Source organism: Ornithorhynchus anatinus, chromosome Y4 (assembly GCF_004115215.2).
Source record: "Ornithorhynchus anatinus isolate Pmale09 chromosome Y4, mOrnAna1.pri.v4, whole genome shotgun sequence".
In the NCBI taxonomy this organism is placed as follows: Eukaryota; Metazoa; Chordata; class Mammalia; order Monotremata; family Ornithorhynchidae; genus Ornithorhynchus; species Ornithorhynchus anatinus.
In genome coordinates this window covers 568690-712868 of record NC_053178.1, presented here as the reverse complement: position 1 = coordinate 712868, position 144179 = coordinate 568690, and the positions used below count along the sequence as shown (strand labels likewise).

General features: G+C 47.4%; 1 protein-coding gene across 1 annotated transcript; it reads left to right on the top strand.

The window, feature by feature from the left end:
• Positions 1-24002: 24002 nt before the first annotated feature.
• Positions 24003-137949, top strand: LOC114808701 (RING finger protein 17). The gene is made up of 25 exons (XM_029056521.2): positions 24003-24195; positions 37598-37692; positions 51619-51695; positions 52025-52166; positions 77917-78073; positions 79427-79542; positions 80778-80898; positions 84567-84687; positions 93554-93865; positions 94052-94202; positions 97671-97789; positions 102602-102692; positions 103911-104023; positions 107230-107504; positions 110683-110846; positions 113757-113876; positions 117528-117611; positions 118664-118789; positions 122069-122125; positions 124980-125096; positions 128331-128490; positions 133463-133598; positions 133828-134017; positions 136002-136101; positions 137763-137949. The coding sequence occupies exons 1-24, from the start codon at positions 24042-24044 to the stop codon at positions 136098-136100; spliced, it is 3297 nt and encodes a 1098-aa protein (XP_028912354.1). The 5' UTR covers positions 24003-24041; the 3' UTR covers position 136101; positions 137763-137949.
• The last annotated feature ends 6230 nt before the right edge of the window (positions 137950-144179 follow it).

The following is a 144179-nucleotide window of genomic DNA, read 5'->3' as shown; positions in this document are numbered from 1 at the left end:
CGACTGCCAATGTACCCACGGCTCCTTTCTATCCCCTCCACAACTCTAATTGGTGACACTGCAACAAAGCAGTGCAAAGCATGACTCATGGGCTACATCAGTGGGAAGCTGCTAGACGGTCGGGCCCCAGTCTCACACTTCAGTTAACGGATGACGCAGACCTTTAGTGACCTAAGCTTTCTGGTATCTAAGCCTAGTAACCATCCATTCATGTAGCATTGCCACTTGGGATAGTGCCTTGTGGCACTTGTCAGCAAAGAATGGGATTTTAACAAGGTGGAAACAGTGAGTGGAGTCCTTCGATTTGACCTGAATAACTGAGAATGGAGGGGCTGGTGCCGGCGTTTGAAGGAGTTGGACAGTTGGGCGAAGTCATTGAGTCTTATGGATGGAAAGGGAATGGAAAGGGAAACCTCACCTGAAGGTTTCCATGAGAGGGTGGCACATTTCCCTCTATGGCACATCATTGGAGAGAAAACCTTCAAGGTGATGTCAGAGAAATCTTCACACTCCCTGAGTTGGGTTCAAAAGGGTAGGTTAAGGGACAAGTGCATTTCTACTACCGCTTCTACTGGCATTAGTAGGGAGCAGTGTTTGATGGGTCGAGTTTCCTTTAGTAGCCAAGGCCAGCTCAGCTGCATGCAATGCAGAGTTTCTTTACACACGGTTGGTACAACAGCCGAGCTGAGCGCAGGATAGAAGGTTCAGATTGTAAGAAAAGCAGCAGTAAATTCTCCTTTGTGGCAGTCGCTGGGCACTACTCCATTCTCCTATGATAAAGGTCAAGTGGGCTGACACCATTCCCTGCCCCTGTTCTGATCGAGGGGGCAGGGACTCCTGCTCTGACCTAGAAGGAATAGCTCCATCCTCTCTTCAGACCTTTAACGTGGTCTGAGAGTCTACCGAGACTGCTTTCTCAGAGGTCACTGCTCTCTCAGAGGTCACCCATTAACCCCTTCTTGCCAGATCCAATGGCTCCTACTTCTATCTTAATCCTCCTTGACCTCTCAGCTGCCTTTGACACTGTCGACCATCCCCTTCTCCTCCACACCTTATCTCACCTTGGCTTCACGGACTCCCCCATTCTATTCTCCATCAGCACTCACTCCCTTGGAGAAGTCATTCACTCCCACGGCTTCAACTATCATCTCTATGCGGATAACATCCAAATCTGTAACTCCTCCCTTGTTCTCTCTCTCCCTCCTTCCAGGTTTGCATCTCCTCTGGCCTTCAGTACATCTCTACTTGGATATCCTCCCACCACCTCAAACTCAACAGGTCCAAGGCTGAGCTCCTTATCTTCCCTCCCAAACCCTGTCCTTTCCTGAACTTTCCCATCACTTTAGACGCCATAACTATTCTTCCCGTTTTACAAGCCCGCCACCTTGATGTCATTCTTGACTTGACTCTCTCATTCACCTCACATATCCAATCCGTCACCAAATTCTGACGCTCTCCGCCCTTTCCTCTCCATCCATACTGCTACCATTTTAGTAGTATCCTAATCCTGACTGGATTACTGCACCAGCCTCCTTTCTGACCTCCCAGTCTGCTGCCTTTCTGCACTCCAGTCCATACTTCACTCTACTGCCCAGATTATCTTTGCCAAGACACGTTCTGAGCATGTCACCTCCTCATCCTCTGAAAACCCCAGTGGTTGCCTATCAACCTCCTTATCAAACAAAAACTCTTCACTATTTGCTTTAAAGCTCTCCATCTCCTTGCCCCTTCTTACCTCACCTCCCTGCTCTCCGTCTACATCCCAGACCGTACACTCTGCTCTTCTAGTGCTGACCTTCTCACTGTGCCTCGATCTCCCCGTCTTGCCGCCAACACATAGCTCACGTCCTACCTCTGGCCTGGAAGGCCACCCCCTTCTCAAATCCAGCAAACAATCACTCTTCCCCCTTCTAAACTCTACTGAAGGTGCACCTCCTCCAAGAGTCCTTCCCAGAGTAAGCCTCCTTTTTCCTCAACTCCCCCTCCCTTTCACATCACCTCGACTTGCTCCCTTTGCTCGCTCCCCTCCCTGCCCCACAGCACAAATCTACAATTCTGTTTATTTATAGTGATGCCTGTTTACTTGTTCTGATTTCTGTCTCTATCCCCACTCCTCAACAACCTCCAGTGGTTGCTCCTCCACTTCCACATCAAACAGAATCTCTTCGCCATTGGCTTTAGAGCACTCAAATCGCCTTGCCCCCTCCCACCTCACCTCGCTACTTTCCTACCCACCTCCCCAACCCACACACTCTGCTCCTCTAAATGCTAACCTTCTCACTCTACCTCAATCTCATCTATCCCACCGCCGACCTCTTGTCCACACCTAGCCTCTGGCCTGGAACGCCCTCCCTCGGTAGATCCGACAAGTGATGACTCTCCCCCAACCCATCCCCCCTTCCCTCCACCACATACACCAAAGCCTTACTGAAGGCACATTCCCTCCAAGACCCCTTCCCTGACTTTGCCCTCATTAACAGTACTTATGGCATTTGGTAAGCGCTTACTATGTGCCAAGCACTGAATTAAGCATTCAGGAAGACACAAGGTAATCAGGTCGTCCCATGTGGAGCTCACAGTCTCAATCCCTGTTTTTCAGATAAGGTAACTGAGGCACAGGGAAGTTAGGCGGCTTGCCCAAGGTCACACAGCAGACGTGTGGCAAAGTCAGGATTACAACCCACACATTCTGATTCCCAGGCCCGTGTTCTTGCCACTAAGCCATGCTGTTTCCTTATCTCTTCTCCCATCCCCTTCTGCATCACCCTGCCTTCCTCCCTTTCTTCATCCCGGCTCTCAGCTCTACAGCACTTATATGCCTAGCTAAAACCTATAACCTATTTACTTGTACTGAAGTACTTCTTCCCCTCCCCACCTCTGCTGCCCGCACCCTCGAAACTGGAAGCTCATCTTGGGCAAAGGCTGAGTCTGTCTGTTGCTCTACTGAACAAATGAAAGAAGGGCGGGAGGGCCAGTAGGGTGGGGATACGAGGAGTTAGTCATATCTTTAAATCATGTATTATAAAGTACTTATTTATTCATATTAATCCCTGTCTCCCCCTCTTGACTGTATGCTCCTTGCCGGCAGGGGACGGATCTGCTGATTCCGTTATAGCGCACTCTCCCAAGCTCTTACAGTAAAGTGCTCTGCCCGCTGTGAGCACCCAATGACTGCGGTGGATTGTTGGACTGTTTCTAGCACCTCCCCTCCCTCGCTGTTAGCAGGGCTCAGTGTGGTCCGGAGAACTGCTCCCTGGCTGGATCTCACCCCCTCCTCTCTTTATCTGGATTCTGAGGGCCATGGGCCAGTGGGGGGAGAGGCTGCACCGCGAAACCTGACAATATAGCCAGTGTCTAACAGTTGTGGTACTGTTTTAGTCCCTTTTCCAGAAGAGGGCCCTACCCAAGAGGCCTTGATCCAGGAAGACAGCTGGATCCTCATTCTCACACGCTCTAGAGTTAATCTCCCCACCCCTTCCCCTCCTCCACCTCCCCCTCCACACCCCACACCCACCCATTCCCCACACTCTAGAACCAGTCTCCCCTTCACCCCATACTCTGGAACCAAGCTCGCACACTAGTACTCTTCATTCATTCAATCGTATTTACTGAGCGCTTAATGTGTGCAGATCACTGTACTAAGCGCTTGGGCGAGCACAGTAAAACAATAAACAGACACATTCCCTCCCCCAAACGAGTTTACAGTCTAGACCGGAGTGTGTGTGTGTGTGTGTGTGTGTGTGTGTGTGTGTTTTGGGGGTGTGAAAGGAGGAGGGAGACAGACAACAATACAAATAAATAAAATTACAGATACGTACATAAGTGTTGTGGGGCTTGGAGGGGGAAGTGGCAAAGAGTAAAGGGGGGCTTAATCTGAGGAGGCCTCTTGGTGAAGATGTACATTCAGTAAGGCTTTGAAAGGGGGCCAGTAGTTGTCCCTCGGATCAGAGGAGGGAGAGCATTCGAGGCCAGAGGCAGAACCTGGACCAGGTCTCTGTGGCAAGACAGGGAAGATGGAGGCACAGTTAAGCAGCGCGGCTCAGTGGAAAGAGCCCGGGCTTGGGAGTCCGAGGTCGTGGGTTCGAATCCCGGCTCTGCCACTTCTCAGCTGTGCGACTTTGAGCAAGTCGCTTCACTTCTCTGGGCCTCAGTGACCTCATCTTTAAAATGGGGATTAAGATTGTGAGCCTCATGTGGGACAACCTGATTGTCTTGTATCTACTCCAGCGCTTAGAACAGCGCTTGGCACATAGTAAGCGCTTAACAAATACCATCGTTATTATTATTATTAGAAAGTTAGCGCTAGAGGAGCAAAGTGGGTGAGTTGGGTTGTAGAAGGAGAGAAGTGAGGTGAGGCAGGAGGGGGCAAAGTGGTGAAGGACTTTAAAGCAATGGTGAGGAGTTTTTGTTTGATGCGGAGGTGGGTGGGCAACCCCTGGAGTTTTGGGAGGAGCTGGGGGATATGTCCTGACCGTTTTTGTAGAAAAATGATCCAAGCAGCAGAGTGAAGTACGGACTGGAGTGGAGAGAGACAGGAGGCTGGGAGGTTAACAAGGAGGCTGATGCAGTAATCCAGGCAATGTAATCCAGGATGAGTGATGGGATTCACGTGGTAGCAGTTAGGATGGAGAGGAAAGGATGGCTTTTAGCGATGCCGAAATTTTCCCGCACCCTCACACTCTAGCATTGAACCCGTCTCCCCACAGCCGCCCACCACATACTCTGCAATTAATCTTCCCCATCTTTGCACAATGTAGAGTCAGTTTCCACCACACCCTCATGCTCCAAGCTCGCTCCATCCACCCCGCATACTATGGAACCAATCTCCTCCACCCCCCCACACTAGAACTAGATCCTCCATCCCTACATGATCGAAGAACAACCTCCTCCTGCCCCCAACATCCTCACTCCCTCTACAGATAGAAACAGCCTCCCCGCCATCCCCTTTTCTGCTCTCTTTTTCTTTCAGTCCAGTCTCCCATCTCACCTCCCGCCCTCCATCCTTCCCATTGTCTCCTCCTTCCCAGCCTCTCCTTGCTGCTCCGCAACTCCGCCCTGCCCGAGTGGCCTCTGGGTCCCTGGCCCACCTCGCTTCCAGCTTTGAAGGGGGCATAGTAATTGTCCATCAGATTAGAAGGGGGCGGGCATTCGAGTCCAGAAAGCAGAACCTGGGCCAGGTCTTCCTGGTGAGACAGGGGAGATGGAGGCACAGTTAGGAAGTTAGTGCTAGGGGAGCAAAGTGTGTGGGCTGGGTTGTAGAAGGAGAGAAGTAAGGTGAGGCAGGACAGGGGCACCCCACTTGCCGCTTCTGCAGGGGCCAGGGTTTTCTCGGCCTTCTAGTCAGGGTTTCTCCTTCAGCAGCCTGTGGTGGTTTGAGGGAGGCAGCTGTTTGGGGAACCATTTTGGACAAGCCCCAGGAAAGAAAGGTGGGGAGAGGTAGAGGATTCGATTTCTAGGTGTCCCCATGCCCAGGGTGTTTACAGCTGTGGGCATCTCGAAGATGAAGTTGTGGGAAGCCGGTCGGTCAGGTCCCTGCTGGGACCCGAGCAGAGGCTCTTTCACAGTAATAATAAGAATAATTATCATGTTAATAATAATGAGGAGGAGAAGGAAGAGGAGGCGGTGGAGGAGGAAGAGGAGGAGTAGGTGAAGGAGGAAGAGGAGGAGAAGAAGGATGAGGAGGAGGAGAAGAGGAGGAGGAGGGGAAGGAAGAGGAAGAGGAGGAGGAAGAGGAGGAGGAGGAGGAGGAGGGTGTGGTTGGTGGTGGTGATGCTGATGGTACTACTAATTACTATGATGATGGTGATGGTAATAATAATAGGACTGAGGTATTTGTTAAGCCTTTACCACTTGCCGGGCACTCCATTAAGCACTGGGGTAGATGCAAGGTAATCAGGTTCTACACTGGGTTCCCAGTCTGAATAGGAGGATGAATCCCCATTATTCAGACGAGAAAACTGAGGCACTGAGAAGTCAAGCGACTCACGCTTCCCCCACCCTCCACACAACCCTATTCACTCACTCACACACACTCACTGACACACACCCATTCACACAGAGACACAGAATAGCTACCTATTCAACCAGGTTTCCCAAGTCTTGCAGACGATTCCACATCTGAGGAGTTTCAAGGAGTCAGGCCGCCCGCGGCACGTCGCCCTGGTTCAAGCCTCAGTTGCTTTGGCCGCGGCCGCAGTAGGTGTTTCCGTGCTTGTCTTAGAAGGTTTTGGCCGCGGCCACGCCGTAGGTGTCTTGGTTTGGGTCGGTTTCGCCGCCGTGCTGTGGACCAGTTCTTTCCCCCTTTTATCCGTTGTTTCACGGGGGACGTTGCAGCAGGAGTTCTGATTGGCTCTTCAGATTGCCAGCAGCCTTCAGTTCTTTATCGGGAAAAGCCGGGGTGGGAGGGGAGAGGCTTGGGGGAGGGAGGCGGGCGGAAGCGAGACGGCTACCCCTCCCTACCCCCGCGCCTATCCCATGACTGTCTTTCCATCCGTCTGTCTTTCTCCCGTCCAGCGGGGCAATTCGGGACTCCTCGACCTCCTCTGCAAAACAATTCCGTCTCTCCTCAGCAGTTCAGGTCCTCCTCAAAACTTTTCAGCAAGCTCATGCAGTTTCTCTTCAACAATTCAGGTCCCCCTTCAGCTTATCAGCAAGATCAAACAGTTTCTCCCCCAAATCTTCCTTTGACCCTATTGCTCCCTGGGTCAAACATAGTCTCTGAGGAAACGGCTTCTGCGTTAGAAGATGGAGTCCCTCTTCCTCACCACGCCCGGGTCTTCGGATTCCCAGGCCCACTGGGCCACGTGGTTTCCCATCAACAGATTCTCCCTCGGAAGTCGAGACAGGGTAGGGAGTTGTCCCTGGCCCTCTTGGGTAGCAAACACTTTGCACCCTCTCACCCAACCCCCAGGCCCCTCTCTTTTCTTAAAACCGCAGCCAGGAGAGCAGATGGGTGGGGCTAGAAAGCCTGCCCACCTGGCCAGGTTCAACTTGGCTTCTGGGAGCCCCAAGTTAATGGCGGAACTGGGGACTGCCTCATCCGGCCACCGAAGTTCCAAAGGAGGCGTGGGAGCCAGATCGAGCCTTCCCCGGAGCTGCTCGGCGTCCTCACCAAACTTCAACATCAACCTCCTTCCAGAAAATAAGGGGGCTATTTCTTAAGCGCGTTACTATAGGCCAAGCACCACACTAAGTGCTGGGCAAGCTACAAGCTGATCAGGTCCCACAGGTAGAACAGGTATTGGAATCCCCATTTCGGGGATGAGGGAACTGAAGCACAGAGTAGCCAAACGACTTGCCCAAGGTCACGCAACAGGGAAGAGGCAGAGACGAGATTAGAACCTAGGTCCTCTGGCTCCCGGGTCCAGGCTCTCTCCGCCTGGGCCGTCCTCCTCCCGCTAGCATGGCAAAGTGTGGGCCAGGCACAAGCCGTCCGGAGACAGAGATGCCAAACCCAAGGGTGCCCTTTCCCGCCAACCTTTTGGGTAGGACGCCCACCCTTCCTCATGCCACGTCTATGATGCGGTGTTTGTTTCTCCCAGCATCTCATTACCCATTTAGGCTCCATACCCAAACTATCTTCCCTTGATGACCTAAGTGATGCCCTGAACACCACCCTCTCCACTGAACTGTACGTACTCGCTCCCCAATTCCTTCGTCAATCTCGTGCCACTACCCTCACAGCTCTGGATCACCTCCTCAGTCGGCTACCTTCGCTTCTGTGCAAGAGCCGCAGAGCACTGCCGGTGGAAATCTAGATATCCGCCCGACCTCGTTCTCCTCAAGTTCTCCTTGCGAGTTTTACCTCTGCCCGCTCCTCTGCCTGGCAAAATTATTTCTCCTTCCTTATTGATACCCATACCCGTTGCCCTCGCCCCTTGTCCCCCCCTCAAGCCCCCACCCCCGCTTCCCGTCTCCGTCCCCGTCCTCGTCCCCACCTCATGCCCCTAATGACCTGCCTACCTACTTTATCTGAGAAAATTGAAATGCTCAGGCGGGATCTCCCGAAAATCTCCTCCTGCCCCTTCTTCAACTCTCCCATCCTTCCCAGCAGTATCTCAAAGGGAGATCTCTTGCCTTCTCTCAAAATCCACCTCCTCCACCTGCGTCTCCGGTCCCCACCCCTTGGCACCTTATCAGAACACTTGCCCTCCCCCGACCTCCATCTTCAACTGTTTGTTCTCCAGTGACTTTTTCCGCACGGCTTTAGAACATGTTCATGTCTCCCTGTTTCTTAAAAACAGACAAACAAAAAAAGACAAAAACGAAAACCAAAAGAAAACAACATTAAAAAAAAGAAAAAAAAACCCCAAACCCAAACAACACCCACAGCAAACCTTTCCATGACCCCATGGCTCCCTCCAGCTATCGCCTCCTCTTCCTCTCCGCTGCCCCTACACCCCACCACAGCCACCATTCCTCCTACCTCACCTCACCTCACCTCCCTCCTACCATTCTTCTCCAAATCCCTTGAGAGAGCTGCCTATGCCCGCCGTCTCAAATTCCTCTCCTCCAATCATCTCCCGGACTGGACGTCCACCCGCTTCACTCCACAGAAGGAGTCCTCCCCCAGGTCACAAATGACCTCCTTCTTGCTAAATCCGACGGCCTCTACTCCATCCTAACAGTAATTTTGGCATTTGTTAAGCCCTTCCGATGTGCCAGATACTCTACTAAGTGCTGGGGTGGGAGCAAGAGAACTGGGTTGGACACAGTCTCTGAACCACACGGGGAGCACGGTCTTAATCCTCATTTTACAGATGAGGTAACTGAGGCAAAGAGAAGTGAGGCGACTTGCCCAAGGTCACTGAGCAGACAAATGGCTGAGTTGGGATTAGAATCCTGGTCCTGCTGACTCCTAGGCCCGGGCTGCATCCTCTAGGCCACCTCTCAGGTACCTGGGCACTGTCGACCACACCACTGCCCCCTGCTCCTGGAACCATTAGCCCATCACACGTCACTGACACACTCTCCTCTCCTGGTTCTCCACCTAGCTCTCTGGCCATTCATTCTCCCTCTACCTCTCGCGTACTCCTCCTGCGCCTCCCTCCCCGTAACTGTGGGCATCTCTCAAGGTTCAGTTCGGGGTCTCCTTATTAATAATAATAATAATAATGGTAATAATAATAATGGCTTTTGTTAAGCGCTTACTCTGTGCCAAGCACTGTTCTAAGGGCTTGGTGCGGGGGGCGGGGGGGAGGCGAGAAGGGGGGCGCCAAGGGGAAGAATACAAGGTAATCAGGTTGTTCCACATGGGGCTCACAGTCTTAATCCCCATTTTATAGATGAGGTAACGGAGGCACAGAGAGGTTAAGTGACTTGCCCAAAGTCACCCAGCTGACAAGCAGCGGAGCAGGGATTAGAACCCACGACCTCTGACTCCTTCTATTCTCAAATCTACATTTGCTCATTTGCTCCCCTCGCTCGGCCACCTGTAAACCCGGCTCCGCTGCTTGTCTGCTGTGTGACCTCGGACAAGTCACTTCACTTCTCTTAGGGCAGCAGCGTGGCTCAGTGGAAAGAGCTTAGGGCTTGGGAGTCAGAGGTCATGGGTTCTAATCCCTGCTCTGCCGCTTGTCATCTGGGTGACTTTGGGCAAGTCACTTAACTTCTCTGTGCCTCTGTTACCTCATCTGTAAAATGGGGATTAAGAGCCCCACGTGGTCTGATCACCCTGTATTCCCCCACCCTCTCCAGTGCTTAGAACAGTGCTTGGCACATAGTAAGCTCTTAGCAAATGCCATCATTAGTGTTGTTATTATTATTATTATTATTATTCTCGGTGCCTCAGGTCTCTCACCTGCACAATGGGGCTTGAGACCATGAGCCCCACATGGGGCAGGGTCTGTGCCCAGCTCGATTTGCTGGTATCCACCGCGGCGCTAAGTACAGTGCCTGGCACACAGTAAGCGCTTAACAAATACCGTCACTATCATTAGTATTATTATGTCTTCAACTACCGCCTCTGTGCCGATGATTCCTATGTCTCCATCTCCAGCCCTGATCTCTCTCCCTCCCTGCAGTCCAGCATTTCCCCCTGCCTTGAGACATCTCTTCTTGGATTTCCAGCCATCACCCCCAACGAAACATGTCCAAAACAAAACTCCTCTGTCTTCCCACCCAGAGCCTGTCCTCCCCGTGACTCTCCCATCACTCTAGGAGGCATCAGCATCCTTCCTGCCTCACAAGCCCCTAACCTCGGCGTTAACCTTGACGCCCCTCCCTCCATCAACCCACACATTCACTCTGCCATTAAATCCTGTTGGTGCAATCTTTAACACCCTGCTGAAACCCGCCCTTTCCACTCCATCCAAACTGCTACCACATTAATCCCCCTCTCCCGCTCTGGACTGTAAACTCGTTGTGGGTGTGGAAGGAAGATGGGCCAAGCAAGGAATCCCCGCCATGAGTGCGACCCCTGACCCACTTCTTGAGACTAACTCCTGGTGACATAGCGGGACCCCTGGACCCTCTTCTTGTGACTAACTCCTTTCTCCATTAACTCGACTCCTCCTCTACTTCCTAAACTAACTCTCCCAACAAACAAGGCTCCCAACTGTCTCCTTACCGCATCCTGCCGAGCTTAGCGAATTGAGAAGAAAGGGTAACCGAGGAAGAAAGGAAAACTGGAGAAGCCAGGCAGCAACACTGCCATCCCCAACTGCCCAACCCGAGCCAACTTTAGGGTAGTAATTGAGTAGGGGCTCACCCGGAAGAAGCTCGGTGTTATGGTCTACAAGTATTGAATAAGAGGAGGTGGAAACGAGACCCAGGCTGCTGCTCACCGTCTTCCGAAGGGGAGGCAGGGACAGCCCGAGCCCAAGGCACCTCTTACGCTGCGGTCGCCCATGCCCGTCCGGCTCGTTATGGCCCGAAGCACAGGACGGGACTGATCATCCCGCCTGGTTTGAGTGGGGACAGCTGTTTGTTGCTTTATAGTTGGATCTTTGATTGTCCTGTTAATTGTGTTCTGCGTATTAAAGTATCCAGTTTCAAACTAAGTCGTGGTGAGCACTCCCTTGGGAACCACAGCACATGAGCCCTCTAATGTAATTTCAGGTAAAAAGTTAGCCACTCGAGACCTGTCATTATTGTGTCGGAAGTGGGATGCTGGTGTCTCGGAAGCCCCCATCGGAACGCACCGTAACTAGACCTCACGGACGAGTGGAGAGATGGGCACCCTGAGTAAAGCATGGTAGGATCTTATGAAGAGGAACAGGTGGGATCACTGTTAGACGGGACAATGAGGGGTTGAAGGGAGCCTGGGGAAATCAGGAAACCCTAAATGGAGAAATAGAAGCCTGGTGGAAAGCCGCAAAGCTAAAATTTAGGAAGGGAATGGGAGGCCATGAGAAGCCGCCTCCTTTTCGCCCTGTCCACAAGGCGAAGGGAGACTAATTCTCTCCATGAACGCCTCGCGCTCACTGGAAAATGAGAGAGGGGAGGCTGAGAGAGACTGCGCCGCCTGGCGAGCCAACTCCCAAATATTAAAGGAACGAGTGGCCAAATTGGGAAAGACCTAGAACCCTGAGTAAAGCAATCATTAGAACAAGCCCGACCGAATGTTCTTACCCCAGTGGACGTATTGGCAGTACGATTCGGAGATGGACCAGGATCGGGACCAGGATTCGGGATCCAGGTCGATGGGGAGGAATCTGAGGGGGAGGCAAGGATTTCCACCGGGGACAGGTGAAGAGGGAACATCCAGGGCAGAGGATAACTCGATTTCCCGGGCAACAACTCAGCGAGTTACAAGAATGGTAACGCTAAATAGCCCAAGAACTATTAGAGGCCCACTTAGCCTCTGCTGAATGAAGAAAAGTCCCTGACGGTAACCGGAAAAAAGCCACCTCCATTCTGTTTTAAAGATCGTGTGAACGGGTTGGGATTAAGGTCCTCATCATATTTGGGTGTGAGAATGGTTGTGTAGGATGTTCCGGGAATATCGAGGAGTTGAGATTTGAGGTGACGCTCATACTGAGATTCTGCATATGGATTTGGGTGGAGCAGGAAGGAGGAAAGGTTGTAAAGATGGACAAGAGTGAGAGGCTTTAAGGAAAGGACCGAAGGGTTGTCTCTAAAGAGCTATTGGGGGGGGAGTTTAGCGGGGGGTCGGGGGTGGGGTGGGGTGCGGGGAATTAGTGAATGAAGAGAAGGAATCCGTGTGTCGCAGAAATGAATGAGAATGTTAAGTAAGGATTTAGATACTTATTCTGGGGGAATGGAAACTAAGACCCCAGTTGACAGGGGGTACTGGCTATGCTCCCGCTTGTCTGTGTGCAAATATGCGTAAAATGAGTATGTTGAATGAACTTGCCAGCGTGTGCATGTCTCTGTGTGTGTGTGTGTGTTTGTGTGTGTGTGTGGACGGGTTCGTTCGGGAATCGGCGCGATGAGAGAGACAGAGACTGCAGACCGAGAGCCTGAGGTTTATACAAAATTTATTCCGTGAGCCAAATTGAATTATTTGATTATTTTGGATGTGGCAAATTAAACTCTCTTTCCGGAAGATTATGATTATTTAGTGGCATTAGAGCTTCCCTAACGGGAGGAACATACTTGTACATTATCCGAGCGTGGCAGAACCCCCAAGTTTCCTCCCCCCTTCTCCTCCTCCCCCACCCCCCACCCCGCCCCGCAAGGAGGAATTCACTTATGGTTTCTTCGTATGTGGTGAGGTGGCTAGCTCCCGCCTACGAGCATTTCCCCCTCGGGAAGAATCCATTTTGCGCATTACCCACACGTGGAGAGGCGGCTAGCTCTCGCCCACGATCTCCTCCACTCGGGGAGGAATCCACTTACGCATTACCCGCACGTGGCGAGCCACCTGGCTCCCACCCCCGAATGTTCGGCGAGACAGTCACCCGTCCCGCGGCCCTTTCCTCAGTGCACTGGTTCTGGTTGCAGAGCGGGCGTCTGGCGCTCTGAGCAGGGGAGACACGTTTGCTGCTGCTGCTCGTTTCGGTCCACTGTCCAGAGGGTCAGAGGAGACAGGTGTGTATTGCCTCTGGCTTGGACCGTCCCGGCTTCCACCTTCTGCTTCCTCAATCTCCGCCCTTCCCATCTCCCATACCTTATTTGGTCGACAGGGAAGGTGAGGGACACCTACCTTTCCGCCCCGACCCCCCGGCCAGAGAAGTTGTCACAGGTAGCATTTTGACCTTGAGATGTCCAGCACCCAGGTTCACCTTGGAACAGGGTGCCTGTGTTTGTGAGTCTGTGTGTCTTTGGGTGTTTCTGGCTGTGTATGTGTTTTGTGCCCTGTCAGGAGAAAATCCTAACTGAGTTTGGGTCTCTCCACAGGTGAGGAACCATCCGTTTGCGTTGGTGTTTTTCGAGTTGTTTTCCCTCCCTCAGCAATCCGTGAAGTCACCCAGTTTGCCGAGAGTCTATACCTGAGGAATAATAGGGGCAGGGATCCTAGCCACTCTTTCCCAGGGCCTTGGTGGGGATAAGAACGCCTTAGGGGTCTGGAGCTATCGAGTTGTATGATTAGAGAAGCAGCGTGGCTCAGTGGAAAGAGCATAGGCTTTGGAGTCAGGGCTCATGAGTTCGAATCCCAGCTCTGCCACTTGTCGGCTGTGTGACTGTGGGCAAGTCACTTAACTTCTCTGTGCCTCAGTTCCCTCATCTGTAAAATGGGGATTAAGACTGTGAGCCCCACGTGGGACAACCTGATTCCCCTATGTCTACCCCAGCGCTTAGAACAGTGCTCGGCACATAGTAAGCGCTTAACAAATACCAACATTATTATCAAAAGCGAAAATTTGTTTGAGGGAAGGCACCTCCCTGAAACGCATGGTTATCTCGGTTTATTGTGAAGTATGGATCTCACTGTTGGGGAAAGCGTGTTCTCAGCTGGTTAAGTAACAGAGGTATTTGGGAAAGGAGAATTTTTCAGGTGTTCTTTCAAGGGGATGCCTGGAGGGGCAGTGGTTCGGTTGCTTTGTCTGAGATTCCACCGACATTCTACTGTGTTTGTTAATTTGGTAAAGAGGTTGATAAGTAAGTTGAAGACAGGTTTTCGTCTTTCTAAGCGGCTAATATGGACATGGTAGCTTAAGCCCAGAAACTTGTCTCGACGTGTACTAACAACGTGTACACCACTAACTGGAACTAACAACGTGTAGTCAAGAAAATATAAGAATACATATATTCCTCATATAATGTTGGGTAAATGGGAATTTATAAAGAAATGACTGGGAAAAGAGGTAATACAAAGACTGGAAGAGAGAAATGTGGAACGATAATTGAATCTGGATTTTTCATGAATGGGAATTGAAGGAGGAGCTAAGGATTTTGCTAGACCCGGCGGGGGCCTTCCGGGTTCCCCAGACTTCTTAGGGGAAGGACATGCCCATCTTTGACCAAAGGGACTTTAAGGCCACCAAAGTTCCAGCTCACATTCATCCATTCTTATTTTTTGAGCGCTTACTATGTGCAGAGGACTGTACTAAGCGCTTGGAATGTATAGTTCGGCAATGGAAAGAGACAATCCCTGCCCAACAACGGGTTCACCGTCTAAAGAGCTCTCCCAACGGCTCATCAGAATTAACTGAACAGAACTAACAGAAACCTTCATCAGCCATGAATCTAAAGGAGTCTGATAAGAGGACAGCTGGACACGAGGGAGAGATTTAATCGCTGAGCATTACAAACTAAATGCATTAAAAATGGGATTTGTTTTTACAGTCCCTCTAGACTTGAAGCCCGCTGTGGGCAGGGATTGTCTCTCCTTTGTCATTCATTCATTCGATAGCATTTATTGAGCACTTGCTATGTGCAGAACACTGTACTAAGCGCTTGGAATGTACAATTCGGCCACAGATAGAGAGAGTCGCTGCTCAGTGATGGGCTCACAGTCTAATCCGGGGAGACAGACCGCAAAGCAAAACAGAACAAAACAAAAACAAGACAACATTATCACGATAAATAGAATCAAGGGGATGTTCATCTCATTAACAGAATAAATAGGGTAATAGTTGATGTATGCAAATGAGGAGAGTGCTGAGGGGAGGAAAGGGGCGGGGGGAGGAGCAGAGGGTGGGGTGGGGAGGGGAGGGGGAGCAGAGGGCAAGGGGGTTCAGCTGAGGGGAGGGGAAGGGGGAAGTGGGAGGAGCAGAGCATGGAAGGGGAGCAGAGGGAGAACGGGGGGAGCTCATTCGGGGAAGGCCTCTTGGAGGAGGTGAGCTCTCAGTACGGGTTTGAAGAGGGGAAGAGAGTTAATTTGGCAGACCTGAGGAGGGAGGGCAATCCAGGACAGCGGTAGGACGTGGGCCAGGGGTCGACGGTGGAATAGGCGTCAATGGGGGACAGTGAGGAGGTGAGTGGCAGAGGAGCGGAGTGTATGGGGTGGGCAGTAGAAAGACAGAAGGGAGGTGAGGTAGGAGGGGGCAAGGTGATGGAGAGCTTTGAAGCCAGGAATGAGGCGGTTTTGTTTTGTGCGAAGGTTGATAGGCAATCACTGGAGGTTTTGGAGGAGGGGAGTGACATGCCCAGAGCGTTTCTGCAGGAAGATGATCCGCAGAGCGGAACGAAGATTAGACTGGAGTGGGAAAAGACAGGAGGAAAGGAGATCAGAGAGGAGGCTGACACAGTAATCCAGTCGGGATATTATGAGAGCTCGTACCAGCACGTTAGCCATTTGGATGGAGGGGAAAGGGTGGATCCTGGCGATACTGTAAAGGTGAGACCGGCACGCATTGGTGACGGATTGGATGTGTGGGGTGAATGAGAGAGCTGAGTCAAGGATGACACCAAGGTTGCGAGTTTGTGAGACGGGAAGGCTGTCCACCATGACAGGAAAGTCAGGGAGTGGACAGGGTTTGGGAGGGAAGATAAGGAGCTCAGTTTGGGACAGGTTGAATTTTAGGTTTTAGGTGGAGGGCAGACATCCGGGTGCAGACGTCCTGGAGGCAGGAGGAGAAACGAGCCTGAAGGGAAGAGGAGAGAACGGGGGGAGATGAAGATTTGCGTGTCATCTGCCCCCTGTTCCTCCCCCTCCCCCATCTCTCACCCCCAATGATCTGGCCACCTATTTCCTCACGAAAATTAACACAATCAGGTCTGAGTTCCCCAAAGTCACCCCTCCGCCTCTCCCCTCCCCCCCCACCAACCCTCTCCCCTACTTTCCCATCCTTCCCTGCAGTATCCTCAGAGGAGATCTCCTCCCTCCTCACAAGTGCCATCCCCTCCACCTGCACCTCGGACCCCATTCCCTCTCACCTGATTAAAACCATCGCCCCTGCCCTCCTCCCTTCCTTAACTTCTATTTTGAACCACTCAATCTCCAATGGCTCCTTCCCCGCTGCCTTCAAACATGCCCACGTCTCCCCATCCTAAAAAAACCCGCTCTTGACCCCACTTCCCCCTCCAGTTATCGCCCTATCTCCCTACTACCCTTCCTTTCCAAAATCCTAGAACGAGTCGTCTACAATCGATGCTTAGGATTCCTTAACTCCCATTCTCTCCTAGACCCCCTCCAATCTGGCTTCTGTTCCCTCCACTCTACCGAGACTGCTCTCTCTAAGGTAACCCATGACCTCCTTCTTGCCAAATCCAATGGCTCCTACTCCATTCTGATCCTCCTTGACCTTTCTGCTGCCTTTGACACTGTCGACCATCCCCTCCTCCTCCATACCTTATCTCACCTTGGCTTCACGGACTCCGTCCTCTCCCGGTTCTCCTCTTACCTCTCTGGCCGGTCATTCTCGGTCTCCTTCGCTGGTGCCTCCTCCCCCTCCCATCCTTTAACTGTTGGAGTTCCTCAAGAGTCAGTTCTTGGCCCTCTTCTGTGCTCCATTTACACTCACTCCCTCGGTGAACTCATTCGCTTTGACTACCATCTCTATGCAGATGACACGCGGATCTACATCTCCGCCCCGTCCTCTCCCCCTCCCTTCAGGCTCGCATCTCCTCCTGCCTCCAGGACGTCTCCACCTGGATGTCGGCCCGCCACCTAAAACTCAACATGAGCAAGACTGAGCTCCTCATCTTCCCTCCCAAACCTGGTCCTCTCCCAGACTTCTCTATCACCGTGGATGGCACGACCATCCTTCCCGTCTCTCAGGCCCGCAATCTCAGTGTCATCTTTGACTCGTCTCTCTCGTTCACCCCACACATCCTATCCGTTACCAAGACCTGCCTGTTTCACCTTTACAATATCGCCAAGATCCGCCCTTTCCTCTCCACCCAAACGGCTACTTTACTGCTACAGGCTCTCGTTATATCCCGGCTAGACTACTGTGTCAGCCTTCTCTCTGACCTCCCTTCCTCCTCTCTCTCCCCGGTCCAGTCTATTCTTCACTCCGCTGCCTGGCTCATCTTCCTGCAGAAACGATCTGGGCCTGTCACTCCCTTCTTAAACAACTCCAGTGGTTCCCTATCAACCTCCGCTCCAAACAAAAACTCCTCACTCTAGGCTTCAAGACTCTACATCACCTTGCCCCTTCCTACCTCTCCTCCCTTCTCTCTTTCTACCGCCCACTCTGCACGCTCTGCTCCTCCGCCGCCCACCTCCTCACCCTCCCTCAGTCTCACCTATCCCGCCGTCAACCCCCGGGCCACGTCCTCCCGCGGTCCTGGAACGCCCTCCCTCCTCACCTCCGCCAAACTGATTCTCTTCCCCTCTTCAAAACCCTACTTAAAACTCACCTCCTCCAAGAGGCCTTCCCAGACTGAGCTCCTCTTCTCCCTCTACTCCGTCTACCACCCACCCTTCACCTCTCCGCAGCTAAACCCTCTTTTCCCCCTTTCCCTCTGCTCCTCCCCCTCTCCCTTCCCATCCCCTCAGCACTGTACTCGTCCGCTCAACTGTATATATTTTCATTACCCTATTTATTTTGTTAATGAAATGTACATCGCCTTGATTCTATTTAGTTGCCATTGTTTTCACGAGATGTTCTTCCCCTTGACTCTATTTATTGCCATTGTTCTTGTCTGTCCGTCTCCCCCGATTAGACTGTAAGCCCGTCAAACGGCAGGGACTGTCTCTATCTGTTGCTGACTTGTTCATTCCAAGCACTTAGTACAGTGCTCTGCACATAGTAAGCGCTCAATAAATACTATTGAATGAATGAATGAATGAATGGAGATGATAGTTGAAGCCGTGTGAGCGAATGAGTTCACCAAGGGAGTGAACATAGATGGAGCACAGAAGAGGGCCAAGGACTGACTCTTGAGGAACCCCTACAGTTAGTGGATGGGAGCGGGGAGGAGGAGCCCACGGAGGAGATCGAGAATGAATGGCCAGAAAGATAAGAGGAGCACCAGGAGAGGACGGAGAAACCAAGGTGAGAGAAGGTGTGGAGGAGAAGGGGATGGTCGACAGTGTCAAAGGCAGCTGAGAGGTCGAGGAGGATCAGGATAGAGTAGGAGCCATCGGATTTGGCAGGAAGGAGATCGTGGGTGACCTTTGAGAGAGCAGTCTCAGTGGAGTGGAGGGGCCGGAAGCCGGATTGCGAGGGGGTCCAGGAGAGAGTTGGAGTAGAGGAAGGATCAAGGCAGCGAGCATAGACGACTCGCTCTTCGAGTTTGGAAAGGAAGGGTAGGAGGAAGATAGGAAGATAACTGGAAGGGGAAGTGGGGTCGAGAGAGGTGGGTTGGTTTTTTAAATTATTATTGCTGTATTGTCCTTGCCAACCACTTAGTACAGTGCTCTGCACCCAGTAAGCGCTCAGTAAATACTACTGATCGACTGATTGACTGCTGACTACCAGACTGATTCTGCTGCACTGTGCCCTCCCATGTACTTCTTAGAGTGCTCAGCTCGTAGTGAGTGCTCCATCAGTCAATCGACGGTGTTCACTGAGCTTTTACTCAGAGCAGGGCACACTGTACTTAAGTGCTGGGGAGAGTACAGCACAACAGAATTGGCAGAGAGACTCCCTGCCCATGAAGAGTTTGCAGGCTAGAGGGGGTGACAGACCTTAATATGATAAAATAAGGAATGTGTAGCATATAGTTTGAAGATGTGTACATGAGTGCTTTGGGAGAGGGGCCGGGACTGGGGCGAATCTCGGATGTCCGGAGGTCACAGATCCGAATGAATTGATGACGCACGGAAGGGAGAGCGAGCGGGGGTTGGGCGGGGGTGGGTGAGGTGGGGGGGGAAGGGGGAAAGAGGGACTGGTTGGGGCAGGCCCCTTGGAGGAGACGTGACCCTGGTGATGCTTTGAAGGTGGAGAGTGTGGTGATCTGGCATCTACGGAGAGAGGGAAGGAGTGTACCAGGCCAGGGGGAGGGGGTGGGAAAGGGGTCGGTGGCAAGAGAGATGAGATCGGGGTAGAGTGAGGAAGCTGGCGCTAATAGGGGAGCGGAGTGCGCAGGCTGGGCGGTGGTGGATCTGTGGGGTGAGGTAGGTTGGGGCAAGCTAATGGAGTGTTTTTTTGGCAGTGGTCAGGAGTTTCTTTTTGATGCGGAGGCGGTGATGGGCGGCCACTGGAGGTACTTGAGGAGTGGAGAGACTTGGACTGAGTGTTCCTGTTGAAAATTGATCTGTGCAAGCAGAATAAAGTATGGCCTGGAGTGGGGAGAGGCAGGAGACCGGGAGGTCAGTCAGTAAGAAGGTCGACGGAGTAGTCAAGGCGGGAGAGGATAAGAGCTGGGCTTAGGGTGGTGGCTTGTTTGGAGAGAATGGAAAGGGCGTTTTTTTGTCAGGGTTATGAAGGTAGAACCAACACGGTTTGGGGACAGATCGAATACGTGGGTGGAATGAGAGAGCTGAGTCGGCGAGAACGCCCAGGTTTGGGGCTGGTACGATAGGGAGGGTAGTGGTCTTGTCTAGAGTGATGGGAAAGACAGGGGGACGGATAAGGAAGATAAGGTGGGAAGATAAGGAGCCCAGGTTTGGACATATTTAGTTTGGGACATCGGCGGGACATCCAGGTAGCCACGTCTTGAAGGCAGGAGGAAGCGTGAGATTGCGGGGAAGGACAGAAGTCAGGACTGTTGATGTAGATATGGGGATCATCTGTACAGGGACGGTTGTTGAAGCCATGGGAGCGAATGAGTTCTCCAAGGGAGAGTGTGTAGATGGAGAGCAGAGAGGGACCTAGAAGAGAGCCCTGAGGGATCCCCACCGTCAGGGAGTGAGCGCCAGAGGGGGAGACTGCGGAAGAGACGAAGAAGGAGTGGCCAAAGAGGTAGGAGCCCCGGGGGTGGGCAGCGTCAGGGAGGCGAAGGTTGGGGTTGAAATTTCAAGGTGGAGGGGGTGGTCGACAGTGTCGAAGGCAGCTGAGAGGTCTAGGGGCACTGGGATAGAGTAGAGGCTGTCAGATGTGGCGAGAAGTAGGTCACTGCTTTCCTTCGAGAGGGCTTTGGTGTGGAGTGAAGGGGGCAGAAGCCAGACTGGAGGGGACCTAGGAGAGAACCGGAAGAGCGGAAATGGACCCCTTCTAGACCGTGAGCCCGTTAATAATAATAATAATAATGTTGGTATTTGTTAAGCGCTTACTATGTGCCGAGCACTGTTCTAAGCGCTGGGGTAGACATAGGGGAATCAGGTTGTCCCACGTGGGGCTCACAGTCTTAATCCCCATTTTACAGATGAGGGAACTGAGGCACGGAGAAGTTAAGTGACTTGCCCACAGTCACACAGCCGACAAGTGGCAGAGCTGGGATTCGAACTCATGAGCCCTGACTCCAAAGCCCGTGCTCTTTCCACTGAGCCACGCTGCTTCTCCAAAGTACTCAATAAGATGAATAAATGAATACAACAATAAACAATAACTATTCCCTGCCCAAAAGGAGTTCCCCACACATCCTTCTTAACCAAAGCAAAGAGTTTCAGGGGAGGTTCGCGATATCCCGAGGTAACCTGAACCCAAAACCTTACCTGGACCATCTCCACACTCGCCGGCTGGGACACTCGCCGGCTGGGAACTACAAATGGTATTAATTCACCAGACACTTGGTAAAGACTCAATTCCTACATGGAAACCAGTTCTAACAGGTTGGCTTATTACGACATCTTTGTCTTCTCCATGGCATCTAACATTTGGTATCTTAGTGGTCAAATTAAAGCTCCTGCCAATCAAATCAATTAATGGTATTTATTGAGAGCTTACTCTGGGCAAAGCACTGTATTAAGTGCTTGGGAGAGTATAATAGGTAGGCATGAGACTTGCTTTTAATGCGTTTCCCATGATAATAATAATAATAATTGCTGTATTAAGCACTTACTACACATCAAGCACTGGCGTAGATACAAGGTAATCAGGTTGGACACAGTCCATTTCCCACTTAGGGCTCCCAATAATAATGTTGGTATTTAAGTGCTTACTCTGTGTGGAGCACTGTTCTAAGCACTGGGGTACATACAGAGCAATCAGCTTGTCCCATGTGAGGCCCACAGTCTTCACCCCATTTTACAGATGAGATAACTGAAGTACAGAGAAGTTAAGTGACTTGCCCACAGTCACACAGCTGACAAGTGGCAGAGGTGGGATCTCAATCCATATTTTACAGATGAGGTAACTGAGGCACAGAAGAATTAGTGAATCGCCCAAGATGACGCAGCAGCCAAGTGGCAGAGCCGGAATTAGAACCCAGTTTCTTCTGACTCCCAGGCTTGCACTATCTCCACTAGACCACGCTGCTTCAATCTAGTAATCTTGAAGAGTCAGACCCTTCAAGAAATTATAGGCAGGAGGAAAACACAGAGTGTAAAGACGTGCACATAAATGTTGTAGTTGGTGAGTTATAATAATAATAATAATGCTATTTGGAAAGTGTTTATTATGCTTCAGGCACTGTACTAAGTGCTAGGGTAGATTATGGGACAGGGACTGTGTCCAACTCAATTTAGGGCTCCAGGTCTCAACCCCCATTTTACAGAGGAGGAAGCTGAGGAGTTAAGTGACTTGTCCAAGGTCTCACAGCAGACAAGTGGAGGAGTCAGGAGTAGAACCCAGGTCCTTCTAACTCCCAGGCCTAGAGTCTTACCCACTAGGCCTTCAATCTAATGAGAGAGACAGACCCTTCAAGAAATCATAAGCAGGAGGAAGCCACAGAGTTTATAGATGTGTAAACTAACAAATGCTATAGTTGGTGGGTAGCATCAGAGAGCACCCAATTGCTTAGATAACACCAAAGTGCCACCGTGCCAGTGGGGGTGTGAGACAAAATAGAGAGGGGAGATGAAAGATTAATCAGGGAAGTTTTCCTGGAAGAGTTGAACCAATGGTGAGAGAGGAGAACATGGTACAGAGAGTAGGGTTGGCTTCGGAGGAGCTTAAGTGAGCAATCTGTGGTATAATGGAAGGGGACCCGTTAAAGGACCTTAAAGCCAATGGTTAGAAGTTGTGAATGATGTAGAGAAGGATGGGTAACCATTGGAGGAATCTGAGGAGTGGGAAGACATGTGAAAAACGGTCTTTTAGAAACAGCATGGCATAAAGGAAAAGACAGTGGTCTGAGAGTCAGAGGGCCTGGGTTCTAATCCCAGCTCTGCCAACTGCTTCCTGTGTGACCTTAGGCAAGTCACTTCACCCCTCTGTGTCTCAGTCACCTCACCTGGAAAATGGGGGATTAAGACTGTGAGCCCCACCTGGGACAACCTGACAACCCTGCATCTTTCCCAGCACTTAGAACAAGTGTTTGGCATTTAAATACCATCATTATTATTCTCTGTGCCTCACTTCCCTTCCCCCTCCTGCTTAGACTGAGCTTCATGTGGGACAGGGACTGCGTCCAACCTAATTATCTACTATCTACCCCAGTTCTTAGAACAGTGTTTGACTCATAGTAAGCATTTAACAAATGCCCGTTGTTGGGTAGGGATTGGCTCTATCTGTTGCCGAATTGTACTTTCCAAGCGCTTAGTACAGCGCTCTGCACACAGTAAGCGCTCAATAAATAATAATAACGTTGGTATTTGTTAAGTGCTTACTAGGTGCAGAGCACTGTTCTAAGCGCTGGGGTAGATACAGGGTAACCAGGTTGTCCCACGTGAGGCTCACAGTTAATCCCCATTTTACAGGTGAGGTAACTGAGGCCCAGAGAAGTTAAGTGACTTGCTCACAGTCACCCAGCTGACAAGTTGGCAGAGCAGGGATTCGAACCCATGACCTCTGACTCCGAAGCCCAGGCTCTTTCCACTGACCGAATGAATGAAATGGAGGGGAGTGTGGCCACTAGGCCAGAAGCAATGTGGTCTAGTGGACTAGAGCATGGGCCTGGGGGTCAGAAGGCCCTGGGTTCTAATCCCCGATCCGTGTCTGCTTGGGCAAGTCACTTCACTTCTCTGTGCCTCAGTTCCCTCATCTGCAAAATGGGGATTAAGACTGTGAGCCCCATGTGGGACATACTTTGCACACCGAAAGCGCTCCGTAAGTAGGACTGAGTGAAATACGATGGAATGGCATGGTCTGCGTCCAAGCTCATTAGCCTGTACGTGCCCCAGCGCTTACTACACTGTCTGGCACATAGTAATAATAATAATAATGTTGGTATTTGTTAAGCGCTTACTATGTGCCGAGCACTGTTCTAAGCGCTGGGGTAGACATAGGGGACATAGTAATAGACATAGTAATCCCTTATGGCAAATATCATGTCAAAAAAAAAAAATCCCTCCCCCCGCCCGCCAAATCAAAGGAACTAGGAGAGAGGGTACAAATAACTCTCTCAAGAAGTCTGCTGTGAAATTTGATTGCTTGAGGATTAACAATCTTCAGAGACCCCCGCCTCCCCTCCTCCTCCTCCTTCGCACGCTTGCACGTCCCTGCTTCTCTCTTCCTCTTCCCGCCCCCCGCGCCCCCTCGCCCCGCCCCAGGCCTTCAGCTCCTTTCCGGCCCGGCAGCCGTTAAGGCCAGAATGTGCCACCCGCCTCCTGCACTAAGGAGGCGGAGAGCGGGGAGGTGGGGGTCGCTGAGCGTCGAGGCACGAGGGGCCGGACTCCGTCACCGCTGCCACAGTCGAGCGGACAGTAGGGCTCACCGCGATCCGACTCACGCCATTGGCCACAAGCGCTCCAATGAGGAGCGCGGGCTCCTGCACCTGGATCCGGCACATGCGCTGGGGGGCGGGTTTCGTCCAAGGGGAAGATGGCGGCGGCCGGTGCGGGCGGCGGGTACGGGTCCGGTTCCGGATGGATGGCCGCTCGTCCCTGCCCATCCGTCCCCAGAGGAGAAAATCGGCTGCGGGATCCAGACGAGGCTATTTGCAGCGCTTGTCGAAGCGGCTTCGCTGCAGCCCGGGGTGAGAGGCTGGGCCGGCGGTAGGGGGAACGGTTGGTCGGTTTTCCGTCTTCCCGGAGGGCATGGGTGCCGCGGTTGGCTCATCGCCGCTGAGAGGCATTTCATGGCGGCAGGGTTGGGGCGTCGCTGGGGACGGGCCCCGCGGCCCCGCTAACAACAGAGTTAGCCGACACGTTCCGACACTGCAGGAGCTTGCAGTCTAGAGGGGGAGGAAGTTATAAATACGTGTAAGTAATTGATATGTCAAGCGTGACCCTGGCCAAGTCACTTCACTTCTCTGTATCTCAGTGACCTCCTCTGAAAAATGGGGATTATGACTGTGAGCGCCATGTGGGACAGGGACTGTGTCCAACCCGATTTGCTTGTATCTACCCGGAGCAAGTACTGCAATGCCCGGTACTACAATGCCCGGCATATAGCAAGCGCTTAACAAATGCCACAGGTATATGTTTATTAGTAATCCCGGATCTGCCCCTTGTCAGCTGAGTGACTGTGGGCAAGTCACTTCACTTCTCTGTGCCTCAGTTCCCTCACCTGTAAAATGGGGATTAAAACTGTGAGCCCCACGTGGGACAACCTGATGACCCAGTATCTACCCCAGCGCTTAGAACAGTGCTCTGCACCTAGTAAGCGCTTAACAAATACCAACATTATTATAGTAGTAGTATTAATGCTAGTAATAATAACAACAAAATAGTTATTACTGTCATTATAAAGACATGCATATAACGACTTTCGTGGTGACTGTCTAGCGCCTCCCCGGACAGATTTTCCTCAGAGCTTCCCTCATCGCCGAGCCCCTCCCTTCTCGTGGAGACCCCCATGTATGGGCGGGGGGAGGGGGACGGGAGGGGATCCTCTTCACGCCCCTTTTTATTTTCCCTCTGGGACCCCGTTTTTACCAGTTTGCTACGGGTTGCCCCTTAACTCTTCTTCTCGCCTTGCTTGGCTGCTTGCTGTCCCGTAACTGGAAGTGAATATATTTTGGGGCCTAGCCATCTTGGCTACATTGGGTCAAGTCAGATGGAGCTCATTTTCAGTCGACCACCCCTCTCGCAGTCTCCCCAAAGTGCTCACTGGGCAGAGAGGCGAGGGAGTCTCAGGGAGGCCAGAGCCCCTTGCCTGGAGCCTTGGCAGTGGGAGCTTGGAATGCACGTGTTGGGATGGTATTCGTTGTCCGGTGCTGTGAATGGGCACATACGAAACCAGAAGTCTGAAAGCCCCTCTGGCCTGGAAAGAGCTGGACCAGGGAGAGGCTTGGAGGGGAGGAGGCCCACCCGAGAGCTGGTGAGAGCCACAGCTTTGGGAAGCCCCACTTTGGCCTCACCCACCTCTCCCCTGCCCTTCAGGTGCCCCGCCCCCCCCCCCACCCCCCCCTTGTGACTGGACGAATGGGGCTTAGCAGATTCGGAGAGTAACGATTAACTTTTTGTGGGAAGTAGGTGGATGTAAATAATGAGCACCCTAGGTGTAATAAAAATGATAATAATAACACTGGCTAAGAACTTACTACGTGCTCTAAACACTGCTCTAAGCGCTGGGGTAGATAGGAGTTAATCAGGGTAGGCACACAGGCCCTGTCCCACGTAGGCTCCCAGTCGAAGCAGGAGGGCAAACAGGTATTCCCTCCCCATTTCGCAGCTGAGGAAACCTGAGGCACAGGAGAGTTAAGTGGCAGAATGACCCAGCAGGCAAGTAGGCTTGGCACACAGTTTAACGCTCAGTAAATGCGGTTGAATGAAAGTAGCAGAGCCCGGATTAGAACCCAGATCCTCTGGCTCCCAGGCCCGAGCTCTTTCCCCTAGGCCATGTTGCTTCCCAATGTAATGATAATAACTATAATTCAGCTTCTCTCTGCCTTAATTTCCTCATCTGTAAAATGTGCACCCCATGTGGGACATGGGCTGGTCCCGCCCCCATTTGCCTGTGTCCACCCGAGGACTTAGTACAGTCCCCGGCACATAGGATGCCCTTAATAAATACCATTAGAAAAATGAAGATCATCACCGTCATCATAATGGTAATAATTACGGATCTTGTTAAGCGCTTACTGTGGTCCAGGCACTGCACTAACTGCTGGGGTGGACACAAACAAATCGGGTCAAGACACAGTCGCTGTCCCACATCGAGCTCGCATTCACCAATCCCCATTTTACCGCTGAGGTAACTGAGGCACAGAGAAGTGAATTGATTTGCCCAAGGCCACTCAGCCGACGGGTGGCGAAGCCGGGATTAGAACCGGTGGGTGACCTTCCGACTCCCAGGCTTGTGCTCTATCCACTACCCTGTGCTGCTTCTCCTAATGATAATGTAATATCGGTATCCTGGCTCGGCCACTTATCAGCTGTGTGACTTTGGGCAAGTCACTTAACTTCTCGGTGCCTCAGTTACCTCATCTGTAAAATGGGGATTAAGACCGTGAGTCCCACGTGGGACAACCTGATTCCCGAGAACAGTGCTCAGCACATAGTAAGCGCTTAACAAATACCAACATTATTATTATTATTATTACTAATAATAATCATGCTGTTTGTTGAGCATGTTCTTGGGTGTCCACCACAGGACCAGGTGCTGGGGTAGGTACAAGATAATTAGATCAGCCCCAGTTCCAGCACACATGGAGCACAGTCTAAAGGAGAAGGGCAATAGGGTTTTTCGTCCCTGGGTTACAGGTGCGTAAACCGAGACACAGAGAAGTTAGGTGACATAACCAACCTAACGCAGCTGGCAGGTGGCAGATCTGGTTTAGGACCCAGGTCCCCTACTTCCCAGGCCCGGGCACTCTCCCTCCTCTAGGACAGCCTTTGTGTTGGAAGAAGATGTTGCCTATTAGATAGGGTCTTTCGTCATCACCCACGAATGCCCTCTCTTCCGTCTGGTGCCCCCACTCTGTTGTAAAGTCCCCGGGGGCAGGGACTGTGTCTGCAAACCCGAGCTGTATTGCGGACTCCCAAACGCTCACAGTTAAAGCACGTATTAGATACCGCCGACTCATTGACTGGCTGTGAGATTTGAGTTCGGTACCTTTTCCGTCCCCTTGCCTTTCAGGGAGAGCATCTTTGTCTCCAGCCCTGATTTCTCTCCTCCTCTGCAGCCTCGTAATTTCCCCTGCCTTCAGGACATCTCTACCTGGATGTCCCACCGACACCTGAAACGTCGCATGTCCGAAACAGAACCGCTCATCTTCCCTCCCAAGCCCTGCCGTCCCGGTGGCTTTCCCTTCACCGTAGACAGCACCTCTGTCCCCCCGGCCCCGGTAACCTGGGCGTTTTTCCTCGACTTATCTCTCTCATTCAACCCTCCTAGTCGATCGGTCACCAGCTGCGGTCGGTTCCACCTTCACAAACGTCGCTAAAATCCACCCTTTCCTCTCCATCCAAACTGCTACCATGTTGATCCAAGCCCCTTTCCTTCATCAGCCTCCTCGTTGACCTCCCTTCCTCCTGTGTCTCCCCACTCCAGTCCTTACTGCACTCTGCTGACGGGATCATTTTTCGACAAAAATGTTCAGTCCGCATTTATCCGCTCCTCAAGAGCCTCCAGTGGTTGCCCATCCGCCGCCACATCAAGCAGAAGTTCCTTACTGTAGGCTTTAAAGCATTCAACCACCTTGACCCCTCCTACTTTACCTCACTGATTTGTGACTACGGCCCAGCCCACACCCTTGGCTCCTCCACTGCCCACCTGCTCACTGCACCTCGAGCTCTGCTCCGTCACTGAGCGTTCAGCCACCTCTTGCCTCAGTCCTCTTCATTCATTCAGTCAGTCATATTTATTAAGCACGTAATGTGGGCAGAGCACTGAACTAAGCATGTGGAAAAGTACAGTACAACAGTAAACTGACATTCCCTGCCCACAGTGAGCTCATAGTCTGGGGCAGTCATCAATGCAGATGAATAAAATTTAGGCATACAGATTTATGCATAAGTGCTGTGGGTCAGGGATCGGGTGGGGAAGAGCAAAGGGAGCAAGTCAGGGCGACGCAGAAGGGAGTGGGAGATGAGGAAAAGTGGGGCTTAGTCTGGGAAGGCCTCTTGGAGGGGGTGTGCCTTCAAGTAAGGCTGTGAAGAGGGGGAGAGTCATTGGCTACCGGATTTGAGGAGGGAGGCTTTCCAGGCTAGAGGTAAGACGGGGGTCGGGGGTCGGCGGCGGGACAGGTGAGATCAAGGCTCAGTGAGTGGGTTAGCACTAGAGGCGCGGAATGTGCGGGCTGGGTATGTAGCAGAAGAGCAGTGAGGTAAGGTAGGAGGGGACAAGGCGATGGAGTGCCTCAAAACCAACAGTGAGCAGTTTCTGTTCGACACCGGAGGTGGATGGGCAACCACTAGAGTTCTTTGAGGAGGGTGGAGTGTCCGGAGCGTCTCTGTAGAAAGATGATCCCGGCGGCAGAGTGAAGTATGGACTGGAGCGGGGAGGGAGGGGAGCTCGGGAGGTCAGCAAGGAGGCTGATGCGGTATAATCCAGGCGGGATAAAATGAGTGGTTACATTAACATGGTAGCAGTTTGGATGGAGCAGAAAGGGTGGATCTTAGCAATGTTGTGAAAGTGGGACCAATAGGATTTGGTGGTGGATTGAATATGTGGGTTGAATGAAAGAGAGGAGTCAAGGGTGACACCAAGGTTACCGGCTTGTGAGACGGCAAGGATGGTGGTGCCGCCTACAGTGATGGGAAAGGCCGGAGGAGGACAGGGCTTGGGTGGGAAGATAAGGAGCTCTGATTTGGACATGTTAGGTTTGAGGTGCGGGAAGACCTTCAAGTAGAGTTGTCTTGAAGGCAGGAGGAGATGCAAGCCTGGAGGGAGGGAGAGAAATCAGGGGAGGCGATGTGGATTTGGGTGCCATCTGCAGGGAGATGGTAGTTGAAACCTTGGGAGCGAATGAGTTCTCCAAGGGAGTGAGTGTAGATGGAAAATAGAAGGAGACCCAGAACTGAACCTTGTGGGGGCCCCCACTGTTAGGGGGTGGGAGGCGAAGGAGGAGCCCGTGAAGGAGACTGAGAATGCACGGCCAGAGGAGTAAGAGGAGAACCAGGAGAAGACAGAGTCAGTGAAGCCAAGATTGGATAACGTTTCCTGGAGAAGGGGATGGTGGTCGACGGTGTTGAAGGCTGCTGAGAGGTCGAGGAGGATTAGGATGGAGTGGAGGCCGTTGGATTTGGCAAGAAGGAAGTAATAATAATAGTAATAATAATAATAATAATGGTATTTGTTAAGTGTTTGCTATGTGCCAAGCCCTGTTCTAAGCGCTGGGGTAGATACAGAGTTAGGTTGTCCCACGGGAGGCTCACAGCCCTAGTCCCCCTTTTCAGATGAGGTAACTGAGGCACAGAGAAGGTAAGTGACTTGCCCAAAATCACACAGCTGACAAGTGGCAGAGCCAGGATTAGAACCCACAACATCTGACTCCCCGGCCCGTGTTCTTTCCACTAAGACACGCTGCTGTCTCCCCTTCTGCCCTGTTTCCTCGGCTGGGAATGTGCTTACCAACTCTGCTGTATTGTACCCTCCCAAGCGCTCTAGTACCGTGATTTGCCCCCTGGGAATGCTGAGGAGATGCAGTTGATTGATGGTGTGATTGACTTATTAAGAAGGGCCGCTCAGGTGCCAAGGGGGCTGTTGAGTGACAGTACTGGCTCTCCCTCAGCAAGAAACCCGATTGGGTCTGTGCCCCTTTGAAGGACTTGCACTGAGCAAGAGTGCATTGGGGAAGTGTGAAGCTCATGTTATTACGATTCCCTCTTCAGCGGAGTTCTGCAGTTCAGAAGAGTAGTGAACAGATATCCTTGCTCTGAGGGGGCAGAGTTAGGGACACTGGCTGGATGCCTTGGGGCATCCCCACTTCTGACCCTGGCCGGATGCCTTAGAGCATCCCCAGTTCTGTGAAAGCATCTCAAGCGCATGTCGTGATCCCCAAATTTACATCTCCTCCCCTGTTCTCTCCCCCTCCCTCCAGGCTCGTATCTCCTGCCTCCAGGACGTCTCCACCTGGATGTCTGCCCGCCACCTAAAACTCAACGTGTCTAAAACTGAGCTCTTTATCTTCCCTCCCAAACCCTGTCCTCTCCCTGACTTCCCTCTCACTGTGGACGGCACAACCGTCCTTCCCGTCTCACAGGCCTGCGACCTTGGTGTCGTCCTTGACTCTGCTCTTTCATTCACCCCACACATCCAATCCGTCACCAGCACCTGCCAGTCTCACCTTCACAATATTGCCAAGACCTGCCCTTTCCTCTCCACCCAAACTGCTGCCTTGCTGGTACAAGCTCTGGACTGGAATGGATTATTGTGTCAGCCTCCTCTCTGATCTCCTTTCCTCCTGTCTCTCCCCACTGCAGTCCGCTGCCCAGATCATCCTCCTACAGAAACGCTCTGGGCATGTCACTCTCCCCCTCCAAAACCTCCAGTGAGTGCCCGTCAACCTTCGCACGAAACAGAAACTCCTCACTCTTGGCTTCAAACTCTCCATCACCTTGCCCCCGCCTACCTCACCTGCCTTCTCTCTCCCTACTGCCAACCCCGTACACTCCCCTCCTCTGCTGCTCACCTCCTCACGGTGCCCCTTTCACGCCTGTCCCACCGTCGACCCCTGGCCCACGTCCTGCCACTGTCCTGGAATAACCTCCCTCCTCACATCCGCCAAACTAACTCTCTTCTCCTCTTCAAAGCCCTACGGAGAGCTCACCTCCTCCAGGAGGCCTCCCCAGACTGAGCACCCCCCGCTCCTCCTCCCCTCCCTTTCCCCGCCCCCCCGCCCAACCCTCTGCTCTGCCCCCTCCCCTCAGCCCTTTGCTCATTTTTTGGTATTATTTATTACCCTATTTATTTTGTTAATGAGGTGTCTATCTCCTTGATACTGTTTATCTTGATGACCTTGTCTTGTTTTGTCCTATTCGGTTTTGCTTTGCTGTCTCCCCCATTTAGACTAAGAGCCCGTTATTGGGCAGGGATTGTCTCTGTCTGTTGCCGAATTGTACATTCCAAGTGCTTAGTACAGTGGTCTGCAATAGTAAGCGCTCAGTAAACAGGATTGAATGGATGACTGAATGAATTCAGAAATCTGGGTGCAATAGGAGGCGTGGCAGCAGTGTGGTTGGAGAGGAAGGGGCAGATTTTAGTGATGATGTCAAGGTGGGACTGAAAGGATTTGGTGATGGATTGAATATGTGCATTAAATGACAGAGAGGAATCAAAGATAATGTCAAGGTTACGGGCTTGTGAGACAGGAAGGATGGTGGTCCCTATCTACAGTGATGGGGAAGCATTTATTTATTCTGTTTTAGCCTAGATTTTATCAGTCCATCCATCCATCCATCCATCCTCCAATCAGTAATGGTATTCCTTGAGCGCTTACTAAGTGCAGAGCACTGTCCTACGTATTTGGGAGAGTACAGTTACAACGGAATTAGCAGACAGTTCCCTGCCCATTGTGAGCTTACAGTCTAGAGGGGTAGACAGACATAAGTATGAATAAATAAGCGGTTTATAATATATAATATTAAGGTATATACCTGAGAGCTGTGGGGCTGGGGGTGCGGTGATTATCATTTTATCTATGCTGTAGCCCTTGCTCCTGCTGCGCAAACTATAAACTGAGACCACACTCTTTAAGGTGACCAATGGCTTTGGTCTATTCTAATCCTCTTTGTCGTCTGACTGCCTTTGACATTGTGTTCCATTCACCCTTTGCTGAAATGCCTTTAGGCCTCAGTTTTGCTTACGGGGCACTAATAGGACTTTCTACCTACCTTTCTGATCACCCCTTGTTTTCGCTTCCTGGTTGCATATTCTGCCTCCCGTTGTTTAACCACTGGCACCCCTCAAGGCCCCATTCTGGTTCTACACTCGTTTCTTCTCACCGAGCTGATCTACATAGCTTCGGCTACTACTTCTTTGTGGACAAGTCACAAATCAGAGCACAGCCTGGAGAAGGGTTTGGGAAAAGTAAAGAATGCAAACCGGCTAATAACGGTGGATAAAGAGGGAAAATTGGTGAGGAATCTTGAAATGAATAGTGAGATATTGATTTAACGCAGAGGGGGATGGAGAACTACTGGCGGGTTTTGGAGAGGAGATAGAACCATCAGCCTGAGTAACACTTCTGGAAGGTGATCCGGACAGTAGTATGGAGTACAGACTGGAAAGGGAGAGAGGCTACAGGCAGGAAGGAAAGCAAAGAGACTGATACAGTCGTCTTATCAGGCTAAAAGCAGTGTTTGACCCAGGCTTCTGGCTGACTGAGTAGATAGGAAGGATTTGAGGAAGCATCGTGGCTGAGGAAGCAGTTTTGTGGAAAGAGCCCAGGTTTGGGAGTCAGAGGACATGTGTCCTAATCCCGGCTCCGCCACTTGTCTGCTGTTTGACCTGGGGCAGGTCACTTAACTTCTCTGTGCCTCAGTTACCTCATCTGTTAAAGGGGGATTAAAAGTGTGAGCCCCACGTGCGACAACCTGATTACTGTATATCCACCCCAGTGCTTCGAACAGAGCTTGGCACATAGTAAGCGCTTAACAAATGCCATCATCATCATTATTATCATTATTTGAGCAATCGATTGGGTGTTAGAGGTGGATGACAGTGGGAATCAGGGACAAATTCCAAGATTGTAGGCTGTAGTTACTGGGAGGATGGTGGTGGTATCCACAGAGATGGGAGAGTGGGGAGAAAAGGAAGGGAAGGTGAAAGAGAGAAGATAGGAAGTTCAGGTTGAGTTGTCTTTGGGCTATCCAAGTGGAGATATCCTAAAGATTGGAGGGATATATGAGATTGGATAGTAGGTGAGAGGTCAGGGATGGAGAGAGAGAGCGCGAGGGAGGGAGAGAGAGAGGGAAACTTGGGATTCATCTATGCAAAGGTGATAAGTGAAGCACAGTGAGTAGATGAATCCCCACCCGCTCCCACTCCCAAGAAATTGGATGTAAAGGGAAAAGCCTAGGGGACCGAGCACCTAGCTTCAAATTTTATTTTGCATTCTCAAGTGCTAGTAAATGTTCTGTATGGGATGGGCCCTCAGGAATTACTGAGGGTAATGAGTATCTATTGGCATAGTATCCTCTATACCAGTTTGGCTACCAAGGGTGTACTGTGGTAACTGTAACTGTGGTAGTACCAAGCTACTTTGTATTCTGTATTCTGTCTTGTTGGGTCCAGAGCCCTATTTCATTTTTTGCTTCATTTTTTTCAACTATATTAGCTCATGAATAACATACCCGCACATTAATTGTAATTATTCACCTATACTTAATTTCCTCGTATAGCATTAGGGAATTCCTGAGACATTAATCACTCTATCAGTTAATTCACAGAGAAGTAGCGTGTGAGGGCGCAGGTCTGCAGCTGCGGATCTGCAAGAGAGGGTGTCCAGCATTTTAAACCAAACTTTAGAAAGTTACTGTACTGCGATTTTTCCGGGTCTCTTGAACTACCTAGCACCCAGTAAGATCTTAACAAATATGAATGAATGAATGAATGAATGAATGAATGAATGAATGAATGAATGAATGACCTTCTGGAATTTTACCCAGTGTGACAAAAGTCACAGCATGCTAATTCCCTTTGGCCCCATAATTCTTCTAGACTGTAAACTCGTTGTGGGTAGGGAACAAGTCTGCCAATTCTCCTGCATTATACTCTTCCAAATGCTGGGCTCTGTGCTCTGTACCCAGTAAGCACTCAGTAAATACTAATGATTGATGGATTGATCAACTGATCCCTAGGGTTTAGTTCCATTAACTGTGTTTTTGCCAAAAGTTGGTACTTTGCAGGTGCGGGGAGGGGAGATTAACTTCTGCAGTTGGGAAGGGTAAAGCAATCAATCAGTAATACTCTGGGCACAGTTCTGTACAAAGTGCTTGGGAGAGTACAGTGTCACAGAGGGGGCCTACACATTTTCTGTCCACAAGGAGCTTACCATGTGGCGGAAGAAACAGACAAGAATATAAATGAATGAATGAATAAATAAATGAACAAACAAATAAATAAATAAACAAGAAGAATAAGTAAGTCATATTATGGAGCTGAGGCTACAATTCCAAATTGCAAGGGCAACCCAGAAAGGAATGGGAGAAGAAATGAGCACCTACTCGGGAAAGCCCTCTTGGAGATGTGCTTTCACGAAGGTTTTGTAGGTGGGGAGAGTTGATCATCTGTCAGATATGAAGTGGGAGAGTGTTCCAGATCAGAGACAGAAGGTAAGCGAGAGGTTGGCGGTCAGTGATTGATGTCCTTACCTTGTATCTATCCAGGCACTGGCAGTATGTGCTTGGAGCATGGTAAGCAGTTAACAAATACCAATTATTTTAACAAAGCCAGATTATTCTTTCAGTCCCAGCTCTTTCAAGTTCATACCAAATACTTCAGGCCACTCCACATTTTCCCATTCCAAGTCTTCCGGTAGGCAGGTGTCCCATCCCGACCGTTACAAACACACAACTCCATTTGGCTGCCGCAGCACTTGGGCTTGGGTCATGAGCAGAAAGGCACTGGACTACCATTCCTGTCAGTAGTTGGTCTTGAAGAACTGCAAAGGTCATGAAACTGAGTTGGAGAAAGTCAGAGATCACAGGCCTGCAAGATTTCTGATCCCCTGCTAAAGGAAAATGACTTGGGACTCTGGCATTTGGCACTTATGCTAAGGTTAGATCCTCAGTGTGAGCTCAGAAAATACTACTACTGCTGCTGTTTGCTGTGCCAGGATCATATTACTAATGAACTACAAGAGAGTTGGGCTGAGAAAACACCCAGTTTCTTCCATAGTCCTCCTCCAGGCTGAAAAACACAGTCAGAAATCTTGGCCACTCATCCACTGGGCAAAAATACTGTGCATAGTCACTGACTCTCATGCTCATTGCCCACAAGAGTAGCTTCTAACTTTTAGCTCTCTCCTTCGACTCCATCTCCCCCTTCACACCACCATCTCTTTCCTCCAATGACCTGGTCACCTACTTTCTCAGTGAATTTGAAATCATCAGACGTGGCCTCAAAACCTCCCCCACTCCTCTCCAGGTCTTTCCCCCTTCAGCCCGATCTTCGACTCTCCCCATCCCCCTTAGCTGTCTCAAGAGGCCATCACCTGGCTCCACTTCAGTTCAGTTTCTTCCACCACTTCTTCTGATCCCATCCCTTCCTACCTCATCCAAGCAATTGCCCCCTTCCTTCTTCTCTCACTGACCGTCATCTTCAGAAGCTCATTTTCCAATGGTTCCTTTGCCACTGCTTTCAAACATGAGCATGTATCCCCTTATCCAGAAAGAAGAAATATTCTATGACCCCTTGATGCTGTCCTGCCATCGTCCCAACTTGTCTCCAATCAATCCTCTCCAAACTCCTGGAGAGTGTTGTCTACACTCACTGCCACCACATCCTGTCCTCCAACTGTCTTCTCAAATCCCTACAGTCTGGACTCCCTTTCCCCGAACTGCCTCCCGCCACTCCCTGTCCCCCCTGCCTCCCCCGCCCCCCCCAGGCCCTTTACTCGATGGAAATGGTCCTTTTTAAGGTAAACAATGTCCTTTTCCTTGAAAAAGTCAGTGCTTCTAATCCATCATAATTTCCCTTGACCTCTCTGCTGCCTTTGACACTATGGACCACCCCCTTCTCCTGGAAACATATATCTACCCTTGGCTATACCAACACTGCCCTCTCCTAGTTCTCCTATCTCTCTGCCTACTGCAAATCAGTCACTTTTGCAGGTTTCGCTTCTGTCTCCCTTCCTCTCACTGAAAGGTTGCCTTAACGTTCAGGTCTGGGTCCCTTTCTATCCTCCATCTATCCACACCCCCTAGGGCAACTCACTGCACTCACAGCTTCAGCTATCATCTCTACGCCAATAATTCCCCGTCTGCATCTCCATTCTCTCCTTCACTACACTCTCTCCTTTCCTGCTACTTTCAGAACATCTGTACATGGATGTCCCACCGACATCTCACGCTTAGCATGTCCCAAACGGAATTTCTCATCTGCCCTCCCAAATCCTGTCCTCCCCTTGGCTTTCCCATGTCTCCAGACAGCACCACCATCCTCCCTGGCTCACAAGCCCATAACCTTGCCATTATCCTTGACTCAGCTTTTTCATTCCAATGACTCATTCAAGTTCTTTCATTCATTCATTGAATTGTATTTGTTGAGCGCTGACTGTGTGCTGAGCACTGTACTAAGCACTTGGAAAGCACAGTTCAGCAATACAGAGGGACAGTACTTTCCCATAGTGGGTTTAGAGTCTAGAAGGTGGGGGGAGGGAGGGAGGGGAAGACAGACATCAAAAGAAGTAAACAGGCCTCGATAGCATCATTATAAAGAAATAGAGCTATCAATTTATACCCATCAAAACAAATAAACAAGCATTAATGTAGGTGACTAGAATTATAGTTATGTACATATATACACAGGTGCTGTGGGTTGGGGAGGGCAGTAGAGCAAGCGGAGCGAGTCTGGGCAATGGGGAGGGGAGTGGGAGCTGAGGAAAATGGGGGCTTAGTCTGAGAAGGGCTCTTGGAGGAGGTGAGCCTTCATAGGGGGCTTTGAAGGGGAGAAGTGTGATTGTTTGGTGGATTTGAGGAGAGAGGGTGATCCAGGGCCAGGGGTAGGACATGGGCCAGGGGTCAGCGGTGCGACAGGCAGGGTGAGAAGGCTAGCCCCAGAGGAGCCGAATGTGCGGGCTGGGATTTAGAAAGTGAGAAGGGAGGTGAGGTAGGAGGGGCCAAAGTGATGGAGAGCGTTGAAGCCAATAGTGAGGAGCTTTTGCTTGATACAGAGGTTGATAAGCGACCACTGGAGATTTTTGAGGAGGGGAGTGACATGCCTAGAACGTTTCTGTAGAAAGGTAATCTGGGCAGCACGGTTAAGTGTAGATTAAAGTGGGGAATAACAGGAGGTTAGGAGGTCAAATTATAATTACTGGTACTATTATTATTATTACCCTGAATCTACCCCAGCTCTTAAAATGGGGCCTGGTACAGAGAAAGAGCTTAACAAATACCAGTAACAATAAGAACCAGAACCAAAAGGAAGCTTCACTTTGGTGCTGCTGCAGGAAATGCACAGGTAATTTTGAATCTGGTCTTTCTCCTGCACCTTCTTAGTCAGTCTTCTAGAAACAGTGGTTTTCTAGAGACATCCAAACCAAAAACCAAACCAGCTCAGTGGAAGTTAGCATTAGGTGACCAAATCTGAAATTAGATTGATGATTTTTTTTTCCTCCCTATTTGGGGCCTAGGATGTTTTTTAATCTGGAACGAAACTGATGGTATTCCTTGCCTTGATGAAAATATTGTAATATCTCTTTATGATAATTTTAGATGTTGATTAAGATTTTTAAAAAGAGGGAAAAATAGTTGCGAGAGAGCCGAGTAGATTTCATGGAACAGAAGCCATAACAAAATAGCTTTACAACTGATGTGTGTCAACAGGTCTCCCAGTTGAAATTCATCATCGGAATCCCCCTCCTGAAGCATGTTTTTCAAGGACTGAAGATTCCGGAGCAGTACTTTGTCCTGATTGTGAGGTAAATCCCTTCTATTAGTAACACATGACTGAACTGAAGCACATTAGAATTCAGCTTTATCTACTTGCAGAACCTTCCACCTCCGAGCAAGTGTGCTCTCACTTTCAGTCGCTTTCCCCGTTTCCAGTCCTCAGCCCAAGAGGATCTTGTCTTCCCTGAAGCAGGCCCATCAAAATCATGCTTGTGGGTTGGTCCACTAATGCATTCTAGATGAATGTACCTGGGCTGCACCTTTTAAAAAAGGTGCAAATTACAAATTTTACTAATGGTTGGTTAGTGTTGGTGTGATACATTATCATTAAGTGGACCTAGAAGAAATGAAATCGTCGAAGAGAGTAATCTTTATCCTTTGCTTCGAGAACCAGCGTTAGTGGGTGGGGCTAAGGGACCAGTAGCACTGACCTGAGATAAGAGGTTAAAGAGAGGCAAAGGGGAGAGCCATTATGAGGACACTCCCACACGTTGCCAGGTGCACATTTCACAGAGAAACTCACACAGTCTACACTACATCGTCTGCCATTTCCCTGCTTGGGACCGGGTGTCCAACAGACCACATGAAACCGCACGACCCATCGTTTCTGCTCTTTCCTCCTACTCTTCTCTCTGCCTCCTTGTTTTTTTCTGTTTTTGTTTGTTTGTTTTTTGACTTCTGTTTCCCTGATTCTGTCTCCAGTAACATTCCCCTCCCTCCTCCCCGCCACCTACTCTCGTGCCAACTGACTGGGTATTTTAAGGAATTGGACTTTCCCATGTGTTTACCAATTCTGTTTTGTATTGTTCTCTCCCAAGTGCTTAGTACAGTGCTTTGCAAAGGGTAAAGTCCTCAGTAAGTGCCACTGACTGATTAATTGAAAAAAGGAAAATCCATTCCTTTAACTGCTGTTTCCCTCAGATACATTTTCTGCCCTCTTCTTGTTTCTCAGCAGCTTGGAATATAATTAGTTAGTCAACCAGTCAGTGTAATATATTGGGCATTTACTCACTGCAAAGTACCATGCTCTGCACTTGGGAAATGGAGTTGGTAAACTCCATCCTGGCCCACCAGGAGCTACAGGCTTCAGAGAGAGACAGTCATTGAAATAAATTACAGATAAGGGAAACAGTAGAATTCAAGGAGAAACAGGTCCCTTAGGGCTGGGGTGAGTATCAAAGTGCTTAAGGGACCCACATTCAAATATGAAGGTGTTGGAGAGGGAAGGAGGAGGTGGGAAAATGTGGGCTTAGTCACTCTGTTGATCTCATTCCACCACCCTGGGTCACTTCCACAGTACAATTCCTCCACTCTGGTGCTAGAGCCGGAAAACACCGCTGGCAGAAACCAGACACCAGCTGATCACATCCATCTGAACTTCACCTTCATCTGACTGGTCTCTGCCCTCACCTCTGCCTGGCAAGAGTCCTCATTGGCTCCCATGCCAATTGCCCATGCTAGGTATTTCAGACTTTTTGCTCTGTCCTCAAGCCACCTACCCCTCCTGCCCACTATCTGAGGTTCCAGTGGCTGGGCCAGGTGCGATGTCGATGAAGTTGAAACCATTAGGCGGGATTTCTCTAAAATCTGCCCCCTGATACTTTCCCACCCCTTCCACCTCCTGCTCCCTCTTTGACTCTCCCATCCTTTAACTCAGCAGTGTCTCAAGAGGAGAGTTCAGCCTCCTCTCAAATTCTACCCTCGCCACTGGCATCTCCCACCCCATCTCTTCCAACGGTATCCAAACAGTCACCCTTTCCAGCCGTATCAAAACAGTCACCCCTTCCCTTCTTCCCTGCATGATGGCATGCTCGGTTTCCAGTGGTTCCTTCTGAATTGCTTCCAAACATGGCTGTCCGTTCCCTATCCTCAAAACAAACGAAAAACCAACCAACCAAACAAAGACCCTACACTTGATCCCATGGCACTCTCCAATTATCACCTCTTCTCCCTTTTAACATTCCTCTTCAAGCTCCTGGAGTGAGTTGTCTTCACTCATTGAGTCCATTTGCTCACCTCCAATTGTTCACTCAGTCCCTTGCAAAACCGGCTTCTGTGCCCATCACTGCCCAGAAACAGTCCTTTCCAAAGTCATGGATGACCTTATTGCCAAATCCAGTGGTCAGACCTAATGCCCCTCAACATCTCTCTCCACTGCCTTTGACACTGGACCATCCCTTTCTCCTGGAAACTTTATCATTCATTTATTCAGTCAGATTTATTTGAGCGCTTGCTATGTGCATAGCACTGTTCTAAGCGCTTAAAATGTACAGTTTGGCAACAAGTAGAGACAATCCCTACCCAACAGTGGGCTCGCCTCCAGGACGTCTCCACCTGGATGTCGGCCCGCCACCTAAAACTCAACATGAGCAAGACTGAGTTCCTCATCTTCCCTCCCAAACCCGGTCCTCTCCCAGACTTCTCTATCACCGTTGATGGCACGACCATCCTTCCCGTCTCTCAGGCCCGCAATCTCGGTGTCATCCTTGACTCGTCTCTCTCGTTCACCCCACACATCCTGTCCGTTACCAAGACCTGCCGGTTTCACCTCTACAATATCGCCAAGATCCGCCCTTTCCTCTCCACCCAAAACGGCTACCTTACTGTTACGGGCTCTCGTTATATCCCGGCTAGACTACTGTGTCAGCCTTCTCTCTGACCTCCCTTCCTCTTCTCTCGCCCTGCTCCAGTCTATTCTTCACTCCGCTGCCCGGCTCATCTTCCTGCAGAAACGATCTGGGCCTGTCACTTCTTAAACAACTCCAGTGGTTGCCTATCAACCTCCGCTCCAAACAAAAACTCCTCACTCTAGGCTTCAAGGCTCTCCATCACCTTGTCCCTTCCTACCTCTCCTCCCTTCTCTCTTTCTACCACCCACCCCGCACGCTCCGCTCCTCTGCCGCCCACCTCGTCACCGTCCCTCGGTCTCGCCTATCCCACCGTCGCCCCTGGGTCACGTCCTCCCGCGGTCCTGGAACGCCCTCCCTCCTCACTTCCGCCAAACTGATTCTCTTTCCCTCTTCAAAACCCTAGTTAAAACTCACCTCCTCCAAGAGGTGAGACTGAGCTCCTCTTCTCCCTCTACTCCCTCTGCCATCCGCCCTTTACCTCTCCGCAGCTAAACCCTCTTTTTCCCCTTTTCCCTCTGCTCCTCCCCCTCTCCCTTCCCATCCCCACAGCACTGTACTCGTCTGCTCAACTGTATATATTTCCATTACCCTATTTATTTTGTTAATGAATTGTACATCCCCTTGATTCTATTAGGTTGCCATTGTTTTCACGAGATGTTCTTCCCCTTGACTCTATTTATTGCCATTGTTCTTGTCTGTCCGTCTCCCCCAATTAGACTGTAAGCCCGTCAGACGGCAGGGACTATCTCTATCTGTTGCCGACTTGTTCATCTCAAGCGCTTAGTACAGTGCTCTGCACATAGTAAGCACTCAATAAATACTATTGAATGAATGAATGAAAGACTTGGCTCCACTGACACTATCCTCTCTTAGTTCCCCTCTTACCTTCCTGGCCGCTCCTTCTCAGTCTCTGGCTCCTCATCTGTCTCCCACCTTGTAACTCTGGGAGTCCCTCACCTTCAGAGCTCCCTTTTGGGTCTCCTCCTTTTCCCCATCTTTATCCACTCCCTGGGGAGAACTCATTCCCTCCCAAGACTCCGGCTACTGAATCTCTCTTACCTTTGAAAAATATATTGTACATGTACTCTTAAAGCATTTGTAGCCTTCAATTATGTTATTTAAATAACAATCGTAGTGATAATAATAATTGTGCTTTTTATTAAGCGCTTACTCTGTGCCACACACTGTACTAAGCACTGGAGTGGTTACAAAGCAGATCAGGTTGGACTCCAGTCCCTGTCTCACATGAGGCTCGCAGTCTTAATTCCCATTTTACTGAAGAGGAAACTGAGGTGCAGCGATTGGGTGGCCTTTAGAAGAGCTCAGCATTGTAGCAGAGGGAGAGCTAATTAAGCAGTTCATATTTGATGTGGAAATGGGTGGGCCAAAGTTGGAGGAGTGGGGAGATAGGGTCTAAAAGGTCAGGAGCGTGAAGAGAAGTTTGGGGTGAGGTAGACGAGAAGGAGTTGCAGTGAGTAAATTGGTGTTGAAGGAATGAAGTGTAGGGGCTGAGATGCAGTCGGACATCAGTGAAGTAGGTTCGAGGGGCCAAAATAATGGAGTGTTTCATAGCCAAGGGGAAGGAGTTTCTGTTCATATGGGGGTGAGTGGGCAGCCCTTGGGGATTCTTGGGGAGTGGGGAAACACAGACTGGACTTTTTTTCTAAAACAGTGATCTGGGCAGCAGGGTAAAGAACAGACTGGAGTGGGGAGAGACAGGAGTGGGGGTGTTAGCAAGGAGGCTGTGACAGTAATGAAGGCGGTTTAGGACAAGTGCTTGAATTATCGTGGTAGCAGTTTGGTTGGTTGGAGCGGAAAGGGTGGGTTATAGTGTTACTGTGAAGGTAGAATCGACAGAATCTGAAGACAGGTTGATTCTGTAGGTCGAATGAGAAAGATGAGTCGGGGAGAATGCCAGGGTTATGGACTTGCGTGCCAGGGAGAGTGGTGGTGCTGTTGACAGTGATGGGAAAGTCATGGGGAGGTCAGGATTTGGGTGGGAAGATGAGTTCTGTTGAGGTCACATTCAGTTTGAGGTGGTGAGACAGCCAAGTAGAGATGTCCTGAAGGCAGGAGGAAATACAAGACTTCAGCGACTCTTCCCCCTTTTCCAGTGATTCTTGGGGAGTGGGAGAAGATGAGACCCCATTCTTGAGGGACCGGCAGGGGAGAGAGTGCATCCGGGGAAAGCCAGGTTTTGGTGTTGATGAGTAGGAGCAATGACTGGGTTAAGAACAGGTTAAGGATGAAGGGAGTCTTCCCTGTGATGGTGCGGGGCCTCCACCAGACTCACAGTTTGAAGCTGTGGGTGATGGGGGGGGGAGGTGATGACGCGGAAAATGGGGAGGAGTTGAATGTGAGTGAGCCGTCATAGGGCGGGGGCTAAGGAGGTGGAAGGAAGAACAGGGGAGTGGGGAGAGGACTCCACTTCCCCTGATTGCCACTATTCAGTCAGCTTTCTCCTTCTTTTCCCCTGCCTTCACCGGTCTAGTGCACCTGCTTCATCCTCTTAAGCTAATCTATTACCTCAACTTTGTTCCTCATTCTTATCTCTCCTGTCGCCGACCTCTGGGTCACGTCTTTCCTCCTGCCTGGGACCCCCTCCCTCTTCCAAGTCCGACAGACTAGGAAGCAGATGGTGGGGTCAACAGTGATGGGAAAGGCAAGCAGAGAAACAGCGTTACCTAGTGGATGGATCACAGACCTGGAGTCAGAAGGACCTGGGTTCTAAACCCGGATCTGCCACTTGTCTGCTGTGAGAGTTTGTGCAAATGCCTCAACTTGTCTGTGCCTCAGTTACCTCATCTGTAAGATGAGTACGAAGCCTATGAGCCCCCCATTTGAGACGTACTTTGCCCAACCTGATTGTTTCGTATCTGGCCAAGCACTTAGTACAATGCCTGGCCCACAGTAAGCACTCAACAAATACCATTTTAAAAAGAAAAAAGAGAGCAGAAGAGAAGATTTGAAGAGGGAAGCTGATGAAGGTCAATTTTTGATGTATCACGCTGAAGTTACCAATGGCATATCTGGACGAAGATGTCCTGGAGGCAAAAGGAAATATGAGATTGCCGATGGGTTGAGAAGTTGAGGCCAGAGAGTTGAATTTGGGATTTTTCATAACCATCCTTATCAGTTAATAAGTTAGTCAATCAATTGTCATTATTGAGTACTTACTATGTGTGAAGCACTGTACTAAGCTCTTCGGAGGTACATTCCCTGCCAGTGGTGGGCTTGCAGTGTAGATCACCATCATCATCATCATCATCATCATCATCATCATCAGTATTATTAACTGAGTGCCTGCTGTATGCAGAGCACTGAAAGTAAGTTTTTGGAACCAAGAGTACCAAGGAATTAGAAAACAAGCTCCCTACAGGGTAGCAGTGGGGAGTGACAGTTTGAAATCAGTTGTACATAGATGTTATCCACCTAGAGATGGTCAGTGAGGCCAGCAAAGCAGATTTGCTCCCTGTGGGAGTGATTGTTAAGTGAAAAGAAAAGGGCCCCATAGCAGAACACTGAGTGACACCCACAGGTTAGGGGATGAGGCACGGAAGAGGACCCAGGAAAGAGACAGAGAAAGAGCCATCAGAGAGGTAGGAGGGAGATCAGGAAAGTACTGTGTTGGTCAAACCAAAATTGATGTGGTTGAAATCCAACTTGTATCTTTGTGGATATGACAGGTGGGGGTGTTCCTTCCAGGTGTTTACTTTCCAGAGGATGAGCACTGCTTAGGGGAAAGAACCAGGGACTGGGCCCAAGGTAGGAGTTCCTAATCCCCACCACAAACTACTTATCTTCACCCATCTCCACTGAGGCTGAGTGAACTGCCTTCCCTCCCTTTCACCAAAGACCCCTGCTCCGTACTATGCTGTGAGGGCTGGGCTTTGGGGATAAACCCTGCTACTGCAAGCCCTAAGTTTCACCCCCACCAGACAACTAATCACACCCCCTCTCTGGGTCCCACACTGGCTGCTTTTCTTGCCACTGAGGAAAATCCATCCCATTCCCCCAACACTGCTCCCCTCCTCCTTCTCCTCTTCTTCCTCTTCTTCCTCTTCTTCCTCTTCTTCCTCCTCCTCCTCCTCCTCCTCTTCCCCTTTCTTTTCCTCCTCATCTTCCCTTTTCTTCACCTCCTCCTCTGTCTTCTTTTCCTCCTCTGTCTTCTTCTCCGTCCCCTCTACCCCCTCATTAGATTCTTGTCATGTTGAACAAGACTAGAGGTGATAAGGGAGAGGAGGGGCGGGTTGGAAAGGGGGAGGGTGGCAAACAGCTTCAGGGGAGCATATGGGGTTTGGTGAGGGTTGGAGGAAAAAAATGGAGCTGGAAAAGGCATCTGTGGTGGGGAACGCCTTGCTGGGGCCAAGGTGCTGTCGTGTTCAATTTCTGTCCACTTCCCTTCCTGTGTTCCATGTCTTCGTTCTCCCTGAATAGAAGACTTCATTGTTCCAACTAAAAAAGTTGGTACTATTTAACCTGGAGCCAAGAGAAGTTGGTTTCCTCAAGCGTACGTGGGATTCGTCTAAGGAAGGAGTTCTGTGTTCACCCCTGAGGAATGACTATTTCATGGTCAAGCTTGACATGGGTCACGCACAAGAAAGCAACTGTCCTAATTGTTGCAAGGATTATTTTCCCAATCCAATTCCAAGGTAGGTTGAGGCATCCTCTCTAAATAGAAGAGTCAGTTAAGAATGACTCAGGGGCAGACTGGCAGGGACCAGCTGTTTCCTCAGAACAAATGATTTCTCCTTGTCGTTTGTATTTGAGAGTGGTACTACCTATAGGATATGACAATAATAAGTGTGGGAGGGGTAGGAAAGATGAGTGCGCAATTGACAGTTCTGTTCACAGCACACATATTGAGTCCTCTTGAGTGTTTGTGTCTTGTCTCTAAGCTCTGCTCTGTCATCCGATTGCTGCGTATTGCCCCATATTAAAAATACAAAGCAACCCAAATTCAGCATTCACCCCAAAACCCCTTCAGTTCATCCTCTTTTGGAATTAATTGTGCTCCTCTAGCGTCAGTTTACTCACTGTACCCCAAAACTGTCTTCCTTGCTGCCACCTTCTTTCCCACATCCTTCTCCCCCCAGCCTGGAACTCTGTCCCCCTCTATATGTGCCAGACCACCTCTCTCCCCACCTTCAAAGCATTATTTAGGTCACATCTCCTCCAACAGACCTTCCCCGATTAAGCCCTCTTTTCCCCGGCTTGATCATCCTTCTGCATCATGTAGGCCCTTGGAGCTGTGTGACCACTGGGAATTTGGTATTTGCCCCACCTTCAACCCCAAAGCACTTAAATTTATGGCTTGAGATTCTACATTATAAATTATTTGTTTACATTAAGTCTGTAAGCTTGGCTTTCTCAGAGTGGCTTAGTGGATAGAGTGTGGACCTGGGAGTCAGAAGGACCTGGGTTCTAATCCTGCCTCTTCCACATGTCTATTGTGTTGCCCTGGGCAAGTCATTTGACTTCTCTGGGCCTTAAGTACCTGATCTATGAAATGAAGATTAAGAGTGTGAGCCCCGTGTGGGACAGGGACTGTGTCGAACCTGATTAAAGTGCTTAGTGCAGTGTTTTGCACACAGTAAGCACTCAGTAAATGCGATTGAGTGAAGGGCTTAAAACAGTGCCTGGCACATAGTAAGCACTTAACGAGTACCATAATCATTGTTACAATTACTATTATTATCATTTTTATGGGCGGGGAATATACTGATTTTGAGGAGAGTACTCAGTACTTAGGAAGCACTCAGTAAATATCACAGATTGACTGATTGACTGATTGATGTGGAACAAAGCTCCCAGGAAGGCAGCTCGTGTTACTTGCTTAGCCTAGGTTTTGGACTTCCCAGTATTAATTTCCATTAATCAATCAATTACTAGTATTTACCGGGCACCTAGCGTATATATAATTCTGAACTCAGCTGTTGGGAGAGTCCAGTAGGCTGTGTAGACGTGATCCTTATCCTCAAAGAGTTTACAGTCTAGCAGACACTAAGATACACTGAAGGAAGGTGGAAGGTAATAGAATGTGAATAGATGTCCATAAGAGATAAGGGGGCGAGGGCAACAGGAAGGGTGAGAACCAAAGTGCTAGGTGATGCAGATGGGCTGAAGTGGGGAAGCAGCGTGGAGTAGCAGATAAAGCATGGACCTCTGCCGTGTGACCTTGTGCGAGACATTTAATTACTGTGTACCTCAGTTTCCTCATCCATTCAGTGGTGATTAGGACTGTGAACCTGAGGTGGAACATGTATTGTGTCCATCCTATTCATCTTCTATCTGTCCCAGTGCTTACTACAGTGCCTGACACGTAATAAGTACCTAACACATACCATCCACTGTAAAATAAAGTAATAATATGATTATAGCCTCGGTTACGCGACCACGTGCTTGGTAGGGTACTCTGCATATAGTAAGTGCTCAATAAATACAGTGGATTGATTACAACTTTAAGAGTTACAAGATTTATGTTTGTCTTACTAAATTAAATCTAATTAAAATACATTAGTAGTGTTATATGGATTGCGTCCACTGCCAGCATCTCATTTTATAATATAGTCACACCCAGGCATATCTCCAAATTCCCAAAATAGTAACCCCAAGTGCACTTCTGCATCAACAGTCTTTACATTTCTATAAGGAAGACATTGAAATCGTAAAAGTTAACACATTCATTCAGTGGTATCTATTGAGCACTTACCGTATGCAGGGCACTGTACTAAGCACCTGGGAAAGTGCAGTGCAGCAATAAAGAGAGACAACCCCTGCCCACAATGAGCTCAAGTCCAGAAAGGAGGTGACAGACAACAGTACAAATATACAGACATCATTATAAATAAATAAAATTACAGATAAATCCATAAATGCTGTGGGATGGGGAGAGGGAAGAAGAACAAAGGGAACCATTCAGGGCAATGCAGAAGGGAGAGGGAGATGAGGAAGAGTGGGGCTTAGTTTTGGAAGGCATCCTGGAGGAGATCTGCCTTCAGTAAGGCTTTAAAGGCAGGGAGAGTAATTGTCTGGCAGATTTGAGGAAGGAGGGCATTCCAGGCCAGAGGTAGGACTTGGGCCAGGTTCGGCGCCAAGACAGGAGAAACGGAGGCACAGTGAAAAGGTTCGCGCCAGAGGAGTGAAGGGTGCAGTCTGGGTTGTAGAAAGAGAGAAGTGAGGTAGGAAGGGCTGAAGTGATGGAGCCCTTTAAAGCCAGTGGTGAGGAGTTTTGGTTGATATGGAGGTGGGTAGTCAACCAATGGAGATTTTTGAGAAGAGGGGCGACATGTCCTGAACGTTTGTGTAGAAAGATAATCCGGGGAGCGGAGTGAAATTATGGAGTGGAGTGGGGAGAGGCAGGAAAGTGGGAGGACAGCGAGGAGGCTGATGCAATCAACTAGGCAGGATAGGATGAGTGATTGTATCAACGTGGTAGCAGTTTGGATGGACGGAGCTTAGTGATGTGATGGTGAGACTGACAGGATTTGGTGACAGATTGAATATGTGGGTTGAATGAGATAGAGGAGTCAAGGATAATGCCAAGGTTAGGGGCTTGTGCGACAAGAAGGATGGCGGGGCAAGTCCAGGAGAGAACAGGGTTTGGGTGGGAAGACAAGGAGCTCTGTTTGAGGCATGTTAAATGTGAGTTGATGGGGGGACATCGAAGTAGAGATGTCTTGAAGGCAATCAGTATTCTCAGTAAATACGACTGAATACATGAATATGCATGTAAGTGCTGTGGGGTTGGGAGCGGGGAGGAATAAGGGGTGCAGTTCAGGATGATTCAGAAGGGAATATGAGAAGAGCAAGGGAGGGTTTAGTTAGGGAAGGCCCCTTGGAGGAATTGTGGCTTGAAGGTGGGTGAGCAATGATCTGTCAGATATGGAAAGGATCATTCACTACAGAAAATCTGGTATGTGTCTTCAGCAATATGCTAATCCACTGAAAAGTGCTGCCTACCTGTACAAAGATTAGATAACAGTGTAGGAGACACTTGATGTATTGCAGTAAGCTAACTCCATCCACAGCACTTAAAAGCAATTATTTTCCTCATTGTTTTCCCATGACACAGTAAATTACGAAGTAACTGATGCCAGATAACCGAGGTTCTTCGTACAACTTCAAGAATCTAATTTTATTGCAGCAGTAGTATTCTCTTTGTGGCTGTGACTGTGATGCAAACAGGACTTCTCAGTGACTGTTTTCATGACCTGCCAAGATATACATATTTTTATCATCTGTAAAATCATCAGTTCTCTTTCTTCCTTAATTTGAAAAGCATTGGGAGAACAATGAGGTCAGGTATCTCTGGAAGAAGGTAGGGTGTGGGAGGTGGGGGCTGGATCTGAGTGAGATTTCCACAACCGAAAAGATGAAAGAGGAAAATATCCCAGACCAGGGGTGAGAAAATCCAGGGAACTGGTAAAAACTGGAGAGTTGGCAGCACAGAAACCAGGGATTGAAATGTGATCACTCAGATCATTGTTAAGGTTGAGGCTGCCTATGGGAAATGATGATAGCAGCAATAACAACTTTTTTTCATTTGTTTATGTAAGTATGCCTTTATGTTTCCAAAGGGCTTTAAAATCATCTCTCTCATTTTGTTGTCACAATATCCCAGTCAGGTAGGGAGACGTAAGTGGTGTGATGTAGACTTCAAACCATTTGACGGATGACCGAAGTGAGACCCAGAGAATTTGAGTAAGTTACCCAAGGTCACTAAGCAGGCCAGGTTCCCCTGCTGTTTCCGTTAGACCTTGCTAACAATACCAGTGTTGTACTACCTCTCGATGCCTCTGGTGTCTGCTTCCCAGATTATTCTTCTAAATCATTGTTCTTCCCACCTCTCCACTCCCCTCAAAAACCTCCAATAACTGTAGCACAGGGATTTGGTTGGTATTAGAGAAGTGAAGTTTGTGGGCTGGAGTGTAGTGGGAGAGGAATGAGAATGTGAGAGAGAGTGAGCTGAATGAGTGCCTTGAATCCAACTTCAAAGAGTTTCCCCTTGATAAGGAAATAGTTGTACAACCACTGGGGAGGTCTTTGGAGAGTGGAGAGCTGGGCACATGCAGATCATGGGTTTAAAAAAAAATCCAGTCAGTGAAGTGAAGTCTGAGAAGCAGCATGGCTTAATGCAAAGAGCACAGGCCTGGGAATCAAAAGACCTGGGTTCTAATCCCACTCGGCTGCTTTTGTGATTTTGGGTAAGTCACTTAACTTCTTTGTGTCTCAGTGTCCTCATTTGCAAAATGGGAATGAAATGCCCTCTCTTTCATACTTAGACTGAGTGCCATGTGAGAAAGGGACTAATTGTGGTATTTGTCAAGTGCTTACTGTGTGCCAGGCTCTTTCTTAACCATTGGAGTAGGTACAAGGAACTTGGGTTGGACACAGACCGTGCCCCGCCTGGGACTGACCAGTGGCTCAGTTCCCACTTTACAGATGAGGTAGGAGGCATAGCAAAGTGAAGTGACGTGCCCAAGATCATACAGCGGACAAATGTCCCACCTGATTATCTTGTATCTACCACAGCACCTAATACAGTGCTGGGCCCAGAGTAGGCACTTAACAAATGCCAAACTTAAAATGGGTTTTTTTAATTGTTCTCATTATTGCTGTTGCTGTTACTTATGAATTTGATTGGGATGAGGTTGTAGGCAGAGAAGTCGATGAGGAGAGTGATGCAGTTGTCACGGCAGGTGTTGTGCCAGTGTGGTAGCAGCATGGGTGGAAAAGAAAATGTGGATACTGGAGATGTTATATGAAGACAGAATTGAAAGGACAGCTTGGTAAATAACTGAATATGTTATTTAAAGGAGAATGAAGACACAGTGATAATGCCAAGGCTACAGGCTTGTGAGAACAGGTGGATACGGGCAGGGAACATTTCTGCTAATTCTGTTTATTGTACTCTCCCAAGCTCTTAGTAGAGTTTGCTGCACATAGAAAGTGCTGAATAAATGCCATCAGTTGATTGATGTGAATCAATCAAGTAGTGATGGGACTGTTGGGTGGCAGGGAGGTTTCAGGAGATGAAATGAGGATTTCAGTTGATAGTGAGATGATGGTGAGAAACTGAGTTAGAATGGTCTGGAAAGCAAGAGGGAATGTAAGGTTGCTTCAGTTATGAAGTAGGTGAAGTAGTTGGCCAGGACACTGGGTGCACATGGTGGGGGAGAGAGACATCTGGAAGTTTAGGAAGGGGTTTAGACGTCAGAAATAGGCTGTGGGAATAGGAATGTGTAAGGAATGAGACATAGTGTGTCTGAGCAGAAGACAGGCAAGACTCTTAGCAGGTGAGCATCAAATTGAGGTGGATGGCATCAGCCTGATACTTGAATAGTTCCGTGGGCTAAGCACATGAGTGGAAGAAACATGCAATTTGAGATGACTCAGGTCTGAGATTTGGTGGAACCCAATTGAGCGACAGGGTGCTAGAGACTTGCTTCCCCCATCAGTCATTTTATTTTCCAGCATGACCCCCACCCCTACATTGTAAATACCGTGAGGACAGGGAATCATGTCTACTTATTTGACTGTACTAGGCCAATCACTTGGTTGCCATCACCTTTCCCCGTCCTATCTCACGTCCCTTCTCTCTTTCTACATCCCAGCCCTCAGACTCCATTTCTCTGGTGGTAACCTTCTCGCTGTGCCTCATTCTCGCCTGTCCCACCGTCGGCCCATGGCCCGTGTCCCACGTCTGGCCTGGAATGCTTGTCCTCCTCAAATTCACCAAACAGTCACACTTCCCTCCTTCAAAGCCCTATTGAAGGTTCACCTCCTCCAGGAGGCCTTCCCAGACTAAGCCCCCCCATCTCCTCAGCTCCCCTCCACCCCCCCCATCACCCCAATTCGCTCCCTTTTCTCTACCCCCCTCCCCTCCCTTCAGCATTTGTGTATATATGTACATTTCTATAATCTTATTTATATTAATGCCTGTTTATTTGTTTTGATATATACATATCTTTAATTTTATTCATTTATATTGATGCTGTTGATGCCTGTTTACTTGTTTTGATGTTTGTCTCCCCCATTCTAGAATGTGAGCCCACTGTGTGCAGGGATTGTCTCTCCTAGTTGCTGAATTGTACTTTCCAAGCACTTAGTAAGCACTCAATAAATACAATTGCATGAGTAAATAAACTTGGTTCCATCCTCGGTACAGGCCTGACTAAATATTACTGGTGAATTCATTTTCTTTCCTCAGTCTTCCTTCTGTTTCAAAAACCCACCGTCAGGGGATTCTGTGGCATTTCCTTCACCTACAGTTAGCAGTTAGCAATTTTTATCATTTACCTACCCAGTATTCTGAAATTCCAGATTGTGCAAATCCCGAAGACAGGATTTCAGAGCACACTGTCATGGCTGGAGTCTGTGAAGTTGGGTGATTTTGTCAGGTAAGTTGCAGTGGTCTGAGAAGATGTAAGTTAACGGATTGCAAAATTGCTAGCGGTACCTCGTCATTTATTTCCCGTCCCCTTCCGCTCCCTTCTCCTCATTTTTCCTTCCCCATTTCCCTCTCTCCCTCCAATCTCCCTCCCTCCTCCACTCCCTTCCCTTTCTTCCTGTACCGTATTCTTTCTCCTCCCTTTTCCCCTCTTTCCTCTCCCTTCTCCGCATCTGTCCTTCCCCAGCTGCCTTCCTCCCCACCAGTGGAGAGTAAGAGTTACTAAGGAGGAGATCATCTCTTTACATTGCTTATCCACTTGACTATGCTTCTGTTTAGCTTGCAGTCACTGCTTCCCTATAAAGAGCCTGAGAAGAATATGGCTATTCGGTATGGTCCACCTGTATTACCCAAAGAATCAGCAGAAGTTTCTGTTGTAGTTTGCCATGTGAATAGTCCTGGTGATTTCTACCTTCAGCTGGTAAGTCCAGACCATAAAAATGCTTCCCTATTTCTGCAATTCATATGTGTAGAATATAAAATATGGAGTTACAGAAGTAATACCCTACACAACATCTCTCCACTTTTACCCCCAAGGATCTTAGGAAATTGGGTTCAACATGACTGTACTGTATATACTTCAGTGCTTACTACAGTGCGTGGCATACAGGAAGCACTTATAAAATTCCATTAAATAGTGGCAACCAAAAAAACAATGGAGTCTCCCATTAGGGACGAGGGAGGCGCCTTGTCTAGTGGTTTACAGACCACTGTTCACACCTCTCTCGCCTTGCTGGTCATGTTGTCACTAGATAAAGGAGTGGAACAAATACATGGGTGGGTGGGAGGGCAGCACACTGCATAATGTGCGCATTCTTGTCTGTAGGTGCATGTGTGCGCGCAAACGTGTGTGTGTATGTATGCATGTGTGTTTTCTACTCACTGTACAGTCCTTGGTCTCCAAAACACTGAAATCAATCAATCAATCGATCAATCAATCAATATCAATCCTGTTTCCTGAGGCCTTAGCATATGCGGAGCACTATACTAAGTGCTTAGAAGAGTACCTAAAACAGAGTTGGTATCCATGTTCCCTGCCCACAACGAGCTTATAGTCTGAGGTGGGGCGGGGGGGCAGACATTACTATAAAGAAAAAAATGATGGATATGGACATAAGTGGTGTGGGACTAAGGGAGGGGTGAATAAAGGGAGCAGATCAGGGTGATGTGGAAGGGAGTGGGAGAAAAGGAATGAGGGCTTAGGCGGGGATGGGAAAGCCAGTAGTCCAACCATAACCTTACCTGCCTTCTCATCCCCAGCCCTTCATAAAAGAGTCCAGCAGAGACCTCTGAGCTCTTCACCCCCCGACTACTATCCCAGTCCTCATTTCCCACTTGGCTTGCCTCCCCGTTCTCCCATCTCTTGATGTACAACTCCTTCTTCTTAATTCTTGCCCTCCTCACTGAAGTCAACTTCCTCGCCCCCTCTGTCCCTCCGTTGATTTTGCACCACCAGTCTCTAGCCCTCAGTCATCTCCAAAGTTGCCCTACCTCCACTCCAGCACTCATGCATAGGCATGCTGTTGGTGGAAATGCAGGAACCAGGGCTTCTTTGACCATCTCAAGTTCATCCTGCCTGCTGTAACTCTGCCTTCTCCTCAGATCAGTAATGCTACTTCTCCTCCCTTATCGAACGACTCCCATGCCCATTGCCTTCACCAACTGTTCCATATAGTTAACTCCTTTCCGATACCCTGCAGTGCCCCTGTAGCCATACTTTCTTTCCCCTCATAAGTTTGGCAACTACTCTCTTAATGAATTTGAAAACCATCAGATATGACCTCCCCAAATCCCCACCTTAACTTTTCAGCTCTGTCCTGTCATTTCCTTGTCCCACCCCATCCCCATCCTTGTCCATCCCCTCATCCTTCTTGGTTGTTTCCTAATAGGAGGTGTTCTGCCTGATTTCAAATCTACCTCCTCCACCTGGGCTGTGCCTCCAACCACAGTCCTTCATCCGGTATAAGAACACATGTGCCCATTCTTCTTCCCTCCTCGACTGCCATCTTCAGCTTGTCAGTCTGATGGGTCCTTTCCCTTTGCCTTCAGACATTCCCATGACTCCCCTACCATTCAGAAAACCTTCTCTGGACCTCACTGCACCATTCAGCTATCACCCAGTCTCCCTCCTCCACTCCTCTTCTTATCCCAACTTAGCAATCAGGTGTATTCCCCCCACCAAATCCCCTTCCTCTCCTCCAGCCTCCATCTTGATTTCTCCAAATCTATTAGTTGCTCTCATTACACCTTTGAGATCCTTTTCTTCATCACCAGTGATGTCCTTTTTCTGTCCAAACTTAGTGGTCACTACTCGACCCTTCTTGTCCTTGAACCCTCAGCTCCTCCCAACCTCATTGACCATCCCCTTCTCCTGTAAACACTCTCAAACCTAAGACTTTATCTCAGTGCTGTCTCCTGGTTATCCTTTTACCTCACTCACAGTCAGTCAGCCAGCCAACCAGCCAGCCAGTCAGTTTTATTTACAGAGCGCTTATAGTTCTTTCATTCAGTGAGTCATATTTATTGAGCACTTAACTGTGTACAAAGCATGGTGCTAAGCCCTTGGGAGAGTACAATATAAGAACAAAGAGACACATCCCTACCACAACGAACTCACTGTCTAGAGGGGGAGACAGACATTAATATAAGTAAATAAGTAGATAAATAAATAAGCTTATAAGTAAATAAATTAATGAAAAACAAATAACAGGTATATACATATGTGCTGTGCGGCTGGGAGGGAGAATGAATGAAGGAGCGAGTGAGAGTGGCACGGAAGGGAGGGAGAAAAGAGAAGGGGAGGGCTTAGTCAGGGAAGACTTCTTGGGGATGTGCCGTGAATGAAAGTTTGAAGTGGGGGAGAGTAATTATCTGCCTGATATAATAATGTTGGTATTTGTTAAGTGCTTACTATGCAGAACACTGTTCTAAGTGCTGGGGTAGATACAAGATCATCAGATTGTCCCACATGAGGCTCACAATCTTAACCCCCATATTACAGATGAGGTAACTGAGGCATAGAGAAGTTAAGTGACTTGCCCACAGTCACACAGCTGACAAGCGGCGGAGCCGGGATTTGAACCCACCACCTCTGACTCCCAAGCCCGTGCTCTTTCCACGGAGCCACGCTGGTATGAGGAACGAGGGTGTCCCAGACCAAAAGGAGGATGTGGGTGGGTGGTCGGCAGCAAGATAGATGAGCTCATGGAACAATGAGAAGGTTAGGATTAGAGGGACAAAGTGTGTGAGCTGAGTTGTAATAGGAAAGTAGAGAGGTAAGGTAGGAGGGGGCAAGGTGATTAAGTACTTTAAAATCAATGGTGAGAAGTTTTAGTTTGATGCGGAGGTGGATGAGTTACCATTGGAGTTTCTTCAGGAGTCGGGAAACGTGATTTGAACGTTTTTGAAGGAAAATGATCTGGGCAGCAGAATGGAGTGTGGACTGGAGTGGGGAGAGAAAAGAGGCAGGAAGGTCAACCAGGAGGCTGTTACAGTAATCACGGCAGAACAGGATAAGTGCTCACATTAATGTAGTAGCAGTTCAGATGGAGAGGAAGGGGTAGATTTTGGCAAAGTTGTGAAAGTAGAAGTGTCAGGAGTTAGTGGTGGCTTGAACACATGGGTGGAATGAGAGAGAGAAGTCAGGTTAATGCCAAGGTTACGGGCTCATGAGGCAGGAAGATAGATGGTGCCGTCAACAGTGATGGGAAGGTGAGCAGGAGGATAAGGTTTGGGTGGGAAGATAAGAAGTTCATTGTTAGCCATATTAAGTTTGAGGGGTCGGGAGGACATCCAAGTAGTGATGTCTCGAAGACATGGGGAAATGCGAGACTACAGAGCGGGAGAGAGATCAGGGTGGGAGATGTAGATTTGGGTGTCATCAGGATAGAGGTGATAGATGAAACCGTATAAGCGAATGGCTTTTCCACGGGAGTGGGTGTAGATGGAGAAAAAAAGGGGACCTTGAGGAACCCCCACACTTAGGTGATGGGAAGCCGAGGAGGAGCCCGTGAAAGAGACTGAGAAAGATCTGCCAGAGAGCTAGGAGGAGAAATAGGAGAGGACAGTGTCAGCGAAGCTAAGGTTGGAATATGTTTCCGGGAGAAAGGAGTGGTGCAGCTGAGAGGTCGAGGAGGATTAGGATGAAGTGGAGGCTGTTGGATTTGGCAAGGAGGAAATCATTGTTGACCTTTGAGAGGGTGGTTTCTGTGGAGGGAAGAGGACAGAAGCTAGATTGGAATGGGTCAAGAAGAGAACTTGAGGGGAGGAATATGAGGCAGTGGGTTTAGAGAGCTCGCTCCAGGGTTTTGGAGAGGAATGGTAGGAGGGAGATGGGGTGATAACAGGAGGGAGCCTTGGGGTCAAGGGAGGGTTTTTTTTTAGTACAGGGAGTTATAGGCATGTTTAAAAGCAGTGGGAAAGAAGCCATTGGTGAGTTGAAGATGGCAGTTAGGGAGGGAGGGAGGGAGGGAGGGAGGGAGGGAGGGAGGGAGGGGGCAAGTGTTTTGATAAGGTGCGGAAGAATGGGTTTGGATGCACAGGTGGAGGTGGGGTGGATTTTGAGAGAAGGCAGGAGATTTCCCTTTGGAGATAGCGCAGGGAACGACAGGAGAGTTGAAGACGGGGCAGGAGAGGGGAGTGACTGGAGAGGGACAGGGGAGATTTTCGGGAGATCACGCATGGTAGTGTCAATTCTGCTGATGAAGAGAGTGGCCAGGGCACAGGGGGCAAGAAATAGGGGAGGTGGGGTGACAGAAGGCCTGAGGAGGTAGTCAAATGTCTGGAACCACTGGCGATGGTGATGGGCATGGATGTCAATAAGGGTGGAGAAATAGTTTTGCCATGCAGAGGAGAGGGCAGAGTTAAAGCATGCAAGGATAAACTTGAAGTGGATGAAATCTAGATTTCCATCAGCAGTGCTCTGTAGCTCAAGCACAGGAGCAGAGGAGGTGATCCAGGGCTGTGGGTAAGTGGTATGAGAGCAATGAAGGGATAGGGGAGCAAGGGAGTTGAGTTCAAGAGAGACAGTGGTGTTGAGAGAGTCAGTCTAGTCATCAAGGGAAGGTAGTTAGGGTATAGAATCTAAATGGGCCTGATACCTTGAAGAAAATGAGATGGGGTCACAAGATTGGAGGTGTCTGTGGGGAAACACTACTGATTTATGGGGAGGAGGTGTGTGGGAGAGAAGGCAGGTGAGGAGACTGATCAGATTTTGGGATTTCAGAGTTTGTGAGGGTAGAGATTGTGCAGTGTCTTGAGATGATGAGATCTAGCATGTGTCCAAGTTGGTGAATGGACGAGGTGTGGTGGAACAGGAGGTCAGTGGAGTTGAAGAGTGATTGAAGGCAGGCAGTAGAAGGGTCATCAGGAACATCTATGTGGATATTGAAGTTCCCAAGTTTCAATGTAAGCAAGGAGAAAGAGGGAAGGAATGCAAGAAAGGGATCAAAATGAATAAAGAAGTTGGAAGTTGGATCTTGGGGGTGGTAGATGACAGCCTGTAGAATCTGCAGTGGGCTGTGGAGGCACATGAGGAGGGCTTCAGAGAAAGGGAAAGAAAAGGTTTTGCGGGGGGAGGTGGAATGCTGCAAAAGTGGCACTGAGGCATGAGGAGGAAGCGAACACCTCCTCCTTTTCCAGTGAGTCTGGGGGAATGGGAGCAGATGAGGCCCCCTGGGAGAGAGCAGGAGGGGAGACCATGTCATTTGGGGAGAAGCAGATTTCAGTGATGGCCAGGAGGAGTAGTGCCCCGAACAGGAACGGGTCAATAATGAAGGAAAGCTCCATAATGGAGTAGGGGTTTCACAGGGCACACTTGGCTGAGTCCGTGCGGACGGGTTGAGGGGTAGGAAGGAATTGAATGGGTTGAGCTGGCGGGGGCCAGATTGATCCTAGGTCACTGATTGTGGGGTGGTGGAGACCCTCCCCTAAATTCAGTATTTTGGCCCCTGGTTTGCCAAGTCACCGCTGGGAGGGTTAGCAGTCTTTTTCCCTCTGCCAGGCACTCTGACCCCATTTTGGGGGAGAGGGGCCGGGGGACTAGGTGTATCTTCCTTGTGGAGTCATTGTAGATCCCCCGCCGGCAGGGAGAGGGTGAGGATGGGGTCAGCGACCCTTCCCTTTTGAGCATGGGTCTGGAGGAGTTGCCCCACATTGGACCTTTGACACTGTCCCTGCTCCCTGTCATAGCTCTCCCTCAGTCCAGCTACCGTCGCCGCCATCTTGACTTATTTCCAGTGGGTAAAGTCATGTACTTAGTGCTTGGGAGAGTACAGTATAGCAATAAAGCAGTCACATTCCCTGTCCACAATGAGCTAACAATCTAGAGGGGGAGACAGACATTAAAACAAATACACAACAGGTAGGTATGTAAGTGCTGTGGGGCTTATGGGATGGCAGGTGAGGGATGAATAAAGGGAGCAAGCCAGGGCAACGCAGAAAGGCGTTGAAGAAGAAAGGCCTTTTGGAGGAGAAGTGTCTTCAGTAAGGTTTTGAAGGTGGGGGGAGTAATTTTTAGTTATGAGGAGGGAGGGGGTACTAGGCCAGAGGCAGAATTATTACTATTATAATCACTAGATTATTATTATGATATTTGATAAGCACTTAGTATGTGCCAAGCAGTGGTCTAAGCACTGGGGAAATACAAGTTAATCGAGTTGGACACCGTCCCTATCCCATATGGGGCTCTCGCTCTAAATCCCCACTTTACAGATGAGGTAACCAAGGCTCAGAGAAGTTAAGTGATTTGCCCAAGGTCTCACAGCAGACGTGCAGAAGCAGGACTAGAACCCAGGTCCTTCCGACTCCCAGGCCCATGCTCTGTCCAGTAAGCCAGGCTGCTTACTGTTACTACTTGTACCTCCACCACTACCACTAGTCAGTCACTAATCGTATTTATTGAGCACGGGGGACACATTAAGCAGACACATTCCCTGACCACAATGAGCTTCTAGCACTACTACTGCTGCTGCTGCTGCTGCTGCTGCTGCTGCTGCTGCTGCTGCTGCTGCTACTGCTGCTACTGCTGCCACTACTGCCACTACTGCCACTACCGCCTCTACCACTACTACAATTATTACTGTTACTACTGCTACCACCAAAATTACTGCTGCTACTAACATGGATGTAGTAACGTGGCAACAGCAGCTCCTGCCTTTCTCTTCTGTGGTTCCATCCAGGCCTGAAATCCTCAAATCCATTTGGAAAAGACAAGGCTCTACAACTGGACTGGGCTGAAATCAGCAGAAATGGGGGCTAATAAATCACTTTAGCAAAACTAAAATTACAGGAGTAAGCTGCACTGACTCCCCCACCAGCACCTGGTGGGTGCCGATGCTAGTCAGAGAGCCTGTCCACTGTTTTCCCGTAGCCTTATACTCATGTTCAGAACAGGTATCATTGCCAGTGAAAGACTCTAGCTTCTTACTGCTTTTTGTTTTTAATATTTTGGTTCTACAGCAGTCCCTGACTCAGCCTCCTTGGCCTTGGAAGGGAAGGAAAGAGGGGTGCTATAATACTAATGTTGGTATTTGTTAAACACTTACTATGTACCAAGCACTGTTCTAAGCGCTGGGGTAGATACAGGGTAATCAGGTTGTCCCACGTGAGGCTCACAGTCTTAATCCCCATTTTACAGATGAGGTAACTGAGGCACCGAGAAGTCAAGTGACTTGCCCAAAGTCACATAGCTGACAGGTGGTGGAGGCGGAATTAGAACTCCTGACCTCCGACTCCTAAACCCATGCTCTTTCCACTGAGCCACGCTGCTTCTCTGTGCTATGGCAATTCACTTCTCCAAAGATGATGAAAACTCCTTATGGGCAGTCATCTTGTCTACAAACTCGGTTGTATGGTACTGTCCAAAGTGAGAAGCAGTGTTCCCTAGTTGATAGTGCTTGGGCCTGGAAGTCAGGAGGACTTGGGTTGTAATCCCAGCTGCACCTCTTGTCCACTGAGGCAAGTCACTTCACTTCTCTGTGCTTCAATTACCTCATCTGCAAAATGGAGATTAAGACAGCGAGCCCCATGTGGGACACTGGCTCTGTCCAATCTGGATAACGTGTATCAACCCGGGTGCTTAGTAGAATGCCTGGCAAATAGTAAGTACTTAACAAACACCATTGAAGAAAGAAGTGCTTAGTACAGTGCTCTGCCCCCAGTAAGTTTTCAGTAACTACCACTGATTGATTGGCTGACTGATTGATTGATGATTGAGGAAATGGCACACACCCAGGAGGCTGCGAGAGAGGAAGACAGAAAAGAGTGGAGAAAGGAAGAATGAGAGAAATTGAGGAAGGGCAGAAGAGGGTTAGGGGGACAGTGACCAAGAGGGAGGAGAGGATGAAGAGAAATTAGAGAAAGTCCAGAGAACAGATTCAAGGCGATTGAGAGAAACAATAGGAATGGGAAATTAGAGGGGACACAAATTGGCAGGGAAAGAGAGAGAGAGGGGAGAGATGCTGAATATAAGGAAATTAATAGGAACAGATGAAAGGAGAGAAGGAAACACTGTGGGAAAAGCCACACACACGAAGACACACACACACACACACACAAAATTTCTGTATCTCTCCCCCGTATATCCACACACCTCTCTCATCACTGTTTTACACATTTCCTTCAAAATGAAATTACAAACTTAATGGTTTAAAGATCATCCCTAACGTATTAGTCTACAAATATCTGATACTGATGGGAGCAAGAGGTCAGTGGCGCAGGAGAGGATAATCTTCCTGAGACTCTCTCACTGGCTCTTTCTTTGTCCCCCTCTTTACCGAGGTGACTCTCAAGATTATGTTCTGGGTCCCCTTCTTTTCTCAGTCTACCCTGCTTCGGAGAGCCTATCCACAGTCATGCTTCACCTGCCATCTCTACGGAGAGGACTCCTTAATATTCCTCGCCATCCCTGACTTGTCTCCAGTCTTACATCTCCTCCTGCCTCCAGGGCATACCTTCTTGACCGTCTCTCCAGGGCTGTAGAAAGGATCTACACTTTTAGGAACAGGATCCTGGTATTTTGCGAGTTCCCAGAAGATTGCTAGTTGTAAGGCTGGGGTAATGAGCCAAATCAGCACTTTCCCAAGTCTTTTGAACATCAATTTTGCCTGTACTCAGGTAGAGGGGGTGGGCGGACAAGCAGGATTGAAATTTCCTTTTGCCTCCCCACATGCCCACCCAAGCCCTTCACCCCACTACCCACTGGGCGTGAGCTTTGAGTCCATTCAATTCTATGTATTGAGCTCTTACCATGAATATGAATTCTGCTAGGAAACCACCTTTTTTGTGTGGATTGCAACATTCTCATTATGGCTATTTTTAAAACAACATAAAAATCTTGGTGGTGTTTCCTTCATGAATTCTGGGACATTTCAACTTCCCTAATGTTTATACAGTGCTGTGTACACACAGTGGTCACTCGGTAAATTCGACAGATTGATCGATTGAAATTCCCAGCAAATATTGCTTATATTTCAGCTATGCTGCGGCACTGTCCCGAGAAAAAGCTTTGTGACAGGGAAGTCGTTGTTCCCAGAGCAATCCCCGTAGATCTCCCTGCACACATTTCAAAACAAATACTTGAACTTTTTTACTTCAGGCATTCTAGGAATTTTAAATTATGAAACAAAGCAAAAACCTGACGGGGATCGAGACTGATCCTGCCCATCACATGGTTGGGTGAGAGGCACTCTCTCAACAGGCAGAACGCAGGCAGATGAATCCACCAATAAAATCCTCCTTGGAACTAACTGAAGGAAACAATTTATAAACCCCCATGGAACAGTGCTTTGAACTAGTGAAATAATGGTCACAGAAGGTTCATTCATTCAATCAATTGTATTTATTGAGCACTTACTCTGTGCAGAGCATTATACTAAGCGCTTGGAAAGTAAAATTTGGCAACAAATAGAGACAATCCATACCCAGCAACGGGTCCAGAAAGGGGGAGATAGACGACGAAACCAAAGAACAACTAAAACAACAAAAGTGGACAGGCATCAATAGTATCAATATAAATAAATAGTATTATAGGTATACCCACATCATTAATAAAATAAATAGAATAATAAATATGCGCATATATACACAAGTGCTGTGGGGCAGGGAAGGAGGTAGAGCACAGAGAGAGAGTCAGGGCGATGGGGAGGGGAGGAGGAGCAGAGGAAAAGGGGGGCTCAATCTGGGAAGTCCTCCTGGAAGAGGTGGGGTTTCAGGAGGGCTTTGAAAGGGGGAAGTGTGCTAGTTTTGCTGATGTGAGGAGGGAGGACATTACAAGCCAGAGGTAGGATGTGGGCCAGGGGTCGACGGAACAGGCGAGAACGAGGCACAGTGAGGAGTTCAGCAGCAGAGGAACAGAGTGTGTGGGCTGGCCTGTAGCAGGAGAGAAGAGAGGTGAGGTGAGGAGGGGGCAAGGCTATGGGGAGCTTTGAAGCTCATAGTGAGGAGTTTTTGCTGGGTACAAAGTTTGATAGGTAAGCACTGGAGATTTTTGAGGAGGGGTTGACCTGCCCAGAGCGCTTGTGTAGAAAAATAGTCTGGGCAGCAGAGTGAAGGGTGGCCTGAAGTGCGGAGAGATTAGGAGATCAGAAAGGATGCTGATGCAGAAATCCAGTCGGGATATGATGAGCAGTTGTTCTAACAAGGTAGCGGTTTGAATGGAGAGGAAAGGGCGGATCTTGGCGATATTGTGAAGGTGAGACTGGCAGGTTTTGGTGACGGATTGAATATGTGGGATGAAAGAGTGGAGTCGGGAATTCATTCAGTAGTATTTATAGAGCGCTTACTCTGTGCAGAGCACTGTACTAAGCACTTGGAGTGTACAATTCTGCAACAGATAGAGACAATCCCTGCCCAGTGAGGGGCTCACAGTCTAATGGAGGGAGACAGATGGTCAAAAACAAGACAATGTAATCACGATAAATAGAATGAAGGGGATATACACCTCATTAACAAAATAAATAAGGTAATAAAAAATATATACAAATGAGCACAGTGCTGACGGGAGGGGAGGGGAGCAGGGGAGGAGCAGAGGGAAAGGGGGCTTAGCTGAGGGGAGGTAAAGGGGGGAAGGGGATGACTCCAAGGTGATGGGCTTGACAGATGGGAAGGATGGTAGTGCTGTTCACAGTGACGGGAAAGTCAGGGAGGGGCCAGGGTTTGGGAGGGAAGATAAGGAGCTCGGTCTTGGACATGTTGAGTTTTAGGTGACGGGAGGGCATCCAGGTGGAGTTTGTCTTGAAGGCAGGAGGAGAAGCGAGCCTGGAGGGAGGGAAAGAGAATGGGGAGAGCGGTGTTCTGTTGCATATAAAGGGAGGGGGAGTTCCAGGTCAGGGGCAGAACATGGGAAAGGTGAAGATGGTGAGGCAGATGAAACTGAGGCAGAGTGAATAAGTTGGCACTGGGGGAGTGGATTGTGCGGGCCGGGCGGTAGTAGGAAATCAGAGACATTAGGTGGGAGGGGTCGAGCTGATTGAGCCGATGTTAAGGAGTTTCTGTATGATGCTGGGGGAGATGGGCAACTACTGGAGGCTTTCGAGGAGTTGGCGAGACAGGGACTGATGGTTATTTTGAAAAGTAATCCGGGAAGCAGAATGAAGTGTGGCCCGGAGTAGGGAGAGAAAGGAAGCAGAGATGTTGGCGAGGAGGCTGATGCAGTAGTCGAGGCGCGATATGATAATGTGCTCAGGTCTAGCAACCAATTCAAACAGATCTCTCCCTTCTACTTGCCCACTCTCTTCTCCCACTACACCACGACTGGCACTCCCCACTCCCCTTTAGGAGAACTCATTCTGGCCTCTCTTGTCTCTGACCCCTGGTTCATGCTCTGCCTCCTTTCCTAAAACTCCCACCCTGTTAACATTTGCCTGACTACAGTTCTCCCCATCTTCAGAGCCCTTCAGAAATCCCATCTCCTAAGGAGGCCGTCCCTGATTAATTTTCTTCTCCTCAGGTGAGATGCTCCCAAATATTACCTCAGCACTTTTGCACCACCTCCCCAATTCCTGCCCTCCACAACCACCCTTGGAACTTCCATACGTATAGATCTGCATCCTCCAGTCATTCACATACAGTCATCTTTCCAGTCTCCTAATGGCAGAAATAACAATAAAATGATGATGGTGATTTTAACAATAGTGGTGGTATTTAAGTGGTACTTCCCTCAATCTCGTCATCTCCTACCGCTGCACTATCTCCTCCCTCACCAACTCTGAAATCCCTCTCTCAGACCATAACCTTCTCACCTGCCTCCTGTCTCACACTCTCTCCCCCTGCAAATCTGTACTACTGCCCCACAGAGACCTTCGCTTTCTTGATCGCATCCATCTCCCCAAAAGCATCTCTCCTCACTTTGCTTCCCTATCCTCTCTTCCCACTCTCAATGATCAGGTTACCACTCTCAACTCCACCCTCTCTACTCATCTCAACTCTCTTGCCCCCCTTTCCCTCCGCCGCTCTCGCTCCACTAACCCACAGCCCTGGGTCACTGCCTCTGTCCGCCTCCTACGCTCCTATGCTCGAGCTGCTGAACGCTGCTGGCTAAGGTCCAAGCACCAAGCCAACCTTATCCATTTGAAATTTATCCTTTCTGCCTAACTCTGCCCTCTCCTCCTCCAGGCAAAACTTCTTTTCTTCTCTCACTGACACCCATTACCGTCACCCCCTCCGCCAATTGTTCTGGACCTTAAATTCTGTCCTCAGGCCCACTGTTCGTCCCCCTCCCCCGTCCCTCGACCCCAACGATCTGGCCACCTACTTCATCATGATAATTAACACAATCAGGTCTGAGCTCCCCAAAGTCACCACTCCCCCTTCTGCCTCCCCCCCACCAACCCTCTCCCCTATTTTCCCATCTTTTCCTGCAGTATCTTCAGAGGAAATCTCCTCCCTCCGCTCAAGTACCACCCCCTCCACCTGTGCCTCGGACCCCATTCCCGCTCACCTTATAAAAACCGTCGCCCCTTCCCGCCTACCCTCCTTAACTTCTATTTTTAGCCGCTCACTCTCCAATGGCTTCTTCCCCTCTGCCTTCAAACATGCTCATGTTTCCCCTATCCTAAAAACCCCTTCTCTCGACCCCACTTCCCCTTCCAGTTATCACGCTATCTCCCTACTACCCTTCCTTTCCAAGCTCCTAGAACGAGTCGTCTACACTCACTGCCTAGAATTCCTTAACTCCCCTTCTCTCCTGGACGCCCTCCAGTCTGGCTTCCGTCCCCTCCACTCTACTGAGACTGCTGTCTCAAAGGTCACCCATGACCTCTTTCTTTCCAAATCCAATGGCTCCTACTCTATCCTAATCCTCCTTGACCTCTCCACTGCCTTTGACATTGATGACCATCCCCTTCTCCTCCACACCTTCTCTCTCTTTGGCTTCACGGTCTCCTCTCCTGGTTCTCCTCTTATCTCTCTGGCCGTTCATTCTCGGTCTCCTTCGCAGGCGCCTCCTCCCCGTCCCATTCTCTAACTGTTGGGGTTCCTCAAGGGTCACTTCTTGGGCCTCTTCTGTTCTCCATCGAACAGAACTCCCTCAGTGTGCTCATTCGCTTTCACGGCTTCAACTATCATCTTTATGCAGATGACACACAGATTTACATCTCTGCCCAGTCCTCGCCCCCTCCCTTCAGGCTCGTATCTCCTCCTGCCTCCAAGACGTCTCTACCTGGATGTCTGCCCGCCACCTAAAACTCAGCATGTCCAAAACTGAGTTCCTTATCTTCCCTCCCAAGCCCTGTCCACTTGCTGACTTCCCTATCACTGTGGACGGTACCACCATCTTTCCCATCTCTCAGGCCCGCAACCTCGGTGTCACCTTCGACTCGGCTCTGTCATTTACCCCACACATCCAATCCGTCACCAAGACCTGCCGGTCTCACCTTTATAGTATCGCCAAGATCGGCTCTTTCCTCGCCACCCAATCGGCTATCTTACTGGTACGGGCTCTCATAATATCCCAGCTGGATTATTGTGTCAGCCTTCTCTCTGTCCTCCCGTCCTCCTGTCTCTTCCCGCTCCAGTCTATTCTTCATTCCGCTGCCCGGCTCATCTTCCTGCAGAAGCGCTCTGGGCATGTCAGTCCCCTTCTTAAAAACCTCCAGTGGTTGCCTATCAACCTCCACACGAAACAAAAACTTCTCACTCTATGCTTCAAGGCTCCCCATTACCTAGGCCCCTCCTACCTGTCCTCCTTTCTCTCTTTCTACTCCCACCCCGCACACTCCGCTCCTCTGCCGCCCACCTCCTCCCCGTCCCCCATTCTTGCCTATCCCGCCCGTCGACCCCTGGACCACGTCCTCCTGTGGTCCTGGAATGCCCTCCCTCCTCACCTCCGCCAAACTAATTCTCTTCCCCTCTTCAAAGCCCTACTTAGAGCTCACCTCCTCCAAGGGGCCTTCCCAGACTGAGCTTCTCCTTTTCCCTCTGCTCCCTCTGCTGCCCCTCTACCCCCCTTCACCTCCCCTCAGCTAAGCCCTCTTTTCCCCCCTTTCCCTCTGCTCCTCCCCCTCTCCCTTCCCCTCCCCTCAGCACTGATCTCATCCACTCAATTGTATATATTTTTATTACCCTATTCATTTTGTTAATGAGATGTACATCACCTTGATTCTCTTTATTGCTATTGTTTTAATGAGATGTACATCCCCTTGATTCTATTTAGTGCTGTCGTTTTTGTCTGTCTGTCTCCCCCGATTAGACTGTAAGCCCATCAGTGGTCAGGGACTGTCTCTCTCTGTTGCCGATTTGTACATTCCAAGCACTTAGTACAGTGCTCTGCACATAGTAAGCGCTCAATAAATACTATTGAATCAATGAATGAATGAACCTCGAACAGTGCCTGGCACATAGTGAGCACTTTACAAATACCATTAAAAAATAGAGTTTATCACATATCAAGCACCAGGGAATACAAAGAAAAATCAAGTCAGGCACCGTCCTTGTCCATCACTAGACTCACGGTCCAAATAAAGAGGCCCAGTATTGAGTTCCCATTGTACAGATGACAAACCAACGCAACAAGTCAAGTGACTCGTCAGGGGTTCCAACAGGAAAAGTGGTGCACTCAGGCGTTCTGACCCCCACTTTCTTCGTCCTGATTGATATTTGTTTTTTTCCTAGAGGGCAGGGATCGTGATGCCTAAACTCCACTGAAAGTATTCTAAATCACAAGCATATAGTATGGCTCTTCAAGGATGCAGCACTCAATAAGTACTATTCATGTGATAGATATTCTTGACTTAGACTGCCTCGCCCATAATTGCTCACCTACTTATCGTTCTGTGCTCTAGCCATTAGCAGATTGGAGTGACTGGTTTCTGTCACTACCCACCATTACATTCTAAACTCCTTGAGGGCAAGGCAACTTTCTCAGTTGCATTCTCACTAGTATTTGGCACGCCGAAGGTACTCAGTAAGAACCACTGACTGATTACTAAAGAGGACCAAACACAATTTGGAGAAATAAAATGTAGTATTCACATTTTGAATAGTCATTTTTTCAATAATTGGAAATTTTTTTTTTTTTAATGTGGGTGATAGAAACTTCAAATTTAAACCTCAGATCCTCAGAAAACTCTACAAAAACAAAGAAATCACATAAGTGTTATGGAAGCGATACAAAAGTGAGCCCGGAGATCTTTATTTAAATCACACAGTTCTACCCAGTTAGAGAAGCAGCGTGGCTCAGTGGAAAGAGCACGGGCTTTGGAGTCAGGGCTCATGAGTTCGAATCCCAGCTCTGCCATTTGTCGGCTGTGTGACTGTGGGCAAGTCACTTAACTTCTCTGTGCCTCAGTTCCCTCATCTGTAAAATGGGGATTAAGACTGTGAGCCCCACGTGGGACAACCTGATTCCCCTATGTCTACCCCAGCGCTTAGAACAGTGCTCGGCACATAGTAAGTGCTTAACAAATACCAACATTATTATTACCCACTACACATAGAGTGTCTTTGATCACCAGTTCCTTTCCTAAAAAAAAATACTCTTGTCCATCGAAAGGTCTAGCCCTGTCATTGTTCCCATGAGAAGATCACAGCTCCGGGAATCTGGAGGTCTGTGTTGTACCTGAATGCAGTTGAAGGGTGTGAGTACCGAAGTGTTTGAGTGACACGGTCATACTGAAGTGGCAGCTGGAGTGGAGTGAGGATGTCCTATAGAGGGATAAAATATTAATCCAGAGAGGCTGGCTGGAGGTGTAACTTCCAGAGACCTTTGAGTACGGAGAGAGCAGTGGTCTGCCAGACATGATGCGGAAGGGCACCTAGGCAGAAGGCTGTTAGTGAGCAAGAGGTGAATGGAGGGAGAAATAAGCAGGTTGGTTGGAGGAGAATGAATCATGTGCCAAGGGCTTCCACCTTTCCTAATCCTCCTTGACCTCTCAGCTGCCTTTGACACTGTCGACCATCCCCTCCTCCTCAACACATTGTCCAACTTCGGTTTCACGGACCCTGTCCTCTCTTGGTTCTCCTATTATCTCTCTGGCCGTTCATTCTCGGTCTCCTTCGCGGGCTGCTCCTCCCCATCCCATTCCTTGAACGTAGGGTTTCCTCAAGGATCAGTTCTTGGTCCCCCACCTATACTCACTTCCTTGGTCAACTCATTCGCTCCCACAGCTTCAACTTTCATCTCTACGGAGATGACACCCAAATCTACATCTCCTCCCCTGTTCTCTCTCCCTCCCTCCAGGCTCGTATATCCTCCTGCTCTCAGACATCTCCACCTGGATGCCCGCCCACCACCTAAAAGTCAACATGTCCAAGACTAAGCTCCTTATCATCCCTCTCAAACCCTGTCGTCTCCCTGACTTCCCCGTCACTGTGGACGGCATTACCATCCATTCTTTCTCACAAGCCCATAACCTTGGTGTCATCTTTGACTCTGCTGTCTCATTCACCCCACACATCCAATCTGTCGCCAAAATCTGCCAGTCTCACCTTCACAACGTCACCAAGATCCGCCCTTTCCTCTCCATCCAAACTGCTACCTTGCTGGTACAAGCTCTGATAATATCCCGACTGGATTATTGCATCAGCCTCCTCTCTGGTCTCCCATCCTCCTGTCTCTCCCCGCTCCAGTCTATGCTTCATTTTGCTGCCTGGATTATCTTTCTACAGAAGCACTCTGGCATGTCACTCTGCTCCTCAAAAACCTCCAGGGGTTGGCTATCAACCTTTGCATGAAACAGAAACTCCTCACTCTTGGCTTCACAGCTCTTCATCATCTGGCCCCTTTGTACCTCACCTCCTTTCTCTACTTCTACAGCCCACCCCGTATACTCTACTTCTCTGCCGCTAACCTCTTCACGGTGCCTCGTTCTCGCCTGTCCCACCGTCAACCCCTGGTCCACGTGCTACCACTCACCTGGAATGCCCTCCCTCCTCACATCCGCCAAACTAACTCTCTTCCCCTCTTCAAAGCCGAACTGAGAGCTCACCTCCTCCAGGAGGCCTTCCCAGACTGAGCCTTCCCTTTCCCTTTGCCCCTCCTCCCTTCCTCATTCCCCCTACTCCCTCTGCTCTACCCCCTTCCCCTCCCCACAACACTTGCGTATGTTTATACTGTATTTATTTGTTGATGATATGTATATCTCTATGATTCTATTTATCTTGGAGGTATTGATACCTGACTACTAGTTATGTTTTGTTGTCTGTCTCCCCCTTTTGACTGCGAGCCTATTGTTGGGCAGGGATTGTCTCTATCTGTTGCTGAATTGTTCATTCCAAGCGCTTAGTACAGTGCTTCGCACACAGTAAGCGCTCAATAAATAATGATTGAATGAATGAATGAGTGAATGAATAAGCAAATGGAGGAGAGCTGATTTGAGTGCCTTAATGCCAGGTTTCAGGAGTTCCTGTTCAGTCTGGGAAAACTAATGGATCTGTTCCCATTGAACATTTTTGAGAAGAAAGGAGACGAGCAGAATGCTTTAGAAAAAATTTAGAAGACAAAGTTTGGACGGGAGAGACTGGGGACAAGAATGCCTGTGAGAAGGCAAACAGAAGTTGAATAGGCCTATGACAAAGGAGCTTGGGCTTGGAAGGATGCAGATTCTAATCCCAGCTCCGCCACTTGTCTGTTGTGAGACCTTGGGCAAGTCACTTAACTTCTCTGAGCCTCAGTTATGGCATCAGTAAAATGCAGAGTGGGACCATCAGTCCTTTGTGAGGAAGGTTCTCTGTCCAACATGATTCGCTTGTATCCATCCCAGAACTTCGTTACAATTCCTGGCAAAGAGTAAGCACTTAACAAATGTCATTATTATTATTATGGTCCTCGTCATCATCATCATCATCATCATCATCAACATGGGCCAGGACCAGTGAGTTGGTCATTTTGATGGATAGGAAGGGGAGGATCCTGGAAGTCTTGTGGGAGGAGAATCCAGAGACTGAATATGCAGGTTAAAAGAGAGAGGAGCCAGGATAACAGAAAGGCCATCGACTTGAGAGAGAGAAAGGAGGGTAGTGATGGTGGGTAGAGGACGTGATTTGAGAAGAGAAAGGAGGCGTTCACCTTTGGATGGTTGAGTGTGAGTTGCTGGCGGGGGTTACACGAGAGGTTTGTGCTTGCTGAAGTGCAACCCACCACAAGAAAGTATAGCTCCCGGGAGAACCTTCCAAGTTAATAATAACAATTATGATGTTTTTTAGCATTTACTATGAACCAGACTACTGTTCTTAGCGCTGGCATAGGTTCAGAAGAGTTAGATTGGTTGCAGTCTCTGTCCCTTGTGGGGCTTAGTTTGAAAGATAGGGAGAGTGGGATATCTTATCCCCACTTTGCAGGAAAGGGAACTGAGGCAAAGGAAGATTAAGTGACCTGCCCAAGGTCCCACAGTAGACCATTGGCAGAGTTAGTACTGGCAGCTGGGTCTCCTGACTCTCAGGGCCATGTTCTTTCCACTATCAGCAGAGATGCAGATTACAATGGGTAACCACTGAAGATAATTAAGGGTGGGGAGTTGTGAGCAGAATGACAAACTTTCAAAAAGTGATTCAGGCAGCAAAGCGAAATTTGGTCAGGAGAAGGGCAGAGAGACTAGAGATCAGGAGACCAGTCAATGAGTAGGCTGACTCAGTAATTTAGTCGGCTTATGATTCTCTCAGTCTTTTAGTTAAGAGCTTACTGTGTGCAGATCAGTGTTCTAAGCACTTGATGACTGATAATATGATGAGCCCATTGCCCAGAATGATGGCCATTTAGTTGTCGAGTAGGGGTTTGAATCTGTCAAATGTGAAGAAGAAAAAGCAACTGGGTTTAGTGACACTCCGAATGTGAGAGCGGAGGGCCAAGGATGAGGGAGGTTGGTAGTGAGTGGTTGACAGAGATAGAAAGTATTCCAGAAAGTGTTTCCTGACCAACTTCTCATCTTCCTCCAATCTGCATCACCTAAGACTAATCTCTTTCCCACCACTCCCTTCATTTATGTCACCTATGCCTTGAAGTCTGTATTTTTAAAAAATTATGGTATTTGTTAAGTGCTCATTATGTGTCAGGCACAGTTCTGAGCTGTGAGTAGTTACGAATTAAACAGTTCGGACACAGCCCGTATTGCAAATGGGACTCACAGTTCAGGCAGAATGGAGAACAGGTATTGAGTTTGTTTACTGGTTGAAGAAACTGAGGTACAGTGAAGTTTTGTGACTTTCCCAAAAGGTCCCACGGAAAGCAGCATGAGAAGTAGTGTGGCCGTATGGGAGGCAGAGGACGTGGTCTCTAATCCCCATTCCTTCACTTGTTCACTATGTGACACTGGGCAAGTGACTTAACTTCTCTGCCTCACTTCCCTCAAAATGGAAATTCAGTAGTTGAACTCCCACTTCTTCATATTTATTTAGCCATCTCTGCTTGGATAGCCTGCTCTTACCTCAAATTTAACAAGTCCAAAACAGAGCACCTTTTCTTCTTACCCAAACCCTGTCTTACCCATCCCTGTAGACAGCACCACCATCCTTCATGTTTCACAAGCCCATAACCTTGGCGCTATCCTTGACTCTTCTCATTTAACCCACCTATTCAATCCATCACTAAATCTTGTTGGTTCAACCTTCACAACACGGCTAAAACCCTCGCTATCCTCTTCATCGTAACTGCTGCCGTAGTGGTCCAAGCCCTTACCCTATCCCACTTTGACTACTGACTGTATCAGCCTCCTTGCCTCCCTCCCTGCCCCCTGGCTCTTCCCACTTCACTTCCAGTCCATACTTCACTCTGCTGTCCAGATCATAAATGTTCAGGCCGTTTCCCCACTCTTCAAGAACCTCCAGGGTTTGCCTATCCATCTCCATATCAAATAGAAATTCCTTACCATCAGCATTAAAGCACTTGATCACCTTGCCCCCTCCTACCTCACCTACTGCTTTCCCACTACAGCCTACCCTTGACGCTTTGCTTCTGTAATGCCAACTATCTCACTGTACCTCGATCTCGTCGGTCTGCCGACCTCTTGTCCACATCCTGCGTCTGGCCTGGAATACCCTCTCTCTCCCTGTCAGGTGGAAAGTTACTCTGCCTTTCTTCAAAGCCTTGTTGAAGGCACATCTCCTCTAAGAGGCCTTCCCTGTCTACACTCTCCTTTCCTCTTTTCCCATTCCCTTCTGCGTCATTTTTAGGTTGCCCCTTAATCGAGCCTACCCCCGACCCTGGTCATCGCCCTTTTATTAACACGACTATATTGTATCATACTGTATCATGTTGCTATATTAGCACTACTGTATTGTATCATACTGTATCATGTTGCTATATTACCGATTTCGTTTATTACTGTTTATTGTTGTCAGTGCTGCCACCCACCTCTCTGGCCTCTCCATGTCCCTCCTCCCTCCCTCCCCCCTCCCACTCCTTCCTATTCTCCCCTTCCCCTTCCCCTCTCTCGCTCAGCTCTTTCCCGCTCTCTCCTCTTTCTCCTCCCCCCGTCCCCCGCCCTAGAACCCCTCTTTACCAGCGCTACCCCTCTTCCCCCTCCCCCTACTCTTACCCCCACCAAACCCCCTCCTCACCCCCTCCCCCCTTCTCTCTTCCCCACCCACGCCCCATCCCAGTCCTCTTGTCCCACCGCTACCCCTCATCCCCCTCTCCCCGTCCAGGGCCCCGCCACCTCCTTCCCATCCAAACCCTCCCCTCCCCCCACCCTTCCCCCCCTCCCCCCCTCCCCCCCTTGCACCCACAGCTACTTTCAAGTGTGGCCTCTGGAACCCCCGCTCTATTACAGGTAAGCTACCTTTCATCCATGACCTTTTCCTCTCCCGCTCTCTCCTCCTCCTCGCCCTTTCAGAAACGTGGCTCTCTCCCGAAGACACGGTCTCCGCCGCCGCTCTCTCTAGCGGAGGCCTCTCCTTCTCCCACTCCCCCAGACTCACCGGTAAGGGAGGAGGCGTCGGCTTCCTCCTCTCGCCCCGTTGCCGCTTCCGCACTATCCCTCCTCCCCCCTCCCTCTCCTTCCCTTCCTTCGAAGCCCATATCATTCGCCTCTACCACCCCCTCCAGTTACTTGTCGCTGTCATCTACCGCCCTCCCGGTCCCACCTCCGACTTCTTCAACCACCTTGACCCCTTTCTCACCTTCCTTCTCTCCTTCTCTCTGCCCACTCTGATCCTTGGAGACTTCAACATCCATATGGATGTACCCGATGACTCCTCTGCCGCCCGTCTGCTATCCCTCCTCGACTCTGCCGACCTCCTCCTCCACCATACCGCGCCCACTCACCGACTCGGTCACACCCTCGATCTCGTCATCTCCTACCGCTGCACTATCTCCTCCCTCACCAACTCTGAAATCCCTCTCTCTGACCATAACCTTCTCACCTGCCTCATCTCTCACACTCCCTCCCCCTGCAAATCTTCGCTACTGCCCCACAGAGACCTCTGCTCTCTCGATCCCATCCGTCTTTCCAATAGCATCTCTCCTCACCTTGCTGCCCTGTCCTCTCTTCCCACTCTCGATGATCAGGTCTCTGCTCTCAACTCCACCGTCTCTGCTCTCAACTCCACCCTCTCTACTCATCTCGACTCTCTCGCCCCCCTTTCCCTCTGCCGCTCTCGCTCCACTAAGCCACAGCCCTGGATCACCTCCTCTGTCCGCCTCCTACGCTCCTATGCTCGAGCTGCTGAGCGCTGCTGGCGAAAGTCCAAGCACCAAGCCGACCTCACACACTTCAAATTCATCCTTTCTTGCCTTAACTCTGCCCTCTCCTCCGCCAGGCAAAACTTCTTCTCCTCTGTCATCGACACCCAAGCCCGTCACCCCCGCCGATTGTTCCGGACCTTTAACTCTCTCCTTAGGCCCCCTGTTCCTCCCCCTCCCCCATCTCTCACCCCCAATGATCTGGCCACCTATTTCCTCACGAAAATCAACACAATCAGGTCTGAGCTCCCCAAAGTCACCCCTCCGCCTCTCCCCTCCCCCCCACCTCTCCCCTCCCCCCCACCAACCCCCTCCCCTACTTTCCCATCCTTCCCTGCAGTATCCTCAGAGGAGATCTCCTCCGTCCTCGCAAGTGCCACCCCCTCCCCCTGCGCCTCGGACCCCATTCCCTCTCACCTTATTAAAACCATCGCCCCTGCCCTCCTACCTTCCTTAACTTCTATTTTTAACCACTCAATCTCCAATGGCTCCTTCCCCACTGCCTTCAAACATGCCCACGTCTCCCCCATCCTAAAAAAACCCGCTCTTCACCCCACTTCCCCCTCCAGTTATCGCCCTATCTCCCTACTACTCTTCCTTTCCAAAATCCTAGAACAAGTCATTTACAATCGATGCTTAGAATTCCTTAACTCCCATTCTCTCCTAGACCCCCTCCAATCTGGCTTCCGTCCCCTCCACTCTACCGAGACTGCTCTCTCTAAGGTCACCCATGACCTCCTTCTTGCCAAATCCAATGGCTCCTACTCCATTCTAATTCTCCTTGACCTCTCTGCTGCCTTTGACACTGTCGACCATCCCCTCCTCCTCCATACCTTATCTCACCTTGGCTTCACGGACTCCGTCCTCTCCCGGTTCTCCTCTTACCTCTCTGGCCGCTCATTCCCGGTCTCCTTCGCTGGAGCCTCCTCCCCCTCCCATCCTTTAACTGTTGGAGTTCCTCAAGGGTCAGTTCTTGGCCCTCTTCTGTTCTCCATTTACACTCACTCCCTCGGTGAACTCATTCGCTCTCACGGCTTTGACTACCATCTCTATGCAGATGACACGCAGATCTACATCTCCGCCCCTGTCCTCTCCCCCTCCCTTCAGGCTCGCATCTCCTCCTGCCTCCAGGACGTCTCCACCTGGATGTCGGCCCGCCACCTAAAACTCAACATGAGCAAGACTGAGCTCCTTATCTTCCCTCCCAAACCCGGTCCTCTCCCAGACTTCTCTTTCACCGTGGATGGCACGACCATCCTTCCCGTCTCTCAGGCCCGCAATCTCGGTGTCATCCTTGACTCGTCTCTCTCGTTCACCCCACACATCCTGTCCGTTACCAAGACCTGCCGGTTTCACCAATACAATATCGCCAAGATCCGCCCTTTCCTCTCCACCCAAACGGCTACCTTACTGCTACAGGCTCTCGTTATATCCCGGCTAGACTACTGTGTCAGCCTTCTCTCTGACCTCCCTTCCTCCTCTCTCGCTCCGCTCCGGTCTATTCTTCACTCCGCTAGCTGGCTCATCTTCCTGCAGAAATGATCTGGGCATGTCACTCCCCTTCTTAAACAACTCCAGTGGTTGCCTATCAACCTCTGCTCCAAACAAAAACTCCTCACTCTAGGCTTCAAGGCTCTCCATCACCTTGCCCCTTCCTACCTCTCCTCCCTTCTCTCTTTCTACCACCCACCCCGCACGCTCCGCTCCTCTGCCGCCCACCTCCTCACCGTGCCCTGGTCTCGCCTATCCCACCGTCGACCCCTGGGCCACGTCCTCCCGCGGTCCTGGAACGCCCTCCCTCCTTACCTCCGCCAAACTGATTCTCTTCCCCTCTTCAAAACCCTACTTAAAACTCACCTCCTCCAAGAGGCCTTCCCAGACTGAGCTCCTCTTTTCCCTCTACTCCCTCTGCCACCCCCCTTTACCTCTCCGCAGCTAAATTCTCTTTTTCCCCTTTTCCCTCTGCTCCTCCACCTCTCCCTTCCCATCCCCACAGCACTGTACTCGTCCGCTCAACTGTATATATTTTCATTACCCTATTTATTTTGTTAATGAATTGTACATCGTCTTGATTCTATTTAGTTGCCATTGTTTTTACGAGATGTTCTTCCCCTTGACTCTATTTATTGCCATTGTTCTTGTTTGTCCATCTCCCCCGATTAGACTGTAAGCCCGTCAAACGGCAGGGACTGTCTCTATCTGTTGCCGACTGGTTCATCTCAAGCGCTAAGTACAGTGCTCTGCACATAGTAAGCGCTCAATAAATACTATTGAATGAATGAATGAATGAATGAATGAATGAATCTTTATTCTTCCCCCGCCTCAGCCCCACAGCACCTATGTACATATCTGTAATTTTGTTATTTATGTTAATGTCTGTCTCCCCCTCTAGAGTGTGAGCTTGTTGTGGACGGGGGATGTGTCTTTTATATTGTACTCTCCAAAGCGCGTAGTACAGTGATCTGCACACAGTATGTGCTCAATAAATACGATTGACTGACTAACTGACTATTGGACTGACCTGCTGATGGACTATGAGCTCCTTTGGGACCTGATTAACTTGTATCTACCCCACTGCTTAGTTTAGTGGTTAGCCTATAGTAAGTGCTTAACAAATACCACAAATATTATTTTGTAATCATCATCATCATCATTGTTATTATATCACCATCAATGTAATTAATGTTAATCATTATTTTAAAATTTTCAGTCCTAGGAGTAGAACCCAGGTCCTCTGACTCCCAGGCCCTTACTCTCTTCTGGGCCACGCTGCTTTCCAGGATAATACCAAGGCTGGACCCTCTAAATACTTGGATACTCACCCGTTTGCCTCTCCCGAGCCCTTATTTATCGATCAGCAGTTACTTTTACATGTGATTCATTTGAATGGCTGTCTCCCCCGACTTGACTGTAAGCTCTTTGAGGCAGAGACTGTATTGTGTACTCCATCTTTCTCTCCCAAACGCTTAGTACAATCCCGCACGTACAGTAGTATTAAACACCTGTGGTTAATTGATTGACTGATTGACAGCTTGATTGGTTGAGAGTTCAGTGATGAAGTGGATTTGGGAGGGAAGGTGAAGATTTCTGGATTTAGTTTACTCTGTGCAGTCTGCTTATTTTTAGGTATCTTGACAATTCTTAGCCCTGAGGGCCTTATCAATATATTTCTCTCTCATAAGCATCATGGCTTAGTGGAAAGAGCACAGGCTTGGGAGTCAGAGGTTGTGGATTCTGATCTCGGCTCCACTACTTGTCAGCAGTGGGACTTTGGGCAAGTCACTTGACTTCTCTGTGCTCCGGTTACCTCATCTGCAAAATGGGAATTAAGACTGCGAGCCCCATGGGAGACAACCTGATAACCTTGCATTTGTCCCAGCACTTAGAACTGTGCTTGGCATATAGTAAGCACTCAACAAATACCACCACCATCATCATCATTATTATTATTATTATTATTGTATTCTGCCTATGGAGTTACTTTACCTTTTTTTGTGTTCTTGGCATGTTTTTACGATTCCTACCAAAGCAATTACTAGAGGACTGCAAGTACCTTTAATGCGAGGTGAAAAAAATGATTGGGCAAAGTTTCTTGCTAATGATGATCCATGATGCACCTGGAATATTTTTTTTTCCTTTTTTCTGTGGTATTTGTTAAGTGTTTACCATGTGCCAGGCACTATACTAAGCTTTGAAGTAGATGCAAGTTGATCAGGTTGTACACAGTCCCTGTTCCCGGTTTAACAGTTTTAATCCCCATTTTACAGATGAGGTGAGTGACCCAGAAGAGCAGTCACTTGCCCAGGGTCACATAGCAGACAAGTGGTGAAGCCGGGATTCGGGCCCAGGTCCTCCTGTCTCCCAGATCCATCCTCTCTTCACTAGGTCACGCTTGCTCCTCTCCTGTAGGCCTATTGAATTTTACCTACCAAGGCAAATGCTCCAGGTTTGTGCAACAGAAAGCCCTGTTGCTTGGGTGTACTTAAATTCTGTTTCAGAAAGTAGATGGAGACTGGGTTACTATAGAATCAGGTTAAGCTTCCTCTCTTTTATATCGTAGGTTGAAGATTTAGATTTTCTACTTTTCCTGAAGATAATTAATGATGCATATAAAAATGAATATGAAGGAGAAAATCTTGAAATCCTCTGCCCAGTCAAGGGACAAGCCTGCGTAGCTAGGTTTGAAGATGGAGTTTTGTATCGGGCAGAAGTCCTTGGTAAATAAACACATTATTTGAAACTCTATCAAAGTATCAGTTTCTGCAGATGAATTTGGTTGATGACTTTAAAGAGCCAGTTGTTTTAATAGTCTTGGAAGTAGAATTTGTATATGACAATGTAGATTCTATGTGTCTTAAAGCCCTCACGAATCCAAGCTATCCAGTTTCGTTGGTGAAGTACTTAAATGTGGTGAGACCTAATGTCAACTTGTAGTTTGTATGTGATAAACTTCAAGCTCTTTTTTCCTGAACCAGTGAAACTGTCCTGTGGTTGCTTCACTTCAGCCAATCTCTTGTTTCATTTAGAATTTGACACACATTCCATTTGCCGGCCTCCTGATGTAACTGTTTTTTCTCAATTCCATTCTCTCCTTCCGTATATAAGATTGGGCAGTGTTCTGCCCAGGAAGCGAAATACAGTGCTTTCTTTCAGCTCCAGATGTAAATACTGCATTGTTTTCATTCCATATGAGCTCCTTGTGAGTAGTTAACATATCACTTAGTGATTCTGGACCTCTCAAGCACCTAATGTAGTGGACTACATAGGCGAGTGCTCAATAAATGCTGCTGCTGCTGCTGCTGCTGCTGCTATTGTCACTACTACCATCATTATCAACAACATCATCATCATCAGTGGTATTTTGCTGAGCACTGACTTTGTGCAGAGCACCGTACTAAGAATCTGGGAGAGCCCAATTCAGTAGTTAGCAAGTATACCTGTTCTGCTACCTGCGCACAACCACTACCACAATTGCTCCTCTTCCTCCTCTTCCTTCTCCTCTTTCTCCTCCTCAGTCTCCTTCTCCGTCTCCTCCTCCTCCTCCAACCAATACTAATACTATTACCTCCAATGCTACCACCACCATCACCACTACATCTACTACTACCACCGCCAATACTAGTACCACCACCAATACTACTACTACTACTACTATGACTACTGCTACTGATATTCATTTATTCATTCAGTCGTATTTATTGAGCACTTACCGAGTGCAGAGCACTGACTAAGCGCTTGGAAGAGTATATTAGCACAATAAACAGTCACATTCCCTGCCCGCAACAACTACTACTTCTACTACTACTACCATCACCAACAGTACTAGTATTATTACTATGACTACTACTGCTGCCGCCACACTGTAGTGCAAATGAGAACGTTTTGCTGGATACAGAGACTTTCTGTTTCCTGTTAGTACCTGGCCTGGGACCTGCTTCTGGTGCCTTATCATAAATGTATTTTAACTTGGTTGATTTGAAGTTAGTTTCCACTTTACAGTTTTTGTCTCTCTTAGCCGTAGCTGTAGGTACACACTCTAAATTCTAAACCTCACTGTGTGATTTCTGAAGGCTTCCCAGGACATCGAGAGGTGGAAGTTAAAAATGTTGACGTTGGCTCTACTACAAGGATAGCACTTCAAGACATATGTAAAGTAAAGGATGAGCTTTTGAGTTTCCCAAGAAAGGTGAATTTGTATTAACTTTGAATGCCTATTAGCTAGAGTTAATAGTATTGGTTGGAGGTTTTTTTTTTTAAAAAAAAAACCCTTCCATTTGCCCCCCTACTCTATTTTCACTTGGCAAGCATTCACTAGGTGAATGAACGCAGATCAGCTGTAGGGGTGCTGAGTATGAGGCCCAGGGTTTCTCTACATTGTGCTGTCTAAGGGGACTATATTCTCAGGAGACAGCTGCTGAGCTGCTTAGGCTGCCATATGAGTAGGGGTGACCCAAAGCTCCCCTCATTTAATTGGCTGTATCTACCAAATGATGTGGTCTTCCCTAGTGTCCCCTGGGGCCAAGGGACCTTATCTAATTCCCAGCTGGGTATTCTCTATCAGGGATCAATTCAATGCTTTGAATGGTGCTACAACTGCTACTGCTACTACTACTACTGCTGCTACTAGCACCACCCTGACCAATCCCAAGTAGCAAGAGCCTGGACCTGGGAGTCAGAGGCCTTGGGTTCTAGTCCCAGCTCCATCACTTGTCTGCTCTGTGACCTTGGGCAAGCCACTTAACTTGTCTGTGCCTCAGTTACTTAATCTTGAAAATGGGGAGTGAGACTGCGAGCTCCATGTGGGACAGGGCACTGTGTCTACCCTGATTATTATGTACCTACCCCAGCTCTTACAACAGTCCTTGACACATAGTGAGCACTTAACAAATACCATAATTACCAATTATTAATAATGGAGTAGTTGGTGCAATTCCCATTTATACCAAAGGAGGACACCAAAAGACTTTCCCAATGAATGAAATTGGTGATTTTTACCTTCATTTTGGGAGATCTAGTTTTCTTTTGAAGTTTAGAGCTTGCCTTGGTGCCCTGAAATTTCAAGTGAAAAAACTTTAAGAAAAAGGCCTGATTGCAAAATGATTATGTTAGGCAATACTAGTAAGTCTGTTTCTTCTACACTCTCATGAAACTCAGTGTGTCTTAAAGGACAGTGGTGAATATGACATATTCCCAGTTAGTCTATTTAAACATTAATTCTTATAATTCTTGTTATATGTGCTTAAATAGGGAAAGATGCAGTTTTATCCCACGAGTTCTCACCTGGGCAAACTTTCAAAGAACATAATTTCGAAAGAGTTTTGTTTCTTCCAAACTCCACTTAAATTTCCTTATAATGTGTAAAGAAATGACTCCTCTTAAAGTTTTATGAACTAACAATCGCAGTTTCATTTTGACATGCAGGCGATTAATTGCAGACTGGCCCATATTGAACCATCTATCAGGACAGGGCCTTGGAGTACAGAAGCCAAAGAAAAATTTGAAGAAATGATTTCTGGCAGATTTTTGATTTGTTCAGTTGATAGTAAGTTCTCTCTGTGGTCATTTTCTCAGATAATCACTGCCGTTCTGTGTCTCTGACTCGTTCATTCCCACAGTCCCACTCCTGTGAGAGGTGGGGAGTGGAATCCGGGGAAGGGAGCAGGGTCCTGGGCAGGAAGTGGGAAAGTGGGTTATTGTCCTCCACATTAGTCCCACTCCTGAGGCAGAAAGGAGAGATTGTGATGAAGTCACAGCCTTGGATTAATCCACGGCGTAAGGCACCAATTTGGGAGCCCTGTAAGCAAGTGATTTAAATGTCTCTCCAAAGCCGCTGGCCTTTTTCCATGTAGAGACGTTTCGGTGTTGAATATGATTTCCCAACGTTCAATTTCCACAGATCCTATGTCAGGATGATAGGGAAGTGTCTTCTTAAACACTTCCTTTCTCGTCCCATTTCAGTATTTGGGGTTTTAGAATTCCTGCCCAGTTTTACTAGACCTCGTACTGTGAGACCTAGAGGAATGCAAGTCAGCAGGGTATTTCAGGTTCCTGTTGGTTCACTGGGCCTAGACTACCACAGGCATCTTCACAAGCATAGATTTGTACTGTGAATAAAAATTTGGGATTGCAGATCAGAGATGAGGTGTGCCCCTGGTAAAACCCCAAGAATGTGGGATAGTAACTGCTTTAAACTGGAAACTAAAGATCGTGTCTACCACAAACTTATCTGGAGGCCTGTAAACTGAAAAATTCTCAGCTACCCTTATTGTTTGGATGTCAGTTTTCCATTACTGGCCTCACTGTTCCTCATCATCAAGCATACTCCACATATCCCAAAAAGGACATCCCAGTTGTACATTAGGTTTTTTCTGTGGTTGTCTTGGGAAGAGAACACCAATCAGTTGGAGCCTGAACCAGGGATGATTTCTTAAGTTTGTCTCCCTTTCCATGTTTCATTTGAAAGATTTCTTCCTCATCTCACCCACCACCTTGCTTGCCTCCCCCAACACTTAGAACAAATGCATAAAGGAGCATGATATAGTGGGTAGAGTGTGGGCCTGGGAATCAGAAGGCACTGGGTTCTAATTCCGCTCTGACACTTGTCTCCTGCGTGACTTGGAGCAAGTCACTTTGCTTCTCAGGACCTCAGTCATCTCATCTGTAAAATGGGGAAATGAGACGCTGAGCCCCACGGGAGATAGAGACTGTGTCCCTCCCGATTTGCTTGTATCCAGCCCAGCTCTTAGAAAAGTTCCTGGCAAATACCACATACCGCAGTCATTATTATTCTCTCCCCCTAAAACTCTAGGCTGTCCCCTCCAGTTTCTTTCTCTTTGGAAATCACGACCCCAAGTTAGTTGGGATCCTCCATTCTCAAGGCTTGAGCCGAGAGATATTGAATCCCACACATGCTGTAACTTTGATTCTCTAGAACCTGCCCAAGAAAATCTGTCCTCTCTTCTCAGAGAAGCTCCTGGTTTCAGCACAGTGCTAAATTTCTCCAAGCACTTCCCTCCAGAAGTTCCTCAACTTAGTCAGATATCCATCTCTGCGGCATGTAAATGAGCACCCTGCCTTGCTTCTCTGGATATTTATTTATTCATTCATTTGTACTTACTGAGCGCTTAGTGTGTGCAGAACACTGTACTAAGTGCTTGGAAAGTACAATTCAAAAACAAAGAAAGATAATCCCTGCCCACAACAGTCTAGAAGGCAGTAGACAGTCATCGAAACAAGTAAGCAGGCATCAATAGCATCAATATAAATAAATAGAATTAAAGATATGTATTCATCAAAACAAGTAAACAGGCATTAATATAAATAAAAAGCATTATAGATATGTACCCATATACACAAATGTTGTAGGGGGGGCAGGTAGAGCAAAGGGAGGGAGTCGGGGCGACAGGGAAGGAGGGAGCTGAGGAAAAGGCCTCCTGGAGGAGTTGAGCCTTCAGTAGGGCTTTGAAACGGGGACGTGTGATTGTTTGGTGAATATGAGGAGGGAGGGCATTCCAGGGCAGAGGTAGGACATGGGCCATGGGTCGATGGCGGGATAGGCAAGAACGAGGCAGAGTGAGAAGGTTAGCACCAGAGAAGTGGAGTCTGCAGGCCGCAATGTAGAAAGAGAGAAGGGACATGAGGTAGAAGGAGGCAAGGTGATGGCAGCCGAGTGTTTGGCCTAGTACAGTCGAATAATTAGACATGATTCCCTGCCCTCATGGTGTTCACAATGTAGGGATTGGGGTCATGCTGAAAAAAGATGACCGATGAGAGAAGCAAGTCCCTAACACCCTGTCCTTCAGTTTGATTCCACCGCGTCTCCGCCCTGAGTCATCTCAGATTGCCTGCTTCCTCCACTCACGTGCTCATCGCACAGAGATATTCAAGTATCAGGCTGATCTCATCCACTTCAAACTGATGATCACCTGCTAAGAGTCTGCCTCTCTTCTGCTCAGACACACTATTTCTCCTCCCTTACTCACCCTCACGTCCACAGCCCATGCCATCTATTTCTGGCCTCTAAATTCCTTCTTAAACTTCCAGATGGCTGACTCCCTGATAACGTGCACCCAATGACCTGGCCATCTACTTAACGTACTTCATAACTGAAGCATCACTAGTGAACGCTCCAGTTCTCCCTTCTCACCTTCCCTGTCCCTGCCCCTGCCCCTTTCTACCTCTCCATCCATCCTCTCATTCACACCTTCTATTCTCTCTTCAGCTTCAGTGACTTATTTCTACATGGAAGACTCCCAATCTACTTCTCCAGCTCTGACTTCTCCCCTTTTTCTGCAGCCTCACATTTCTTCTTGCCTTCAAGGCCATTCTACCTCAGTGTCTCACCAACATATCAATACCACCTGAAATCCTCATTTCATCTCCTGAAACCTCCCTCCCACCCAGCTGTCCGCAGAACAGAATCTCTTGTCTACCCTTATTTGTATTGGTGTGCACCTTTGAAACTCCATTGTTGTCTTGTCATTCGCAGTCTTCTTACGTTTTAAAGGAGCTATTACACTTAGGTCCCTTAGCTTCTCTGTGCCTCAATTACCTTACTTGTAAATGGAGTTTCAATCAATCTGCCAATTGTACTCACTGAGTGCTGGGTGCCAAGCACTGTATTAAGCACTTGGGAGAGGACAATACTACAGAATTAGCAGACCAGTTAAGACTGTGAGCCTCATGTGAGACTTGGTCCAACCTAATTAGCTTGTGTCTATCCCAGCACTTAATACAGTGCCCAGCACCAGTACGTACTTAATAAATACCATTAAAAAAGGAGTAAAGTCTCATTTTTGAAAACGTAAACCCTTAAGAAAGAGAGTTGAGTGTGGACCTTTTTCTCAGTAGGCCTACTGTACAGTGGCTCATTGAGCAGGGCACCATTTGCCCTTGTAAGTCTTTTTTAGTGGTTTTCTCTAGTGGTGTCCCCTCCACGTAGGACAGTCATGGGTAGACTCAATAAATGTCACTGTTGAGAATAGCGAGGGGAGTTTGGCTAAATGGATTCCCAAAGTGTTATTTTCAAAGCATTCCTATGGTGATAGTGACGTTTGTTTCTTAAATTTTACTGCTCTTTGTTTTCAGCCAGTATGTGAACGGAAGACATTTATGTCCATAAGACATGAAGGACGAGGGATGCTAAAATTTTTTGGCCCTTGACTGTTGTAATTCCAGTTTGAAAATCTGTACGTTGTACTATTTTTGCAGGAATTATGGAAGATGACGTGCTGTTAGTTGAACTGTTTCTTTCACCTCATGTTCCTGGAATGATGGCGAATAGTGTTAATAGTGAGCTGGTTAAAAGAGGTCTTGCATGTTATGACCCGGGGCAAGTATAAAGTTTATACTTTTGTCTAATGGAAGTTTTTCCCAATTTTCTCATGCCCGCGAAATCGTTATCGGATATTTTAATATTAATAGGTTAGGCTGTATTTTTAAACCATTAAGTTTGTGAATTCATTCTGATGTAAATGTGTGAAATATTGATGAGGGATGTGTGGGTGTGGTTATGGGGGAGTGAGAGGGAGTGTGTGTGTATGTGTGTGTTTAGGGGAAAGTGTGTGTGTTTGAGTGTGTGTGTATATGCTTGACTTTTCCCACAGTGTTTCCTTCACTCCTTTCATCTGTTCCTGTCTCTCTTTTAATTTTCTTATCTTCACCATCTCTCCCTCTCTCCCTCTTCCTGCCAATTTATGTCTAATTTCCCATTCCTATTCTCAATTGCCTTCCAATCCGTTCTCTGTCCTTTCTCTAATTTCTCTTCACCCACACGTCCCTCTTGGTCACTGTCCCCCTGACCCTATTCTGCCCTTCCTCATTTTCTCTCATCCGTCCTTTCTCCACTCTTTTCTGTCCTCTTGCAGCCCCCTGGGTGTGTGCCATTTCCTCAATCATCAATCAGTCAGTCAGCCAATCAATCAGTGCTATTTGTTCAACACTTATTGGGGACAGAGCACTGTACTAAGCACTTCTTTTCTTCAATGGTGTTTGTTAAGCGCTTACTATGTGCCAGGCATTCTACTTAAGCACCCGGGTTGATACACGTTATCCAGATTGGACAGAGCCAGTGTCCCACATGGGGCTCGCTGTCTTAATCCCTATTTTGCAGATGAGGTAATTGAAGCACAGAGAAGTGAAGTGACTTGCCCAAGATCTCTCAGAGGACAAGTGGTGCAGCTGGGATTACAACCCAGGTCCTCCTGACTTCCAGGCCCAAACACTATGAACTAGGGAACACTGCTTCTCACTTTGGACAGTACCGTACAACCGAGTTTGTAGACAAGATGTCTGCCCATAAGGAGTTTACATCATCTTTGGAAAAGTGAACTGCCATAGCACCCCTCTCTCCTTCCCTTCCCAGGCCAAGAAGTCTGAGTCAGGAACTGCAGTAGAACCAAAATATTAAAAATAAAAGGCAGCAAGAAGCTAGACCCTTTCCCTGGCAATGATAAGGCTAGGGGAATAATGGTGACCAGGCTCTCTGACTAGCATCGATACCTACCTGCTCAGAGTACTCCCAGGTGCTGGTGGGGGAATCAATGCAGCTTACTCCTTTAATTTTAGTTTTGCTAGAGTTATGTGTACTCTTCCCAGAGTGATTTATTAGCCCCCATTTCTGCTGACTTCAGCCCGGTCCAGTTGTAGGGCCTTCTCTTTTCCAAATGAATTTGAGGATTTCGGGCCTGGATGGAGCTAGAGAAGAGAAACGCAGGAGCTGCTGTTGCCACTTTACTACATCCATGGTAGTAGCAGCAGTAATTTTGGTGGTAGTAGCAGCGGTAAGTGTGGTGGTAGAATAATAGTGATAGTAATTATAGTAGTGGTAGTAGCAGTAGTAGCAGTAATAGCAGTAGTAGCAGCAGAAGTAGCAGCATTAGCAGTAGCAGCAGCTGCAGCAGCAGTAGTAGCAGTAACAGAAGCTCATTGTGGTCAGGGAATGTGCCTGTCTAATGGTATATTTTATTCTCCCAAACACTCAATAAAAACGACTGACTGATTGACTAGTGATAGTGGTGGTGGTAGGAGTAGTAATAATAAGCACCCTGGCTTAATGGATAGAGCGTAGCCCTGAGAGTCAGAAGGACCTGAGTTGTAGTGCTGGTTCAGCCACATGTCTGCATTGGTATATTGTGTGACCTTGGGTGAATCACTTAACTTTTCTGGGCCTCAGTTACCTCATCTGTAAAGTGGGATTAAGAGTGCAAGCCTCATATGGGACAGGGACTATGTCCGACTCGATCAACTTGTATTACCCCAGTGCTTAGAACAGTGCTTGGTACATAGTAAGTGTGTAACAATTACCATAATAATAATAATAATAATAATAATAATATTTTATACATTGTTATATTATAATAAATGTTTTATATTTCATATATCGTTACAGTATATTTAATTACATAATAATAATAATAGTAGTAATTGAGTAATGATAGTAATCCTGTTTCCCCTCTCCTCAAGAATCCTCACTGGTTGCCCATCCTCCTCTGCAACAAACAAAAACCCCTCACCATTGGCTTTAAAGCACTCAATCACCTTGCTCCCCATCCCACCTCACCTTGCTATTCTCCTGCTACCACCCAGCCCGCCCACTTTGCACCTCTAAAGCTGCCCTTCTCACTGCACCTCATTCTCATCTGTCTAGCCTCCGACCGCTCACCCACGTCCAGCCTCTGGCCTGGGCACTGTCCCTCGTCGTATGTGACAGATAGTAACTCTCCTATCCTTCACAGCGTTATTGAAGGCACATCTCTGCCTTTGCTCTTCTCCTATGCCCTTTGCGTGGCCTTTAATTCATCCTCGCAGCCCCACAGCAGTTTTGGACATGCCTGTCAGTTTATTTATGTATATTAATGTCTGTCTCCCTTTAAACTGTGAGCTCGCTGTGAGCAGAGAATGTGCCTGTTATATTGTTATATTGTACTCTCCAATTGCTTATTACATGCTCTTCAAAGAGTAAGTGCTCAGTAAATACAATTGACTGACTGACTTAATGACTGACTAGTATAATATAAATAGTAGTAGTAATAGTAGTATGAGTAGTAATAATCATAGAAGTAGTAACAGTAGGAGTAGCAGTAGCACCAGATACAGTAGCATTAGTGGCGGCAGCTACGGCAACAGCAACAACAGCCACAGAAGCAGCAGCAGCAACAACAGAAGTAGTAGTTGCAGTGTTCAGAGGAGTCAGCACCAACAGTAAAATTGACCTATGGATGAAGTTGGAACTGAAAAGGACAATTTGGGTGCCTTGTCCCAGACCCATCATCATTATTAATACTATTATGATGATGATGACGATGATGTGCCATCAAGTCATTTCTGATTCAGAGCGACGCCATGGATAAACTCTCTCCAAAACGTCCTGTCCTCTTCCATAATCCATAACCTTTCTAATGGTTCTTCCGTAATCGTTGGATTGGTACCTATCCATCTAGCTGCTGGCCTGCCTCTTCCTTGTTTTTCCTGGACATTTTCTAGTGTTAGTGTCTTCTCCAGAGAATTAGTCTTCCTGATTATGTGTCCAAAATAAGTTGTTTGGTCTTCCAAAGGCCACTTTGGCGTAATTTACTCATAAATCCATCTGTTCATTTTCCGGGAAGTCCTTGGTATTCACAAAAGCCTTCTCCAACACCACATTTCAAGAGAATTGATGTTCTTTCTGTCCTGTTTTTTCACTGTCCAGCGTTCAGATCCATACATTTTCCCTGGAAACACCATAGAATTGACAATTTGTATGTTTGTGACAATTGTTGCATCAGCACATTTCGTGACTTTTTCCAGGCTCTTCATAGCAAGTCTTCCTAACATTAGTCTTCGGCATGTTTGTTGACTATTAGTTCCTTTATTATTGATTGTCAAACCCAGGAGAGAAAAACTGTCAACTATTCCAACCTCCTATCCATCCACTACAAATGTGTTAAGACTTGCAGGTGTCAGGATCTTTGTTTTCTTGGCATTCAAATGTAGGCCGGTCTTTTTGCTCTGTCCTTAACTTTTAATAATAAGTCCTTCAAATCTTCTTCACTTTCGCTAGAAGGATTGTGTCAGCTCCCTAATGAAGGTTGTTTACATACCTTCCTTCAGTTTTTAATCACCTTTATTTGTCATCCAATCGAGCTTCTCTCATTAGGTATTCGATATAAAGGATGAACAGTTAAGGTGATAAGAGGCATCCTTGTCTTAGACCCGAACTAACTGGAAAACCACTCTGTTTCTCCATATTCTCTTCTTTTTGTAGTCTCCTGTTGGTCATATAGGTTCCATATTAATGCAGTTAAATGATCGGGCCTACCCATTAAAAGCAAAAAGGCTGCTTCCAGTGCTGTTTTCCCATTTGCTTCCTTTTCTTTAGTTGATTCAATCATAAACTTGTTCAGTTATATTTATTAAGCACTTACTCTTTGCAGAGCACTGTACTAAGTGCTTGGGAAGTACAGTTGGGCAACAGATAGAGACAATCCCTACCCAACAGTGGGCTCACAGACTAGACGGGGGAGATCTAGAAGGGGGAGACGGACAATAAAACAAGACAAGTAGACAGGCATCACTACTATCAAAAAAGATAAGTAGAACCATAGATAAATGTACATCATTAATAAAGTAGAGCAATAAATATGTACAACTATATACAAGTGCGGAGGGGAGGGAGAGGGGTTGGAGCGGAAGGAGGGAGTAAGGGCAGTGGGGAGGGGAGGAGGAGCAGAAGGAAAGGGAGGGCTCAGTTTGGGATGAGTTTAGTTGCTTACTTACCTTTCGCTGGAAGAGAACCTCTCCTTTCTTGATGCAACATGCCATGCAGGCCTAGGTTTGACAACTGACTCCCAGTTTTCAGCTAGGTTTCAACATTGTCTGAGGCTTACTTGAACTGTGTTCTTAAAGTACCTCTGCTCTCCTTACCATCAATTTCCCGGCTTTCAGCTCTCCAAACAGCAGTATTTGGGGTATCCCGCTGTCCCATCCGGTAAGGCTGTGATGAGGTGAACATGGCTTCAGTGCTAGGAGACTGACTACATTCCAGAGCTTCCTCATATGTGATCTGGTCTTGGTTTTGGTAATTATTTTGGTCCAGAAATGACTGGGATGGAACCGCTTAAGAAGCTAAGTGTAGTGCTTTATGTGGGGTTCAGAACGTTTTCACTCTCCTGAAGAAACTCCAGCAACTCCAGTGGTTAACCATCCATCTCCACATCAAACCAAAAACTCCTCACCATTGGCTCTAAAGCACTCAATCATCTTGCCTCATGCTACCTCACCTTGTTACCTTTCTGCTGCATCCCAGCCCACACATTTTGTACCTCTCACGCTGATCTTTTCTCACCGTCCCTCGATTCATTCATTCAATAGTATTTATTGAGCGCTTACTATGTGCAGAGCACTGTACTAAGCGCTTGGGATGAACAAGTCGGCAAACAGATAGAGACAGTCCCTGCCGTTTGATGGGCTTACAGTCTAATCGGGGGAGACGGACAGACAAGAACAATGGCAATAAGTAGAGCTCATCTATCTCTCCACTGACCCCTCGCCCACATTCTGCCTGTGGCCTGGAATGCCCTCCCCTCCTCATAGTAGACAGGTAATTGCTCTGCCCGACTTCAAAGCCGACTTCAAAGCCGAGAGATGAAGGCATCTCTCCTTGAAGAAGTTATCCCTGCCTAAACCCTTCTTGCCTCTTCTCATATTCCCTTCTGTATTTCTCCGACTTGCTCCCTCCATTCCTCCTCCCTCCCAACCCCCACAGCACACACACTCACAGACACACACATATATCAGTTAGTTAGTTAGTTAGTTAGTTAGTTAGTCAGTCAGTCATTCATCTATTTATCTATTCATTTATTCATTCATTCATATTAATGTCTGTCTAGCCTCTAGAATGTGAACTTGTGGGCAGGGAATGTGTCTGTCCGTTGTATTGTGCTCTCCAAGCACTTAGTACAAGCCTTGAACATAATAAGCTTTCAAGTATGTACATCATCTTGATTCTATTTAGTTGCCATTGTTTTTACGAGATGTTCTTCCCCTTGACTCTATTTATTGCCATTGTTCTTGTCTGTCCATCTCCCCTGATTAGACTGTAAGCCCGTCAAACGGCAGGGACTGTCTCTATCTGTTGCCGACTTGTTCATCCCAAGCGCTTAGTACAGTGCTCTGCACATAGTAAGCGCTCAATAAATACTATTGAATGAATGAATGAAAGTATGAAAGTATGAATGAATGAATGAATGAATGAATGAGCCAACGAACACACGAATGAATGAACGAGATCCGGCGTCACAGTTTTAGAGCCGGTTGGACCACCCCACAGATCTGGAGAAAATTTGTTCTGGTAACATTTTGTTTGTTCTGGAGCCTCATATCCTGCTGCCACGACACTCTGCATGGCAGCCTCTCAAAGGATGTACTGTCCTCCTTCAATTTCCTTGGTGGTCTTGACTTTGTTGGTTAGGACTAGATTATAAACTAACTGAAGGCAGGGATGGTGCCTACCAGCTATCGTACTGTACTTTTCCAAATGTGTAGCATAAAGCTGTAGGCACAGTAAGGTAACATAAATGCCTTAATTGATTGATTGATTGATTGATCAAACACTGCTCTATTTATTGCCATTGTTCTTGTCTGTCCATCTCCCCCGATTAGACTGTAAGCCCGTCAAACGGCAGGGACTGTCTCTATCTGTTGCCGACTTGTTCATCCCAAGCGCTTAGTACAGTGCTCTGCACATAGTAAGCGCTCAATAAATACTATTGAATGAATGCTTAAGTAACAGCATTCTCTGACAGTGTTTAGCTCTGGGCTGTCAATGGAAATTTTTGTTGGTGTGTATTTCTTCCCTGGTGCATGCTGATCCATCACCTTTTTTCTTGAGATTTCTTATCAGCCAGTAGTGTGTGGTGAATGTGGTGAAACCCTTTATAGTCATTTGAATGTCTTTTTGAGTGTTGGGCTTTAGGGGCGGTCATCTTATTATCACAATTCTTGAATGACTGTTTCTAGGATTTTAGATGATAAAGTCTGTTAGGTGGAAGAATTCTCCAGGTGCAGAAATGTACACTATCATCTGCATCCAGATCTCCTACTGTATCTTCCATGTCCAAACATGTCGAAAACTGAGCTCCTTATCCTCCCTCCCAAACCCTGTCCTCTTCCTGACTTCCATATCACTGTGGATGGTAAGACCATCCTTCCCGTCTCTCAAGCCTGCAACCTTGGTGCCATCCTTGACTCAGCTCTCTCATTCACCCCACACATCCAATCCGTCACCAAGACGTGCCGGTCTCACCTTTATAATATTGCCAAGATCCGTCCTTTCTTCTCCACCCAAACGGTGTCTTACTGGTACAGGCTCTCCTAATATCCCGGCTGGTTTATTGTGTCAGCCTTCTCTCTTATCTCCCTCCTGTCTCTTCCTGCTCTAGTCTATTCTTCATTCCGCTGCCCGACTCATCTTCCTGCAGAAACGCTCTGGGCATGTCACTCCCCTTCTTAAAAACGTCCAGGTTGCCTGTCATCCTCTGCACGAAACAAAAACTTCTCCCTCTAGGCTTCAAGGCTCTCCATCAACTTGCCCCCTCCTACCTCTCCTCCCTTCTCTCTTTCTACTGCCTGCCCCGTAGTCTCCACTCCTCTGCCGCCCACCTCTTCACCCTCTCCCCTTTTCACCTATCCCGCCGTCAACCTCTGGCCCACGTCCTCCTGCCGTCCTGGAATGCCCTCCCTCCTCACCTCCGCCAAACTAACTCTCTTCCCCTCTTCAAAGCCCTACTGAGAGCTCACCTCCTCCAGGAGGCCTTCGCAGACTGAGCTTCCCCTTTTCCCTCTGTGCCCTCTGCTGCCTCTCTGCCCCCCCCCCCACCTCCCCTCAACCAAGTCCCCTTTTCACCCCCTTTCCCTCTGCTCCTCCCCCTTCCCTTCCCTTCCCCTCAGCACTGTGCTCATCCGCTCATTTATATACATTTTTATTACCCTATTCATTTTGTTAATGAGATGTACATCCCCTTGATTCTATTTATTGCTATTGTTTTTGTCTATCTGTCTGTCTACCCCGATTAGACTGTAAGCCCGTCAGTGGGCAGGGATCGTCTCTATCTGTTGCTGAATTGTACATTTCAAGCACTTAGTACAGCGCTTAATAAATACTGTTCAGCAGTAAATTCAGCAGTCAATTCCATCCTCATTCATAGATCGATTTCATTGTCAGCGCTGACTTCTTTGAAAGCTGCTGCTGCTGCTGCCGCTGCTGCTGCTGCTGCTGCTGCCGCTGCTGCTGCTGCTGCCGCTGCTGCTGCTGCTGCTGCTGCTGCTGCTGCTGCTGCTGATGTTACTGCTGCTACTGCTACCCAACCCTGCTTCACTTTATATTGCAGCAGTTAATGGATCATAGAGGACACCATCCTTGCCTTTTCCCCTGCCAGCGATGCTGGCACAAAGCACTCTCAGAAGCTGGAGAAACTTTTCAGGGCAGCCAAATTTTCTCAGCAATTTGCGGAGCCCAGATCTTCTGCTGGGTTCTAAACCTGACAGTGCAACAAGATTCAGTCTTGTCAGTGCGCAATGCGGTTGAACCCTGCTTTGGGCTATTCAGTCACATGCACACTCAGAAGCAAATTGTGCCTTCAGTGATGGCCAACTCCATAGGAGTACATGCAGTTCTGCTAGCTTCAGGAAACGTTTATTCCAGTGAATTCACAATACCGCTGTCTCTTCAAGCCAGACCCATCGGTGGCACTTTGATTCTTTAATCCATTTCTTGACACTCTTCCTCCATCTCCTGCCGGTCAGTAAAGATTAGAATGTGCTCTTAGTGTGCTCTTTCAGGGCAGGAAATGATCACCTCCCTCGTGTTTATTGAGTGTTTATTGTGTGCAAAGTAGAAACTAAGCACTTGGCAGAGTACATCATAAAAGAGTTGGTAGACACGTCCCTGCTCTCAAGGCGTGTGAATAGGCTTCTGTTGCTACTGTTGCCCTCTCCCAAGTGCCTCAAATGCTGCCTACCACACAGGAAATGCTCATTAAATGCCACTGACTGATAATTTTGTTTTTTTTTGATGTTGTTAGGAAAAGTGGGTTCCTAAGCCGTGTACCCCAATTTTAATGCTAGAGTTCATATCTACTTCATTCGATTGGCCAAGTGTGATGTGCAATAATGGTAAATCTTCTTTTTGAAAAGCTTTTTTTGGGGGAAATATTTTTCAGATGTACTCCAAAGGAAAATCCCACAAAGCATGATGAAATCTGGGATCCTTCTCTGGAGGAAATACTTTTGTATGAAGCAAAGATCACTGGCTCTGCAGTTAAGAAACCTGGAATGGATCAGGACGCAGAGTCTTCTGTAGAGGAATTGCTTTCACATGGAACCGAAGTCACTGGCTCTGAAGTTAAAAAATCTATGAAGGATCAGGGCTCAGAATTACTGGACATCCAAGGACTGCCTGTGCAATTTTGTCACGTAGTGTCTCCAGAGAAAATTTACTTTCACTGGTTTGAAACAGAGAGTTTACTTGCAAGGTATTATTAATGAAAAGTAAAGAAATTGGCTCTTCTGGTTTTGGGAGTTGGGAGTTTAACACATGTTTAGAGATTTATTCAAGTAGTGCTTCTGGATAGGATTTTAATCATCCAAAAGTAGTGCTTCCCTTGGAGTCTTTAAATAAAGAGAAGGTTGATAGTTCTAAATTTTTCACCTCTCTATAGTTTGCAGGAAGAGATGGCAGCTGTTTATGAAGGCTCAAACCTTGAACCACTTCCATGGACCAGTGGTATGCATTGCGCTGTTCTGATGCCGCAGCTGAAACAGTGGCGAAGAGGACAAATTACCAGAATAATTTCAGAAACTCTGGTAGAGGTAGGGTTGGTGAATGTGTCTCTTTTGATTATGTTGTATCCACCCCACACTAGCCCACAGAGATGCATAATTATTATATTGTCTCTTTGTCATTTAAAATTGCAGACCCGCATTTTATAGCCTGCGGTGTGCTTTTGAACACCACTGAGGCGTGCTTTTGTCAGGAAACCCGTCTCTGTGTCTTCATTAAGCACCTATGGTGGGTGCGATTCAAGGCCGGTGGCTGGTTTTGCAAAGGGAGATTGCAAGAGTCATTTTGATGCCGTTAAAGTGTTCACGGGCAATGTCTTTTTCTCTGGGTAGGAAAAATGAAGTAACGTATAAAAACTAAAGAATCACTGAGTACCCTAAAAAGACTTCTGTAACTAAAGAAGTATTCCACATTTCTCTTGCTTATTCTTGTATCCCAGAATCTTGTTACCTTGAAAGTAGATCATATGTACATGGTCATGTTAGTTACGAGGGGACCATGGTAGAGGAACCAACTTCTGGTGTTAGAACCTGTTAGAAAGCCTAGTTTACAGGTGTTCATTTAGAATGAAACAGCTGTCCTGACTCTGTTGTGAGTAGTTTTCCCCCTTAATGTATTGCAACCAGTAAATACCAAATGAAAAGAAAATACAATCAAAACATCAGCCGAAGCCTGAGAAGCATGAGAAGCATTGTGGCCTAGTGGAAAGAATATGGGCCTGAGATTTAGAAGACCTGGGTCCTAAATCTGGTTCTGCCATTTGCTTACTGTTTGACAGTGGATGAGTCTCTTAACTTCTCTTTTCCTCCATTTCTTTTTCTGTAAAATGGGGATTAAATACCTGTTTTACCATGCCCTTAGATGTTGAGCCCCATGGGGGCAGGGGCTGTGCCCAACCTGAATATTTTGTTTCAACCCCAGGCCTCATCAGTTTCTGGCACAAAGGAAGCACTTAACAAACAATGTTATTATTATTATTATTATTAGTTATTGTTAATTTTTATTGTTATTCTTCATTACAACAACAATTACTGCTCTCTTTGGTCTGCTTGCCTCTATGTCCTCAGCGTTTCTTGGCGAGGAATCAGATGTGGTCTGTAATCTCCAACTACATCCCAGCCTGGACACTTCACTACTCTAATGCTACTCTTCTCACTGTACCTCGATCTCACCTATCTCGCTGCCAGCCTCTGGCCCACATCCTGCCTCTGGTCTGGAATGCCCTCTCTCTTCATATCCGACTGACAGTTACTGTCCCCCCCACCTTCAAAGCCTTATTGAAGGCACAGCACATCTCTTCCAAAAGGCCTCACCCGATTTTCCTCTTCTCCTCCTTTCCCCTTCTCCCACTCCCTTCTGCGTTGGCCTGACCTGCTCCCTTTCAGCATTCCCCCCTCCCAGCCACACAGCACTTATGTACACACCTGTAACTTATGTCTTCCTATTAATGTCTGTCTCCCCCTCTAGACTCTAAGCTATGCTGTGGGCAGGGATTGTATCTGTCAATCTCCCAAGCACATAGTACAGTTCTCTGCACACAGTTAGCGCTCAATAAATACGAATGACTATGTGACTGACTACATTTGGATGGGTTCCGTGATGGGTTGGCACATTTTCTTGACTGTCCATTCATTAGGTGAAATCCTTCAAGGCGATCTTATAAATGAGTGATTTATAGTGGCTATTGATAGATCATCTTCACATTTTGTGCTTCTGGGTCACCCAATCTTCTGACGGGATGGACCATACCGGGGTAGAGGGGGTTGGGATTTTCCATGAAGGTCCAAAGGAGGAAGGGACTTGGGCTGGCTGTGGGTGTACAGATTGAAGAGGGGCTGGGTGCAGGGTGGTGGGGGGAGGGGCTGTCCGACTGTCCACCGGAGACTACTTAAAACTCACCTCCTCCAAGAGGCCTTCCCAGACTGAGCTCTTCTCCCTCTACTCCCTCTACCACCCCCCCTTCACCTCTCCGTAGCTAAACCTCTTTTCCCCCCTTTCCCTCTGCTCCTCCCCCTCTCCCTTCCCATCCCCTCAGCACTGTACTCGTCCGCTCAACTGTATATATTTTCATTACCCTATTTATTTTGTTAATGAAATGTACATCGCCTTGATTCTATTTAGTTGCCATTGTTTTTACGAGATGTTCTTCCCCTTGACTCTATTTATTGCCATTGTTCTTGTCTGTCTGTCTCCCCCGATTAGACTTTAAGCCCGTCAAACAGCAGGGACTGTCTCTATCTGTTGCCGACTTGTTCATTCCAAGCGCTTAGTACAGTGCTCTGCACATAGTAAGTGCTCAATAAATACTATTGAATGAATGAAAGGTTTCCTCTGAAACCAAAGTGACTCTGTCCGGGCTTTGTCCCCAGATCCCTGCTCCAGGGAACAGAGAGAAGATGGAGGGCTGAGTTGGGAGACCACATCTGTAAGGGTGAAGGGGGACCCATGAACACTGAGTTCCCACTGTTGGACCAGGGGACACAGAAGAAGTACCAGTAGGGGCAGGGGGGACTAAGGCCCATGTCCCCACTCATCAGCCTGGGCTCCGGAGGGATGAAGCCCTTCTGTGCCATGCACTAGAAGCAGGGAATCACCTGCAGCTCCTTGCCAGGTTTCAAGGAGGGCAGAGGAGATGTGAGTGTTGGGTCTGCCCACTCGCCCATATCTGATTTCTCTTAATTACAGAAAAATGCCCCCCAAACCAACAGATTAATCTGGGTTTGGTTTTTTTTCTTTTCCTTTCCCAAATGGGTCCACAGGAACCTCTCTGGCCATAGAAAGACTCTCCTCCCATTCTCCAAATTGGGCCAAAGCTCACCCCTCTGAAGGCCAGCCCGTGTTCTTTGGATCATCAGCACCCACCTTGATGCCCACACTGGTTCCATATCCATGCCTCCATCATGGCTGAGGGACACATTTGAGAGCAGGCACCAGGCTGGTGTCAAATTGAGTCATATGGCTGGCTGAGAGAGTTGGCAGCGTGTTTGGTGTCAATTCAAACCCTTCTCCTAGGGGTTAGTGGAACTAATAAGATGCCCAGGCAGATATGTCATCCAACCCAAGGCCTCCTAAGCAACTTGCACCCCCACCTCAGACCCTTTTGCTGTTCAGAGTCAAAGACTTATACAGTACAGTAATAATTAGGACGATTGCCTGATCTTTACAAACAGGGTACATTCTCTTTAACCATATAATAAAGTATGTAAACTAGGCAATTATGGATTTTCAGGATTACTTCCAGCAGTGCTTTTGCGTCTCTATTGAGGGCGAAAGCCACACGTAATACATTGACGTTCCGTATGTTCCTTTCAGAGATTTTTCTCTTCACCTGACCACAACTCCTTTTACAGAACCTTTAGTATGACAGTGATGTTAAAATAGAGGGGAATGTTGCTTGTCTAAGGAAACTTTAAGAAAGTCTGATGGAGAAGGCGAAATTTGCTGCTGTATATTCCTTTCTGAGATTTTCCCTTCATCTGAGACTTACTCAATTTCAGGTCTTTCAATTTGACTATGGTGTTGAAATGGAGGTGAATGTTGCTTGTCTAAGGAAGCTTAAAGAAAATCTGATGGAGATGGGGAAATTTGCTGTGGAATGTTGCCTTGTCGATATCAGGTAAGACTGTTTTTTTAAAGGATTGCAAATGTACTGTTTCCTATTGCCAGAATTAAAGCACAATCTTCCTCGAAGATCAGAGACTCCTGCAGAAAGACTCCTGCAGAAAGACTCCTGCATCAGAGAGTTCCTCGCCTCTGGCCTGGGCAGTGCCATAGGAGATGTCTTCAGCTTGTAAAGTAGGAGGTGTTTCCTTCCCCTGTCCATCCCTAGTTCTGAATTTAGTTCACAAAAGCTAGGTCAGCCTAGGACCTGGAAGTAGTAATAATGGTTTGTCATAACTGTGGTTTTTGTTAACCGTTTACTATATTACAAGCCCTGGTATCGATATAAGTTCATGCAGTCAGTCACAGTCCCTGTCCCACATATTTTACTGTCCCAAGTGCTTAGCACAGTGCTGTTGCATGCACTAAGTGCTCCATGAATAATGAATGATTGACTGATGGACATATTTGCATCAGTGCTCAGGAGGGAGAAAATAAGTTAATGAACACAGGAGATGGCTGAAGGGGATGGTGTAGGAAGTCAGTCAGGGAAAACTTGTGGGGAAGGTAGGATTTTATGGAGGGCTTTGAACATGGACAGAGCAGTGGTTATTGTGATGATGGAGGGAAGTCCACACTTGGAGAACAGCATGAGCACAGCCATGGAGGTGGGAGAGTTGAGTGTGTGGCAGAGCTGAACGTTTGGCTTGTGGGGGGTGGGGGTGGAATGAAGAGAGAAAGCTAAGGAATAGTGGGTGAAGAGAACAGAAAGCGAATGTGGACTCAGCCCTGAAGCCGAATGTGGGGAGTTTTTGTGCAGTGCAGAGACCCCCAGGAAACCAGGCAGTTCTCTTGATCTGCGGGAAAATGATCTGCATTCCTCCAAAGCATAATGCCTAGAGCTTACCCTCCCAGCCTGAACTCACCAAGGGAGATCAGTTTCTTAGCACCTCTTTTTTATTTGGCTTTTCTTTCACCTCAGAGGTCTGTCAACTATCTATCAATTGCATCTATTGAGCGCTGTACCAAGCGCTTGGGAGATCACAGTGTAACAGAGTTGGCAGGCAGGTTCCCCGCTCACAATAAAGTTACAGTCTAGAGGTACTTACAGTCTAGAGTATGCAATATATATACATATATGTATATTTATTTGGAATATGCAGTCTAGAGTCCCCACAAGCCAGCTTCTGTATTCTTAGTGGTCTGACCTGAAGCATCATGGCCTAGTAAATGGAGCACAGGCCTGGGATTGAGAAGGTCATGGGTTCTACACCCAGCTCCACCATTTGACTATTGTTTGACCTTGGGCAAATCATTTTGCTTCTCTATGCCTCAGTTACCAAATCTGTAAGATGGGGTTTAAGACTATGACTATGAGACTATGTGGGACAGGGACTGTATCCAACCTGAGTTGTTCGTACTCAACCCCAGCGCTTAATACAGTGCCTGGCACATAGTAAGCACTTAACAAATAGCATTATTATTGTTATCATTGTTATTATTATGATAATGATTATGATTATTATTGGTCCCTAAATGAAGAGAAGGAGTGGAAGAAGATAGTAGTAGTACTAATGGTAATACTTTCATGAACATCTTCCAACTCCTCAAAATCTTCTGGTGGTTTTCCGTTTTTCTTCACATCTAACAAACTCCCGATCATTGCCTTTCAGCTACTTTAAACAGGTCTCTCCCTTCTATAGTTTTCTCTCTCCTGTCCAGTACAGCCCAGCTCACACACTTTGCTCTTCCTAAGGCTGTCTATTTTTGTCTCTCTTGCCGTTGGCCTTCCGTTCACCCCTACCCTCCTGCCTGGAGCTCCTTCCTCCTTCACATCCCTCAAGAACATAGCTGTCTTATCTTTAGAGTCCTTCTAAAATCCCATCTTTCCTAGGAGACTTCCTCCAATTAGTCCAAAATTTCCCCATGGTGTTTCTCCACCCCCACCCCCCAGCGCCCCAGCCCTGCATTCTGCTACTCCAGCACTTCCACCCAATTGGGGTTCTCACCCCATGCTCCCCATAGCACTTAGGTACATATCTTTCTACTGGGCTTCATCTCCCTACCAGTGATAGCTAGCCCCATAAACCATAACCTCCTAGAAGGCTGGGATCCAGTTGTGTTTTACTCACCTAAACTCTCAGTATAGTGCTCTGAGCAGAGTAAATGCTCAATATAGGACCATGATTGATTGATGAGCAATATTTCATCGAGTTTCTGCTTGGTACTGTTGTGTCTATGTCGGTGCTTGTAAGGAAAGAGAAGTGAGAAGCAGTGTGGCCTACTGGGTAGGGCGTGGACCTAGGAGACCAGAAGGACCTGGATTCTAGTCCCGGCTCTTGTCTGCTGGGTAACCCTGGGCAAGTCGCTTCACTTCTTTGTGCCTCAGTTACCTCATCTCTAAATGGGGATTAAGACTGTGAGCCCCATGTGGGAGAGGGACTTTGTCCAACCTGATTACCCTATACCTACCCCAATGCGTAGAACAATGCCTGGCTTAACATATACCAAAAGAACCCAAAAAACAAGTGCAGAGCTTACACTGTAATAGCATGACAAGCATGAACATATTTACAGCTCAAGTAATTAAAATAAATATTTGAGAGTCCCTATATGTTTGAGGATTAGCCAAACAGGACCCTGTTTGGTTTTTTTCCTCCTCATCCCCTCTCCCTTAAGAGAATTTTGCATGGAAAGAGCTATCCTTCTCTTGATAGTATTGCACCATGCTCATCCATCCTTGGCGACCGACTGTCAGTTTTCAGCTGGGGTACAGCATTGTCTGAGACATTGTCTATGTCCTTTTACTGTGTCCTCAGTAGCTGACTTTCCATCAGTCTTCAGGCAGTCCAGAGGCTTGGAATCCTCCCCCTTATGACCTTAATCCCTCTCTATACTGCTAAACCCAGGATGAGTAGGGAGCATATCTCCTAATTCTGTTGTACTGTACTCTCCCAATCCCTGAATACTTTAGGTTGTGACCTCGTTGTGGGCAGCGCATGTGCCTGTTTGTTGTTGTAGTGCATTATCCCAAGTGCTAGTACCATGCTTTGTACAGAGTAAGCGCTCAATAAATACAGTTGCAAGAATAAATGTTGTGCTAATAATAATAATAATAATAATAATAATGTTGGTATTTGTTAAGCGCTTACTATGTGCAGAGCACTGTTCTAAGCGCTGGGGTATACAAGGTAATCAGGTTGTCTCACATGAGGCTCACTATCTTCCTCCCCATTTTACAGATGAGGTAACTGAGGCACAGAGAAGTGAAGTGACTTGCCCACAGCCACACAGCTGACAAGTGGCAGAGCTGGGATTCGAACCCATGACCTCTGGCTCCCAAGCCCATGCTCTTTCCACTAAGCCACGCTGCTTCTCTAAATAAATGTTGTGCCCATAGAAAGCGCTCAGCTAAATGCCATTGTTTGATCGATTGATAGGAGATCTGACCCTGTGAACATTCCACAGCTCTGCTGGGTATTTTGGAGAATCTGCAGTCGTGATGAGTAATTACCATTTCTGTTGTCATGGCATACATTTTAGCCTCTGGAGAATGGGGTTCATAGGTGCTAGGTCTGCTGACCTTTCCCAAAAATTTAGTACAGTGTCCTTTCCACAGAGTAAAAACTCAATACTGTAGATTTATTGATTTTTCTGCCTTCTTACTTGGACAGAACTAAACTTGGATTTGTACAGCATTTTCACCCCAGCGCAACCCCAAAGCACTTATGTGCATATCCATAAACTATTTTGATGTCTGTCTCCCCATCTAGTGTGCCTGTCAACTCTGTTATATTGTACTGTCCCAATTCAGTAAATGTTCAGAAATGCGATTGATTGATCGATTGATTGATTAACTGAATTTCTTAACTAAATTGGTTATGTCTGTTTTTTCATCTAAATGTGTAAGGCCAGTTAAGGAAAGGGGAAGAGAAAAAAAAATTGAACTTTAAGATCTTCCAAGATAGGTGTGGAAAATGCTATGCATTGCCTATTGCTTGACCTGAAGGAACAGGATGAGACAATCCCCATGCCTACAAGAAAATGTTATGTACATGAAAATCATCAAGCGGCCTAGCAGCCTTCTCCAGGCTCAAATCGTTCTACTCCCTTTTGACCTATTTCAAAGATGTCACTTTTAGACCTCTGAAATGTCTCTGTAGCTCTACCTGAGAGGATCTAAAAAGAGGAACTCAGAATTCTCTGAGCTCAGCTTTTCTGATTTCTACTGCCGAACTCTTTCCACTGGAGCAAGATTGGGACTTTGGCACTCGATACATGCCATAATTAACATGATGATTCATTCATTCATTCATTCAATAATATTTATTGAGTGCTTACTATGTGCAGAGCACTGTACTAAGCGCTTGGAATGTACAAATCGGTAACAGAGACAGTCCCTGCCCTTTGACGGGCTTACATTCTAATCGGGGGGAGACGGTTGAGCTCCTTGAGAGAAAACCACGGAATCAGTGCGATGGTCTGTTGATTCTTGTTGAGAAATTTGACAGTAACGAAAAGAGTAAACTATTAAGGAAACAGTGTAGGCTGGCTGAAGCCTGGGAGATTGCTTATCTGAACTTCACGTAACTTGAGTGCTCGTTAGAAATGAACCTAAACACCATGAAGGAGTTTTGTCCTGCTGGAAAATAGGGTTCAAACCAAAGAGAAGTAACGTGTCATAGTGGAAAGAGCACAGGCCCGAGAGTCAAACATCCTGAGTTCTAATTCCGGCTCCGCCACTTGTCCTCTGTGTGAGCTCGGGCAAATCACTTAACTTCAGTTGTGACTCAATGTACCAGAGCAACTTCTTGCTTATCCCCTCTAGACCAACCGGTGGGAGTGACAGATGGACAGCGACAACCTGTGACTATCTTTCGTTTTGCCTTACCGGAGCTGTAGCAAAAATAATCATTCAGGTCTGTATTCAAAGCAAGTAGTTTGCTCGGGGGAGCCCAGGAATTGACCTCGCTTTTGGGGTGGGGTCTAGCTAATCTATGTTTTCTTTTGTGTTTTTCCATTAGATAGGCAGTAAAGATGAATTTGGGCTGTAAAACTATGACATCACTGCAGGGTCTCTACCTTAATGGCAGGCGATAGTAAAACATTCAGAGATGTTCCATTCTTGGGTAGCATACGTAGAGAAGCAGCGTGGCTCAGTGGAAAGAGCACAGGCTTTGGAGTCAGAGGTCATAAGTTCGAATCCCGGCTCTGCCACTTGGCAGCTGTGTGACTGTGGGCAAGTCACTTAACTTCTCTGGGCCTCAGTTCCCTCATCTGTAAAATGGGGATTAACTGTGAGCCTCACGTGGGACAACCCGATTCCCCTGTGTCTACCCCAGCGCTTAGAACAGTGCTTGGCACATAGTAAGCGCTTAACAAATACCAACATTATTATTATTATTATTATTATTACCAGTAAAACTTCAGGAATCACTTGATTCACCCAGATGAAATTGGCCGGTGTGAATTGGAACCTACAAGAAAACAACAGGATAAAAATGTTATGCCAAAAGTGAATCAAGTATTAACAAGATAAAAAATAACTGGGACTTGTTTTTTTTATTCTTCCTCCGCCTTCCTTAAGCTGATGATATTATCTTCTTTCCAGTTTGTGTTGCAAATTTTTTCTTCACTATATTCCTTTCCCGGTTACCTGAGCTTTCCCCTTCTTATAACCACTTGACTCTGACTTCCCCGGTCACTCACTATCTCTTTGTAGCCTTTGTCATTAATAATGACATTTCTGAAGTGGTAACTCTGTACTAAGTGCTGTTGTAGTTAGCTTTTCTATAAAGCATCTCGGGAAAAATTTTTCTTGCAACCTGAGATTTACGAAGGGCTCAGCAGAAGCAGGAAAGTCAAGGCTAGCATTTTCCTCTTCATTTGCTCTTCACTTGATGGGGTAAGGGCTGTTTGACCAAGAGTTCATTATAGTATATAGAAAGACACTGGCAAGACATGGAGACAGTGCTGAAGCGGGAGGTCAAATGTAGTTGTTATTGAACTATGTTCTAAGAGAGGAAGGAAACAAAGGTGTGAGGTAGGGTATGGGGACATTAGTATGAAAATGGGCACCAGGGGCATGTTTCATTTTTGCATTATAGTGACAGCGTTATGTCTTCAATTTCTCCCAGGAGAAACAGAGGAATCCCATGCCTGTGAAAATTTTGTGCCAAGATAAAACGGGAAGGAGTTTCGATTTTTCAGCAGTTCTTGTAGAAAAGGGTTTGGCTTTGAGAGTAAAGAGGTAAGGATTTAAAAAAAATTTACTGTAATAGTAATGGAAATAATAGTAGTGATAATTGTGGTATTTGTTACGAGCTTACTCTGTGCCAGGCACTGTATTAGGAATAATAATAATAATAATAATAATGTTGGTATTTGTTAAGCGCTTACTATGTGCCGAGCACTGTTCTAAGCGCTGGGGTAGATACAGGGTAATCAGGTTGTCCCACGTGAGGCTCACAGTTAATCCCCATTTTACAGATGAGGTAACTGAGGCACAGAGAAGTGAAGTGACTTGCCCACAGTCACACAGCTGACATTAAGCACTGGCGGGGCAGGAGGTTGAGGAGGGTGGGGGAAGGGGTAGCAGGGGAGAGGGGGTAGTGGCGGGGAGGGCGGTGCGGGGATACAAGCAAATTTGGTTGGATGCAAGTCCCTGTCCCTCATGTGGCTCACATTCTCAATCCCCATTTGACAGATAAGGTACCTGAGACACAGGAAAGTGATACAGAGAGACTTGCTCAAGGTCACACAGCCGCTATGTGGCAGAACCGGGTTTAGAGCCCATGACCTTCTGACTCTCAGGCCCATGCTCTGTCAACTGTGCCACGCTGCTTCTCAGCAAGTTGTAATAGCAACTGGAATCTGGAGTTCTTTACTGCACATTTTAATCATCTCTCAGTGGGTGAATTAAAAGATTGCTCAATTAACAGTTTGAATACAAATTTGCTCAAGTTTTCCCTATCTTTAAAATTCAGGCGGCTTCTATTTCCTCAGCTGTCAGGACTAATCTAAGGTATTTGGGGAAGTTACCACTGTAAATTCAGAGTAGCAATAGAAGAGAAATGGTATTAACCACTCCCCATTAATGTCTATACAATGTGGGCAAATGGGGAAGTGATGAATTACTTCCACTCTTGTGTGCCAGTTGAAGTACTGTATTAGTTGAACATATTTAAAAATATAAATTCAGTTTATATTTCCACTCTCTGACCACAGCCTCCACAAATCCTGACTTGTTCTTCCACCAGAAACTCGGATCATTTGACCCTCTCCAGTTTTCTAAAGTCTCCATGCCCCTTCTGGTATCCACACCCAAAACCTTTCTGTTGTCACACAAACCTAGACTCCTCAACTGAAGTCAATTCCCTTACTCTCCTGCCCTTGTGCCGACCTCGCCCCGCCAACCCAAAGCCTTGGATCACTCCCGCAGTGCAAATCCTCTGCTCTCAAGAATGAACAGCGCACTGCTGCTGGAAGAAATCTAGGCGCATGCTGTCCTCGACCTTCTCAAAATTCACTCCCTTCTGCCCTCTCATTCACCCAGCAACAATATCTCTCCATTCCTATTTGCCTCCCATGCTCATTACCCGTGACAGCCGTTTCTAACTTTTAATTTCCTCCTCAAACCCCAGTCCCCTCATGGGCACCCAAACCCTCCTCCTCTCTGCATACACACCAGTCTCTTGCCACAAATGAGCCATCATGTACTTCATCGATAAAATTGAAAACATTAGGCTTGGTCTCCCTAAAATCTTCCCTGCTACTTCCTAGCCCCTCCCTCCTCCAGTCCCCTCTTTCACTTTCCCAAACTTTCCAGCAGTATCTCAAGAGGAGATCCCCAGCTTCTTCTCAAATTCTGTCCCCTCCACCTGTGCTTCCGATCCCATCCCTTCTCACCTGACCAGTCACCCTCCCGGACTGAGATCTTCAACCACCCATTTTCCAATGGCTCCTGCCCTACTGCTTTCAAACATGCCCATGTACCACCTAAAAAACTTCTCCCTTGACTCCAAATCCCTCCCGTTATCACCCATTCCCCACCCCCCCATCAGTACTCTCCAAACTCCTTGAGCGAGTTGTCTGTACCCATTCCTCCACTTCCTCATCTCCAGCTGTCTCATTTATTTCAGTCTTATATGTGGTTAATCTTTGGTGTCTGCAAGGTGAAACCTAATTGTAGTTTGGAAAAATATGAAAGAATCCAGGAGGTTCTTGGTGACCCTAATGGTATCTCCTGTTCGCCAGCAAATACTTAGAGGGTTTGCTATTCTTGCTTTTGGTTGAAATTCAGCATGGCATGACTCAAAAGTGCTCACTTGAGATGATGCAGAGGACCTGTTCCATCAGTCAATAGTATTTACTGAGCACTTATAAAGTGGGATTCTTGGGTGTGCCTCCTCGGGCTGCCACAATCTGGCTTCTGTCCCGTTCGCTCTATGGAAATGGCCCTTGTTAAGGTCGCCAATGGCTCTCTTCTTACCAAATCCAGTGGGCTTCGACAGTGTGGGCCACGGCCTTCTCATGGAAGCAGTATTTACTTCTGGTTTCACCACTACGGTCCTCTTCTGGCTCTCCTCCAGTCTCTCTGATGGCTCCTTTTCATTCTCTTTCTCCGGATCCTCCTCTGTCTCCCATCGTCAAACCCTGGGAGTCCCTGAAGGTTCGGTTCTGGATCCCCTTCCATTATCCTTCTACATCCACTAACTTGGAGAACTCACTTACTCCATGGCTTCAACTACCATCTCTTTGTGGTTGGTTCCCGAATCCACTGCTCCAGCGCTAACCTCTCTCCTTTTCTGCAGTCTCACATTTCCTCCAGCCTACAGGACATCTCTTCTTGGATGTCTCTCTGACTCCTCAAGCTTTAACATGTTCAAAACAGAACACCTCGTCTTCCCACCCAAACCCTGTCCGCCTCCTGATTTTCCTTTCACTCTAGACAGCACCACTATCCTTGTCTCCTCAGAAGGCTGTGACTTGGCTTTATCCTCAACTCTTCTCTCTCATTCAACACATACATTCAATCTGTCATGAAATCCTGTTGGTTATATTCCTTTATAACATCTGTAGAATCTGCCCTTTCCCAGTTTCCTGTTTAAACTGTAAAGATCACTGTGGGCAGGGAACGTGTCTGTTAACTCGGTTGTAGTGTATTTTTCCATGCCCTTAGGATAGCTTTCTGCACCCAGTTCTCAATAAAGACAGTGTCTCCTCCCCCTCCTCCTCCCCCTGCTGCCCGCCCCCCCCCCGCCGCCCGGTGCCCGCATAGACAGTAAGCTTCTTGTGGGCAGGGCTCTCATCTACCAATTGTGTTGTATTTTTCTTTCCAAAGTACTGAGCACAGTACTCAGTATACAGAAAGCCTTTAAGGAGTACCACTGATTGATTGATGGATAATCTAAACGGGACTTTATTTTGAAAAAATATGTCTTTGAGTCTTCTCAGATTTCCCAAAGCTGATAAATCTGATTTGGTCTCGGAGGCAAGTCTTGCAATCCCACTGATGCCAGTGCCAAAGAATCCAGCAGTAGCAACGTGTCTCAAGATATTTAGTAAATCAGAGAAAGAAGTCACTGGAGATAAAGCATCCAAACCAGCATTTAAGCCCAAAACTGTTGAAACCTACAAGCCACCTGTTATTCCTAGCGCTAAATTCTTTGAGGCAATAATAAGCTGGGTTGCCGATGATGGAACAGTCTATGTGATACCTAAATCATCAGGTAAAAACTTTGTATTTTGTAATGTAAATAGATGACCCTGAAGACCAAAGATGTAGGCACACGCCCGCAGGCATCACAGTGGCTCCCGTGACCTGACCAGGTTCCTCAGAAAAAGGGGAGCCCAAAATGAATTAGGGGATTGTTATGTCCCAGTAGAGTCAATTAAGGATGGGATCAGGGCAGGGGGAGGGATGAGGGAGAGCCCTCGTGACTCAGCCTTACCAACGGAATAAAGCACAATATTCAGCATCACAGCATATTAACAGGCAGGAAAACATCAAGCACAACGGATCCTGCTTCTGTTAAGCCCTCAATCCAGGGTCAATGAGATCTCTGATACTATTTAAGCCCTCAACCCTCTGGGACATTGAGAATTTCCTATTGCGGGACGATCAGTCCCATTTGATATTCAAATCCTTAACGAGCCAGACTGGTGTGGGCGTCCCCTGCCTAAGAAGTTTCTGGGACCAGGCCCACTCTCTGCCTTCCCTTCGGAGGACAGAGAGCAGCAGCGGCAGGCATTTCCCCCCCAGCCTTTTTTACTATGCTTGTTGGCCATTTCATCGAGCTTCTTCCACGTAATGGCCCTGATCTACTAGTTATCATTCCATTAGCTCCTGCCCGGACCCCTGTGAATGTGACAACATTTAGGTTTTCACTTGGAGCCTTTCCATCTGGCTCACCAGTGATCACAGGAAGCAGTATACCGAAAGGCATTCAATTTAATCCTGTGTTTACACGGTGTGCAAATTGCACACTTCAGGGATCAGTGCAGATTCTGAGGGGAGGATTATCAGGTTACCTTCCTAATTAATGTCTCTGTTCTGTTGTTCTTGTTTAGCTTGCAACAACTTTAGCTTGCAACAACTTTAGCTTGCAGCCTACCTCAGGCGTGGCTCCCATTTTTTTGCTATCTTGAGTTTGGGCAATTTTAGCCTTTTCTACTGTCAGTATTCTCCACATATTCTCCAACTCTTTCTGGTTGAATTGTTTTGTTTCACTTTTTTAACAAAATAAGGCATTCTTTTCGAGGATCATTTGTATAGCCAAACAGTGATGACATTACACCTCCTCCAAACCTAAAGGTATATTAAACCAACTATCAGTTCTTTTTACTTGTCATTTGAAAAACCTAAAAAGGCTCCCTTGTGGGACTCCAATGAAATTAAAGCTCTTCACCATGGGTGAATTAACTGATATGTTCCCTCCCCTCCCTCACTTCCTGCTATCCATCTAACTTCTTCTTCTACTACTGTGCTTCTCAATTCACATCATGCCTTTCTCTGATCTCCCTCCCCCTCGGTGCCTCCCCTTTCCCCCGGCTCAGTATTCCTATCACATTACCTTTGTATAAGCCATTCTTCCTGGGCCCTTGTACTGGGGAGCAGTGACAGCAGCAATCCCTTCAGCCCAGAGTGGGGTGCTGTCTCTGACCTCCCTCTGATGGCACGATCATGTATGTGAATGTGGGCTTAGGCTTCAATCCTATGGAAAATATGCTTGCCTCTTCTTGTCTTCATGCAGTTTAGGACCAGAAAATATACAGGTGCCCGTAAAGTGTCTACATCCCTCTTACTGCCCCTGTCATTTGGCATTAGACTGTGTCTGTATTCCAAGCAATGTTAACAGCTCCACAGTCCCACTGGTCACCCAGTGAAGTGAAGTCGATTCTTGCCAAACACATGTCTCACTGTGCATTTTGGGTGGAAGGGAATAATAACAATAATAACAATTAATGATTATGGCATTTGTTTAGCACTTCCTGTGTGCCAGGCACTGTATTGAACCCTGGGGTCGATACAGTCAAACTGGGTTGGACACAGTCCCTGTCTTGCTTAGAGCTCACAGTCTCACTCCCCATTTTACAGATGAGGGAACTGAGGACCCTAGAAGTAAAGTGACTTTCCTAAGATCACACAGCAGACATGTGACAGAGCCAGGATTAGAACTCATGACCTTCTGACTCCCATTCCTGTGAATGGGAAGCCATGCTGCTTCATTCTGTGATAACACAGAGCACAGAGCAGCATCAAAAGAAATGTTCAATCATCACTGTATTGGTATGCAACCAACTAGCCTGGGGTTGGTCAGGTTTATGATTCTGGATGTTGTAGGACTGCTGACTGTAATGCCAGAAATGTGTACTTCCATCTCTCTGTGTTTGTCTCTGCCATCCTTCCCCTTCCCTACCTCGTTTCTCTCTTTCCTGCCCCTTGCCTCCTAATCCTGGACCATTATTCCCACCCCCTGTGTTTAACATATCTGTAAAACAAATTTAAAAGCATTTCCATTTATCCATTCCATTCCTGTTTGCTCTGTTTACTGTGATCACTCACAATCTAAGAAGAATTGGAGAGTAATTCACAGTTGTTTTTCTTTTTCAAAGTGCTGCCCAGTACAAGTTTTACAGCTGGGTCCAGGGCCCATCCACATGAATGAGTTTAGTATCCCTGGTTTCGGTTTGAAATTCATTCATTCATTCACTCTCATTTTATTGAGTGCTTACTGTGTGCAAAGAACCACATTAAAGGCCTGGGAGAGTACAGTATAACAACAAATAGACACATTCCTGCCCTCAACGAACTTGCAGGCTAGAGGGATGACTGGAGAAATTCAGTTGCCCCAAATTCATTGGTGATTCTTCATGCACCCTTGTTCTGTCTAGTTTCCTTTTAGTAGCATTTGTCAGGAGATAATAAAATTTTTCTAGACAGTTCCAGTATGTGTTGTTAACCTTTCAGAATATTTGTTGAATATTTACTGGACTGGCAGTTAATAATCACCATGTTGTCTAGCTCACAGGAGTTGGCCTCCCTGAGAGACTACAGTTGGCTGCCCTGAGTGTTGCAGTAGGACTGGGGACTGTGTTGATTGAAATTATTTATTTCTTTCATAGTATCAGCACAAGTATGCTCTCTCTTTTGGAAGATGGATAATTTCAACCTGATGTAGTGACCCAGGTCAGCCATGCGGGAGAAACCTGCCAATTGCAACTGCATTCTAGTGGTGGCATTCTCATTCCTGAGCCCTGCGTACCTGAGCTTACGTGCCCTTTGAAATATAGGAAAATGAAGTTCTTTAAAAAATTCAGATTATGATTATATGACATAAAGCCGAAATAGGCTAAAAACACTTATCTTGAGCTCATGATATTTTTTTTCATGCATTTGTTGTGCAGAACCTGAATTCACTGTCTTGATGGAGAAAATGCAAGGTATCTTTACGAGTCTTGATCTGTTGGTACCCCACTCTTGGAAAAAAGAAGAAGCCTGTGTCATAAGAGGATCAGATAGTCAGTGGTATCGAGGTGTCATATTGGAAATTATTGATAGTTGTGTCAAGGTAAGTTTGACCTTTTCAAAACTTATTTCAGAACGTAAGACCTCACTAACTCACTTCTCCAATTTCAGTCTTTTGGTTGTGAATAAATCAACTTCAAATCTTGATTCAAACTTAACGTGTTCTAAATTAGATAAATCAGTGAAGCTGGTGAACTTTTTTTCCGTCGACAGGGTAGTTTTCCGGGTGACCGCATATGCTTGTCAGTTTTAAGAGGCACATTCTTCGAATGGGAAATCTGGGCCTTATTAATCTTCTGGGGTTGCCTGAAGGGATCTAAGAAGCATGTGATCAGAGCAAAACCAGTAGGTAATGTCTGTATGGGTTTCAGAAAACCTCTGTGAACCAGTTCCCAAGGCCAAAGGGAACTTTGTCTACAAAAAACAAAGGCAACTTGGAATTGGAGGTGTTTTCCTAACAGAGTAGAACACTGGTTAAAGGGTAGAAGATAAAAGCAAAAAAGCAAACTCCTCACTTCAGGATGGCGCTGCTTACCAGAGTGGACTGAATGTGCTAGTATAGCTCCTGGTGAGAGATGAAGTGGGCTAAAGCTAAGCTCCTACGGGGCAGGGAATGTGACTTGTGCCTCTATTGAACTTTCCTAAATTCTTGGAACGATGCTGAGTGCCTCCAGTGGTTGCCTTTGCATGAAACAAAAACCGTCACTCTTGGCCTCGTAGCTCTCCATCACCTGGCCCCCTCCTACCTCACCTTTCTACTCTCCTTCTACAGCTCACCCCGTAACACTCTGCTTCACAACCGCTAACCTCCTTGCGGTGCCACGTTCTTGCCTGTCCTGCCATTGACCCCGGCCCACATCCTACCACTGACTTGGAATGCCCTCCCTCCTCACATCTGCCAAACTAACTCTCTTCCCCTCTTCAAAGCCCTACTGAGAGCTCACCTCCTCCAGGAGGCCTTTCCAGACTGAGCCCTCCCTTTCCTCTATGCCCCTCCTCCCCTCCCCGTTCCCCACTGTTCCCTCCCTCTGCTCTCCCCCACCACAGCACTTGTGCATATTTGTATATGTTATTTATTACTGTATTGATTTTATTAATGATGTGTATATATCTATGATTCCATTTATCTGGATGGTATTGATGCCTGACTACTTGTTTTGTTTCATTGTCTGTGTCCCCTTTTAGACTGTGAGCCCATTGTTGGGCGGGGATTGTTTCTATCAGTTGCCAAATTGTACATTCCAGGCACTTAGCAAAGTACTGTGCACACAGTAAGCGCTCAATAAATACGATTGGATGGATGGATGGATGGATGGATGGATGGATGGATGGATGGATGGATGGATGGATGGATGGATGGATGGATGGGTGGGTGGGTGGGTGGATGGATGGATGGATGGATGGATGGATGGATGGATGGATGGATGGATGGATGGATGGATGGATGGATGGATGGATGGATGGACTTCCCAAGTTCTCCTGTGGGCACTCAGTAAATGCTGCTGCTGCTGATGGTGGTGGTGCTGCTGCTACTACTGCTGCTACTGTCGCTGCTACTACCACTGTTATCACTACTACTATTACAACTACTTCTATTCCAAATTTGAGTTGCTGTTCCGAATTCCTATCTCTGAATTTGGTTCAGAGAGCCAAGCTTATTGTCCAAGTAATAGCAGTAATAGTAATTATGGTATTTGTTAAGCACCTACTATGCCCCATGCACTGTTATAAGTGCACTGTTATAAGCGCTGGGTAGATACAAGGTGATCAGGTTGTCCCACATGGGGCTCATCTCCTTAATCCCCATTTTGCTGATGAGGTAACTGAGGCATAGTGAAGTTAAGTGACATGCCCAAGATCACAAAAAGCAGAGAAGTGGAAGAGCTGTGATTAGAACCCACGTCCTCTGACTCCAAAGCCCATGCATGCTCTTCCCACTTGGCCATGCTTCTTCTCATACATGCCTTAACTTGCACAGATTGAAGAATTTTTTAGACTTTAGGGTTAAATTGGAAGGCAGGGATTAGGCCTGGTCAAGACCCTAAGAGCGGAACCTCTTTTTTGTCTTTTCTGTGTTACCTTTCTTCAATTCTCCCAGTGGGCAATTCAGCAATTTTTCTTCATTTTCAAAACGTTTTAATTATAATTTTTCAATTTTTAATGGTGTAAGAGGCTTCAGTTTCACAGGCCATCATGTATATAAAGAGTTTGTGTACCCTGACTAGGCAGTAATGATATTCCTAGGGATCTGCTTCAATGTGTATAAGAATTAATTTAAAAAGACAGCTCAATCAGTGATATTTATTGAATGCCTCCGTTGTGCGGAACACCAATACTAGCACCTAGGAAAGAGAGTGCAGGAGGAGCAAAAGACAAAGTCCCTGGCCTCAGGGTGCGTGCAGTCTAAGAGATCTCAAGTAGCAGCTCTCTCCCAAGTGCTTAGTACAGTGTTCTGCATTCATGGTGCTTAATAAATACTATTAACACTTGACTTTTCTTCCAAAGCGAGCTTTAGTTGCTGAATTTGGGCATGGTCACAGGGTCAATCAACCAATCAGTCACATTCATTGAATGTTTAGTGCGTTAAGAGCCCTATCTTTAGCGCTTGAGAGAGTACAGCGTAACAGAGTCGGTATATACGCTCCTAGCCCACAACAAGCTGACAGTCTAGAGGGGGAGTCAGACATTAATGTAAATCAATAAATAAATTACGGTTACATACAAAAGTGCTCCATAGGCCTTTACCCAAATTGTTCTTTGAATTTGAAGCAGAATACATTACATCCAAACAATCTCTAAGAGATGGTGGGCTTGCCCAGTTGCAGAAGAGACACTGGGGTTGCTCTTCACCTTTGATGAAGTAAAATAATTGTTGTCTTCTCTCATTTTTACTTTTTATCTTTATCATTATAATTATCATTATTATTATTTTTATTATCATTATTCAATCCAGGTGCAGTATTTAGATCTTGGCTATGTTGAGGAGATCCCTCCCTGCCATCTCTACCCCGTTGAGTGCTCTACTGAACTACCTCAGTTTTGTATACCCTGTCAATTATATAACACCCTTCCTGTGAGTAAACACTTTTTAGTAAATGGCTAATGCACTACTTCTTAAAATGAATGTTATGTTGTATAATATCTGTGTTGCCACAATGGAGTTATTCAAGGCAGAGCAACGTGGTGTGATGCATGCACCACACAGATAAGGAGTTTTTTGTAATTAGCATTTTTTCTTTCTTCTTTCTTTCTTTAAATTGTATCAAATGGGAAACTAGGTGAAGGAGTTTGTTAGGAAGAAGTTTCAAGGAGGGTTGTATCCAGTCTTGGCCCATCGTAATTACTGTGGGAGGCATCTCATTGGCTTTGAGTGCTCCTGCAGAAGCCTCTGAAGAGGGTTTCGAAGAGCCAGTGAGCTGAGCCCATGGCTGTGGAGTTTTGTTAGCAGAATTCATGCATTCAGTCACATTTATTGAGTGTTTACTGTGTGCAGAGCACTGTACTAAGGTCTTGGGAGAGTACAATATAACAGTAAACAGTTGCATACCCTGCCCACAACAATCTACATGCCAGGCAGTGTACTAAGCACTGGGGTAGATGCACAAGAATCGGGTTGGATACAGTTCCTGTCCCACACAGAGCTCAGTCTGAACCCCCATTTTACAGTTGAGGTAATTGAGGCACAGAAAAGTTAAGTGACCTGCCCAGAGTCACACAACAGACCAGTGGTGGAATCGGGATTATAACCCTGTTCCTCTGACTCCCAGGCCCGTGCTTATTCCACTAGCCACAGTGTTTCTTTCCTGGCACGTAGCAGGGACCAAACAGATGCTACAGTGATTTTTTTTATTACTATTAATATCATGTCCCCATGCACTTATGCTAATGCCAGTCCTCTTTACCCCCTCAGTGCTACTGTTGGCCTGGTGGAAAGTGTCTCGTCCTGGGAGCTGGGAGACCTGGGTTCTAGTTACAGCTTTGCAAGTCAAAGAACTGGAGCTGGGGCTGGGGCTGGGGCTGGGCTGCAGCTTGACCATCCAAAGTGAAGGTTTCTAACCTAAGAACCACTTAGGGCGTTCTTCTGTGATGTTGACAGGTCTGGCAAGATTCCTAAAAAAAGCTGCCTCACGTGGGCAGTAAAGACCACAGTCAACCACCTTCTGGGTCCCGGTGCTCTGACGCATATACCATACTTTGCCTGGGGTCACTGACTCTAAATGGGTCCTGCATGCACCCTGTACTCTGCTGCCAGCCAGCCTGTCTACTTGCTCGTGGCCCTCTGACTGATTGGCAGGGACAAGCAAGAGAGAGTGAGTGGCTCTTTCACAAACCACCAGCACTCTTCTCAGTTCTTTCATGCAGGTTCTCAGGGCAAGGCTTACCTGCCATTCTCTGCCATTCCTAAGTGGAAAACAGTATTGCCCAGTGAAAGGAGCCCGGTCCTGTGAGTCAGAGGACCTGGGTTCCAATTCCACGTCTGCTGCTTGCCTGCTGTGGTAGCTAGGGTAAATCACTTCTCTGGGGCTCCTGCAAAATGCAAAATGGGGATTCAATACCTGTTCTCCCTCCTACTTGACTGTGAGTGCCATGGTGGGACAGTCATACTTGGTTAAGCGCTCTTTTAAACTCGTTTTCAAATGGCATTGAGTTGTTGCCAAGCTATAGCGAATCCCTGGAGACACCGTCTTCAGAACGTCCATCTTCTGTCATAGAATCATTCTGGTATGCATAGCCATAGAGTTTTCGTGGTAAAGATAGTGAAGTGGTTTACCTTTGCCTTCTTCCGCACAGTAAAAACTTGAATCTCTGCTGCTGTCTTTAATCCACGTTTTGATCACTTGATCATCTGCCTTTGACTCTACCTCATGTTGTTGCTGCCCGGCATGGGTGAATCAACTTTGCCTGACGTTTTGTCTTAAATCTTTACCTTATGGGTAATCCTTTGTGGCATAGCTTTAAGCTTCATCAGCATATGCAAACTCTCCTGCTGCGATAAGACATCAATTCATAGGAGAGTTTCAACTCTTGATTCATCTTTATTATTCTTTGTTCTATTTTGAAACAGCAGAATTATCTTGTTCGTTTGCTTACCCCTATTTTGCAGGTCAGTTCCTTGAGCTGTTCATTGTTGTGATAATGTTAGTTAAGCCTCAGTCTTTTCAAGCTCTAATCTCAGCTCTCTGTGTATCCTCAAGTTAGTAGTTTGCTATAAGAAGAGGGTGACAGATTCATTAGGGCTTTTCTTTTGAAAGTAGTATGTTGTTGTTATTGGTTTTCTCAGTAAAAGGTGAATAAATCGAAACATGGAGAAGTAAGTCAGAAGGTGTGTATGGAAGGGGAGGGGAGCAAAGAATAATGCCGATTCTCACCAAGTTTTCTTGGAAAAGAGTTGAGGAGCTCGGCGTGTGTATATCCAGGGTTTGAATACTAGTCACGACAGCCAGCAGGCTCTGCAAATTTTCCCCGACACCTGCATGTTGGTGGAATCCTGGTGGAATCATACTTCCTGAAAACCTCAAATGAAAATTGTTCTCTGGTCAATCCCTCTCATGTTCAGCAACTATCAACAGCTGTGCAGGACTTGCTAAGAGTGGGAAGCTTTGACATCTGAGTCAGGTGATGAGGGACCCACAGGAAGCCAGCAAACTACCAGTTTTTCAACCACCTCCCTGTGACTTGGGTGAATTTGCAGTAGAAACAAGAGAAGTAGTTCTCTGTTCCTGGGGATTCTGGGGAAGGTGTAGTTTTTTCGGCACCCCTCACTCGTCGGACTCCCAGGCATCATTCCACAGGGCTGTCCCAGAGACTTCTTGGATTCTGAGTGACCAATCTGGACTGCCTGTCAATTTCTGATGCACCTGAGCAAAGGGGAACACAGGCTACACTGGTTCCAACACCAATGGTAGCAGTTGCGGGATAATGAGGCTTAGTGAAAAGGGCATAGGTTTGGGAGTCAGAGGTCGTGGATTCTAATTCTGGCTCCGCCACTTGTCAGCTGTGTGACTTTGGGCACGTCACTTAACATTTCTGGGCCTCAGTTACCTCATCTGTAAAATGGGGATGAAGACTGTGAGCCCCACGTGGGACAACCTGATTACCTTATATCCCCTCACACCCAGAACTTAGTACAGTGCTTGGCACATAGTAAGCGCTTAACAAATAGCATCATCCTCCTCATCATCATCATTCATTCATTCATTCAATAGTATTTATTGAGCGCTTACTATGTGCAGAGCACTGTACTAAGCGCTTGGAATGAACAAGTCGGCAACAGATAGAGACAGTCGCTGCCGTTTGACGGGCTTACAGTTTATCATCATGTAGTCTATCATCATCATCATCGTTCTCCTCTCTGTAAAGGAAATCGCTTTATAGAGAGGGTTTTGCTAAGAGGCATGAGATTCAACTGCAACCTTGCCAGAAGGTCTGCACTCTTGAGGACATTGGAAATTTTAGATATCTGCTTCACTCTTCTTTCCCTTCCTTCCCCTCTTATACTTCCGCTAGCCCTATCCTCTTCTAGAAGCTTCAACGAGTTCCAGCTGACAGGGGGTGTTTTGCCTCCTGCAAATTCTTCTTCCCTACTATTGTACTTCTGCTTCATTGAGACCCTTGGTCAGTTTATGCTACACAGTTTGTGAAATGCATTGTTTAGAAAATTGCCACTTAATAGTAAACATCATGTTGCTTCATTTTCTTGGTCTCCCATCTTTGCCTCCTTTAGGTTGGAAACTTTTGGTCTCCAGATGCAGTGGAACTCCTTCGAGAATTACTACTGCCCAAGAGGGAAGTCAAGATCCATAATATGGTATGGTTTATGTTCTTCATGAAATCAAGTTTGAAACCCATAATGAGGTTCTGGAGTAATACTTTTATTGTTTGAATCGAGGGCTGATAACTAGTCTAAAACTAGATGTGTTCTGTTCTGTGTTTTCTAGACTGTAAGCTCACTATGGGCAGGGAACATGTCTACCAAATCTGTTGCAGTGTACACTCCCAAGGACTTAGCACAGTACTTTACATGCAGTAAGCACTGAGTAAGTACTGTTGATTGACTGATTGATTGATTGATTCTGTGGAAAGCCAAAGAATATTAGTAATTTAGCCAAAGAATATTAGTAATTTCCCCAGTGTGGTACCTAGGTAACTAGTGTTCATCAAGCTCAATTCTCCCAGATTTGAAGAGTCGAAGTGCATGGCCATAGGTAAGGACAAAGATGATGGTGATGGCAGAGAGAGTTCATATTTGCAGAACTTTATTCCCACGGCAGTTCCACAGAGTTGAACTCTGCCTTTCACATTATAAGTAGAACTGAGCTTATTTCATATGTGTTCCCATCTTTCGAAAGATAGAGGTGTTATTTTGTGGATATTTTAACAGAAAATTGCAATTAGAAGCTTGCAGTGTATAAGTTTGTCCACACAACGTGTCTGTCACTGCTGCTGTTCAGATCTTTAGAACGAAGAGTTGCCATTCTCGACTGGCAACTTAAATGAGAGTGGCAAAATAACTGTGCCGGTACAGTAGTGATAGCTCAACAGGTGGAACCTCATATTGCACCTCAAGATAAATTGTGCCACAGGAAAGGCAAGGTCTGTTTGTTATAGGCCTCCCAGTAGTTTTCAGGGAAGCCATACTGTTGGGCAGGATGTTCAGAATGCTACCCTGAGAGAATTGAGAAAGATAATATTTAAGATATTTTATCCAGATATAATGCTCTGAAAGGCCAGATTTTGGAAATGTCTTACCAACTGTCACATGTGGCGGGCCCCATCGTTTCATATTTCCCAACTCCCTCTTGAGTCCATTTTCAGCTGTGTGACCAAATTAACTTTGTGTTTGAAATATGAATTTATTAGGCATCTCCAGAACATCCAGCTGGGATGTTATCTGTTCATCTGTATTTTGCTGGGATGTCCCTGTCTTATTTTATGGCACACCATGAACACTGCACCCTTGAAGGTTCAGAAGATGGACTGACATCAGTAAGTGAAATTCCTAACCAGTTTTGGGTGGCATGTGTTCTTAACAGTTCCAACTTAAATACTCAGGACATTAGGAATTCCTTCTGCTTGTTTCCCGTTACTCTATGTACAAATTTTGTATGCATGTCTAATTCTAAGGACCCTTTTGATTTGAGATTTTCTTTTCAATTGACTTAGAAATCAGGACTTTTCCTTTGTAAAATGAGGATGACTCATGGTTTCTGCTCCCAACTTTTCTTTGGCATCTGGAAAAAAATAGGCCATGTGGCTACGGCCTTGGAGCGGGATAGCCTAGCATTCAATCCATTGCTAAACGCTATTGGTTTAACAAAACCTTCACAGCATTGCTCAGATATGCCCTTTCCTCTCCTTCCAAATTTCTACTAGGTGATTCCAGTCACTCATCCTATCCCGCCTTGTTAACTTCATCAGCCTCCTTGCTGACCTCCCAGCGCCCTGTCTCTCCCCACTGCAGTCCATACTTCACTCCGCTGCCTGGATCATTTTTCTAGAAAAACGTTCCGGCCACGTACCCCACTCCTCATGAAACTGCACCTCAGCATCAAACAAAAACTCCTCACCTTTGGCTTCAAATCACCTTGCCCCTTCCTACCTCACCTTGCCACTCTCCTACTGCAACCCAGCCCACACACCTCAATCCTCTAATGCTAATCTTCTCACTGTTCCTTGACCTAGTCTGTTTCACCACCAGCCTCTCATCCACATCCTGCCCCTCGCCTGGAATGGCCTTCCTCCTCAAATCCAAAATAAAATTACTCTCCCTGCTGCCCTTCAAAGCCTTAGTGAAGGCTTTACATCTCCTCCAAGAGTCCTCCCTGACCAAGCCCTCCTTTCCTCTTTTCCTTCTCTCTTCTGCATTGCTCTGACTTCCTCCCTTTGTTCATTGCCCCTCCCCAACCCACAGCACTCAGGGACATATCTGTCATCTAATTTATTTTATATTAATGTCTGTCTCCCCCTTCAGACTGTAAACTCATTTGGGCAGGGAATGTAATAATAATAATAATAATGGTATTTGTTAAGCGCTTACTATGTGCCGAGCGCTGTTCTAAGCACTGGGGTAGACATAGGGGAATCAGGTTGTCCCACCTGGGGCTCACAGTCTTAATTCCCATTTTACAGATGAGGGAACTGAGGCACAGAGAAGTTAAGCGACTTGCCCACAGTCACGCAGCCGACAAGTGGCAGAGCTGGGATTCGAACTCATGATCCCTGACTCCAAAGCCCATGCTCTTTCCACTGAGCCACGCTGCTTCTCAGGCCATGTGTCTGCTTATTGTTGTATATTACTCTCCCAAGAGTTTAGATTGGTGCTCTGCATCCAGTAAGTGCTCAATAAATATGAATGAATGAATGAATGAATAAATAAATGAATGAACAAATGAATGACTAGTAGAAAGAGCGCAAACCTGGAAGTCAGTAGTCTAGAAGTCTAATCCTGACTCTGCCAGTTGCCTCCCCTGTGACCTAAGGCAACTCACTTCCATGTGCCTCAGTTTCCTTTTTTGTAAAATGGGGACTCAATACTTGTCCTCCCTTCTATTTAGCCTGTGAGCCCCAGCAAGACAGTCACTTGTACTTATTGAGCATTTACTATGTGCAGAACCCTGTACTCAGTGCTTGGGAGAATACAGTATAATAATAAATAGACATATTCCCTGCCCACAACGAATTTACAGTGTAGAAGAGGAAACAGACATTAATATAAATAAATACATTTGAGTTGAGATATGCACACAAGTGTTGTGGGGCTGGAAGGGAGTTGAATAAAGGAAGGAATTCAGGGTGCCAGAGAAGTGAGTGGGAGAAGAGGAAGGAGGGCATTCCAGGCCAGAAGGAGGACTTGGGCCGGTGTCGCCGCCGAGGTACATAATATTGAGGTACGGTGACCAGGTTATCATTAGAAGAGTGAAGTGTGTGGGCTGGGTTGTAGTAGGAGAATATCTAGGGGAGGGAGGAGTGGGGGCAAGGGGTTGAGGGCTTTAAAGCCAGTTGTGAGGAGAGTTTGTTTGATGCGGAGCTGGATGGGCAACCACTGGAGTTTCTTGAGGAGTGAGGAGTGGGAAAACATGGCCTGAACGTTTTTCTAGAAAAATGATCTGGGCAGCAGAATGAAGTATGGATGGATTGGAGTAGGGAGAGGCAGGAGAGGATCAATGATCGTTTAAACATGTAGCAGTATGGATGGAGAGGGAAGGGTGGCATTCCGTGATGTTGTACAGGTGGAACTGACAGGTTTAGTGAGGGATTGACTTTGCGGGTTGACTGAGAGAAAGGAGTCAAGGATAATGCTAAGGTTATGGGTTTGTGAGTCAGGAAAAATGGTGGTGCCATCTTCACTGGTAAGACAGTCACTAGTAGGACAGGGGTCCAGTAGGAAAATAAGGAGTTCTCTTTTGGCCATGTTAAGCTTGGGGTTAACGGGAGGACATCCATGTAGTGATACCTTGAAGGCAGGAGGAAGTGCAAGACTCAGAGAGGGAGAGAGATCAGGCCTGGAGTTGTAGATTTGGGTATCATCTGCATCGAGGTGATCTGCATCTGCAACAGAGAAGCAGCGTGGCTCAGTGGAAAAAGCACGGGCTTTGGAGTCAGAGATCATGGGTTCGAATCCTGGCTCGGCCACTTGTCAGCTGTGTGACTTTGGGCAAGTCACTTAACTTCTCGGTGCCTCAGTTGAAGCCATGAGAGTGAATGAGTTTGCCAAGGGAGTGAGCGGAGATGAAAAATAGAAGGGGACCCAGACCTGAACTTTGAGGGAGGCCCAGAATTAAGGGGTGGAGGAAGAGGAGGAGCCCATGAAGGAGCGTGAGAATGAGTGGCCAGAGAGAAAAGAGGAGAACAAGTAGAGGACAGTGTCACTGAGGCCATGGTTGGATAATGTTTCCAGGAGAAGGGGGTTGTCCAGTAGTGTTGAAGGCAGCTGGGAGGTTGAGGAGGATTAGGAAGGAGTAGAGGCTGTTGGATTTGGCAAGAAGGAGATCATTGATGACCTTTGAGAGGGCAGTTCTGTGGAGTGAAAGGGAACAGAAGCCAGACTGGGACAGATCACAGAGCTCAATCTGTTCTTGGGGAACTCTGTCTCAGGCTTTGTTCCCCTCCCTGCCAACGGAGCCTGCTGCTGCCTGGAAGAATTCCTATGGGTGCAGAGTCAGAGGGTTTGCTTTTTTTCCTATCATTCTGGAGCATTGCATTAGATAAATGAAAGCTAGTCACCAACGCAAAAAGCAAAAATGGTACTGTCATCCTTTATTTTAGGACATAGAGAATCGTAGTGAAAACTCTGTGGAGGAATATTGGAAGATCAGTTTTGAGGTAAGTTTCCAGGCCTCAAGCCTAGTGTCCAATCACTTCTCCTTCCTTAGATCATATCCAGAGCAGAATCGTGCCTGAGGGACTGCTGGTTAGAGAAATGTTCTTTCACTCCCTCCCTCTGCTCTACCCCTCCACCAGTCCTATAGCACTTGTGTATATATGTACATATTATTCTATTTACTTTATTAATGATGTGTATATACCTATAATTCTTTTTATTTATACTGATGCTATTGATGCTTGTCTACTTGTTTTATTTCATTGTCTGTCTTCCCCTTCTAGACTCTTAGCCCTTGGTTGGATAGGTATTGTCTCTATTTGTTGCCGAATTGTACTTTCAAGCACTTAGTACAGTGCTCTGCACACAGTAAGAGCTCAGTAAATATGATCGAATGAGAAGCTTCACCTCCTTAAAACCCTCAAAAGTGTTTTATTAAGCTTTGCTTCCTAATGTACTTTCATTTGCACAGTACTGGGAGGGTGTAGCTGTCACACTAACTCTTTCCTTAAGCAACTCAGGCCAGATCTTTCATGTCTTAGTGACTTGGTGATCTTTAAACCAGTGAGATTCCTGGAAGATCAATAACCCTATAGAATGTGTCATAGAAATACATAGGGAACATGTCTACTATGTCTTTTGAACCCCCACAAGTGCTTAATACGGTGCTCTGCATAGAGCAGGTCCTCAGCAAATATGACCAATTGATCAATGATTGGTTAAAAACCATCCATTTCATCGTTTTATGGATTCATCAATTTGTAATTTGTTACCTGCGAATGTCATGTTGTGTTTTAGTTTTATCTCTACTTTAGTATTGTTTTACCTTTAATCTTCTGGTCCCAGATCGCCCGATCGTTTGCCTGCTTATTTCCTTGTTTTAGAAGAAACGATTTTGGATGAGTGGGTTTGAGATGGGAAGGCCACTTTGAAAAAGAACATCCCGCCATCTGGCTCTTTCCTTTCAGCAGGACAGACTTGTACCTGTCAGAGCAGCTGAGGGAAGCCTCTTGTAGCAAACTGTCATTGACCTGCCTGCTCCAAGAGAGAGTGGAAGGGTAGAATTGAGGGAAGAGGCTCAGGTGGAACTGGGACCGTGTAAATGCTGACAGACCTCAGGCCAACGTCTTATTTTCAGTCAGTCTCCTGATTTTGCTCTCCCTAGCAGGCAGATTTGGTGCAGATCAACAGAAGGATAAGTTGGAGCTAGGAGTACTGGAGTTCAGCCCCCCAAAACAGGAAGAGAGCACATGGCTCAGTGGAAAGAGCCCAGGCTTGTGAGTCAGATGTCATGGGTTCGAATCCTGGCTCTGCCACATGTCAGCTGTGTGACTGTGGGCAAGTCACTTAACTTCTGTGTGCCTCAGTTACCTCATCTGTAAAATGGGGATTAACTGTGAGCCTCACGTGGGAACCTGATTACCCTGAATCTACCCCAGCGCTTAGAACAGTGCTCTGCACATAGTAACTGCTTAACAAATACCAACATTATTATTATCGTTATCATTATTTTTATTATTCTCTGGCCTCCAAACTGGGAAATTAACTCCAAGCATGGGCCATTGCTCCCAAAGGGCCTAAGCCTGGAGGACAAAGCCAGATGGCTTTAATTCCCATTGTTTTATGACTGAATCTTCTTGCCTCACTCAGTTCTTGTCTCCTTCCAGACCCAAGAGTTTCCCACATGGGGTAGAAGCACCCAAAGAAAGTTAGGTCCATCTGATCTGTTTGTTCTTCAGAGTCAGCTTGTTACTGCCATTTGCTCACTCTAAAGGCCCTCCTGCCCCCTTTCCATTCCATCCCATCTCCCACTCCTCCCTAGCCGCCCTACTCCCCACCCCCTCCCACAACACACGAGCACACCTTTTCATACTTGGATTGGAAAGTTGATACCCATGCATCTAGTAACCAGTTGTATGACGTAGCGAGTGCCTCTTTTGGACGGAACACCTTATAGAGTGCTTTTTAGGGTTTAGTAGATTTAATAAACATGATCCCTGTCCTCCAAGGACCTTACAATCTCATAATAATAATAATCATTATCATTATTATTATTCTTATGACATTTGTTAAGTGCTTACTATGTGTCAGGCAGTGTACTAAGCACTGGGTTGGTTACAAGCAAATCATATTGGACACAGTCCCTCTGCCATTTAAGGCTCACGATCTCGATCCCCAATTTACAGATGAGGTGACTGAGGCATATAGAAGTTAAGTGATTTGCCCAAGGTCACACGGCAGGCAAGTGGCAGAGACAGGATTAGAACCCATGACCTTCTGGCACCCAGGCCCGTGCTCTACCCACTACGCCATGATGGAGACAGACTCGGAAATAAATTACAGATATGAGGATATAGCATATATATATTTATGCAATATCCTCATCATATATATATATATATATATATAGTTCCAGATGAGAGGCAAGGAATGGGGCTGCCAGGGCGGTGGTTGAAAAGGTAGGAGTCCCCAAATGCTAAAGTGGGGTGGTATTGGTAGAGAGGCAAGCAGGATGATTAGAAGTTCATCAGGGAAGCCATTCTGGAGGAGATGTGATTTCAGGAACACTCTAAAGACAGTGAGAACAGTGGGCTTTTGGCAAATGAGAAGGGAGAGGGTGTTTCAGGAATCGGGGGAGGATGTGAGTGAGGCATCAGTGGCAGTGGGACAGTCAAGGGAGGAGCACAGTCAGTAATTCAGCTTGAGGGGAACAGAATGTGGGAGTTGGGTTGTAGAAGGAGGAAAGAGTGGTTAAGGAAGAGACACAGAGGGAGAGAGAGAGAGAGCGAGAGAGAGAACTGATTGAGTGTCTTGAAAGCTGCTCTGAAAATTAACATATATATTCTGTTGTTCTAGGAGTTGCATCGGCCCGAAACAAAGATCCGTGTTTTACCACCATACTCCTTGTTATCTCTGCCTCTTCCAGGAGAACTTTTTTTTGTTCAAGTTAGGCACCTCGTTGTACCTAATGAGGTACAAGAATGAAGTTACTTTTGTTCATAATTCACTGTTTTCTGCAATAAGAGGAAAGCAGCATGGCCACGTGGAAAAAGTCCAATGCTGGGAGTCATGAAGCCTTGGTTGTACTTTTGGTTCCACTACTTGCCTATTTGGGCAAGTCACTTAACTTTTCTGTGCAACTAGAAACTGGGAATTAATACCTGTTCTCCCTCCCCTTAGACTGTAACTGTGACTGATCTGATTGTATTGTAACTTATCTAGTGCTTAGCACAGTACTTGGCACATAGTAAGTGCGTAGTAGATATAACAATTATTGTTTTTGGTGACAGCTGTAATAATAGTCGTCATAGTAGTAACAGTAGTGGTAGTAGAATCAACCAATCAATCAGTCAAAGGTATTTATTGAACACTTACAATGTCCAGAGCACTGTACTAAGCTCTTGGGCAAGTACAAGAAACAGATACATGTCCTGCCTATAAGGAGTTTGCAGTCTAGAGGGGAAAACAGACATTAATATGACTATATAAATAACTTATTCTGTACAGTTTGAAGAAATGTACCTAAGCTCTGTGTAGTTGGGGGTAGGGTGAATATGAAACATTCAAAGATCACAGATCCCAGTGCCTAGGCGTTGCAGAAGGGAGAGGGAGCAGGGGAAAAGAGGACTTAATCTTGGAGATATGACCTCAGTAGTGATTTGAAGGTAGAGAGAGTGTGGTCTGGCATACATGGGAAAGGGTTTGGCAGTGAGATAGATAAGATTGGGGCACAGTGAGTAAGCTGGTGCTAGACGAGCACAGTGTGTGGGCTGGGCTGCAGTAGGAGACCCATGAAGTGAGGTTGGATGGGGCGAGTTGACTAAATGCTTTGAAGCCAGTGGTAAGGCGTTTCTGTTTGACAGGCAGCCTTGAGGAGTGGAGAGACCTGGGCTGAACGTTTTTGTTGCTGAATTGTCCATGCAACAGGGTGAAGTGTGGACTGGAGTCTATATAAGTGTGAACTAATTAGTCCAGTAGTCCAACTGCGCCTCCTAATAGTAGTATTCGCCATTGTTGTCGTGTGCTGATTCGTAAGCATAAAGTGTTGCACACAATCTTTCCTTCCAACACAGATAAAAAGTCTGGTCATTTATGAATCTGCCTGCTTCATACTTTTTCATGATGAAGCTCATCTTTTTACACTCAAATTCACTGAGTTCATATCTGGAGAAAAGAGAATGAGCTAAGTAACTGAAATCTCTTCCAGGCTTAAGTTTCTAAAGTTCTGGTTGAGAGTTTATCAGACCAAGTATATCAGAATTTAACTGACGTTTAACATCAAGTCAGTATAAATAGTGGACCTGGAGTTTTTCAGGTAACTTGCACAGTTATGTTTGTCTCTACTGATTTTCTCAATGCTTTAAAATCAGCATGTATGTGTTTCAGTTCTCTATTTTTGGGGTTCCCCTTAAATATTGTTTCCTAACCATACTGCAGAATTTGTCATTTTCCTCTTGGTGAAATAAAGAGTTGACCTGGTTCAGGAGGAGAGGAATGTGGCAGAAGGGGGAGGAAGTTTTTGGGTTTTTGATTTTTTTTAATGGTGTTTTCTAAGTGCTTACTATGCATCAAGCACTGTTCTAAGTGCTGGGGTAGGTGCAGATTTATTAGGTTGGACAAAGTCTTTTTCCGTCGTGGTGCTTACGGTCTAAGGTTGAAGGGAGAAGGATTTAATTCCCATTTTACAGATGAAGGAACCGAGACTTAGAGAAGTGAAGTGTCTCGCCCAAGTTCACGCAGCAAGCAGTTGGCAGAGCTGGAATTACAACCCAGGGCCTCTGACTCCCAAGCCCATGCTCTTTCCGCTAGGCCACGCTGCTTTTCCATTCTTGGTTGCTTCTCCGGGTTCATTCATTCAATCATTCAGTTGTATTTATTGAGCACTTACTGCTTGCAGAGCATGGTACTAACTACTTGGGAGAGTACAATACCGTCACATTCCCTGCCCACAACAAGCTTTCAGTCTAGGTGGGGGAGACAGAGGTAAATAAAAATAAATAAAATTGCCGATATGTACAAAAGCATTAGGGTACTAGAATGGAGGGAGAGCAAAAGGAGCAAGTCAGGGTGACGCAGAAGGGAGAGGGAGAAGAAGCAGGGGCTTAGCCTGGGAGGGGCTCTTGGATGAGATGTGCCTTCAGTGAGGCTTTGAAGAAGGGGAGAGTAATTGTCTGTCGGATTAATGGAGGGAGGGCATTCCCGGCCAGAGGCAGGGCTTGGGCAAGGGGTTGGCGGGGAGATGGAGGCACATTGAGAAGGTTAGCACTAACGGAGCGAAATGAGGATGGGAGTAGCAAGGTGAGGTAGGAGGGGGGCAAGGTGGTGGAGTGCTTTAAAGCCAATGGTGAACAGTTTTTGTGTGATGCAGAGGTGGATGGGCAACCACTGGACTTCTTTGAGGAGTGGGGTGACACGTCCTGAACCTTTCTGTAGAAAAATGACCCGGGCAGCCGATTGAAGTGTGGACTGGAGTGGGGAGAGACAAGAGGCTGGGAGGTCAGCAAGGAGGCTGGTCCAGTAGTCCAGGCAGAATAAGATGAGTGACTGTATTAACACTGTAGCAATTTGGATGGAGAGGAAAGGGCAGATATTAGCGATGTTGTGATGATGGGACCGACAGGATTTAGTCATGGATTGAATTATGAGGGTTGACTGAGAGAGAGCAGTCAAGGATGAAACCAAGGCCATGGGCTTGTGTGACAGAAAGGATGGTTGTGCCTTCTACAGTGATGGGAAGGTCAGGGGGAGGACAGAGGGCAGGTTGCAAGGACCTCATCATAGAAAGCTGAACCCCCCTGAATGAAGCTGTTCTAAGAAGGATCTTGTTGTCATTGCATCCAATTTCACACTCACGTGCCATACCTTGTTTCAAGTTGAGACCCTCTCTCCTCCATCCCAGGCCTGCATAAAGGTTGATGACAGGCTAGAGACAGCAGGGGCCCCAAAATCCAACCACTCCCCCAGACAAAGCTACCGCCCCAGGTTTTCAGTACATTGGATTCACTGAGAGGGTCTGTCCTGGAGGAGTGCAAGGAATTCCAGTGCCTGCACCTTTGAACAGAGTCACCTTCCATGGCAGTTGTTTGCTGGGGCCTGAAAAGCTCTGCATATGGTGGAAAGGGGCTTCTTCGGAATTCAGTATAAGGGGGTGATCAGTTTTGTTGCCACTTTGTCCTTTGGGTTAAAATATTATCATTTTTGGCCTAGGTTTATGTTTGTCCTGAACACGGCGATGGTTCAAGCCATGACCAAGGCACAGAGGAGAGAAAAATCAGCTGGAAATCTGAACCTGAGAGCCTGGAAGAAGGACTGCAGCACTGTAATCTGAGTGCATCATCACTTCCTTTTCTGACTGATTTTAAGACAGGTATTTTTTTAATCCATCAGTCAGTGGTATTTATTGAGTTCTTGCTCAGTAGAGTTGGTAGACGTGATCCCCGCCACAAAATGCCAAGGGTTCAGAGTGAGAGGTAAACTTGCGGATGAACTGCAGATAGGAAAAATGGCTGGGGTTGAGGATCTGTACAGAAGTGCTGTAGGAAGGGTGAATATCAAGGATTTGAGGGGTGCAGATCCTAGAGCATGGGCAGTACAGAGGGAAGGAAGGGGAGAGGAAGAGAGGACTTAGGTAGGCAAGGCCTCTTAGAGGAGGAAATGTGATTTTAGGAGAGCTTTGAAGGTGAGGAGAGTGATGGTTTGATAGTTATAAAGGGACAGGGAGTTCCAAGCCAGAGGAAGGATCTGGGCAAGGTTTTTATGGCAGGATAGATGAGATCCCATTACAGAATGAAGTTTGGGGTGGGTTGGAGGAGCCAGAGTGTATAGATCGCGTTACAGTAAGAACTCAGTACGGGAAGATAGGAGAGGGTTGGAGGGACTGTTGTGTTCAGTGGGGAGTTTCTGTTGGGTGCAGAGGTGGATGAGCAAACACTGGAGGTGTTTGAAGAGTGGGGAGCTGTGGACTGAACTGTTTGGTAGAAAAATGACCTGGGAAGCTGAGTGAAGTATGGACTGGAGAAGGAAGAGGCAGAGGGCAGGGAGGTCAGAGAGGAGGTCAGTAGTTTAGGAGGATGGGGTAAGTGCTCAAATCGTCAAGGTAGGAGTTTGGGTAGAGTGGAAAGGTCATATTCCAGAGATGTTGGGAAGATAGAAACAACAGGATTTGGTGACAGACTGAATGTGAAGGGTGGAATGAGGGGGATGAGTCAAGGATAATGTCAAGGTTGTGGGCGTGTGAAGCAGGGAAGAGGGTGGTATTGTGTACAGTGATAGGAAAGTCAAGGGGAGGACAGGGCTTGGGTGGGAAGGTAAGGAGTTCTTTTGGGACATGTTACATTTGAAGAGTCAGCGGGACATTCAAGTAGAAGTGTCCTGATGGCAGGAGGAAAGGCAGGAGAGGTAGATTTGGCAACCATCTCCGTAGAGATGGTAGTGGACTCCATGGGAGTGAACGAGTCCTCCAAGGGAGAGGATGGAGATGGAGAATAGGAGACTAGACCAGAATCTAGTCTTGAGGGACCCCCAGAGTTAGAGGGTGGTCAGCAAATGGGGAACCAGTGAAAAAGACTGAGAACAATCAGCCTGAGAGATAGAAAGAGAACCAGGAGAGAACAGTGTCCGCGAAGCCAAGATTAGATTATGTTCACTGTTTTGGCCTGAACATACATTTCAAAAAGATTTTATGCCTCTTGTTCCCTGCAGCTTTTGCCGTAGGGTCACTCTTAGGGTCACATAAGTATGCTTAGGCAAAACTTATCCTTATCGCCTTTAAGACCCTCTTCTTAAAAATACTGTGTGTGCTTCTTGTGCGCAGAGCAAAAGTCAGCAAGATGGTGCAACATCACACGGTGTCTCTTGCGATCTTAGAGTGCCGTAGGGTCCTCTAAAAGTGTCCCAGGCCTCTAGAGCAGAATTCAGCTGGCAATGACTGCTTTGACAGTGGGCCCCTCAGAGGGGTCGAGTAGACCAGCAGATAGAAAACCCAAATCAGAGTTGCCAGCAGAGTACCATCTCAAGCACTGCAGCCCAACTGGGAATCAGACCAACCTGGCAAACAGCTCAAGGAATGGAAAGGAAAGACATCTCACCCCGGTGGTGATGAGATTAATGCCAGGATCTTCCCGGTCAACCCTGGTGTGACAGGGGCTGTGGGTTTCCACCTCCATATCTTCAGGCTCAGAGTTATTTCTCAGCACAGACTCAGCTCTGAATATGGGTATATGAAAACTAAAGGAATACATATTATTCTGCGAGCATCGAGAGGAAAACATTAACACCAAAATAATGAAGCAGTGGGGTGGTAAGGGGCAATATCTCAAATCAATCCTTGGTTTTTATTGAAGACTTTCTGTGAGTGGAGCACTGGGGTGGGTAATGATAGAGTAAGTAGATAAGATCCCTGCCCTCAGAGATTTTGCATTCTAGTTGTGGAGACAAACATTAAAATAAATTGCAAGTAGGGGAGGCAAAACAGCTATAAGAGTATTTAAATAAATCCTGGGGGTGGAGGAAGGTAAGTAACTAAGTACTTTGTGATATGAAGCTGAGTGCATAAATTATGTGCGAGGGAGGGGGAAATGAGTGGATAGAGAAGAGTTTAGCTAGGGAATATAGTCGTCCTTCAGTATTCCCAGTGTCTGGTTAGAGAAACCCCTGCAAAGGAGGGAAAACCACAATTACTATCTATGCCTGATGGTAACCTGCACTTAAGACACTGGAAATTTTACCCTACGACATACAGCTATCTGCGGGGAAGAGGGTGGTGGCCAGCCAGCCACAGACAAGGCAGAGCTGTGGCTGCTGGAGATCAAAAAGATAACAGACAGCCGGGGGTGCCGCCAGGACTGTGAGCAGGGCCGAATTTTGCCCAGGGCTCATATCATCAATATCAACACCAATGATGTTTAAAGCTCAGGGCCCAGGCTCAAGAGGGCCAGAGGTGACTGACCACTCCCTGCCCCTGCACCCTTATATTATGACTGCAAGGAGGATCCCCTAAAGCAAGGTGGTACCACTATCACAAGTACTTCCACCATCAGCTACCTCCTCCCATCTTCACTTGCCATCTCTCTCCACAGCCAGGTGCTGCTGCCAACAGTTTCCACTCCCAAGGTACCTCCTGCAAGTTTCTCCCAGCTTCCTGGAGCTGGGATTCCATGATAGCCCCTTTGGGGTTTTTGAACCATTGCTGCTGTAGCCATAATCATAGGCATGCACGCTGGTGTGGGCAGTCACGATCAGGGGAGAGAGAGAGAAGGAGGGTGGGAGGGAAGGAAGGAGGGAGAGAGGAATGGATGAAGAGAAGGACCAAGAGAGCAAGGGAGGGAGGAAGGGGAGGAGGCACGGAGGAAAAGAAGGAGGGAAGGACAAGTCTGTATATCCCCAGGACTTGCGTTAAAAATTTCCCCTTTCAGCCTCAGTGAGCCCTCCCTATTCTGCTCCCGCCCTCTTTTCTCCTCCATCACTCCTGTCACCACCCCACTGCCCATTCCACATAAAATACAAGTACACCTCTTTAAATTTATGTATTATAAATCGTTTATATCACTGTCTGCCTCCCCTTCTAGACTGTAAGCTCGTTGTGGGTAGAGAACATGTCTGCCAACTCTGTTGTTGTGTACTCTCCCACGTGCACTGTACAGTGTTCAGCACATAGTAAGAGCTCAGTAAATACCATCGATGTTGATGATGACAAGGATAAAAATGCCTTCAGGCCCCGGTTGCTGAGGCTGCCTGCAGCTCTCCTACATCTCTGCCATCACTCTGGCTACTGACACTTTAATGTTATCCCAAAGGTCATGAGTTGCCCCCCACACCCAGGCCCCACCTCCTATTAATGCATTTTTGGCTGTCAGGAGGCAAAACTGTGAACAAAGAATCCACGAATAGTGGGAGCTACTGGACTCCATTCCTGTGCAGAATATAAAAACGCTCGGGGCGTATCACTCCCCTCCTCAAGAATCTCCAGTGGTTGCCTATCAACCTTCGTGCAAAACAGCTCCTCACTCTTGGCTTCAAAGCTCTCCATCACCTTGCCCCCTCCTACCTCACCCCCCCTTCTCTCTTTCTACTGCCCAGCCCGTACACTCCGCTCCACTGCCGCTCACCTCCTCACTGTCCTCCGTTCACGCCTATCCCCGCCGTCGACTCCTGGCCCACGTCCTACCTCTGTACTGGAATGCCTTCCCTCCTCAGGTCTGCCAAACTAACTCTCTTTCCCTCTTCAAAGCCCTACTGAGAGCTCACCTCCTCCAAAAGGCCTTTACAGACTGAGCCCCCCTTTCCTTCTACTCCCCCTTCCCCCCCGCCCTCTGTTCCTCCCCTTCCCCTCCCCTCATCACTGTGCTCATTTGTATATATTATTTATTACCCAATTAATTTTGTTAATGAGGAATACATCCCTTTGATTCTATTTATCTTGATGATGTTGTCTTGTTTTTGTTTTATTCTGTTTTGCTTTGCTGGCTGTCTCCCCTGTTTAGACTGTGAGCCCGTCATTGGGCAGGGATTGTGTCTATCTGTTGCTAAATTGTACATTCCAAGCACTTAGTAAGTGCTGTGCACATAGTAAGTGCTCAATAAATACTATTGAATGAATGAGTAAAAGTCTTTGCAGTGGAAGAGAGATGGGAATAAATTGAGGAATGTAAACCTCGTTGTGTGAGGTAACAGATTTGAATGGGCCCACGTCGTTTAGTCTATGGAAAATATGTAAATTCATGAGTGCTAAGGTGTCTAATGGGTCGTCCTCAGTGGGAACAGAGAGATTAATCAGGGAATGCCTTTTTTATATTCTAATGTTCCCAAGCTCCGCATTCAGTGTTATGCACCCAAGGGCTCAGTGTGTTGTTAATAAAGGAAATACAGAATTCCCTGCCAGCGTGGCGTAGTGGAAAAAGCACGGGCTTGGGAGTCGGAGGTCATGGGTTCTAATCTCAGCTCCGCCGCTTGTGAGCTATGTGACTTTGAACAAATCACTGAACTTCTCTCTGCCTCAGTTCCCTCATCTGTAAAATGGGGATTAAGACTGTGAGCTCCACATGGGACAACCTGATCACCTTGTATACCCTAGCGCTTAGAACAGTGGTTTGCACATAGTAAGCACTTAAGAAATACCATTATCATTATTATTATTATCATTATTATATCTCTTGACAAGCCATAGTTATGGATCTCTTGCCTTAGGTCTTCAGCATAGGTGGCACCTGGCAGGAAGTGGTCCTCACCTTGGTTTTGGGCAAGCAAGTCCCTTCTGCAGGGTGGATGTGATGAATTTTCTGGAGGAAGTTAAGAACAGCATTATAATTTGACATTTCGCCTTCAACCCCCCTTTGTTGCAGATATGCCTTGCCTGGCACAGTACAGTGATGGCTTGTGGTATAGAGGAAAAATTATTTCTGCTAATGGATTTGATCCTCTCACAGTGTTGGTACAATTTGTTGATTACGGGACGTGGGAAAAATTGCCAGCAGGCAGGTAAGTAGAATAATTGTCCCTGTGAAGTTTTAATTTTTGTTCAGTTGGTGCGTGTCACCAGTCCCTTGGTCCCATCTATATGGTTTTCCTGGCCTTTAAATAATTAGAAGCTTAAGGTTCTGTTTCAGGCAGATGATGATCATTTATTTAACTTAACTTTTCGACAAGTGTTTTTGGTGAATGGTTGCTGTTAGTTGTTGCTGTGTTTCTTCCTCCCTGCCTCCTGCAGGTTACGTCAGATTCCTGATAGCCTCATGCAATATCCAGCCCAGGCTGCAAAAGTGACTTTGACTGGGTTTAAACCTCCCAAAAGTGATTTAGAAAAAGTAAGAATTCCTTACTGCCCCAGCTGGAGCATGGAAGCAGTGTGGTCTATGGTGGACCTTCTTCAGGGCAAACGACTTCAGGCTCTCACTTTGGTATGACCTTATGGTTTGGTTCAGATGACACAATATTCCATAATTGGCATTTTTTCTGTTCCTATGATGCCCCCTTAGCTTCCCCTGTAAAAGTGGCAATTAATAATCTGATCCTGAAAGGATGCATTTGTATCACTCACTGAGATTCCCTGACTGGCAGGAGAGAAGATGCTTGACTCTCCTGCCTGGCTGTGGGGGCAAGTGCTGTTTTCTTTCTCCTGGTGTGACTCTATTTCCCCTCTTCCCCATCCCCTTGGACATTCCAGTTTTCAAGTGGTTTATGATAGTTGTCTTAAATTAAGAATTCGTTTTGGGTGTGAAAGTTGACAACAGTTCCAGAGTGTTCCTGGTTCCTCATTTTCATAACCAAGTAGAAAAACCATCAAAACTTGACACGACGGTTGTGCCATCAAGTTTTCTAACTGGAACATGTGTCCTTTAAAAGAAAAAAAAATGAGCAAATCTAATGGGACATAAGGAAATGTTCTGGAAGTTGAAGCATGTTTTAACAAACAAAGATCAGTGCTCAGTCTCTTGGCATGTTCTGCCCTGCTGTGGGGAGATGAGTTGGGAGCCAGGATTCATTGCAACAGCTCCATATAACCCCATCTGTATTGAAATGATGTCAAGTGAGCCAGGGTGTGGCTGCAGATGGACTGCGCATTCCCCACTGAAGCAGTAAGGCCCAGTGGAAAGAGCCTGGGTGGAAAGAGCCTGGGCCTGGCAGTCGGTGCGCCTGAGTTCTAACCTCGGCTCCATCACCTGCCTTCTCTGTGACCTTGGGAAAGCTACTAAAAGTGCCTCTGTTTCCTCACCAGTAAAAGAGGATTTAATGCCTGTTCTCCCTGGCCCGTAGACTGTGAACCCCGTGTGGGGTAGGGACTGTGTCTGATCTCATGATCTCAAATTTACAAAGTACATTCTTTGGCGTACAGTAAGGGCTTTACAATTTTCCATGATGATTATTATTATTCTGCATGGAGGGCCTGCCGTAGGGAAACCTATCAAAATTGGGATGCCCTCTCTAAACCGGACCACACTCAGTGCTTCTCTCACCCGGGGCTGAATTTCTACTTTGTTGAGCCTCATGTTGTGGAAAACTCACACCTCATGGTCAGTGATGCTCATTGCAAGTTCATGACCTTTTCTCCCAGCACCGGATCACATCCTGTCCTGTTGCAGGTTGCTCCCTGATTTCCCCAGGGGCACTGTACCCCAAAACTTGTACTGAAAGCATACTTTATGACAGACTGGAATGTTCTTGTCCTTTCTTCCTAGCCCTTCCCACCCATCCATTGCAATGCTCTGTTTCCGAGCACCTAGGAGTACATATTGCTCTGAAGCCAGTAAGTGCTCAGTGAATACCACTGCATTTGCTGTTCACCATATCTCTGTTCATCTCCAGCCTTAAGCCACACCTCCAGGCCCCTGTCATCTGTGGGCTTTTCTAGGCTAACACAGCTCACTCTTCTGAGAGACCACAAACCACACTCTAACACCGATCCTTGTCCCACTTGAACTCTAAACATATTGAACATACACAGACATACTTATGTTGTCTGCATGTTGATGTTGCCTTCCTGATTAAACTTCCAGTTCCTGTTCTCCATGGGACTGTGTAATAAACATCTATTGTAGCCTGATGGGCCACATATATCTTGAAGTGGCGAGCAAGGAAGCTTAGTAGAAAAGAGGCCGGTCTTGGGAGCCGGAGGTAATGGGTTCGAATGCCACCTCTGCCACTTGTCAGCTGTGCGACTGTGGGCAAGTCACTTAACTTTTCTGTGCCTCAGTTCCCTCATCTGTAAAATGGGGATTAACTGTGAGCCTCATGTGGGACAATCCGATTCCCCTGTGTCTACCCCAGCGCTTAGAACAGTGCTCATATGCTTAACAAATACCAACATTATTATTCCATAAACTCCAGCTGTGCAGTGAAGATAGTCAAAATTCTGAAACATGGATTTTTGTTTCTTACCCTTAGACTCAGACACCTGAGCCCATGGTGCTTTTATTTGACGATGAACAAAACCCAGTGTATAGGCCATTGGTAGATATGGGACTTGCAGATCTAGATGAGTAAAGTAAGTATGTTTAATGTCTATCCCCTCTATCAACCAGTGGCCTCTAATAGAACACCTTTGCCTGGTTGCTCAAATTCCAGCAAACTGGTTTCAGATGTCCAAATACATTTAACTTGACCTCTTGTCTGGAAGTTAAACTTTTCCTTGGTGCAGATTACAGATCTTTCCAAGTTTGAGCAAAAAGTGGACCCCAAACTTTTTCCTGAATGTAGCAAAGTTCATGTCCATGTTTGACTTACTCAGTTTAAAAAGAAAGGAGGAAAAGGTAGAAGAACAGCAGTAAGGCCTATTGGATAAAGCTCAGGCCTAGAAATCAGGAGTCCTGGGTTCTAAACCTGGCCCCTTGTCTGCTCTATGATCTTGGGCAAGCCACTTAACGTCTCTGCCACTTCACCTCACTTAACTAAAATAGGGATTAAGACTGCGGGACAGAGACTTTGCCCAACCTGATAGTTTTCTGTCAACTCCAATTCCTAGTACATAGTAAGTTCTTAACAAAGCACTTAACCTCTTCTCCACTCCTCCCTTCCCTCTCCTCCCTCCCCACCCCCCGCACTCCACCAGCATCTCAGCTGATGTCAACTTAATTACCCTCCGGACTGTAAACATGTATGGGAATGCATGTGTCTGCTAATTCAGCTGTATTGTACTCTCCCAAGAGCTTGGTACAGTGCTCTGCCCTCGGTAAAAACTCCGTAAATATGACTGGTTGATGCCACAAATAAAAATGCAGATCCCATGTCCCCCCCATGGCTAAGCAGACCCTAGGCATTGTGCCCTCTGCCTATATTCTGCTCGGGTTAGAACAATCATCTTTGATTTGGTGTGTAGGGGTGGGGAGGGCATGGGGCAAGCAGGGTAAGGGTGGGGAGGGCCAAGTTGGAAGGTGCAGAGCCAGGACATCACTACTGTTCTGGAAGCCAGTAGGTAGCCTGTTGCAAATCAGAACATTCTGAGCAAATGGAACACGATCAGTGGCAATAAATCAGTCAGTCAATCTATCAGTCAGTGGTGTTTACTGAGTATTTACTGTGTGCCGACTGTACTAGGTGCTTGGGGGAATCAAATATAACAGAGTTGGTAGACACATCCTCTGCCCCCCAAAACGAGTTTACATTCTAGAGACAGGGTCCTCAACTGGCACACTGAGTATAGGCCAGAGGCACTGTTGGACAGGTAAAAGCTTGAGGTTCATGGGGAGCCTGATGTACGTATTGGATTTCAGAACTGAGGCTCTCTAGCCACTGCGCTGTCCCAAAGCAGCAACACATGGAATGAATGAACGCAGGGACCTCACTTAAAGGCCTTCACTGGGCCTTGTATATGCATTCAGGCTGTATAATGCCTACCCTAGTCTCCTCACTACCGCTAGAGTTTCCTTACATGCTTCAGGTGGTCAGTGGCATGCATGCTGACTATGAGAACCACTCTCTGGGTACACTGAAATTCACAGCTACCACTACCAATATTAGACAGGCTTCACATTCTTGAACATGTATTTCCCTGTGTCTTTTTGTCCCCAAGAGTGTGTGACTCTTGAGTCTTACTTCATTCACCCTGGGAAGGGCAGGGGTCTTTTTCCACCCAGTTTGAGCTAAAATGGGGTGAGGTTTGAAGGTTGTCGCACGGATTGAAGTCAGAGTCCAGTTTTTGTTTTCCAGGGATTCTAGTTAACACCATGAAGTTCCAGGTGAAGATCAGAAGAAACAAAATAAATCTTCCTTGTCGAACCAATTGGTGTGTGTCCAGGTTATGAGACATGCGAGATGATACCTGAAACAAGTAATGTATGTTGAGTTTGGAACTATTTTCAGACGTTCACAATAAAATGTTGCCTTTGAGTCTTCAGTTAATTCAATTTATTCATCCCCTCTCCCAGCCCCACGGCACTCATTGTATGTATGTGTAATTTATTTATATTAATGTCTCCCTCCCCCTGTAGATTCTAAACTCGTGGGCAGGGACTGCGGTCTGTTAATTGTTATATTCTACTCTCCCAAGCACTTAGTTCAGTGCTTTGCACACAGTGCTCAATAAATACGATTGAATGAAAGAATGAATGAATTAAAAGCATCGCCTATTCCATTTGTTCTGCTCTTAGACTTAAAAAGAAAAAAACAAAGCTCCTCTCTGTCCCAGCCTCACGCCCTTGGCCCCAGAGTTCAATAAAAGCTTTCTGGCAGTGTCAGCAGCTGATAGGGTCACTGTGCCATGATCGCCCATGGTGAGTATATTATGGCATTGTCCCTCCATTGGGAAGTAGCATGGCAGAGTGGATAAAGCAGGGGCCTGCGTTTCAAAAGGTCGGGAGTTCTAATCCCAACTCTGCCCTTGTCTGCTGTGTGACCTTGGTCAAGCCACTCAACTTCTCTGGGCCTCAGTTACCTCATCTGTAAAAGGGGGATTGAGACTGAGCCCCATATGGGACAGGGACTGTGTCCAGCCCAATTTGCTGGTATCCACCCCAGCACTTAATATGCTGCCTGGCGCATAGAAAGCACCTAACAAATGCCGTAGTTACTTTTACTATTATTTGGGAAATTCCCTTTCCAGACTTGTTATCCTGAAGAAGCAGCTTGGCTTAGTAGAAAGAGCAAAGGTCTGGAAGTCGTCAGGAGGCCTGGGTGCTCATACTGGCTGTGCCACAGGCCTGCTCTGTGATCTTGAGTGACGTTACTGGGAGTTCTCAGCCCTAAATCTCTGAGGTAAGCGACTTCACAGTCACTGTAGAAGGGCCCGGCCTTCTAAAGGAGGATCCAGGGAGGGCCCTTCCCCTTAGGTCCTAAAGACCTCCATTTCTCTGTTGTTCAAATGCAGATTGGGGACGTCGGTCCAGGGTCCCCCAAGCCTGTCGATGCCCACCCTTCCATATCCTCCTCTCTACCCTGCCTCCCCCTCCCCGCTCCGATGCCATCACCTGCACCCTGGGAGCACCCCCATCACCTCTGTACCCCGCCCCTCCTCTCACCCACGCCCCCTCCCCATTTCCAGGGATCTTGGCCCACACTAATCACAACTTTTCCCTACCTGAGGGTCATTGCCACTGCTCAGGGTGGGAGGAATTGGTGTCATTTTAAAATGGCCGCTACCAGGTACCCTTTAAACTGTGCCCCTCCCTCCGGGCCCCCCAGAGAAAAAGTCTTCAGCCCTACCTGCTGAGGCCATTCACAGCTTCTGGCCCTGTCTGGCTGGAGGCCCTTTAATGATGTCACTGGGGATCACTTGAATGAGGGGGTCCACACCTTGATGGTCCAGCCCAGAGCCTTGATTTGTCTCCATGTGGCCTTGTCCTTTGCATATCGTCCATAGACCCCACCGATAGTGGTGCCGGCATACATCCCTCCGGGAGGATGATGGTCCAAACCTTCACAGATATAGAGCTTAAGAAGTGGGCCTGAGCCCTGAGAGGTGGGATGGGAAGGATGAGGAAGGAAAGGAAGAAAGAGAGGAGGAGGAGGAGCTGAGCCAGGAGAGGTACTGTGGAGCAAGCGTGACCTGAAGTGGAATGTTGGATTGTAGTGAAGCCCACATAAAGGGATGTGTGATGGGTCATCATTGGGCAGTGCTGTGCTGCAATCTTAGCTGACTTTGGGCTGAAAATTGGAAATGGGCATGAGCAGAGGCCTAGCATAGTTTAGCTCATTCTGGGTTGGCAGGAGGAATTGGCCCTGTTGCCCTAAAACCTTTATTTTCCTTCCTTCCGACAGTCCTCAGTTGAGAACATATTATTCACTTGCTCCTTGGGAGGTGAACCTGGCACATCATCTGGGCCTTGGAGGAGAAGCAGGAAGAGGTAAAGGAGGAGAAGGGGGTGAAGAAAGAGAAGAAGAGGAAGTAGAGGAGGAAAAAGAGTTGTGAGGGGGAGGAGGAGGGTGGAGGTGGATGTGAATGCAATCGAGGTGGAGGCAGAAGAGGAAGAAGGGGGGAGGAGGAGGAAGATGAACAGTACAGCAGCAGGAAGCTATATTAAGCGATTTGGAAAGTACAAAAGAGTTGGTAGGTTCAATCCCTGCCCACAAGGAACTCCTCCGCAAAATGGTGAGGCTGGTAGGGGAGGAGGTGGGAGATGGCTGGGGGGAGGGAAGACACGCACTGAAATAACAGGGGAATTAGTAGAGTATAACGATCCACACCCAAGTATTGTGGATCTGGGGTGAGAATCAAAGTGTTTAAGGGGTACACATCTGAGGGCATAGTCGACAAAGAGGTGAGGACAGCTGGGGTAACGGCTTGTTCAGGGAAGGCCTCTTGGAGGAGATGTGATTTTAGGAGAGTTTTGAAGGTGGGGAGAATGGAGGACCATCAGGCATGAAGAAGAAGAAAGCTTCTGGCCCGAGGAAGAATTTGGGCATGGGGTTAGGAGTGTGCTAGAACAGGTCGAGATGGAGGGGTTAGGTCAGCATTAGAGGATTGCAATGTGCTCATGGGGTTGTAGTAGGAGATCAGCACGGTAAGGTGTAGGTGGGTTGCCTTAAAGCTGATGGAAAGGAATTTCCGTTTGATGGGGAGGAGGATGGGAAACGGTTGAAGGTTTTCCCATAAGTATACAGACAAGCGTGTGCCTTCTTCACACATCACCCATGCATTTTCTTCTAAACAGATGTACCGAGGCCTGTCCAAAGCCTTGATCACTTCAAAGCAAATCTGCCTCACCTTGATCTTTGGCTCATTTCTTGACCACCATTCTTTTGTTATTGATTCGCCATCCCAGAAGAGAAAAAAAATCAACAATTTCAATCTTCTCTCCATCCCTATAAATGTGTTAAAACTTCCAGTTGTCAAATGCAGGCCCATCTTTTTGCTCTGCTCCTTAACTTCTAATGATAACTCCTTCAAATCTTCTTCACTTTCTGCCAGTAGGGTAACCTCAGCACAAGCAAGGTTGTTCTTCTTCATATTCCTTCCTCCAATCTGTATTCCCCATTCGTCTTCATCCAGTACAGATTCTCTCATTGTGCTTTCAGTTTCCCGGTACTGAATGCCACTGGGCCAGTGCCACAACAGGGCCAGTTGTGGAAACTTAAAAGATGTGGGGGTGAATTTCACCTGTGTTGCTCTGAAGTCCATTCCCTCTCCATCAACTTCCATTCGACCTCGTTGCCAAGGGAAGGGGACCCTCCAGCTAGTAAATCTGCCTTCTGGTTCTGGGAGTGAGCCAGTGTCATGATTTCTTGTTGCAGGCACAGGGGGATTTTAAGTGTGGGATGAAAATGAAGATTTACAGAAGGCTAAGACTCAGTGAAGGGAAATACCCAGGTAACTGAAGAAACAAGAGTGACACTCTAACCTGCATTTTTCAGTTCTTCCTTGTCTCCTCTAGATACTCCTAAATCCATCAGAGTAATCCATTCATAGCTTCACAGACCACTGCCCTTACTTTTTTAGCTCAAGTCTTGAATTTGACCTCTGTGCATGACTATCAAAATTACACAGGTTTTCTCAAGTATTGAAAAATGAAGCCCACATCTCCCAGCTGAGATGTTTTTAACAGCAACCATTACTTGGGAAGCTGGGAAACCAATGTGCACTTAACCCCTATGAAGTCCTAGGCTAAGGCCACTTTCTGGCCAAGACCCCAGCCTGCCTAGCTTCAGTCAAGAGCCAGGTCTTTATCTCTCTCTCCCTCTCTCTCTCTCCCTCTCTCTCTCAATCTATCTATCTACCTATCACATTAGAACAGTGCCCTGCACATAGTAAGCTGGATTCTGGTACAAATTAAGCCACTGTGGTCTTTGGAAGGCCAAATGACTCAGATTAGTATATTTTGGATACATCATCAGAAGGATTAATTCTCTGGGGAAGGAAAAGTCCAGAGGAAACGTGGAAGAGGCAGACCTTCTGTCCAAGATGAACAGAAACCATAGCAGTGATAGTGGAAGAACCGTTAGCAAGGTTACAGATGGTGGCAGAAAATAAGATTGTTCTGGAGACAATGCATCCACAGAATCGCTATGAATTGGAGACCGCCTGACAACATTTGATGATAATGATGAAGATAATAACAATAATAATGGTATTTGTGTCGTACTATGTGCGTACTAAGTGGTGGTGTGGAAACAAGCAAAGAAGGCTGGACACGGTCCCTGTCCAGCATAGGGCACAGAGTCCTCACCCCCATTTTACAGAGGAGGTAACTGAGGCACAGAGAAGTGAAGTGACTTGCCCAAGGCCACACAGCAGGTAAGTGGTGGAACCTAGGATTAGAACCCATGACCTTCTGACTCCCGGGCCTGTTCTCTATCCACTACTCCATTGATGAGAATAGTAAAAGGAGAAATGAGGTATTTGTTTGTTCCTAATTTGTCCCTTGCTTTTGCCCGAAGCGTCCATGAAGGGCTGTGAGTGGGAGACCCAGAGAAAGAGAACTACAGTGGGATTTGGGGGTTGAGGTTGGAAGAGGATTCACAGATAATGGTAGTATCAAGCTGTACATCTGTCCTTCATTGACAGAGAGGCAAGATCCTTTTGTGTGGTTTAAAAGGGTTGATGCAGGACTGACACTTGTTATGCCCATGGCTTTCCCCAAAATACAGGGTATCTCAGTCTTTATAGAGCTTGGCTTATGCAGGAGACACTTCTCACTGCAGCTGGCTTCTGTGGCCTTCTAACAGAGGATCACTGCTTTGTACTGTTTGAGACTATATTTCATTGCTTTCTAAATTGCTGTGTGTGTGTGTGTAAAATGTATACATATCATAGAGAGAGAGTATGTAAGTAAGTACATATGCATGTGTGTCACATTCCCTGCCCACAACGAGCTCAAAATCTAGAAGGGGAGACCGACATCAATAGACAACCATACAAATGTCAACAAACAAACAAACCAATAAACAAATAAATGTATCTGAGCTGTGGGGCTGGGAGAGAGGAAGAAAGAAGGGAGCAAGTCAGGGTGATCCGGAAGGAAGTGGGGAGAAGAGGAGGGGGGGTTTAAGTCAGAGAAGTTTTCTTGGAGAAGCTGTGACAAGAGATGATCAAGTATGTGCCCAAATTGGTGAGTGAGTGAGGTGGGTTGGAGCAGGAGGTCATTAGGATGGGGAGTGAGAGGAGGTGGACGGTGGACACTGGAGACATCCACATGGATATTGAAGTCCCCCAGGATCAATGTAGGGATGGAGAAAGAAAGAATCTGAGAAAGGGATCAGAATGATTCAGAAATTTTGAGGAGGGGCCCGGGGGGCGGGGGAGGTGTGGTAGATGACTGTGACTAGTGCCTGTATTGGGTGGTTGAACCAAGGTGAATCCGGAGTACCCACCATCTCAGGTCAGATGCTTCCTTGTGACTTCCAGAGCTCGCAAGGTGGAACTCGGAAGTGTGGTGAGATACTGCACCCACAACCGGAACCGCTAGTTTGACAGCCCAAGCTGGGAATTCAGAAGGTATTCCTCGCCCCCCCCCCCCCCCGGCCAATCAAATTAAGTATGGAAGAGGGAAGGAGATAGGATAAACCGAGGCTGGAAATTGGAGTGGCCTAGGAGCACAGATAATAAACATTTGCGGCCTCTGATCTTCTGGGTGCGGATCGAGACATGGAGCAGCCAGCTGCGGGTCACCTCTACCCAGAGCGTGGGATCTTCGCTCTGCCTGTACCAAGGGAGGAGCCGTGAGTGTATGAGTGTCCCTTTGAACGATCATGGGGCTGGAAGCTAGGTGCTTCGCCATGGGTGGGTAACGCATAAATGGATTCCTCCCAAGTGGGAAGTGCTCGTTGGTGGGAGCATGGAGCTACCTGCCTCATCATGGATGTGCAAAACAAAAAATGGATTCCTCCCAAGTGGGGAGTCCTCGTGGGTGGTAGCTACCTCATAAATGGGTTTCTACCAAGTGGGAAGTGCCCGTGGGTAGGAGTTAGCCACCTCACCACATGCAAACAAACCATAAGTGAATTTCTCCTGGGTGGTACCGGGGCTTTTTGTCACACGCGAGAAGCACGTAAGCGTATTCCTCCTGATGAAGTAGATCAAATATCTTAATCATATACTCCGCATCCAAGTGTTCAATTCGCCTTGTGGAATCAATTTTGTATAAAACTCCACCTTTCTGTGCCCCGTCTCTCTTCCTCTCGCCGCGACGATTC

What these genes read in the sequence shown, in the direction of transcription:
- LOC114808701 (XM_029056521.2), top strand. Translation starts at nt 24,042, where the DNA reads ATGGCGGCGGCCGGTGCGGGCGGCGGGTACGGGTCCGGTTCCGGATGG. An exon ending in CGGCTTCGCTGCAGCCCGGG is followed by an intron (nt 24,196 to 37,597) that starts GTGAGAGGCTGG and finishes GTGTGTCAACAG; the next exon opens with GTCTCCCAGTTGAAATTCAT. An exon ending in CTTGCATGTTATGACCCGGG is followed by an intron (nt 84,688 to 93,553) that starts GCAAGTATAAAG and finishes AATATTTTTCAG; the next exon opens with ATGTACTCCAAAGGAAAATC.